Source organism: Sturnira hondurensis, unplaced genomic scaffold (assembly GCF_014824575.4).
Source record: "Sturnira hondurensis isolate 20B ecotype Veracruz unplaced genomic scaffold, ASM1482457v3 Scaffold0006437, whole genome shotgun sequence".
Classification (NCBI taxonomy): Eukaryota; Metazoa; Chordata; class Mammalia; order Chiroptera; family Phyllostomidae; genus Sturnira; species Sturnira hondurensis.
Genome location: NW_028079068.1, coordinates 1,160,465 through 1,297,740, shown reverse-complemented (window position 1 = coordinate 1,297,740; position 137,276 = coordinate 1,160,465). Strand labels below are relative to the sequence as shown.

Sequence of the window (137,276 nt, the reverse complement as noted above, 5' to 3'; positions counted from 1 at the left end):
GTTACAAAAGGGACTTGATGGAAGAATAAAAAGATTGTCCATGTCTTCCATATTTGGTTTGCCTGCGTCAAGTACATTTTCATGTGTGCGAAAATCGGTTAATACTCCATTGCTCATAGACAGTTTCTGAATCTCTCCCTGACCCTGTTACTGGAAAGGTCCATTTACTAGCAACAGAACCATTACTTTGAGAGGACTGCTAACAACAAACTCATGTAGCAGTTACTACACACTCCGCGCGGGACCCAACGCTTTCCACCAACCCTGAGAACCCTGCTGATGGTCTCCGGTGTAGGCACCATTCACAGTTCCCACTTTGAAAATGAGGACCAGACGCAGAGATTAAGATCAGTCACCCAGCTAGTTCGTGGCGGAGCCAAACCCCAACGGCCTGGTTCCTGGTTCCAGAGCCCACTCTTTTAATAATTACGCTACACTCCCTTCTCCGGTTAGATGAGGGCCTTCACATCAACCCCTCCTGTGTCCAGTGTCAACCCAATGAATTCAACTAAAAAATAAAAAATACCCCCCACATAATACATCCATCATTCTCCACACACGCAAAAAAGGGAAATAACACCCATTCCAAGGAATGCTCTCCTTCATCCGTTTCCATGTCATAAGAGCAGCGGAAGTGGGAAGACCCGAGTCCTATCTCCCCGCAGGGGGACATGGAGGGGCTGGGCTGGACATGTGGCAGGCCCAGCCCAAGTTCACTTCCCTAGGAACAGTGACTATGTGGAAACTACACTTCACTCATGCGCAGTTATATGGGTGACCAAGGCACGCCTGGCTGAGCCCTATCAGCCATCCCAGGCCCTGGGGGGAGGGTGGGGTGGGGTGGAGAGAGGCCTCTAGGTGACAGGGAAGTGTCTGAGGCTTCATGTCATCCGTACGTGCTCAAGGGTCTGTGATAAATTACGGAGCGACCACGCAGATGCTCACAGCTTCTCTGGCTGGTTTACCATTCAGAATATTGTCAGCTGCTCAGGGACTTTTGACCCATTTTTTTTTGTTTATTCTTAACATGTTAATTTATACCCAAACGTAATTGCTAAGGGCAGAAGCACCAAGAATGTTGAAGTGAAAGGTTCAAGTTCATAAGGAGCACTGAATAGGCGATAATTCTGCAAAATCATCCCGAGAGCCCTCCTCACCTGATGTAAGTTGCATTATCATTAAGGACATGAACTGCTGTGCCACTATCAAAAAACTGCATTTCCTTACCTTCAGATGTACTGAATTTCCTACTTAAAAGGCCCACTGTTTATTTTTGTTAGAGCATTGCTGAACTTTTTTTGTATTTTAAATGTTACTTTTATTCTATTAGAGTTGTCCCAATTTTTGCCCCTTGCATTGCTGAATTTTAAAATAACCCATATTTGGATTTGGAAATAGACAATAAAACTGGTTTAATGGTTTTACAAAATCATAAATTTTATTTTTGTAATTAGAATTTTGTTTCTAAATTAGATGAGGCTTCAGGCTGCTATTTGCAAGCCACCGTCTAAAAATGAACACATTATTGACTCGAGGTGGTGAACACACAGTGTGCAGATAAAATAGTGTAGAACTGTACACCTAAAACCCTGCAATTTTAGTAACCAGTGTCATCCCAGTAAGTTCGATAAAAAAATAACATTTAACACATTATGAGTAGATAATTTTTACTTCCAGTAAGTGAAAATTACATCACTCTGGTCTCCCTTAAACCATTGGTCGTTCAAGTTCTCAAATCATCTTGATACACTACACAAGGGTAAGTACATGTAGCCGTGGCTGGTGTAGCTCAATGAATTGAGTGTGGGCCTGCAAACCAAAGGGTTACCAGCTCGACTCCCAGTCAGGGCACATGCCTGAGCTAGGTCCCCAGTAGAGGGTGGATGAGAAACAACCATACATAGATGTTTCTCTCCCTCTCTTCCCCTTAAAGTTTATTTTTTTAAAAAAGAGTAAGTAAATGAAAGTAATAATGGGCTCTAAGGAATTTCATAATATAAGGGAGAAGAGCCACAACTACTGAGGAAATAATGAGGGCGGTGTCCACCTCCATCACTGGAGGCATGGCCTGCACGCTGTTCCTGGCCCGTGGCTAAGGAAGCACAGGAACCGAGAGCACTTAGAAACTTCCATGTCAACTTGGCATTGGCACATGCAACCTTATGTTGCTCAAATCCTGGAATCAACTTTGGGATTGTACTAAGAAGGCTGTTGCTCATTTTGTGTTTCTAACAATTCCATTTTATTGTCTTTTGCAAAACTACTGGCCCATAATGGATTGGAAATAAAAGACCTCCATCGTGAAGTTTGAGAAACATTGGTGTAAAATTAACATTCAAGACTGGGGAATATAGCGATTAATTCTGCCAGCTGCTGTGAGAAGCCAAGGCAATGGAGTTTCTTGCAATTCCTGAACTTGGCAGGAACGACATGGTTGACCTCTGAACATGCACTTGTGACAGCACGCGCAGGAAGCCCAGTGTGCCAGGCGGCGGCCCCGAGTACAGAATGTTGGAGGGCCTGGGTCTGAAGCCTGCGCCACAGATGACCGGGAAACCACAGGCAAATAAATGCTTCAGGTTTGGGTTTCCTCCCTCGTAACTCAGATACTACTTACCTCAACTGCTCTAAGGATGAGATGAGGACTACATGAAGTGCCAAGTACAGTATTTTGAAATCTTCAAGTCCCTACCTTGTAACTGCTGATTCAGCTTGTGGCTCCCAAGACCTCTCGGGCAGGAGAGACAAGGGTCTGAACTCTGGGACGCAGAGGGGACCAGACCATCTATCTACCTGTGCTGCTTTGACAATCAGTTTCTACTGCATCGGTGCACCCTGCGTCTCCAGTCCTGGCAGAGTGCCCAGCAGGCACTCAAGTACTTGTCAAAGGGCTACCTTCATCTCCCTGAACATGCTACCTGTTGACAGCAGAAAGGCAAGGCCAGGGGAAAGAAGTGAGTTGGTGTACCTGCATCTACATAAAAACAAAATAAAACCTTTTAAGAGGGTAAATTTATCATCAGAAACGAGCCTCCCCTTAAACAATTCTTTCTTGCTAATTCATAGTTCTGTTTTAGAGTATGTGCATTGTTAACAAAGACTAAGGAGTAGGTATAGCCTTGTGGAAATCAATTTTTTAAGTATTTATTAAGGGGAGTAAGTTCTGATGAAAAGAAAACTAAGCCCATCAGCTGAATGTAAAAATACTCTTATTTGGCCCTGGCTGGTGTAGCTCAGTGGATTGAGCGCGGGCCTGTGAACCACACGATTGTGGTTTGTTTCCCAGTCAGGGCACATGCCTGGGTTGCAGGCCAGTTCCCAGCAGGGGATTCATGAGAGGCAACCAGACATTGATATTTCTCTCCCTCTCTCCTTCCCTTCCTCTCTAAAGATAAAGAAATTAAATTTAAAAAAAAAGATGCTGGAGAAGTCTGCGGCACCATTTAAAAAAAATACTCTTATTTGCTGGGTACCGTGTGGTACCAGTCTCTTCTGCGCACTGAGACCAGCAGTAGAGGACGTGTTGGTTTGGGGAGTGAAACCTTGGGTCTCTTTTCTAATATCTGTAATCCAATACAAAGAAATAAGCACCTTGCTAAAATAACTTACTACAGAGCACGTCTTTTATCGAAAACCTAAGGCTGCTTATGGACACTTGCCACGGAAAAGGGGAGAGCAAGGTAAAGTCATGGACCGGCTCTTAAAACTTTCACCAGGAAATACCAGTCCTGCTTCCATTTCATTGGCCTTAAGAAAGTTCGATGGGCTTTGCAATGGCCTTCTGTGTAGCCAGAGAGCAGACTCAGAAACCCCGTGCTCAGCACTATTAAGGATGACTACAGACTTCCCACATCATTCCTCCTCCCTCCTCCCAGATCTTCGGCAGTACTTGCTTCACCTCCCCCCGCCCCACCCCCCCGACTCCGCCAACCCTTTAAGAACAAGAATCTGCATGTCCACAGGAGTTGGCCAGGAAATGTTACTTATTGTGCAGTGGTAGCAGGAAGGGGGCAGCGATGGTAGTTTTGAGCCATGAAAAGGCTGGAATGTCCCCCGTCACTGCTGATGCCCTGACCCCTTCTTCAACTGGCAGCCACACTGAAGAGCCGACTGTCGCTGCCTAAGAGTAACAGGGTGTTGTTTTGTTGTTTAGGATTAGCTAAATCCTGCATCTCCACTGCCTTTTCTGCGACGCAAAGGAAGCTTCCCCAAACACAAACCTCCCCCCGTCACGCCTAGTCCAGTCTCCCCACCAGCAACTGAGATGCCCCCAGGGCAGCTCCTGATTGATGGGTCCCCTGCTCCTTTCTGGACACCAAGGAAAAAGGGAAGTCTCTCTCCCCCACTCAGGTCCTCAACATTCCTACCGCGCCTCTGAGGCTCTCTGGCATCACTGGGGGCACACGTGGTCCCCAGTTATGACCCATCGATAGCCGCTGAAGGCAGACGACATTTCCGGAAGAGAGCAGCTGGTGCGTGCGCCCGCAGAAAGCCTACTCGGGATCTGCAGCAAGTCGCCATGACTACAAGCCATAATGCAGAAACGTTCTCAACAGCATGTTCTTTAAATACTTGTTCAAGTTAACAAGCAGTATTTCAATAAAAAGTACTACAGAAAGGTCACTGAGGGCCTTCCATGGAAGTGCAAAAAGCGTTTTATTTTATGCATAAACACTTCTTCTAACAATTGGGAAGAGAAATACCCTTTCGACACAGCACGGGACCTACCTGTTCCTGGCAGGTAGGAAGCAGCTGCCGGTACAAGCGTGCGCAGCGCCTGTGGTGGCCTGAGTCCTGCACACTCGGAAACCCAGAACAGCCTGCCCATCCCAGCTGGTAAGGCTTCCTCTTCTTTCTCCCGCACCCTTCTTTCTCAGCAGCCTAGATGCCCTGAGGGAAGGTGTCACTTTTCTCACTGAAACTATATGCACAGCAATTTGACTCACTGATGAACTGACCAAAGAGTCATTGAGAAAAAGACACAGTAGGCACATTTCAAAGAGCTCATTACGTTAGACAGAAAGACGACGTATGGGTTTTTAAAATGGTTTTATTTGGGAAAAGTGCTTCTTACAAAAGGGCAGCTGTAAAATTCAGAGACAACTGTTAACAACGACTTGTTTTCTCTTAGAGTAGAAGACCAGGTGGGACCCAAGAAATCAGGGCAGGAGCTGGGACAACTCAGGAGCACCTCCGCGTGATTTTCGGGCAAGAGAGCAACCTGAGAATTGAAATTTTCCAATCAGGGAATTTCAACAATGTAGCTTGTCTCGTGGGTTCCACCTCCCACTTTCAGTGGAAAAGCATGACTTATTACTGCAAACCAATGACTCCACTACATGAAACACCTTAAAACATAGTTTGGAATCTCATCTGTCTGCCTGCCAAACACAAGGATGGAATGAGGCCAATACCCACAAAAAAAACCCCACAAAAACCCACCACAAAACTCCTCAAACGAGGACTAAAGTTTGTCAGAAAGCGCCTGAACCGGAAAGGCGTTAAGCATTAAACACGACTGTGTATCCCAGACCCAGTTTGTGTTAATAGGTGGGATAACCAGGCAGTTGTAACCTGTGGCTGAGCCTACTTATTTATACCAAGCCAGCAGGGCTCTCCTGACAGCCACTGACACACTGCCACGTGCTGCTGCGCCACACTGGGCTGGAACCGCTAAGAGCAAGGCTTTGCAGAGGACCACAAACACACTCGCTCTCACACGTGCTGGGTCACCCTGGCTCTTGGGAGTCAACTTCCAACTCTGCGTTTCTTTTGTGTGTCCTGACCGATTTTCCTAGCATACTACAAACACAGTAAAGAAAAAAATCTCAGAACACATTCACACCTGGTTATGGTTACCCAGTAGTTTATTACTTGTGTGCAATTAAACCAGAGACCCAAACCACAGAACAAGTGCACGGGGCGTGCGGGGTGGGGACCGCAGGGAAGGGAGCAGACATAAAAACACAGGTGGGAGATTTCCCCAGAAACCTCAAGTACCCGCCTTCTCAGCCTGTAGCGAAGGCCGCTCGCCACAGTCCAGATCCTTCACCGGTCACCCCTATTCTCGGACACCAGAGCAGGGCCAGTGGTGAGGCTTCGGAACCCGGGGTCCTCAGAGTGAGTGTGGGCAGGCCCCCGACAGCACCTCCAGCTGTGTGAATCTGGCCGAAAACAGATGCGACACACCTACGCTGTCTGACAGTTAAATCTGTGTTACGGAAAAAACTAACTTTAAGGTTTATTTTTGTAACTTTTTTAACCAGAGAAAACAACATACTCCGTGGGGAAAGGTGAGGGGCTGAGAAGACAGGCCCTGGGTGGAAGCTATTCCGACAGCACCTGGAGTGGCTAGGCCCGCCCGGGAGAGAGCCGTGGGCCCGCCCCGCGGCCTGGGGACAGCCCGCCCGGGGCTCGGCAGGCCCCTCCGCACGCCGAGTGCAGCTGCTATAGGTCCGAGTCATAAAAGTCTTCCAGCTCGTCCTGAAACAAGTCCCACTCGTCTTCAGAGTCTGTCAGGTCGTCGTCCCCACCTGCAGCCAAAAGCATAAGCAACATCTCGCCCAGCTCAAAGGTGACAACCTCTTCTTCATCGTGGTCAAAGGGGTTGCTGTTCTCTCTTTCCTCAATGAGCTCCCAGAAGTGGTTCCTTCGTTGGGCCTGTAAGAAACAAGGCCGTGATAGGGAGGGCACTGTCGAGCGGTATCTTCTAGTCTCTTGTTTCTAGGGCAACACGGCCAGCGCACCAGAGGGCGGACGAACCGGACTTCTCATTTAGGGTGTCCACTTTACCAACTCCTCCCCTTGGGTTACTTGAGGCAAAAAGGTTTAGGCTAGAGCTTTAAGCATTCTAGTTTCTCCTGTCACACCCCTCCCGGTTCTGAGGGTGGTTTCCTACTTCAACACCCTAGTCTCACTCCCAGACCTGAGCGTTGTTAATCTTCTCCTTCCCCTACACCCCAGTCTGTGCGGGACTCAACGGACAGCGTGGTATTTCCCCTTCGTTAAAGAAACAGTGAGAGTTACCCGGTATCTGCTTGATGTTCCCACTTTCTGTCTCTGTGGCTCCTCTCTACGGCCATCAGGGTACGCATGCTTGTAAAAACAGTTCCCTCCAAATGGGCAGCTCCCACGTCCTTCATCAAAATACCTGCACGCCTTGTTGCTGGAAAGGAAAATACCGCAACCCTTATTCACAGTGGATTTCAGGTGTGTGTGCGCCTATCATCCAGGGTTTCCCTAAACAGGGAGGGACAGTATCAGGATGGCGGTTTCCAGCCCTCCCCAGTGTGTTCTTAAAGGTCCGTGTGCTACGGCGTGAAACGCCAACTAGAATCCGATACTCTGACCGAGGCCAGGCTGCTTGGCAGCTCTACCACCGCAGATCCAGCAGAGAGGAAACCTTCTAGAAAGCCCCCAGGCACGGGGCGGCGGCCACCAGCAGTGTATGCAGGCTTCATTATAACGCAGTGCCTCAGGAGGAACCCCAGGGACTGTGTTATAGCGAGACACCCAATGGTGCGACTGAGGGCAACAATACACTGTACTGGGAAGTCAAAGAAAGGGTAGGAAGGAGGTAGGAGTGTACAGCGCAGCACTGTTCTTTTCAAAGTGAACCCAAGCTCCGCTGGGATCAGAGCCTAAGAAAAGGCTGCAGTGCTCATACCTCATTGCCTCCTTGTATTTCTGAATGAGTTTCTGCTTCTCTTCTTTCTCCTCCACCCAGTACTCACTTGGAATGACAAAGTTAGATGTGATCCGGCATTCGGGGCAGGACCTGGGAAACAATGAACAGGCTGCAATGCAAATTCCCCTTCACAGGCCCACTGTTCAAGGACACACCCTGGTGTGTCCCCTCCAGACTTAAAGGCTTACTGAAAGGCAAGTGGGCATCTCCTGAAAGGGCTCCAAACCCTGCCACACAACTGGCCACTCTTTCAAGGCAAGACAAACTCCTTTATATACATATATACATTTACATACATATATATATTCAATTCAATGGCTAGCCAGTTCATTAAAAATAGGACTTAAAAAAAAAAGAACAAAAGAAGACATTTCACACAGACTCCTTTTTCTTTCGTTGAAATAAATTTATTTCTTGTAACTTCGCTCTGTTTCGGTCATGTCGTTTCCGTTCAGTTATGAGAACAATCTGTAAAGGATGGCGGGCCGCTGGCTAGCTTAATGGATGGAATAGGAAAGTTGGAAGATGCAAAACGCCAGGGAACATACATTCAGAGCCAGGTAAGTTTGTGCACCGAGAGCCTAAACAGGCTAATCCGTTCAACACAATCTCCTCGGAAAAAGCACGAAGATCCTACTGACTGATACATAGGGTTTCCTCATCCAAATAAAAGTAGAGATAAACCAACTAACCTAGAAGCTAGCTGAAATACAAAGAAGAAATCCCAATTAGAAGAATGCCCCAGTTTCAAGGTAAAATGCATGCATTTAAATGCGGTCCATCTGGTTGAAAGTTGGCACAAGATACTACATTCTTCCCCAAATAGAAAGCACAAACGAAGACTGGGAGGAGTCTCACTTTATGATCTTGCTCTCAAACTGCTTAGCGCTCCTCCACTTGCGGATGCACTTGAGGCAGTAGGTGTGGCTGCAGTTGGAGAGGACCCCGAAGCGGCGCTCGCTGGGGCTGGCTTTCTCGTAGACCACCTCCATGCAGATGCCGCACACCTTGTCCTTGCTGCGCTGCACGGCGAACGAGAGCTCCATGTCCTTCTCGTGGGCCTCGATGCAAGACTGACAGAAGTGGAAAGGTAAGAAGCGTGACCAAGTCGCTGAGAGACACAGGACTTCACCTCAACAGTTAATGATTCATGCCTAGAGAACCACACAGTCAACTGAAAAGAGGATGTTCCCGATTCGACATTAAGAACAACTTTTGGCCCAGGCTGGTGTAGCTAACGGACTGAGTGCCGACCTGCGAACCGCAGGGTTGCCAGTTCAATTCCCACTCAAGACACATGCCAATGGGTTGTGGGCCCCGTCCCCAACTGGGAGTATGCGAGAGGCAATCAATTGATGTATCTCTCTGGCACACTGATGTCTCCCTCCCTCCCTCTAAAAAAAATCACCGAACTTTGTCTATACTGTAGCTCAACCCCTGCTGAAATCCTGAAATCCTCATTAAAACAAGTTGCTCCTGCTCTGGCCGATGTAGCTCAGTGGATTAAGCAAGGGTCTGTGAAGCAAAGGATCACTGGTTCGATTCCCAGTCAAGGCACATACCCAGCTTTCGGGCCAGGTCCCCAGTGGGGGCCATGTGAGAGGCAACCACACATTGATGTTTCTCTTTCTCCTTCCCTTCCCTTCCCTTCTCCAAAAATTAAAATAAATAATAAAAAAATTAAAAAACCCAAAACAGTTGTTCATGCCAAGTTTGATTTTCCTGGTTTCTAGATAGAAAATGCAATTAGGATTAAGGCTGTAATTTATAGCCTGGCAGTGAATAATTTATTAGGTGACAGTTACGTGCCAGGCATATTACTGTCAATTACATTATTGAGATGTAATTCACATAATTCGTTCATTGAAAGTGACAGTGACCTGGCTGGTGTAGCTCAGTGGGTTGAGCGCGGGCCTGCAAACCATCACGGTTCCATTCCCAGTCAGGGCACATGCCTGGGTTGCAGGCCAGTTCCCAGCAGGGGACTCACGACAGGCGACCATACATTGATACTTCTCTCTTTCTCTCCTTCCCTTCCTCTCTAAAGATAAATAAAATCTTAAAAAAAATTTTTTTTAAAAAGAAAGTGACAGTGAAATGGCCTTTGGGACATGCAGGATTGCACATCGCCATCATCAGCACTAAAAACACGTTTACGGTGTTGAGATGTCAGGGGGGAGGGGAGTACAAGGGGACTAAATGGTACTGGGGAAAAATACAGTAACAATTAAATTTAACAACAAACAAACCATTTTTATTACCCCAAAGAGAGACCACATACCCATGGTAGTCACTCATTCCCCCAGAACCTCTTAGTCCCAGGCAACTACCCATCTGGGAGTTGGCTTACTCAAACGATTCATATGAATGCATAACCCTTGGTGACTGGCTTTGCTCACTCTGCACATACTCAATGTTACTTGTGCAGTGGAACGTATCAGTATTCACTTCTCATTATTGCTATGGACCACAATCTAGTCATCCATTCATCAGATGGCCATTTCAGTCAATCCCACCTTGGGGCTATTGTGAGTAATGCTTCTATGAACATTCATGTTCAAGTTTTTGTGCGGACATTGCACAGATTTTATTTTAACTGAGGTATAGCTGACATAACATTGTATCACAAACTTTACCTGCAAGAAATATGCTAACTGTAGGAAATGCAAAAAAGCAATAGAAAACTCACCCACAATCCCACCTAACTACATTTTAGTGTATTTTACCTTTTCCTAAACTTTTAAAAAACAATCCTAAGTAGGCATCACCAACCCCAATATATAGAGAAAAGACTTAAAGGAATTTAGCCTGCCTATAAATCCACACAGCTAACATTCCATGAAGGTAGGATTCCAACCACGCCAGTCTCAAACCATGCTTCACTCCCCAACAACCCAATGAATTTTAATTTAATAGAAATGATAATAATAACCAGCAACTCGCTTTATCTAGTAAGTAAAATATAGGGCTTGTAAATACAATGTCTTCCCAATAACAACAGTAACAACTTCACACTGCAAATGGGGTTTAAAGGCAAAGCCTGAAACCCTCGCCCACTGCGTTTGGCAACCTAAGATAGGATGGTCACTATGGGAAAAATCTGACCAGTGCTCGAAATGTGACCCACTGCCACCTGCCATGACCCAGCAAGTCTACTTCAGGACACAGCAAAACACATGTACACAAAAACTTAGCAATATGAACATCCATGGCATTAATAAATAGCCAAAATGTGTAACAATCCAAGGTCCATCAGCCAACGATGGCAAAACAGATTGAGGTCTACCCATCCGGTGGGTTATTCTTCAGCCATGAAAAAAGAGATGGACTCTACGACATGAATGGACCTTCACTTTTTACAACGTTTAAGCCAGGCAGGAAAGGCCACACCTGATTCCACCGACGTGAAATGTCCAGACGAGGCAAATCCTCACCGACAGGAGATTGATTTTACCTGTTGCCAGGGGCCAGAGAGGGGTAGAGAGGGTACAAGGGAGAGTAATGGAACCAACACGTATGAGGTTTCCTTTTTCCCCATCATCTCCACTTTCTCTCTTTCAATATTTATTTACTATTTTATAGAGAAAGGAAAGGAAAACATCAATTTCTTATCTCACTTACTGATGCATCCACTGGTTGACTCTTATATATGCCTATGTGCCCTGACCGAGGATCAAACCTACAACCTTGGCGTAGGGGCAATGTTCTAACCAACTGAGCCACCGCCTGACCAGGGCTGGGTATGAGGTTTCTTTTGGGGATGATGAAAATGTCCTAAATTTGGATAGAATGGTGATAGTGGTCACACAACTCTATAATATAAGAAACTGAAACCATGCATCTTAGAAAAGCTGTTATTTTAAAGGAAGGAGGAACAAAGCTGCTGGGGTGAGGGCCTCGATTTCCTGATAAAGCACAGAAGCCCAGGACAGAAAACGTCCCTCCTCACTGGTTAGCGACCACGCCATTCGCCAAATGAAAACACAGTCCTCACCCTATCAACATAGCATTGCCCTGAGGACTCACTTTTATGTGCTGTGACCTCTGGGCCGCGTCCACGGGGTGGAGGGCCTGCAGCCCACACAGGTCACAGGGGTCTCCGTGGAGATACACACAGTTCTCGCCGTAGCGGCACTCTCCGACTGCCGCGTAGGGGCACAGCTGCGACTCCGGGTGCCCGGCCGGCGGCTCCTTCTGCTTCTCCGAGTCCTCCTTGGTCACTGAGCCCTGCGGGGGCGCTTCAGTGCAAGAGGGGGCAGCTGAAACGTTTGAGAGGGTGGTAAAAGTCCAACACGGGTAAGGCAGAGAACCTATCAGGTAACTGAGAACCTAACCGAGAAGAATGTCAACCATCTCCAGACCCTGTATTCATCCCCTTACTCCTGGAAGAAGTGAGCTTTGCCTAAGGCTGACATTTCCAAGATTAGGCTTGTAAAAAGGGAAGGGGGGCATACACGTAGCTCTTGTACAACTGTACGGATCAAAGGAGAGGCTTCAGTTTTCAACACTCTTAATTCAACACTATTGGGGTTTTAGAATTCTCCTTCCCTTCACATGTAAGCCTCAGGTAATCCAAGGAAGATCAGGCTACATGTGAACACTGAGCTAACTGGCGGACTGCTGTCTACTTCTTACTTTCGTCTTCTCCCAAATACTCACTACGGCCACAGTAGGGCTGCCCGGGAACGAACTCGATGGCGTTCACCCAGTCTTCTGAGCCTGCTCCTACAGCCGCAAAGTTTGAACTTCTTGACTCAGCCTCGCCCGTGTTCATTTCAATGGTCGGTCCCACTACTGATGAGAGACTGGAGGAAGCAGCACGGGGTGGTTTTGCAGTTAAGTCTGTAGTGGTCGCTTCTTCCTGTTTCAATGGTTTGCTGTGTTCATACCTAAAAAGAGAATTTTACGAGTCAGTGGTCACCATCTAACCCTCTAGGGGGGGCTCCATATTCCCTGCTCCTGTCCTCGGGCTCTGTTCAAACTGCCGGGCATACGAACCACCCAGAAACTGCTCAAAGGCAGGCACCTAACCTCGAGTCTGGAGTGGAGCCCGTGACTCTGACATCTGACGAACCCCCGCGTGATGCGCATGCGGGGACCTCATCTGAGCAGCAAAGTCAGAGACCGGGGCACACGATGCTTGGGACTGTGCGCCAAAACTGGCTGATGAATTAAAAGCAATGCTGGCACTCAAACTCAGGTAGAACTGTGGGACCCCTTGACCAACATATGAAGTAAAATAGGGAATATTTACAAAAGACAATATGCATTTTCTTTTCCTAATCCATTCATTGACCTAAGGCAGCGACTTTCAACCTTTTTCCACCTCGTGGTACACGAACGAATTACTAAAATTCTGTAGCATGCCAAAATAGATGTTGCCAATCTGACAAAGAAAAGAGGTATGTTTTCTATCCATTTACACTGGATGTCGACTGTTTCGCTGGCTGCTGCTGTTGTTTGCCCATCTAAGGGAAAAGAGGTCAGTGCTCTTGACTAACCCAGTCAGGTGTTACATGTTTTAAAAATCGCTGACCTAACAGTTTCCTTTTCCAAATTCTTGTGTCTCTTTCATCTGTAAAGTATCTACGTGTAATGGAAAAGTATTTCTTTCAAGCCACTTTCTGCCTGAGAAGAGCCCCAGAACCCTTGGAGCATGTGAGGCTGAGCGACCCAGACACAGATGAATGGAATGAGGGCTGTTCCGACGCTGTCTACGTCTAAGAAGTGGCCGAACCTAACACCGCCGAGCTGGCGTTCATCACTGCATCGCCTCAGATCTCCACACACCTACCCAGCAGTCAGTGACCTACTCTGCTTTGTGGGACAAGTAGTGTGAGCACGCCGCCACCAGCTGCAGAGGCTGGCAGCATGTTAGCCCACGGCATGAGTCGCGCAGACTGAGGGGCGGGGGAAGAGCGACCGGGACATGCTTCCACTTTTACCACCGCCTTTCATCCAAGAGCTGAGGGGAGCCTGCTCTGACCACGTTAGGGGGCCACGGAAGGGGTAACTGCCGGACAAGCGGTACCCTAGGTCAAGTGTGAACCCTACGCTGCCTTTTACAATATGGCAGCCACGGGCCCTCGCACCAGCCCCTCTCTCCAGTGTTCGAGAGCTACACGCAGCCACAGTCACCACACTGGGCAGCAGAACAGAGCACATTTCCACAGTCACACACTTCCGCCTCACTTTTCAAAACAATTCTCGGATTTGAAAGGGGATTCCAGAAAAACATTTTAATTTCCACAACCTTGTTAGAAGAGACCTGGCCTTTGGAAAGACAGGCGAGTTTTGAAAGCACCGAGTATCAGTCGGCTAGAAAGTCCACCCTGTAAATAAACTCTTAATTTCGAGCCTTCCGGTTTTCCGTGTACAGAGGAGAATCTGCTGAAGAACTGTACCATTCCCCACACAACTGAGGGGTCAAACGTGAAGAAGGTCCCTGGCTATCAAATACAAATCTATCTTAAACATTAACTTTTTACATTAAGAGGTCCCCACCCTGGCTGGGAAGCTCAGAGTGTTGTCCCCACAGCAAGGTTGTGGGTTTCATTCCCCGTGGGACACGTACAAGAAGCCACCAGTAAACGCATGAGTAAGTGGAATACATGAATGTCTCTCTCAAATCAATGTTTAAAAATACTTCCTCTGAAAACGGATGTGTATTAAATAAAAGCAACTTTATTCTAAAAAATTATATTGAAGAAAAAAAAAAGTATTAAAATTTAAGTTATGGGTTGAAGAAATTAAAGAACCTATGTTCTCAAGTCTGCCTACCTAGGCAAAGCTCCCATATTTTCTGGATTATAAGATGCACCCCCCAAATTTGGGGGAAAGGGGTACATATTATTTGGGGGGGCATCTTATAGTCCGAATGTAGCTTGCCTGGCTCGCTGTGGGAGTGGGGTGAGGGTGGAGCAGGGTCCCAGGTTATTAACTATTTTACCACATTTTTTGCTTCAAAACTTTCTCCCCTATTTTCCTCCTTTATAAAACCTAGGTGTGTCTTATAGTCCTAAAAATATGGTATTCCCTTAGCGCAGTGTAGAGATACATAAAAAACATGTTTCTGAAGTGAAGATTTGTACACACTACTAAAAGTACAAATAAGACAAAGCAAGCAAGACTTCCAGTCAAGATGGCAGCACAGGCAGACACAGCTCGGCTCTCTGCACAACCACATTCAAATGACAACTAAAATATAGAACCACCATCACTCAGAGCTGCCAGAAATCGAGATAAATGGAAGTCTGACAACTACGGAATTAAAGAAACCATATACATTCAGACTGGTAGGAGGGGTGCAAATACAGAATTAGCTGGTCTCTCACCCATGTGTGGGGGATAAAAATTCAGAAGGGGTATTTTTGGGAGCCAGGAGTCCCAGCCCCATGCAAGGCACCCCAGCCCGGGGTTCTAGTGCCAGGAACCCCGGGCTGGGTACAGGTGCCCAGGGAGCATCTCAAGTGTCTGGAGTCTGGTGAGCAGAGGCCATTGTCCCTTTGCTACTAAACCTTCCCCACGCAGAGCTGGCAAGCTGGTGCCACATCCGAGACTCCATCAACCAAGCTATTTAATGCCCTTGGAGATCCCCAGAGGCTCTGCCTCACCCAACTTATGGGCCCACTCAAGTGGCTTTTCCAGAACAATGACTGGTCTTTGCCCGTAAGTCCTCTCAAGGAAGCAACAGCTGGCCCCAGGCCCCAGCACTAGCAGCAACCAGTCTAGATTCACAGTTTGGCTTCGCCTGGGAGTCTCCAAGCCTAGCACAACTAGCAGCCACCTCAGATTGCTTTACAGCTCAGGCAGGGTGGCCCTGGGGAAAACACAGGTGGAGGCTGACCTTGGCCTGTCCCACCCAGGAAACCCCAGGCCCAATGCACCCAGTGGACAGCTACAGAATATGTGGGAGCAACACCACCCTGCCCCTGCACAGCTGATCGTCCGTAGAGAACAGAGGTTGGTGGTCAGTGGTCACAGCCAGTTCTTGCAGCTGAATGGCCTGGGTAAATCCCTCCCATTGACCTGCCAACAGCAACCAAGGCTCAACCACAGGAGGAGGGTGCACTCAGCCCACAGAAAGGGCACACCATGAGCACACAGCTTTGGTGATAGTGGAGACTGTGCCACTGGACCCTACAGGACACCTACTACATTAGACCATACTACCAAGACACGGAGTCAAAGCAGCTCTATGTAATACATAGAAACAAACACAGGGAGGCTGCCAAAATGAGGAGACAAAAGAACGTGGCCCAAATGAAACAACACATCCAAACTCCAGAAAAAGAGCTGAAGGGAATGGAGCTAAGCAATCTATGAGATGCAGATTTCAAAACACTGTTTATAGGTATGCTCAAGGAACTTAGTGAGGACCTCAGCAGCATAAAGACCCAGGAAGAAACAAAGGATACACTAATTGAAATAAAGAACAACTTACAGTGAAACCACAGTAGAATGGATGAAACTGAGAACCAATCAATAATTTGGAACCTAAGAAAGCAAAAAACAATCATGCAGAACAAGAAGAAAAAAGGATCCCCCCCCAAAAATGAGGAGAGTATAAACAGCCTCTGGGACAACTTTAAGAGGCCCAATCTTCCCCTCATAAGGGTGCCAGAAGAAGAGAAAGAGCAAGAAATTGGAAATCTGAAAACACAGTGAAAGAAAACTTCCTAATTTGGTGAAGGAAGCAGGCATCAAGTCCAGGAAGCACAGAGTCCCAATATGATAGATGCAAAGAGGCAAGACACATCACTATTAAAAGGCCAAAGGTTGAAGATAAAAAGACTCTTTATGAACAATGGAGTGGGGGTTGTCCGAGGGAGTCGGGGTTGTTGGGTCAAGGGGGCAAAGGCAGAAAAAGAGGACAACTGTACTAGCATCAGCAATAAAATTAAAAAATTTTTAAAGGCAAGCAAGAAAGCAGGACTCCAATTCTGAAAGGTGTTGACTAAAAACAGGTGTCAAGAGTCAAGTGCACGGTGATGGGGAGGACCACACTGGGTGGTAGACACACGGTGCCCTGTACAGGTGATGAATTATAACCCTGCACACTAGAAACTTGTGTGATGAACCAATGGTGCTCCGACACATTTGACTTAAACTTGGTCCTGTAAAGCAGGGACTCCTCAAAGAGCTGGGGTCGCCAAGGCCCTCAGGCCAAACCCCAACTCCAGCTAGAAGTGGATTTGACACTTGAATTTTTCAAATAGTTTTCTTTACTGATATTGTTGACAATGTCACAAATGTCTCCATTTCCCCCTCCCCCTGGTTTTGACATTTTGAATGGTTGGGGGGTAAGATCATTTGATGACACATAAAAATTATATGAAATTAAAATTTTAGTACCCCAAAATAGTTTTGTTCTGGTCCTAGCTAATGTATCAGCTTATATGCCTTATCTATGGCTCCTCCTGTGCTAGGAGAGACCCTGGGGCTGCAGACGAATTCTTTCTTTTCTGGTCCTGCAGACGAAGTCTGCCCATCACGCTGAAGAGGACTCTCACATCTCTGGGATCCATCGTCCAGGACAACGGCTTTGTTCCAGTTATTATTTTAATGGATTATCACAGAATCACTCACCCTTTTAGTCAGTGTTAAGTGATGAATTAATGCTGAGGAAACAAATATTAAGGTTTTATTTCAGAGGTCTTGCAAAGAAAACCTTGCTATATATAGTATCAATTTCTATCTAAGGATGTTTAATCAATGTTTCTTCTACATCTAAGCAAGACACTTTTTCTCTCTGGTTGGCTTGCAATTCCCCCTGCCCCAATCACTCAAAGATCTGTCTGTATAAGGTTTTTAAAAAGATTTTATTTACTTATTTTTGAGACAGGGAAAGGGAGGGAGAATGAGATGGAGGGAACCATCAATGTACGAGAAAGACAGCAATCCGTTGCCTGTTGCACACCCCCCACCGGGGACCTGGCCCATTATCCAGGCATGTGCCTTGACTGGGAATTGAACTGGCGAACTTTCAGTCCCCAGGCCGGCACTCAATCCACTGAGCCACACCAGCCAGGGTGGCCTGTATAGGCTTTAATTTATATGACAGTAGTGGGTGCAGGTAAACCCCTCCACAACAATCAACAACCAAGGCCATACAGCCCCTCCCTCCAAGGGGAATGTCCAGGAACAAAGTCTGAGAGTCCTAAGGGCATTTAGTGCGTGGGGACAAAGGATGGCAGAGGTCCCACAAGGCACACAACAGCCCAAAGCTATGATACCTGGCTCCTTAGGTGGCACCACCATCATGAAATACCGGGTGGTACCACTTCTGAACTGTTGGAAGTAGGATGCAATCTTTCATTTTAAACTACTGCTGTGCACTGGCCACAGTTGTATAAAAAGATCCCTACAGATAAGAATGAAAAGCAGGTTAAGTCCCCAGGCATTAATTTTAATACACACGCGCACGCGCGCGCGTGCGTGCGCACACACACACACACACGCAGTCATGTGGTGCCAGACCAGGACCCGAGATCCCTTCCTCACCAAGTCTATAATGAAACTCGTATGACCGCCGCATCAGCCCGTCACCACGCTTCCCTCTCAGGAGGGGCACCAGCACTTGGGGCCTCCCTAGCTTCTTCCCTTCACCCTAAGATCAGATCAGAGTCATCCCCGAAGAGGGGCCGTATCCTCACTATGAAGAGAAAAAAAAAAAGCAGTTCCTTAGGTTGCCTACATCTGCCTAAACGCTAGAGTGACCCCCAAACAGAGCACCCACCATTTGTTCACCCACCACAGAAGGCCACTGAACAGAGCCAGGCTTAAGACAGATTCTGCACCCACTCCCACGGAACGCCCTTCGGGGCTGGCAAGGGCTGTCCGAAACACAAGCTGATAACAGAGCCTAGGCCTTAGGCTCAAATTTCTCCAATTTTACCTTTTTAAATAAAAGGGTTTATTTATTTATTCTTAGACATAGGAGAGGGGAAGGGATGGAGAAAGAGGATGAGAAACTATCAACGTGTGGTTGCCTCTCTCGCACCCCCCTACTGGCTTGTTGTGTCCTGACTGGGAACCAAACTGGCAACCCTTTGGTTCTCAGGCCAGCACTCAATCCACTGAGCCACACCACCCAGGGCCAGCTTAACTATATTTCTCACCCATTCCACCTATACGGTCCAATCAGGTGAGCAGCACTTCGGAAAGAGGCTGGTCTGTAGCCAGCCAGACTGCTCGTTTTGGTGGTCTTTTCTCTGGCCCCTCTGCGGGCACCTCCCAGTCTCACCTCCACTCCCGGAGACATTCAGCTCCTCTCTCCCCAGATGCAGTTCACAAAGACTCTTGACCATCTGAGAAGTCGAGAAGCACCGCTCCCCAAAGTTAAGCTGACCCAGGAAAACCCGCAGAGACCGGCCCATTACGACAAACTGCCCGTTCACAGTAGAATGGAGTTCCACCTTCAATACTGGGACTCCAAAAAGGCAGATCGGGATTTTTTTGAGTGTCCTTTTTTCCCTTTCCAGCAATGTATCAGTGAGAGCCAATTACTATTAAACTCAGAGATCAGAAGTCCCATTTCTAAGCTCCTACAGACACATGAAAAGAACCTTCTTTTTTTCTCTATTCTTACCCGATTTCCTGGGGAAAGTGATGTGGGTGACCTCACACTAACACCCCACTCATCAACCATTTCTGGCCTTGTAAGCACTTGAACCCGACACAACCTTTCCCCCGATAACAGACACTGAAATAGCCATGACACTTCCAGAAGGCCTTGCCCAGTGTGCAGGTTTAAAAGGGCCACGCTTCTTCGACACCCCTCCCCCCTTCAGAGGGCGGAGGCCAGTGGGCTGTCCCTCTGGAGCACGCCCACGACCGTCTTCCCTCTCCACGACCGACCGTCTTCCCTCTCCACGACCGACCGTCTTCCCTCTCCACGACCGACCGTCTTCCCTCTCCAGTGTGCATCTGGTCCCGGGCTCACCCCTGAATCTGTCTCCAAAGCCCTCTTTTCTGACTTTCCTGTGAGGTGACGGCAGCAGCCCCACCTCGGCTCCCCTTTGTCACGGTGCCTTGGACTCCCTCAGTAAGCCCGCACCTGCTCCCAGAGCGGAGCCCCGCCTAGGCAGTGTTCTTCTACCCTAAGCCCTTCCCCTTTGATTTCACCATGCCTCTCCCCCCAAAAAGAGGAGGCCCAATCCCACCCCTCTTGCCGGATTTAGTGACTTGCTTGTAATTCAACAATATAGCGGAACTAACAGCGTGATTTCTGAGACTGCGCATCTAAGCCACGGTGGCTCTGTCCTGGCCAGCTCCCTCACGTCACTTGCTCTGGGGAAAGCTGCCTGTCAGCGTGAGGCCACTATAGTAGCCATGGGGAAAGGTCCGCAAAAATGAAGGACTAAACTCTCCTGCTGCTGGTCACTTGGAAAGCGCTGCTCCCGCTCCGATCAAGACTGCAGGTGACTGCAGCCAAAATCTTGACCGCAAATCTCCTGCGAGTCTGACCCAGAACCACCCAGTGAGGCCACCCCCACATTCCAGGCCCCCGGAAACCAGTATCACCATATTGTTTTTAATCTGCCAAATTCTGGGATCATTTGTAACATCAATAAATGACTAGTAACACCTAGATATTTTCTGAACTGGGAATATAAAGAAAACTCTACCCAATTCTGAAGCAAGTTACCAAGGATCTTGGAACCAACTCAATGAATAATAATAATAATAATAATAATAATAATAATAATTCTTGGTTCTCTAACATTCTTGATACTAGAGACATTCTTGGGGCATTTTCTCTGAATCTTAGCTTATAATTAGTTTTGAGAGCTTGGGGAGTGTGGTGGTAGGGGACGTTTAGTTGGAATGACAAGCCCTAATACACCATCTAACGCCTGGGACCCACTTTCTCTCCACCACATTCGAACAGACGACAACTGAAAAGTCCTGTTTGGTCCACTAGGTGCCTCACTCTCGGTTTAAAAAGGAAAGGCCATGGACAAACACACTCACCGTGCCTCTCACTAGGTTTGTAGAACTTGCTCCCCGCCGGCATTAACTGAACTTAGGACTGTATCATACATTCCTGTTGCAAAATGCAAAAATATATTCCCTCCAAGTGAGAGATATGTCTGCACTAACATTCCTAACGAAGTCCTTTTCAAACCCTGAAACTCTGTAAAACTACTGGGATTGTGTATCCTCCCCCACCATACAATACTGCCCCGCGCACACCCCTCACCTGCAGCGGTCTCCGTAAATGCAGCACCCTCGCTGGAAATACTTGCACACCGCCCCGTACGGGCTGTCAGCGAGGTCGTGCGAGTAGCGGCAGTTACCTCCTTCCTTGCACAGCCCGTGCATGAAATACCTGCAAGACAAAGCGCCACAAGGTGGGATAAGAACAGAGGAAAGGCAACACTCGCCAGATTCATGAGCAAAACACACCCCCCCCACCAGTAATATACCAGCACAAACGAACACAAAAAAAAGCAGAATGAGACTATGACCCAGCCACTCAGTACGGGAAACCAGGAAGGCTGCTGCAGACTCGCGTACCCATCTAGACTTAAACCGTGAGGCTGTCATTAACCTGGCCTCTCGAGGCTAAGTCTGCCCACTGTCCTCACGTTACAGTCCTAGTAGGGCACCTTCTTACTTTTCACCAACTTCAGCCATAACGGCAGCTCTGGCCGTGTAAAAAAAAAAAAAAAGAAGAAGAAAAAGAAAAACAACAGAAACTGACAAGGTCAAGACTATACTGTGTGTTTCACCTTAGGAAACCATTTTGATTTTTTCAAAACTACACGTGGCCCTGGCTGCTGTGGCTCAGTGGACTGAGTGCTGGCCTGTGAAACCAAGGGGTTGCCGGTTCGATTCCCAGTCAGGGCACCTGTCTGGGTTGCAGGTCAGGTCCCCAATGTGGGGCATGTGAGAGGCAACCCCACACTAATTTTTCTCTCTCCCTCTCTTAAAAAAAAAAAAAGCCACATGTGAAAACACAAGAGAACTTTGCTGCTAAAGTAGACAAAGGGATATCATTTTATGTTGTCTACTCAGCAGACCATTGTTCCCTTGCCTTAAAGGAGCACACGTGTACTAACTAGAAGTTTCCATAATCCAAGTACCGGAGCATGACTCAGTAGTTCCTGGGTGGGCCAGGACCAGCAGCATCAGCAGCACCCTGGGACAGGGGTCGGGGTGTTAAGGCAAGCAGCAGCCTTCCTATTTCTGCAAGTCACTCTGCAGATTAGGGAAGCAACAAGGGCTTTTCAGTCTCTCTTTAGCAGGGTTCTAAAGATTTAATTTTGGTAGGCAACACCTACCCAATATGCACCTCCATTCAGCTGGTGTAGATAGAATATCAGTAAGCACATTCCACTTGCCCAATGATTGGAATGATGCATAGAAAATAGATTCAGTTACCACCGCAGCCTTAAAAAAGGCTGCCCCCAATTAAGATGCAGACGGTCCTCTTCAGAGATTTCCTGAAAGTGATCATTTTACTTACATGGATATTCACAGTAGTTACGTGGAAATAAAGACCAACATTCTGGTGTAAAGTTATTTTCAAGACCCTAAAATGCCCTAAGACTGCAGTCTATAACAAAATTAAAGGACATGTAGGAATTCAAACTATAATTCTAACCTCAATTGTTACTAGGTTTACCTTAATGGAATTTGGGTTGCAACTTCTCAACTACGGGCTCCATTCTGCAAGCCTTGCAGCTGATCGGGAGCTGTACCGCCCCCCATTCCAGCTACAGCCCTGAACCAACAGATAAGTTACCGGACTGCCTCCCCGGAGAGATTAACACTTAACAAAACAAGTCGGTGATAATTACATTGTAACCACTACCACGCAATCATGCTTCTAAGTATTTACAAAAGTATCGGCAGTTGAAAACAGGGCATTCATTTAAAATTGTGTCAGTTTAAACAGTTGCTTTCTGCTGCCCCCACTCACACGGGGAGGGGGGGTGGTGTGCGGCAGCACGAGGCAGACACTTCCATTCTCACATTCTATCTACACAAGTGTCTGTAACTTCACTGCTTCTTTGGGGTCATTTTCAAGCTAGCATGCATGTGTTTTTAAAGCTAGATAAAATATCTACCCAGCGCCCTGGCCAGGTTGGCTCAGATGGTTGGTTGGGCGCCATCCTGCAAACTGAAAGGTCCAGTTTGTTCCAGGGCACATGCCTGGGTTGTGGGTTTGATCCCTGGTCGTGAGGCATGCAAGAGGCAACCCACCAGTGTTTCTCTCCCCCCCCCTTGAATAATGAAAGAAAAATCTTTTTAATATATATATCAAAAAACAACAACGTGTGTGTGTGTGTGTGTGTGTGTGTGTGTGTGTGTATCTACTGGGGGAGGGGAATATAAGGGGACTAAATGGTAAAAAAAAATACAATAAAGATTAAACACACCCACACACACCCTCCTGTAGAGATTGATCTCAGGCACAATACCTGGAATTTTAGGTTTGTTTTTGAGTCCGACTCTACCACGGCCTTGTTCATTCCACTACAGCACTCGGGCTTATGATGCTCTTCATGTCAAACCACATCCTCCAGGAATCACTGCTGACAGCTGCTGACCTTAACCTTGTTGCTTCAGTCAGTTGCTTCAAGGACCTCAACTCCCTAATACTCATTCTCCCTTCCTGCTTTTTGCAACACCTGCCCCAGCACTACTTTTGGACGTCCACGATGGGCGTAAACTTCTCTAGCACCCAAAAGGAAAGAGTGAAATAGATTGGCTGGCCTGGGACAGTGTCGCTCGGCCTTGACCTTTGGCCAAGAGCATAATACAGCACGAGACAGGGGCGTAGAGAGAGCAGGGGCAAACTCGGGGAGAAACGGGGCTAGATGCTGAGGAAAAGATTCTGCGGGGCGCTGTAAGCCAAGTTATCTTAGAGCAGTAAGAAACCACTGCTCTTAAGAATATTTCACCAGAAGTGCCAGAAATGAAATTTAGACTTTAAAACATTACATTAAAGAGACCTACACATCATGCCACACAAGATTTTAAGTGACTGGAGTTTAGCCAAGAGAAGACAAAGGAATGACCTTTTCCAGCACATTCCTGACAAAATGAATACATGCACTACTCTCTGTCACGAATCTGGCTCAACGTGAGCACTGCGACCAGAACCACCCAGCGATGACTAAGGTCCTGAGGTCCACAGGAGCATGGCTGAAGGAGTTCCAGCAGGCACAAAGTCACCTGACCCTGCAGAACCAACAGAAACACTGGAACACAGGCCCTAATTAGTCACTGCCAAAAGCCAACAGCTAGCCAACAGCTAGCCAACAGCTATTTCATGGGGCTCTTTGGTCCGCACGGTCTGGGTTTTAGGTTCTTGCCTTTTGTCTCACAGGGACACTGACGACGCTGGTACACACCCACAGTGGCAGACACCCTCATCACTGTCAAACCCCTTCTTGCCAACCCATCTCTGTGTAAGTCCGCAAGAGACTGATAAGATCAACAAATTAGTGCAAGTTAGAACAGTAAAAGAAAAAGGCAACCCCATTCAAAAATTTCTCCCCAAAATGAAAACAATCAAAATAAGTGCTTTTGTTTTGTTTTCAAATGCCACCACCAAAAAGCCACTGTTCAAATTCTCCTAATGCCACTACCCAGACTGAGCCATTGGTTTCTGAAGTTCCTTCCACCTTGCCCTGACCTGTGTGGCTCGGCTGGCTGGGCAGCGTCCCACAAAGTGAAAGGTCACAGGTTGATTCCTGGCTGGATTCCCGGCCGGGGCACATGCCTAGGTTGTGGGTTAGGTCCCTGGGCAGGGCGAGTACAAGAGACAACCACCTGATATTTCTCTTCCTCTCTAAAAAATAAATAATAAATACACAGTTCTTTCCACCTTTGCGATTCTATGACTTCAAAAGCAGACACTGTCCAGTAATAAAGACCAATGCAACGGACTAGAATGCCCTTACTGCTGAACCTCCTGGAAACCTGGGCACGGCCCCCAGGACACAATACAAGAAACCCCAAGGGCGCACGGGAGGGCACAGCGGAACCAAGCTCCCTCACAGCGCCTCTAGGTGTCAGAATCTCTTTGGAAATTTATAGAAACTACAGAATATTAACTAACTTGGCTTTTAATCACTTCATCTGCTATTACATTTCTTACTGTTATTTAACTTTTTTCCTATGTATCCTGTTTCTCAAAGTAGTTTGTAAATTCCTGTTGGTTAAGAACCATGCTTTACTCTGCTTTCATCTGCAGTACCTATATACATTTGTGTAAAACAACAACAACTGTACGAGACAGCTAGGCATCTCAGCAAATCACTTACTGACAGCAGCACAGTGACGCTCCCTGGGCTGGATAACTTTTTCAATGCCATCCCTTCAAAAAACCCTATGGAATCGCAAGTAATGAATTTCAACTACAGATTGTCACAGAGCTTGGATAAAGACCTTCTGAAGAAGTTCCTTCATTTTTAAGCTATATTAACTACACCTAAAATTACAATTTGCAAGTTGCACCTCTAAGTCGTAATGTCTGAACCCCCACCACACACTCAAGGAAGCGACAAGCGACAGCATTTCCCAGGACTCTTCTAATAAAGCGTCTGGAAAATGACCTGGTGGGGGCAGCACAATACAGTTCCTGGGGAAAGGTTTCAGGTTTTTCTTAAGCTGCAGAAGTAAAACACAATAAAATACATTTTTGAGAGGACGATGAAAAAAGTAGGACCCCACAAACAGATGGATCCTGAGCAATTAAAAACAAACAGCCGTCATCCAAACAACTTCTCACTTCTAAGAAGATTAAACTCCAGGCGGAGAAAAGAGCCTTAGTCAAAAGGCTTCCAGGGGAGAAACGGACGCAAACTCTTAGAACACATCGGTTAGCTTGAATTTGCTTCACAGGAGGTTTAGCTCTCAAACTGGCCGACAGCATTCCTAATGCAAGGCACTTCTGCATTCCCTTTGACACCTGGCCCCCTCTTGTCTTTGGGGAGTTGTGCTTTTTTACCGAGTTAACTGAATGAGGGGTCCCAGTGAGTCCTTTGTCTCTGCTAGTTGACCGGTGTTCTTTCAGTAAACAAAAGCAGATGACTCATCAGGTATGGGTTTATCAACATGGATTCATTCTCCTGAGTCTACCAGGTACTGAGGAAGCCCTGCAGACAGGATGGTAAAACCAAGTCCTGCTTTTAGAGAGCTCTAGTCTAGAATAAGTCAAGATACCGTATGTGGAACTCCTCTGTTCAGTAAAATTTTTAAAAATCATGGTCCCTAGAATAACTGAAAACAAAGTCAAGCGTTAAAACCGGACATATCAACTTGCATATTTAAAATATCAACAACAATCCAAAACAAAACCCTACACATGTAAGCCTATAAAGTATTTTCCCCCTCAAATATCAGATTCCTCAGCTATGTAAACTTAAATACATAAATCAGTTGGTTCACAGGCAAAGAATTCCCACTGGTCTAGGAACAATCTAGAATATTTCATTAACTCAAAGAGCCTAAAGACAGGCAAAGAGCAATGACTAGTCTGGTTAGCTCTGTCCTGAGTTCTGATGTTACTGGTGAGGAACCAGGAAAGGGGAAACACAACCGGGAAAAGTACCCGACAGCTGAGAAAGTGTAGGAAATGACAATGAATTCTGTGCAGCCAGGTACAGTTGGGCTCAAGTTACAGAGGACAATAAGGATGTCAGGTTGGCGAGGGGCTTCCTAGACTGTATTTAAACTGGAGAAAGGAAGGAAAGAGGCACCCCATGGGGTCCTTAGAGAGGCCGCCCATTGAAGGGAGATCACTTTCAGTGCAGGGACGTAGCCCGGGCCTGCAGGGTGAACGTCTGTCAAGTGGTTACACTAGCTTTTGTATTTTTAAAACTGGAACATATAAACAACCGCAACATTGTAAAGAGAAATAAACAGATTCAAATAACTAGTTACACGCATGGGAATTTTTAAATTCTCATTTGGGGGACACGGTATTTGGGCACTTGATTTCATTCTTAGGATCTACCTAAAACAAACGTTTGCCTTCTCCATCCCATTACTGAAAATAAACGAAATTAAGCTTATCATTCATGCATTAACTGAGCCACGTTAAAGACAGGGAAGGCTTCAGTATCTTTACGTATTTGCGTATAAATTACCCCACGTACGTAAATACCAGAATTTCACTTGGATTTTTTTTGCCAACGAAAGCTTCTACTTCTACTGATCACATTTTAAAAATCCAAGTATAATACTCAGTTAAACGCCCTAACCTTATATGTACAACTTGATCATTTTTAACACTGGGCACACACGTTCATGTAATTGCCATCCACCGATCACTTATTCTTAAAAAACATTTTTCATCTGACAACGAAACCAAAACAAAACCTCTCCTCTCCCTCTGACTCCCTTCAGAAGGAAGAGGCGTGGATTTCAAAAGACAAACATTTCGCCCGGCGAAGGGAAAATTTAAGGCGAAGGGTACGACCCCGGCCCGGCACTCCGTTCTAAGACAAAGCTCAGAACCGCCAACCTCGTTAAACATACAAAGAAGAAATAACAAAAGCTACTTCTGGAGGCGGGGGTGGGGGGCGGGGGGCGGAGACGCGAGCAGACGTTACAAACGGATGACACCACTGCGGGGCTCCGCAGCAAGGCCACCTCGCCGGGACCCGCAGCGGCGCTCCCCGCCCGGCAGGCTCGCGGGGAGGCCAGCTCCCAGCGACACCAGCCACCCAGTCTCGAGCCTGCAGAGCCGGAGGCAGGGGGCGAGGGATCGGTGACAATGAAAGGAGGGAGGAGCCCCCCTACCTCTCCCTCCGCGAGCCGAGCCGCACCGCCGGGAGCGGGGAGGGCGGCTTCGCACCGGGGTCGCGCGCGTCGGGCCTCGGCGGGCGGCGGGGGTTGACGCAGCGCGGGCGGCGAGGCCTCGGCGGCGAAACGCCGGGTACCCGCTTCCTCCGCCCTCCCCTTCCTCCGCGGCACCTGCCCCCCCCTCCCCGCGCCGGTGCCGGTACGGGGCCCCAGGACGTCTCACCTGCAGGTGACCTGTTTAGTCCAGCCGCCGCCTCCCCCGCCCCCCGCCCCCGCGGACGGGGAGGTGACTGTGGGGACAGGGATGGGGGAGCCCGCTGCCACCGCCGCCGCTCCTGCTCCTGATGGTTTGGCTGTTGTTCCGGGAGCTGCAGCCTCCGCCATTACTGTTTATCCCACACAGCAATGGCACCGGAACTTCCGGATCACATAGTTCCGGTCCGGCTGCGGGCAGGACAGGGCGGCGAGAGGAGGGGAAGGGAGAGGAGGGAGACTGAAGGGCCGGCTCGCTCCCCTCGGCACCGCGTCGCGTCTGCGGGCGCTCTCGCCGCTGGAACTGCGGGCCCGAGCCCGAGCGCCCGCGGCCCGCCTCCAGCGCGCTGTGATTGGTGGACGCGGCCGCCGCCCGAGAGGGGCGGGGCGGAGCCGGAGCGCCGCCAGGTGGGCCCCACCCTCTGCTGGCCCCGCCCCACTCCAGAGAACTGAAGATCTAATTCCCAGAACGCTGACCCTGGCCGGTGCTTCCCAGCCCAGGCTAGAACAGTGAAGTGGCTGGGGACGAGCGGGGGACTTGGGATCTGGCCTTGAATTCAAACTCTCCCACGGACTAGCTCTGCCAGTTTACTAGCAGTTCTGAACTTGCGCTAGATACCCATGGTCTCTGAGCCTCAGTTTCCCCATCTCTCAAACGGGGTTATAGTAGGCTCTATCTCATAGGGTTACTGTGAGGACTTTTAAGACTAGCGTGGCAGTCACTGAGCTTAGTGCCCGGAGCCCAGTGAACCGTAAATGTCCCCTCTTACTCCCCCAATCGAAAGTGTGGTCTTGAAGCCGGACAGACTAGCCTGGTGGCTTAGCAAAAGCTCTGGAATCCCATCTCTGATAGCCCAGCCTTTCCCGTTCCTACCTAGTTGTCGTTGAGCAAGTTAACTTACCTCCTTTCTCTCTAAAAGTAAGTTTAAAAAAATAAATCTGCAATAACTAACCCAGATGGCTGAGAAGGTTCAATGAGTCCGTGTAAAACCCTGATCCCTGTGCTTCGCACCGCAGTTAATACTCGACAGCAACAAAAGGTGTCCGAGAGACCCCAGGTTTTAAGAGGATGCTTAGAAGGATGAAAATTAAAATGTTCCCAATCCTGTTTCACCAAGAATGCCCACTCAGATGCTGCGTACTAAATCCTGAGGTTCCATAAGCAGTTTTTCACAAACCCGAAAATCTGCTCCTCTGATAGATAATCAGACCCCACTGTGGTCCTAAGAGCCACAAACCAAGAAGGTGACAAACTCGGCAGGAAACAACGTTTCTCCCAAGGCCACACACCAAGGCTGCAGAATGACTAACAATGCTTTCTCTTGAGCAATTAAAGCTTTTTTCCCTTCGTCTCTCCCTCCTACCTCCGCAAGACTGCCGAGACTCCCAGTTCCTACACTGCGCCCCCACTTCCTGACAACCTACCCCAGAGCTGGCCTTCTCTTCCCCCAGAACCACCCAGCCCGAGCTTCAACCCCCCCCCCAAAGAAGGACCCCCTTTCCAAGACACCTCCCAATCCTCTCCAAGGTTTCCCCTGCTTCCGCCAGTTAATTTTAACTTTTTTGGAGGTGTCTTTCTGGTAGCCTGCTAGGTATTATACCAGTCAAGTAATACTTTTTTTAATGGGGAGAGAAGCAAGCACTTTAAACGTTCATGTTAAGAAAAGGGGTCACTTAAAACCGGAAACAATTCTATTAGGAAACTCTTCCCGTAGGTTATGGCTTCTTTTTGTCTCTTTGCTGTTGGCCTCAGCAGAAACAGCAGTCCCCCTCGGCACTGTTCTAAAAGACCCGGCCCGCCTGGGCCCGAAGTCCGGAAATAATCCAGACCTGGTCCTGAAATGGAGGGAAGGAGGAAACCCAAAGCTGTCCCTAAACTCTTTTCAGTAAATCCCAGGGCAGAGAGACCCAAGAGTCTGACAACTCCGGGATTATCAGTTTGTTAAGGGAATTTACATACCAAGCTGGTTTTGGAAGGAGGCAAAGACGCCCGAGGTATCCTCCTTGCCACCAGGAAGGCCGCCGGAGAGGTGTGGGAAGGGAAGGATGGCTAGGAGATCTGGGTTGTGACCTGCCCCATATAAGGGGACAAAGCCTAACCTGCTCGCCTGGGGCAGGGCAGTGGGCCGTTCCAGGAACCAGCACGCCTGGGGGCAGGGGAGGGTGGGGCACAATCTGTTCTGGCGAGGATGTAGCTTGAGGGCCCAGCAGCTATCAGGCCACTGAACACAGGGCCCACACGGGCCCAACCAAGCTGAGTTCAGAATTCTTAGATCTTTTGTCCTTCAAGAGCACAGGACGGCCTGTCACCCCTCTACTCAGAGGCCTGCGAGGAGGGGTAGGGATGTTTGCCTGTTTTGTTCAGGCCGTGGACTAAACCGGGAGTGGTGTGGAAAGTCACTTCACAAGGGAGACCTAACTGGGCAGGTCCTAGCGGGTAGTCACATCCAGGCCCAAAACTACGTTCGTGAAAGATTTCTACGCCAGCTCTACCCATTGTTCTTGTGCATCTAAATGAACACATCTTTGAATTACTGGAAGTAATACCCCTTAAGGTGTAACCACCCTCAGGAGACCACATAATCTTGTGAACTCCTGTAATCCAATCCCACCTTGCGGCCCCCCACCTTCCTTTTGTTCCCTCCTTAATTTGAAGTGCATAAACTCTCATTCTCCAGAGCATCTGAGGTTTCGGTTCCTGGCAACAGTTGTCAAGTTGCCTCAAATAAATCCTTACAACATCCTGTACACATTTGAACGTTCTATGTTGACATGATGTATCCCAAACCCCCAGAAGAGTGTCTGGTGCCCAGTATAGGCCTGGTAATATTTGGGCAATGAAGGACACGAATTATCTGATGCTGAGAAATTGACTATGCCGTGCGTGGCTCCCCACCCATACCCGTAGGAATAATGGGGTTTTGTATGGGAGTGAAACAAACCAAAGAATCATCTCTGTTTTAGATGACAGAAGTTCAACACGAGGGCAGTCCACGCATTTCTTCATTCAACAAACATGCGTGGACAAAAGGGGGCCACGTGTGAAACCCTACAGGCTCTGGGGAGGCCTGCGTGGGGGCCTTACAAACTCAGAGACCACTGGTAACCACAAAGGATGGTCCGAAATGAAAACGTTCTAACTAAAAGCAGTTCCGGGATTTTTCCCTAACAAAAGGCCATCTTTCCCTTAATTCAACCTGTCTATTGTCTTTTCTCCCGTCTAAGAAAACAAGCCTTTGGAAAGTCAAGGTCACCTCCCTCTTTCCAGACCTTTCCGGGCACAACAAGGACCCCTGAGGGAGACCACAAATCCTCTCGTTGTTATGTTAATTGTCAATTGTAACGACTCTTCACCCACCTGTGCAGCAGAAGTTTGGGTCCATCATTTTACCTTTTATCCAATTCCAGATGTTCCCCGTTCCCTCTGCTTACTCCCACCCCCCTAATCCACGACCCGGGGAATTCAGGTAACCCTCTCCCCCTTCTCAGAGTGTAACGTCTGAGAGAAGGCGCAGAACCGCCATTTCCCAGAGCATTTCCTCCCTCCACGGAGGTTTCGCTCCCCAGCAGCTGTCGTCAGTTTGGTTCAAACAAACTCACATTCTCTTTGAAGGATTCTTCCCTTGGCGCTATGAAGACCTCCCACTTTGTACAACTTGCCTGTCCTAATTGCTAAGTGGGATGCTGCCCCGTTCCTGCATCGGCTTGAAGCCAATTGCATCATCAAATGGACTGGTTTTTTAACAGAGGTGATGGGCCTGATCTCCTCAGGTGGTACCCAGTTGTCCCACACCATTTATTGAACAGCTCACCCCCCTCTCTGGTGTGAGAGGCCCCAGCCTCAGGGCACATTACAGTCTTACACTTGGGTCTGTTTGGGAGCATCCTGTTTTGTTCTCTTCACAAAATCCTAGTAACTGCACTGTTATTGAAGGTGTATCATACATTAGGACTACGTTACTTTTCTTTTTCAGGATTGGGCTCATTTATTTACTTCTGTGTGTGAACTTGAGAATGTGATTCTCTAACTTTTGAAACCCCGTTACTTCTATTTTTATCGTGAAACATTTTTGGAAGGAACCATGCCCTTCAGCCCACCCCAGTCTACAGGCAAAGCTGGGAGCCCCTTCTCAGCATTGAGAGCAGCACCAGACTCAGAGAAAAGAGTGAAAATAATTCATCAAAGCAGATGAATGACCAGATAAACCAATGGGCAGATGCAGGAGTGATAAACAAATGAACAGGGCCTTATCCCAGCTCCCCACCCATTCAAAAGGAGAGGAACTAAGGTTTTAGGAAAAGCATTACAAAAATTCGCAGCCCACCCTGGCTGGTGTAGCTCAGTGGATTGAGCATGGGCCTGGGAACCAAAGGGTCGCTGGTTCGATCCCCAGTCAGGGCACATGCCTGGGTTGCAGGCCAGGTCCCCAGTAGGGGGTGTGCAAGAGGCAACCACACATTGATGTTTCTCTCCCACTCTTTCTCCTTCCCTTCCCCTCTCTCTAAAAATAAACAAATAAAATATATTTTTTAAAAATTCGTAGCCCGCTCACTGCCTCAGCCTTTCCCCCCTATGACTTTGTACTGACCCGGCAGGTTTGCTGCTTCAGGGCCTTCTCCGAGGGAGGGGCAAAAAGGACAATGACTCTCCAACTTCCGTTCCCTTCCTGCACCCGCCAGCCCAAACCTTCGGGGCTGAAATCAACAGGCAGTCTTCAAAAGTACAGAAAGGGCCTCGGGCCAGCTGTGCTTAGGAAAAAGATAAACCAGATGCTTCTCGAAGAACTCACAGTAATCATTTACAGTACCGAGAAGTCCTAGAAAATTTTTCTCTGTTTTAGCTTTTTCTTGGTTAATGGTTTTTTTTTTCGGTTTTATTTATTCATCTTTAAGAGGGCAAGGGAAGGAGAGAAGGAGAGAAGTATCAATGTATGGTTGCCTCTTGTGAGTCCCCTGCTGGGAACTGGCCTGCAACCCAGGCATGTGCCCTGACTGGGAATCGAACCCCGATCATGTGGTTTGCAGGCCTGCGCTCAATCCACTGAGCTACACCAGCCAGGGCTGGTTGATGTTGTTTTTGTGGCTTAGAAGTTGGAAATGAAACTACCCATGTTTACACCCTGGTGTGTCTGCCCAGCTATTTGATAGAAAGCTTGACGGCACTGGCACCGTGAGGTGGGGTGTGCGTGCATGCATGTGCACGTGTATGTGTGTGTACATGTTCGTGTCGGTCACTGGAGCAAAAGCTACTCCAACTCTTCTGCTGTCCAGGCCAGGGAGCCTGGAGAGGGCAGCCGGATACCCACAGCAACCACCCATTTCAATAGAGTTCTCGGGCCCTGACTGAGAAGTGGACGCCGAGAACAGATTTAAGAATCACCCAGCCTTGACCCGGTTAAAATACAGGTTTTGCCGCTGTTTGTCTTTCTCAGAAAAAGCCTCCTCCAGGTATGGTCTTACCAGGCTGCAGTCTTAGGGGACGATGGCATCAGCGAATACATTCGTGTGTCCATTTAGATACGGTCGTCAGGGCAGGCCTTTCTAAGGTTGTGACCAGAAAAGACACAGGAGTTTGGGCTGCCTGTCACTACCAAGCCCAATAAGCAGAGACAGGGATTGAATCTTTAAGGGCGCTTTATTCAGATGGCCGGCGATCTGAGAAGATCGCAGGTTCATACCCTGACAGACCGTATTGTCTTTTCTTTCCAGGCCAAGGTTTTCATAGCAGGGAATAAACAAGGTGTGGTGAGAGGTTCTGAAATTCAGGGATGAGTTAATTGGATTAAAAAACTCCAGCATACTCCCCCTGGGCGGTGGTCATCTCACCCTGGAGTACAATGGCTCAGATATCATCTTGAGTTGCTTGCAGTCCTGAGGAATGAAGGTGGAACTGCCTACAGTCTCCAGGAGTCAGGGTGGTCATACCTTCAGTTCCTGGAACAAAAGCTTTTGCATATATTGATTACTAAGCTTATTAGCTATCACTTAAACTAAAATTTTCCAACTCTTAAGTTCCCTATCAAGGTGACTTTTGAGCAGAGACCTAAAGGAGTCAAAAGAATTCGCCATGTGAAAACCCAAGGGAGCTCTGGCCTGACTGGGTGGCTGAGCTGCTTGGAGCATCATCTTCGATGCCCAGTCAGGGCGCACACCTAGGTTGCAGGTTCAATCCATGGTCCAGGGGAGTATGGAAGGCAACTGATTAATGTTTCTTTCCCACACTGATGCCTCTCTCTCTCTCTCTCAAATCAATGGAGGATTAAAAACACACACACACACACACATATCTAAGGAACTAGTGTACAGGACGCAGGGAACAGCAAGTGAAGAGGCCCTGAGATGGGGCCCTGCGCTGGGCCACCCAGGACCCTCTGATCCCAGCGTGGCTGCAGCCAGGTGAGCCAGCCTGAGGTGGTCAGACACAGGGCAGGCTGCCCGCAGGGCCTTGGGGAGACACACACCACCGCCGTTCCCAGCACGCTTTGGGGATTTATTGGGTCTGACTGTACCAGCCGGGCAGAAGTGACCAAGCCCAGTGTGACCCAGCGAGCACCCCCGGGCGGCTGCTGGAAGGGAAGAAGCAAGGGTGTCATGAGTGAGGGGGAGGGGCAGCATTCGACCCCTTCACTGTTGGACAGTCACAGGTGCAGACGGTCGAACTCTCCAGCTGCGTCTGCTCCTGGCTTCACACTCCTTGGGGGACTTGAATCCCAAGGACGGCAGCAGTACATTCTAGATGTGATCTTTTTCAGAGGGAAGAAAAAAAAAAGACTTTTCTACTGGCTTGGGTTGAGTAACCAGGGCCTGCAAATTAAATGACAAAAGACAGATTAACAAAAGAAAGAGGGTTACTTCCTGTGTGGTAAGAGGGGTCAGCGGGAGAAGTAGCTGGCCCTCAAGTGGGTAACGTTAAAGGCTCATCCTCCCATCTCCGCAGGAGAAAGGGAGGGGGCAGAAAGGGCTTCTCTGGGGGGAAAAATGGGTTTCTCTAGGAAAAAACAGATGGGTTTTCAGGAGGACAGATGGCAGAGGAGAAAGTTGGTGATAGTGTTTGTCTGTGTAGGTGAAGGGGCCTGTCCCGAGGGCGAACGGGATTCGCAGTGACCTTCACTTTGCTGTTGTTGCCTTTAGTCTCATAAGGGAAGCTCTGAAAGGCTTTTTTCTGCATTGGTGGAATCTCAAAAGTTTTGAATTTAGAAGAATCTTCTGCCCTGGCTGGTGTAGCTCAGTGGATTGAGCTCGGGCCTGTGAACCACACGATCACGGTTTGATTCCCAGTCAGGGCACATGCCTGGGTTGCAGGCCAGTTCCCAGCAGGGGACTCACGAGAGGCAACCATACATTAGTACATTGATATGTCTCTCCTTCTCTCCTTCCCTTCCCCTCTAAAGATAAATAAATAAAAAATCTAACAAAAACAAAAAAAAAGAATCTTCTTGTCGGTTCTGGGGTTCCAAGGGAGTCCCCACATTATCTAACCTGTATCTCACTTCTAGTGCTTACGTCCTAAAAAATAAAACTGCATGTGTACCGTATTTTGCCATGTATAATGCGCACCCACCTTTTTGGCCCAAACTTAAAGGAAATAAATCTTTCATTTTAATTTTTAATTAATTAATTAATTAATTAATTAATGTTTAGAAACAAAACTCATTACTCATTCCAAAATGTTTAATGAATTTACTCATTAAAACAATACTCATTCCAGGGTATTCTGCATATAGATTTTGTTATTTTCTAGAGTTACATTTTTAATGCATAAGCATAAATGAAAAAATTAAAAACATTTATGCAGATATGGAATTAGTACTATCCACGTATAATGCACATTCTCATTTTTTAAAAGATTTTATTTATTTCAGAGAGAGGAGAAGGGAAGGAGAAAGAGACGAACAGGAACATCAATGTGTGGTTGTTTCTCAATGTGCCCCCACACTGGGGACCTGGCCCACAACCCGGCCGTGTGCCCTGACTGGGAATCCAGCCAGTGACCCTCTGATTCGCAGGCCCATACTCAATCCACTGAGCTACAGCAGCCAGGAGACACATCCTTATTTTTCCCTACAGAATTTGGGGGGTGGGTGTGCGCTGATACACGGCAAAATACAGAAATTGAGGAGGAAGCCAATGCTTCTGGGTCGGGGTGGGGTGGGGGAAGGGGGAAACAACTGCATTTATGTGTCCTAATAAGGCGGGGGTCTGAGCTCCCAGAACTCCCCCCGAGGAGCACTGCCAGAAGCTCTGCCCCTCCCCCGCAACTCCCATTGGCTCTCACAGCACAAGCGCAGCTCCCCGATCACTACTGCCCCCTACAGGAGCCACCAGCAAGGCCAGGAGCTTACCAGTGGCTCCCCCTCCCGCTCTCCCCACAGCCCACCTGTGTCCGTCCAAGTGCCAGCCTCTTTGGTTCTGAAACCTATCCCACAGCTGCCTGCCCCTCCTCTCCTCTCATTCACCGTAATACTCCAAGCCAAGACACTGTCATCTCTAGCAGGACTATTGCAGGGGCCTCGTGGTCGGCCCCGGGGTCATGCACTCTGGCCCCTTCCTTTCTGTTCTTTGCATTATGGCCAGCGATATGAATCTGCTTCTCTCTTTCTCTTGCTTAAGACTTTTTCATAATCTCTGCTTACTTACAAAATAGACAGATAAATCCTTCATGTGTTCTACAGAGCCTTGTGAAAGTCCGCCCTGTTGTGAACTGCATTGTTCCCCCTCCTCAGTTCCCAATTCATATGTTAAAACCCTCACATCAGGATCTCAGAATGTGGCCGAGTTTGGAGACTGAGCCTTGAAAGAGGTAATTCAGGTTAAAAGCAGCATTGGAGGCGGCCCCTAATCCCATGTGACTGGCATCCTTATAGGAGAAGGTTGGGAGATTGGGCCAGGCCAGGTGGCTCAGTTGGTTGGAACGTCGTCATCCCTACACCAAAAGGTTGTGGGTTTGACTCAGGGTCAGAGCACAGACCTTGACTGTAGCTTCAATTCCCTGTTGGGGCTGGTACCAGAGGCAACCAATCACTGTTTTTAACATTGCTGTTTCTCTCTTTCTCTCTCTGTCTCTCACTCCCACCCCACCCCCTTCCTCTCCCTCTAAAAGCAATAAATAAATGTTCTCAGGTGCGGATTTTTTTTTAATATTGTATTTATTTATCTTTAGAGGGGAAGGGAAGGAGAGAGGAAGAGAAACATCAATGTATGGTTGCTTCTCCTGCATCCCCTGCTGGGAACTGGCCCCTGCAGGGAACTGGCCTGCAACCCAGGAATGTGCCCTGACTGGGAATCAAACCGTGATTGTCTGGTTCACAGGCCCGTGCTCAATCCACTGAGCTACGCCAGCCAGGGCTGGATTTTTTTAAAAAAAGAAGCAGCAGCCCTGGCTGGTGTGGCTCAGTGGATTGAGCGCTGGCCTGTAAACCAAAGGGTCACCTGTTTGATTCCCAGTCAGGGCACATGTCTGGGTTGGGGGGCCAGGTCCCCATTAAGGGGTGCACCACACATTGATGTTGCCCTCTCTCTTTCTCCCTCCCTTGGCCTCTGTCTAAAATCTTGAAAAAGAAGAAGAGAAGGAGATTAGGAAAGAGACAGCAGAGGGGAGACCTGAGGACACAGGGAGAACACATCCGTCTATAATCCAAGAAGAGTCCTCTGAAGCAATTCACGTCTGTGGTTTCAGTTACCTAGTCTGTGGCACATTGTTATTATGGCAGCCAGCTCAGACTAATACTGGCCCCTGCGCATTCCTCCAGTTCTAGGTCTTGACAAAGTCCCCTTTTCTCAGTTTCTAGAATTTGTGGTGCTCCCTCTCAGCATGTGGCTACCTTCCAACCTTCTCTCCCTTGCCCATTCCCATGCAGAAGCCAAGCACAGCTGGCTTTCCCAGCATCCCTTGCAGCAAAATGTGGCCACTTAATCAGCTCTGGCCAGTGAGCTGTGAGGGGAAGGCCCTCAGGGAGACTTCCGGGAGAGGTAGCCTGGATTTCCTGGGTAAGAGGCAGGCTTCTGCTTGGTCCTTCCTGCTTCTTGCCTCTGAACACTGTCCTGGCTGTCTGGAGCTGCTCGGGTAAGAGTTCAAGCCTGAGAACAAGAAGAAAGGCCCAGAAGAGGGAGGTACAGAGAGAGCGGAAGGAGCCTGGCTTCCTCACGGCAGCAGGGAGCAGTCTGACCGGCAGCCACCACCTGCATCCTTCTTGTTGTGTGAAAAAAATAAACCCAATTGGTTTAAGCCGCAGTCAGTCAGATTGGCTGTTTCTTGGAGCCAAAAGCGTTGTGGCTAAAATATGACTCAAGGCTTTGCACATGCTGTTCCCTCTTTCTGAAATGCTCTTCCCCCTCCCCAATCTTCAGATCTCAGCTTCTAAGTGCCACTTTCTTGGGCAAGCCTTCTCTAGGCTCCTGGCCAAGTCCGACCCCTTCCGATCCACTTTCTCACTTCAATTCCCCATCCTTCGTAACACCTGTCATGCAGCGGTAACATTGTATTTCTGTGTGATTCTGTGACTGTCTTTTCCCCTCCCCATAAGCTCTTGAGAGCAGGGACCGTGTTTGTATTTGTTCACTGTCATACTATATATGTAGGATGAATGAATGAATGGATGGATGAATGAATGTCAAAAAGACCCAGTTCCCAGGTGTGCGTTCATTCAGATTAGAGTAGAATCATACCTGGTGCCTGGTACATCGCTGCGGATCAACAAACATAGGTCTAAGGAGTGGACAAATGGATGGGTGGGCAACAGGAGATGGAAGAAGGAGCAGAATCTGTGCTCCAGGCACTTAGGAACTAACCGAAGAAGCAGACCCAAAGCGGGGTGTGTCACTGGGAACGTGCTGTGGTCACGGCCTCTGCTAGGGGTGACGGGAGCTCAGAGAAGCTTAAAGGCTGGACTGACTGGGGGTGAAGGTAGCAAGGGAGGTGTAACAGGACCTGAGTTTTAAATGAGCTGAGCTAGCGCTGTGTCCTCGTCACAGACTGCAGAACACAGGCGTCGCCCTGAGGGCCGGGGTGATGTAGGAGGAGGCGAGGCGGTTGGAGCATGAAGTCCTGGGTAGGAAGGGACAGGGTGCAGCCAGCGGGGGAGCAGAGGGAAGGGACCGGGAGGGGTTCCACGGGTCCTGCAGGCCCCAGGGAGCCCCTGGAAGGTTTGGGGCTGCTAGAGGGCAGGCACAGTAGGTCACACCACATTGTAGCAGCGGAAGGAAGCTGGCACTGGACCCTGAGGCAGCCAGCTCTGACACTGTCACCTGCCCTTCTGACGGGGCTGCTTCCAAGTCCCGGGCTGTTCTGGAAAACAAATCAGCCTGATCAGCAGAGCCAGGGAAACAGGTCCTGACCCCTGACCAGGGGCTCTGGTGCCTTCCCTGCAGTTCCTCTGTCCCAAGCCAGCTCGTAATGCCAGGTACCTTTTATATACAAAGTAATGATGACAAAAATAACAAATAAAAAATAAACATGAGGACTCTCCTGTCCTCTGGTATTCCAAGCCCACACACCCTCAGGGCCTTTTCCTACGTTTCCCCCCCTCCCCAGATACCTTCCCCAGTGCCTACACCCAGGTCTTCTCAGACCCCGTAAGGGCTCTGCCTTCCTCCTGTGCTGTTGGGGCCCATCACCTGACCAAGACTTACATCTTTGCTTTGGAACTCTTAGGCTGATCAGGGTGTCAGGGACAACCATCTTTCGAGCCCAGGACTCCCCCAGAAAATGCCATTTGTCGCCAGATCCTGCCCCATGTGCAATGGATAAGACACACACAGTGGAGCGTGCCCGCAGGGAAGTCCTGGCCGGCAAGAGCCTTGCGGTGGGGTGAGGGGGGGCCTGGGGGGGCATCAGGAAGGCAGACCTCACCTCCGAGACAAGACCCAGCGCCAGGCAGGGCCTTCGGCTACCAAACAAGGAGGTGTATGAGCTATAAATAGCTGTTCAGACTAGCTGGGGCCTGCCCTGACCTCAGGAGCCACGAGGACAATTGCTCACTCTGTCCCCTCCCTCCTCCCCAGCCTCCCTGTCCAGCCCAGGCTCCAGCGGCTGCTCCCTCTGCATCTGCCCGGGTGCACCTGCCACTGAAGGCCCTGGGACTGGGCCCTGACCAGGCTTCTAGGCCGCACTTCCTGGGTCAGAAGAGACCCCCCCCCCCACCCTGTTCTACAGGCGGGTGATGGAGGGCTGGCAGTGAGGACACAAGCCCCAGGAATCCGGAGTGGTGATCTGGAGTGGTGACCGAAACAAGTCCCTCCCCCTGGGGCAGGCAGGACATCATCAACTTGCCAGTGAGATGCTGGGCTTGGCACGCAGCACACAGAGGGGACAACAGCTCTGTCTCTTCTTTCATTTTTAAAAAAGTATTTATTTGCTTTTAGAGAGAAGGGAGGATAGGGAGAGAAACTTCAGTGTGCCAGAGATTCACTGGCCACTTGTCACTCACTCACCCCCAACACCCCCCACTGGGGACCTGGCTGGCAACCCAGGCTTGTGCCCTGACTGAGAATCGAACCAGCGACCTCTTGGTTTGCAGGCAGGAGCTCGATCCACGGAGCTACACCAGCCAGGGCTCTTCTTTCCTTTCTTGGTGTGTGCATATAAACAGAAAAACAGAAGAGCTCACAAAGCCAATGTGCACAGTCAGATCGAAGGGGACTGGGGTATGCCACCCCAACATATGCCAGTGAGGCATAGAGGTTATTCGGAGTGGAAGGCAACTGAGAATCAGCAGGGGCAGCGAGGAATCTCTGGCCCCGCCCTGACCCCTGCTAGAAGCAGGGCCCCGGCTCCCTGGTGAAGGTGGGAGGAGGAGAGTGACTCCGCCCTTGGAGATGGAGAGCCAGCATCCCGGAGGAGGCGTCTGCGCGGCCCCACCGCAACCCGCACCGCACTATCTCTCAGTGCACCCTCTCTCACGCTTCCTGCTCACTTCCCCACCACACTATCGGTCCTTGATGCCCAAATCCCCTTTCCTTTGTTCAAATCACATGTGGGCCCTTGTCTCTTAATCACATTTTAAAACTTGAGGAGCTACTGTTTACATACAAGGATATGCACAGCGCTTAGGCGGTGCTCAGTGAATTTTGACAACCGCACACACGCATGTGATCACCGTGCAAATCAGGACCCGGAAGAGTCCCCTCAACCCCAGCGTGTCCCTTCATTGAGCTCTCCCAGTTACTCTCTCATTCCAACGCCACAGCCACTCTGTGAAGTGTGTTACTGTGCATTAGTTTTGTCTGTTTGGGGGGGGGGAGGATTTTTCCGTAAAAGGAATTGTGCAGTACGTGTTGTTGTGTGTCTGGCTTCTTTCACTCAATAGTGAGGTTCTTATTTATGTGGGAGGTGGTAGTCCATTGTGTGAATACCCCACAATTGGCCTCTCCAGTCCTGTCCCCGGATGAAGTTCTTCTTTTCACTGGATTCAAATGTGTTGGTCTTTGGCTTTGTAGTTTGCCCTTGTTATTTGTTAAAGACTTGACTTAGTTGCTTTTAGAGAGAGGGGAAGAGAGGGAGAGAAGCATTCATGTGCAAGAGAAACACTGACTGGCTGCCTCTCGCATGCCCCCAGCTGGGGACCTGGCCCACAACCCAGGCATGTACTCTGACTGGGAATTGAACCAGAGACCTTTCAGTTCAGAGGCCAGCACTCAGCCAACCCTCTGAGCCACACCAGCAGGGCGATACATTGTTTTTCAATGCACGCTGATGTGACAGCTACCATCAATTAAAACTGTCTCGAATGGAGTCAGACGAGGAAGCACTGCTAACACCACTGAACGGAGAAAATGTGACTGACTTTTTGGCCAACCAATATTCCACACTTCTTCCTTTTCTATACAGGAAGTCCCACTTCCCAGGTGACAGTGTGATTCAGGGACACTCTGAAAGCAGCGTCAGAACAGATCACTGTTCTTTCAGCACTAAAAACAAAACCACACCCCCGGGGCCTCCCACCCCTTGGCCCTGCAGGTCTTCAAGGCCAGTGGGAGCCTCTCTCCCCGACATGCGCCCTGGTCTTCCCTTTCCAGCCGGGTGCAAAAGCACCCATGACGCCCTCTCCCAGCCACACAGCACATGGCCCTAAGCCTCCATCTGTCATTTCTAAACCTCGGAGGAAGGGCACTAAAGAATCTCTTCACCAGGCCCTGGCTGGTGTAGCTCAGTGGATTGAGTGCAGGCCTGCGAACCAAAGCATCACTGGTTTGATTCCCAGTCAGGGCACATGCCTGGGTTGCAGGCCATATCCCTCAATGTGGGTGTGCTAGAGGCAAGCACACATTGAATTTCACTCCCTCTTTCTCCCTCCCTTCCCCATCTCTCTAAAATAAATAAAATCTTTAAAAAAAAGTAATTCCTAAAAAAAAAAGGAATCCCTTCACCATTTTTCCAGACTAGTCCTGAAATGGTAAAAAAAAACAAAACAAAAAACCCACAGTTCAAGAGGAATGTATATAATTGTAGGGTTAGTAGGAAGTAGTTTAAGGATTGTACAGAGTGGAGGAAGTTGGCGTCTATCCTATAGAAACACATGTGCGAATCACTTCATAACTTATATAAGTGTCCAGCCCCTATGCTGCACACCTGAAACTAATATAAAGTAATACTGTAATTATAATACTGTAAAATAATACTGAAATATCAACTGTAATTGAGAACAAATCTCTATGAAAAGAGCTGTATTTCGACAGTATTTATAAGACCACTTTAGTTTTTAATACTTAATCTAAAGTCATGTTAAACTTAAAAAAAGAAAGAGCCCTGGCTGGTGTGGCTCAGTAGGTTGAGGGCTGGCCTGTGAACTGAAAGGTCGCCGGTTCCATTCCCAGTCAGGGCACATACCTGGGTTGCGGGCCAGGTCCCAGTGGTGGGTGAGAGGCAACTGATGGGTGTATCTCTCGTACATCAATGATTCTCTCCCTCATTCTTCCTTCCTTCCCTTCTCTCTAAAAGTACATAGATAAGATCTAAAAAAAAATACATATGTGAATGTCAAATGCCCAAAGTTAACATTACACTAGACTAGAAATGCATTGTGACACTATTGCTGCGGGGGGGGGTGGGGGTGGGACCAGATACACAACATATTTCATTTAAACCATTTGGAAGGATATGGGTTTAATGGCACTTAGTATTGAGAGGTTTTCTTAGGCTCCGCCAAGAAAGAAATGCCAATCAGCCATAAAGTAGGCAATAAAGAGCTTTATTGGGGTTTGCGTGCCCGGCGAGGTTCCCCCAGTCTGCAGAGTGAGGATGGGGGAAGTCGCACCCAAGCAGGGAATGTCGTGGGGTTTTCTTTTCGTTGGCTCCCCCTGGGAGCTGGGAAATGGTGCCCTTTGAACAAAGCAGCAGTACAGCATTGGTGGTCTCTTCCTGGGACTCAGGTTGCTGTGAGGATGTCCCTCTCGGCAAAGTCCAGCCCGAGCTTCCTCCTATCCCCGCCCACCCTAACACTAAATATATTCACACTGATGTGCAAAGAGCGTTTAATTTTGCTTTTCTTTTTTATTTCATCTTTTTCTTCTTCTTCTTTTTTGAGAGCAATATTCTGACATGGCTGAAAGTGCAGGATGGTGAAGGACCGGCTTGGTACAGCGTGGCCCTTACCCCACTTGCCCCTAGGGGGTGAATGTCCCATCTTGGGATAAGGGGCAGCCCTTGGCTTCACTCTGCTTCCTCAGCCCCCAGCCCCTCACGGAGCAGGGGCTCTGCTGGCCTCAGGGGGTCTCTGGTTGCCAGAACCAAGAGTGTGGGGCTGGCGGATGCCCTGCTGCTCGGAAGCACACTGACCCTCCGCACTATGAGCCGCCCGGGTGGCTGCCCTGGCTTGGGCACAGGGCAGCTTTGTCCTCTCTGTCCCTGGCCAGAACTTATCGGTACTTCCCTGAGACCACACAAACCAAGGCGGGGAGAGGAGAAAGCAGCTTCTGCCAGAGAGAGAGAACTGAGCTAAACTGCAGGTGCTGGGGCTCTGGGCTTGGACTGCTGGCCAGGCCCTGCCAGCTGGTCTGCTGGCCTCCTGCCTGGGGGCTTGTCCCATCCTGCTGCCACCCAGAATCCCGTTGGAAAAGCCCTGCCACACCCATCCAAGGGCCTGGTGAGACTCGGAAGGTTGGGTCTGCGTGAATCTCAAGTTCTCTGCCAGAAAAACAACTGGGTCCATGTTCCACCCAGGAGGGTAAGGCAATCGGTTTTGTAGGACAGCCTGTTTCGAGGCTTGGTGGCAGGGCAGGGTTTGACTGTGGGATCTCAGAATCAGGGCTGGGGTGGGGAGGGGTGGAGGCTGTCAGCAGAGGAGGCAAGAGGAGCAGGTAAGGAGCCCAGGGTTGATCAAGGTGAGCCTGTTTGCTCTCTGGCCTGGGGCAGGGGAAGCTGGCGCCAGGCGTCCGAGATTGCAGCCAGAAGGTTAGAAGTTGGCAGCCGAGCCCCACCCGAGGGCTGGGTGAGGACGAGGTGTGGTCTCTGGACACGCCAGGGGAGTGAACTTAACTGGCCTTGACAGGTGCCAGCAGTTAAATGGCTCATCTCACTGGCCTGATGCTTTTCTTACCAACCTTTGGTTAACCCCTCCCTGGCTTCCCGGAGCCCGCTCTGAACTTGACTCCCGTCAACTCCCGTGAACTCTGCGCTGAGCCCACCAGACTGCCCCTCAACTGTGCTTCACCCCTGGGGCAATCTCTTCTCAGGGCTTTTGGGGGCCTCACCTATACTGGCCTTGGGTTTGCTTTCAAAACACGCAAGGTTACTAAGGAAACCTTAAAAACAAACAAACAACTGAATTCACTAGGTTTGACCTGCTCAAATGACCGTGTCCTTTCTGTGGCCCCTTGCAAGCTGATACCCATTTCATTTACATTTTCACTCTTCAGCTCATTCTAGAAGCTCTTGGGTATTGCTGAACTCAGGACTTACGTACAAAAGTCTAATTATCTAAAGCGTGGCCCTAACATCCATCACTCCCTACCAATTCAAGTGAAGGGAGAATTCGCACGTCTGAGAGGAAGGAGGTCGGTCTCGGAGTCCTACCAACATTCCGAAACATTTAGGGAACCTCCCGCCAGTCGAGGGTTCTAGCACCAGATGGGTGGAGGCAGATCCTGGGAATGGAGTCTGCTTTTCAAAGGAGGGTCCCAGGCCAAGCCCATGGCCCCCTGGGGAGCACGGGGTTCTCTCCCAGAGGGGCGGCTGGAGGGCGACGGGGAGAGCTGAGAAAGCAGGCGGCTGTCCTTCCAATGCTGGGTGGGAACGTGAACTGGGGCAGCCCTTGGGGAAAAATGCAATGGCTCCTCAAAATTTTAAATGTGTAGAAATGATCACAGGACGTGGCAAGCTCTCTCTCAGGTATACAACCAAAGATGCTGAGAACAGGTAAATGAACAGGCACATCCGACAAGCCCCGTGCTTCCCCGTGAGCGGGAGCACAGCGACGCACGCTTCTGGGCGCACACCCGTCCTTCAGGGAAGACGTGTGTGTGTGGCTGGGGCTGGAGGTCCTGGGTCCTCCCTGGGCAGGCGGATGCCGCTGGGCCAGGCGCACGGTCTGCGCCACCACGTCCTGGTTCGCAGCCCAAACACAGGACAGCACGGGATCTGCCCTGACGGGGAGCAGACATCCATCACAGACACTTTTTCCTCTCGTCTCTCTGACCCTCCACAGCCCGCTCCACCACCTTGCAAGTTGTGGACAATTTGTTAGTTGACTTAAACACTCACAGAGTACATAGGAGGGACCTGGAAGGCGGTGGGCGGGGCCTCTAGGTCTCAGGATGCTCGGCTTCCTGACCTGGCCGCCGGTTGCATGGCCGTGGCCCCTTGTGTAAGCTTGTCAGCCTCTGGACTCATGACCTGAGCACTTTCTTTTCACTAATTTTTAAAAATAATTATTTATTTATCTTTAGAGGGGAAGGGAAGGAGAAAGGGAGAGAAATATCAATGTATGGTTGCCTCTTGTGCATTCCCTGCTGGGAACTGGCCTGTAAACCAGGCATGTGCCCTGACCGGGAATTGAACCTCGATCCTCTGGTTCGCAGGCCCACACTCAATCCACTGAGCTACTTCAGGGCCTGAGCACTTTCTGTATGTACGTTAAAGTGAATAATGTTGTAGTGAGGTGAAGTACGCTATAGTGTAATAAAGTGAAATACACTGTGCTTCACGTGAACGCTAAAGTGAAATGGAGCCCGAGAACCGAGGTACCTGTACACAGAAGCTTTCCCCAGTGTTCTTTTCTGTTTGTTTATTTTTAGACAGAGGGGAAGGGAGGGAGAAAGAGAAGAAGAGAAACATCAATGTGTGCTTGCCTGTCACACACACCCTACTAGGGGCCCTACCTGGCCCACAACCCAGGCATGTGCCCTGACTGGGAATCGGACCCACCACCCTTTGGTTTGTAGGCTGGCGCTCAATCCACTGAGCCACACCAGCCAGGGCTCAATGCTCTTTGTGAGGTTAAAAACTGGAAATACCCTGCATGCATAAGAGTAGAGGACTGGTAAAGTAACTTTTAGTGTCTCTATAAAATATACAACCATTAGAAATATAGATAAAATGTATATTTATTCACTTGGAGGTGTTAAGTAAACAATATAACATAAAATAAGTTAGAAAAGAAAGTATATTCCAAAATATTAAAAGTGACCATCTCTGGGCAGAATATCCATATTAATAAAATTAACTAATCTGAGGAGCTTGTTAGGTACAGATTTCTGAGCCCCCACACTCAGAGACCCCACCCTGTCTTCCCCCCAAACCCCTGACCACACACCCACCCAGGCTGTTCCGCAGAGCTTGGTCCCTACCAGCTGGGGGCCCTCGGGCTCCTTTGTGAAGCTGGCGTGAACAATGCACCCTTTCCCCTGACACCGAATCTGGGTATGGCTTGGAGAGAGAGGGTCCACAACCCCAGGTAAGAACCCCTGCTGTGGAACGAGAAGCCAACCTCATTTTTTCCTTGTTCATTTCTGTTCCTAGGAGACCCCCTTGCTCCCAGCTCCCTAAGGGCTGAGGACCTCTGCCCGGCAGCGGGGGCTGGGCCACTGCCAATCAGAGCACGTCCCTTTTTCGTAGTTGCTGGCGCCACGGAGGGGGCACGCAGCTGCGGGTGGGCTGAGGTGGCAGCCCTGAGGCCTGCGCCACCCACAGCCTCCTCCGGCCACCCTGTGGGGTCCCTGGCAGGAGGGCGAGCTGCCTGGGCGGCTGCACCAGTCTAGTGAAGCCGCCCCCAGATTCTGATGCTCTCTCCTTTACACTGATCACAAAAGCCCCTCCGTTATCCACATACCATTTCATTTCTGCTGATCGGGCCCCAAAACAAGATAGGCACATTTCACACAGGGTGGATGGGAACAGGGTCAGAGATGGCTCTATGATACTTTACGGTCATAAACTTTGGGACCCTAAGAACATTCTGTTAACAGGCCTTACGACTTCCTCTTTTTGCGTGTACCTCAAAAGTCATGGGTGGCTCCGGCAGTGCACGGGGTACAGCTTCTAAGGGAAAAGAAGCCGCTCAGAAGTCAGGTCCGCGGGGGGAGTTGGTGGCGCAACAATGGCCTCCGCCAGCAGGTGGCAGCACTGGCCACTGTGATAGCGCAGCTCGTCCTGGAGGCCAAATTTCTTGGAGCCCCATCTGACTCCTCCACGGAAGGGCCGTCCTTTCCCCACAGGGCTCTCTGCCCTGGGACCCGAGGGTCTAGGGTGTGTCAGGGTCCCCAGAGTCCTCGCCCTGACACCTCATCTGTCCCCAGTTTGGCCCAGAGGTAGGCTGCCAGGCAGGATGAGCCCGGGAAAGATCACATAGGGCAGGACAGTTTTCTTAGCTCTGGCATCCAAAAAAGCAAAACCAAAACAAAACAAAAACCCCAAAACATTTCTTTCATTTAATGTCTAATATTTAAAAAATAAAAATCCAAAACCCAACCACCAAAACAACGCGTCTGAATGTGGAGGCACGCCTGGTCTCAGCCCCCTTCCAGAGCCGTGCTGAAGGGGCCGCACAGCCTGGGCGCCTCGGGGCTGGGGGCCGGCCCACTCAGCAGCGGCCGGAATCCACCCTGGCCCTTACCCAGCACGCCTGGGACAACCAGGGACCCAAGGTGTCCGAAAGGCCACCAGGACTGTTTTTAAAACGTGTGGTTGCTCTCAGAGGAAGTTTTCCTTTGTGTCTGGGCTGAGGGTTATTTCTTGTGGAGAAACTTCATTTTATTGCCTAAAAAGAGAAAATGAGAACATTTCAGCAGGCAGATGAAGGAAGCTGAGGCATTAAAGCCTGCCCCTCTCACCCCCCATAGGTGTGGACTGTAGAGGCCTCCCACGCACCCTGGGCCCTGCCTGGCACTGCCCCCAAGGAAAAAAGCTCATCCTCAGATTTGGGGAGCTCTGAGAGGAAGGCCGTCAGGGCTGCAGACACTGCTTCTGAGATGGTGACACAGGCATCTCTAAACAGGACGTCTCCGAGGAGCCGAGTGAGGAGCGAGCTCCCGGAAGCCTGGTGGACAGGCGGCCCATCCTAGGCGGCCACCTGTGCATCCCGTGGAGGAACAGCAGGCCCTCACCGCCTCAGCCCTCCTCACTGGGCCTGCGCCCTTGGTCCACTTGTTTAATTTCTGCTTCTTCACCCTCCCTTTTCTAGCAAGGCCCTTGTTACCAATGAAACTGGGGTCCTTGTCTTTCTTACGTATCTGCTCTGCAGGGACACTGGGAGGCTGGGCCAGCTCTTTACTGCTAGACACCCCTGTCCATGTCCACTCCCCACGCTTCCTGAGCTTGGTGGCCCAGCAGTCTCGGGCGTGGGGGTGCTGGCAGAGAAAGAAGGTAGCCAGACAGCCTGTGGCCCGGGGCAGGTGGGAGGGGCCTCGGTTGCCTCTGCTGACACTGTGGGGTCAGGTTAGAACAGGAGGTTAAAACGCCGAGTTAGCCTGTGCGGCACAGGCCAGAGCGCTCTGCATGATTTAGGGTCTGGCTCCAGGGGAGGGGACTGGCCACGAGCCCATGGAGCGGAGCCCGGTCAGCAATGGGCACTGAGACCCACTGGCCTTACCTAGTCCCTTCAGGAACCTGTTGACACCACTGTGTTCTCCACTGGGGAGTGTTTCCAGGTACTCCTGGGCTCGGACCTCGAACAGACCTGCTGACAAGAGAGAGCCCAGCTGTTAGAGCTCCTTCGCTCGGCCCTTCTCAACACACGCTCTTGCTCTCTGCTCCGGGAAGGGGGCCCTGCTTCTGACATGGGCTGCTCTGTAAATGTGCTCTGAGCCATGAAGTTTGTAAGAGTTTTTATGACCCTTGTAATTGCCCAACTTTGTAGAATACACCGTCTTTGGAAAACTGTAAAGCCAGCTCCTCCACAAAATCCTATTTTTATTCAACAAACACCTCCCAAGTATCTGCAGTGTGCCAGGCACGTGGTTTCCAAGATGAATCGGACGGCCCGGGCTCTCGGGAACTCCCGGACTTTCCCTTTCCCTCGTGTTCTCCAGTGAGAGTGACCCCGGCCCCGTGGGGCAGCTCCTGGGCACACGTTTGCCATCGGCAGGCATCTGGGGGGTTGGGCGGCCACCTCTGTGGCACCTCTGCTCTCACCCCACGGTCTGCACCTTGGCACTCTGTCTTAATTTCTCTGTGTTCCTTGTGGACAGAGGCAGCCTCCCATGCTGTTTCTGAGCTTTTGCGCCTGGACCTCTCCATCAGTGATCTGTATGGAGATACGGACGTGTGCCCGTGTGCCCGTGTGCCCAGCAGGCCTTCTCTTAAAGGACCCTTCCATCGCATGTTGCGTGACTCGCATTCTCTGCTCAGTTTTCTCTTGTCTCTGCAGATGCCTCTCCTCAGAATGGCCTGAGGTGTGCCTGGCCCCTGTCTTACTTTGCAAAGGGCTCTGGGAATGGTCTGCTTCCTTTACTCGGTTCCCGCGATCCCAGCATCAGAGGACACTGAGGCGCGAGGCCCGCTCCTCCCTCAGACCCTCCCTGGTCGCCACGTGGCCTCTCCTCAGGGGTGAGCAGCCAGCCCCCGCGCCGGTCGGAGTCCCCTCTGGGACGGCCTTCACTGACATTTCTCGTTTTCAGATTCCCAAAAGGGCCTAAATAATGTAAGAAAGGGATGGCAATGATGCCGTTCTCCTTTCTCCCGCCTTCCCTGCCTCCATCCCCGGGAGTGTGAGGGAGCCCAGCCGACCGGGATGAGGGGCAGGTAGGGGAGAAAGGAACTCCAAGAAGAGAGAGAACGAGGAAGGGAGTGGAAGGCCCACAGCTCCCAGGCTGGGGGGTGGCCCCGGTCCTCTACCTCCACTGTGCCAGCTGGCTGGGCGTCAGCAGGCGCTACTGCAGAGCGCAGGGTGGGGGCCACCTCCAGCCTGCTCCAGGGTGGAGGGGGCAAGAAGGGAGGGCAGACGGGATGAGACGAGGCCTGAGGAAAGGGACGGAGGGACCACAGGGAGAGGCAGGGACTGGTGTCCACAACAGTCTCACTGAGTTGGAAAGGGTGGAAGGAGGGGAGCACTGGCCACCGGAACCTGGGAAGTGCTTCTGGGAGAGGCAGTGACAGGGAAGAGAAGGCCCCAGGAGACAGGTGTTAGGGCAGTTTTCAGCAGCTCAGAGGGGCAAAAGTGAACGTTCTCTGGAGGTGGCCTCAAAGCTGCTCTTGTCTGTCTGTGTCCGGGCCCTGGGGCCAGTCTCCTGGCCCATCAGCCACTGGGGGCTGGGCCCCCCGGCTGTCTCAGCCCCAGCAGGGAAGGCGCCCCTAACCTTTGGCGTCCTGCCGACGCAGCTCCCGCTCCTGGATGAAGCCCCGGAACATCTGGGTCTCCATGAAAACCTCCAGGAAGCGGCGGAGGCTCTTGGAGGACACGGCCTTGCGGAAGGCCTCTCGCTGCAGGGCCCGCTCCTCGCGCTCGCCCGCCGTCAGGAACAAGGAGTAATGGCCCACGATCTCCACGAAGAAGCGGACGAAGGCTTCAGACACCACCTCGTTCAAGGGGCTGGACTCAGGGCCTGAGCAAAGGGGGACGGGCCAGGGAGATAAGGCTTAGAGCGGATCAGTGATACCAGCACCTTCTGGCTCTGCTGATGGCAAACTGTAAGGCTCCATAAACAGGTTACCCAGAGTTACGGAGTCATTTCTTTCCCCCTTTGAACAGAGAGTTGGGGTCAAAACGGGGAAGGTGGGGGAACCTTCCCCACAGCACACTGCCACGAGACCCAGACGAATGGGTTGAGCGCCCAGTTTCTCTCCTTGCACGTACGTCTCTCCCACCCATTTCCCCATGTGACCCACTGCCCAGTGGGGCCATGGCCTTGTCCACCTGCTCCCTGACTGGCGATGGAAGGGGAGACATGGTCCAGGAGGTGGAGGAGCATTTACCACGCTTGCAATCGAGGGGCCCTTCATCCGGGTCACTGGCCAGCTCATTCCTCTGGTCCAGAACCTGTTCCAGGGCCACCTGGAGCTTCCGGGGCAGAATGGAATCCTCGTCATCCATCTGTGAAGCGGAGAAAACAGGGAGGCCATAGTCCCCGTGCTTCGGTGTCATGGAAGCAGCAGGACTTGGAGTCACAGGTCTGAGGTGTGAATCTCGATTCCACTTTTTGTAAACTGCCCGAGCCTCCTCTTTCCCTTGGTAAGACAAACTCCCAATCACTGTCTGCCTCACTGTGAGGACTGGGCATGACATGCAGGACCACAGAGACAAGAAGTGAGGACACCGATGAACAAAAAGCTGTGTCACGGGCGGGAAGAACCAATGTTGCTGAAATGTCCCGACCACCAAGTGAGGTAGGTGCAGTCCTGTCACACTTCCAGTGGCATTTGTCATGCAAATAGAAAAACAATCCTGAAACTCATGGAGAACTATGAGACCCAAAACAAACAAAGCATTTCTGAGAAAGAACAACAAAGCTGGAGGCACCACAATTCCTGATTTCCAACTCAATTACCAAAGAAAGGCATCAAAACAGCATGGTCCCGGCATAAAAACAGACACACAGACCAGTGAAACAGAATCAGTCAGTGGTCCAGAGATGGACCCACACACATCCGGCCAAGCAGCAGTCCACGAGGAAGCCGAGGTCCTGCAGGGCAAGATCGCCGTCTCCTCACACACAGCCCGGGGGACTGGGTGCTCCTTTACGTGTGCAAAGGAGTGATGCTGGCCCCCGCTCACAAAGACCAACCCCAAATGCACGAAGACTGGAAGGGAAGACCGGGAACTGTAAAACTGCTGCAGTAAAACATAGGGAGAAAGCTCCCGGACAACGGTCTTGGCTACAACTTAAAAACTGAGCAAAGGACAGGAATAGACGGTTTTCCAAAAACGACACCCAACACCTGCATGGCCGACAGGCAGGTGAAAAGGTGCTCAGCATCACTAACCACAGGGCGATGCTGATCAGCACCACATGACACCCCTTGACACCTGCCAGACGCCTGCCGTCAACGAGACGAGAGGTGACGGTGGGAACGGCAGGGCCCGCTGATGAAGCTGGTAAGGAACACAGCATGCCGGCGCCTCAAAGAGCTAAGAACAGAGCTACCGTCTGATGCGGCAGTCCCACTCTGGGCCCTGAAGCACAGGAAGTGGACCCACTGTCTCGCAGAGAGCTCTGCGCCCGCGTGCACTGACGCGCTGTCCGCAGTAGCCGAGACTCGGAGACAGCCTACGTGCCCATCCATGGGTGAGTGGGTGAGGCAGGGTCACACACACAGACAGACACACACAGGAATATTATTTAGCCATAAAAAAGAAAATCCTACCTTTTGCGACAACATGGGCGAAACTGGAGGGCATTATGCTAAGAGAAATAAATCAGATAGAGAAAGACAAACACGGCATGTTCTCACTTGCACTTGGAATCTAACGAAGCCAAACGCGTGAGGAACAGAAAGGAGTGGTGCTTGGCGGAGGCTGGGGCTGAGGGAGACGGGGCTGAAGCGCACACACGCCCAGCCCCTCGAGGACCACGTTCTGGGGACCCAACGCCCGGCACTGCCACTGCGGCGCCACATTGTCTACCTGAAGGTCACTGAGGGAGTGGCTCTATAGTGTCATCACTGCACACGTGAGAGTGGTGGCTGTGTGAAGCGATCGTGGCTGGCTAATAATTAAGCTTCCTGTGGTCATCACTGCACAACAGACACGCGCATCGAATCGTCAGGTTGGGCACTCTGAGCTGATGCATAAGTCAGTAACGTGTCCATCGAGCTGGGGAACAGTATCTAACGCCAGACAACCACCTTGTGAAAAGCACTGGGAACTTAGTGGCTACTCAAGAAATGCTTCCCACTGCCCCTACCCTGCAGAGTAGCACGTGCTGATCGGGGTCTCTGGCCCGTGGACCAAAGCGGGCTTTCTGATCTGGCCCCCGGGCAGGAGAGCCTCAGGGAAGGGCCTGCCTGGGGGGCCTGTGGGAAGGGAAAGTGAGTGGCACTAACGGCCAAAACCCGGCATTCACAGGACAGAACTTCCCAGCAGTGTGGCAACCCCGAGTGTAAAAGCCATCCAGGGGAATGCCCCTAAGCCTCTCTGCAATGCTTCTCTGCAGGACCTGACAGGAGTCAGACCTCGCTGGCCAGTGACAATGAGAAACTGTACGACTTTCCCTAATAATGAAAGCAGCTTATAATCATTACAGGGATGCCTCATAATCTGTCTCCCTTTCAGTCTCCCAGAACCAGCATTAATGTTCTGGTGAGTTTTGCTTTCCAACTTTTTTCAGAGGCGTGTATGTATATGTATGTATGTGTATATGTATATATATGTAAACATGTACATACATCCCTTTAGGTTTTATATGTAAAATCTCTCTTTCCTTTTTTGAAAAGTAAGGTCACCAAAGAATGCACCTAGTTTTGCATCCTGATTTTTCCCCAGTTAATACAGTATCATCAATGTTGTTCTCAAATGTTCTTTAAAAGCAAGCTGGAAAGGACAAGAGTGTCTAGTTAGAACCTGATGATTCCAGTGGTTAAAAAACCACTGGAGACAGAAGTGGGGACCGACCCTGTGCCAAACCGTCGTCTTGGGTCCCTGCCTTCCGCCCCACCCTTGGGCCAGCCCCGGCCGGGGGGTCGTCCAGCTGCACCAGCCTGTGGGCAACCCAGGCTCCCAAGAAGCCTTTCCAGAGCCGGGAGGCTGAGCCCCCAACACCAAAGCAGTGAACAGAGGGCGAAGGGGGCTGAAGCTGGCCTTCTCACTCACCTGTCTGAGGAACCGATTGTTGACGAGGTCGACCACAAGGACCTGCAAGACAAGGAAGGAACAGGGACTGTTACTGCCACCAGCCTCAGGGATGTGGCGATGGGCTCTTCGCCTTCTTGGCACCCAGAGAGGCAGCGGCGGGGGTGGGGGTGGAGTGGGCCATCTGTGGTTTCCTGATGTTGCCACCAGAGCCACAAATGATGAAGGGGGGAGGTGGGGGCAAGGGCTTTCCTGAGCCCCACGCTTTCAGCACTGAAACCGCAGGCTGGAACGTGTGCGCGCCACGGGCTGGTGCACTGCCCTGCCCTGCCCCCAACGGGCTAAGGCAGAGCCTCTCAGCCGGCTTTGCCAGTGCGGCTTTGCCAGTGCGCGGGTTCACCGGGGTGGGCGGGACAGGCCAGAGGCCCCCACTTGTTCCTCCTCCACTTGACTCTGCCTCTCTGCACCCAGGGGTTGGTTCTCTCTCTTTCCTCCCAGATACCCACTTGGCCTGGCCACTCCTCTTCATGCGAGAGGAGGGGAGAAGCCCCTCGAAGTGGATCCAACCGGAGAGTCAAGCAAGCTGCAGGTGCTGCGCTCTCCTCAGTCAGGGCTTTCGGACGCAGCCAGGAGCCAGGAGGCCCAGGGCTTTTGCCTGCAGTACTCCCAGAGGGGGACGCTCCTTCAGGCCCCAGCACAGGTCACTGGCTGCGAGGGCGGAGGAGCAGGGGGCATGGGTGGCAGCAGGTTTCCACAAACAGCTGGAACGTGGCTCTTACACATCCCGGGGCCCCTTTCTCCTTCCTTCTCAAACACCCTCTGGGACTGAACTGAGCCTCATCAGGGACCACAGGGTCTCCAAGCTTCTCACAGCTCACACACCCACGAAGATGGGAGCCCGCTGGTTAACATGAATGAGTTGTGAGGACAACCCAGGCCGTTAGAGGAGCCACATCCAGGGACCCAGGCTGAATTCCAGGGCCAGGTGCGCCCCCACCCAGGGGTGCAGGAGTGGGTGGCATTAGTCCCGGTGGCTTCCTCTCTGACTGTCAGAGGTTCTGGGCACCCGGGACAGAGGCCCCTTAGAGGAACGGGCTAAACAAGCACAGGACACCCAGCGGGACTTCCTGCACTTGCATGCAACCCTGAACACCCAGAACCTGGTCGTCAAACACGTTTTGGTGGCTGCCTTTTTACTGATACGAAAAAGGACCTAGCTGCAGACGGGGGGGTAGGGAGGGGCAGGGGAGGGGGTGGCTATCTCACAGACAAAGCTGTGGGGCCCCCTGCTCCCATCTGTTGCACAGCCTGAGCCAGGACCTCCCCTCTGCCCCCCACGAGAAGAAGACAGGGGCCTCCCGGGAGCTCACCTCTTCCAGGGGCAGCTCCCTGAGCAGCGGCAGCGAGCTGGTGAGCAGCCCGATGAGGAAGGGCGTTGGCGAGCACACGATGTCGACCATGGCGGGCGGAAGCACGGGGATGTAGGTGTGCTGCCAGGTGAAGGGGTAGGTGATGGCCACCATCGCGTGGCAGCACTTGGACAGCGTGCTGCAGTGGGAGAGGGGGGGGCGTGTCAGGGGGCGCCGGAGACAGACACTCGCCCCCCACCCCAAAGGCATGTTGGTGAGCAATCGCCTCATGCACAAATCGGGTGTGTCTTGTAACCGAGCCCTGACACAGGTTACTCCAGGCACACGCAGCCTCCGTGAGGCTTCGAGACGTGGCCAGGGCGCAAACTTAATGCCCGGCCCACTTTCCCCAGTGAGCCTGCATGCGTGCGAGTCCCATCCTCATACGGTGTGTATGAAATCATTCACTGCCACCCCTTTTCCCACCCCCCCTTCTAAACCACACCCAGAGAGACCAGGGCCTGTCTTCTCATGGATGCTCACTCTCCGACTGAAGATGAGCTATATATATTTTTATTTACCTTTAAAGAGAGAGAAAGGGAGGGAGACAAAGAAGGAGAGAAACATTGATCGACTGTCTCTCACACACCCCCAGCTAGGGATCTGGCCCAAACCCAGGCATGTGCCCTGACCAGGAATCGAACCAGGAATCGAACCAGCGACCTCCTGCTTCAGGGCCAAAGATGGGCTACACTCTAACACGAGCCTTCTCTTTGTTCTCATCCCCACACTCTCTCAGCCAAGCTGCCCACCTTGCTGCAGTCAGGGAAAACCAGGAATCCTGAGGTTTTCACGGGGCAGCATCAGAGGCCAACTCTGTTTTGTGAAAGTGAAACCCATGTCCCGTTACCCCTGGCCCAAAATTCAAAACTTAGAGAACTACCAACATAAAGGAAAGAATGGGAGCTTCTCTCTTTTTAAAATGTTTATGCTATATATATACTTTCTGAGAACTGTTTCTTTTTCTTTCTTCATTACAGGAGACCCCTTAAAGAATAATGACCGTATTACAGCGTGCTGGCAAGCTCGCGCCTTCCTAACCACTCCCCACACCTCCTCGAAAGGGCCTGGCCTGGGTTCCCGCTCTGTTTACTCAGTGAAAGGGGGATTATTCAGGGTTATGGCTTGTGGTGTCCATCACACTGCCCCCCTGCGACAGACAGTGAGGACTGGCTTCCTCACTTCCTCACAGCCAGGGAGCCTGCGTACCACGGCTCCTCCCTCCTCTCACTGATGCGCTGCTTCTAGAAGCCGGGAGGAGTGCGTGCAATGGAAGAACAAAGTTCAACTGCGGGTCCGGGGGTGTCTCCCGAGGGTGTGCTGTGTCCTGTACCCCTTGGCCAGCAGGGCACTTGCCTGGACATCTTCCAGCCCCGGCCCTGGCTCTCAGCCCGGCTAAGCTCAGGGAAAGCTGCGAGGAAGCTGGGCTGGGACACGCGCCTGCTCCTTTCCTGGGTCCCCGTGAGGTTGAGCGGCTGTGTTCACATTGTCATGAAACTTTCCGGAGCCCACTGACAAAGCCACGTAGTGCTGGCGTACCCCGGGGGAAAAGAGGTGATTACAGCACACTGGCTAGCAAGTGAAGCCAGCCAGCCGGTGAAAGACAAACGTGGTGTGACCCCACTTCCACAGAGGGACTTGGGCTGGAGGCGGGGAGTAGGGCGAGGTTGCCCGGGGCGGAGGGAGGCGGAAGGGGGTTCATAGGTCCAGAGTTTCAGTTTGAGAGGAAGAAAAGGCTCTAGAAGTGGACATTTGTGATGGCTGCAAACACTGTGAACATACTTAATGCCACTGAGTTGTATGCTTAAAAATGACCAATATGGTAAGTTTCCTGTCACGTACAAAAATGTTCACTGAGCTGCCGAGTGAGTTCCTCTGAGCCCAGCACCCCCTGAGACACCCTAAAACAGACATTAGTCTTCTGTGCCACCCCACCTATTTTGGGGGGCCCTGGACCTGAGAAGAGTAATGCAGAATCTGTTTATTTACCAGTGTGAGTCCCCTAACTTTCCAGTCCCCTCTCTTTGCAAATCCTTCTCACGGTGGAGTGAGAATCCACCTTCCTGGAGTCAGGAAACACTGCGTAGAAGCACAGCACCAGATACTTCAATGGTATTCAGTCCCTGTCTTTTCTTTCAAATGGTCACCCCCAAAATGAGAAGGATGCCACCCCAATATTTTGTTCTGATCCCCATAACACCTTCTCTATTAGCTGAGTAGAGAGTGAGACAGAGAAATTTAGTTAGGACCTACATCACAGTGAGCAGTAATGTGAATGACTCGGTCAGCAGTGTGGGGTGAAGTGACTTCCGTTTGTCAAAGATCTCTCAAAGCTGAAACATTTTCCCCCCGAAAGGCACCACTTTCTCCAAGATTATTCATACTTTCGGTGGACTGCTTGGCATTTGTGTTTAATTCCCTCGATCTACAGATAATGAGATGGATAGCATTTACTTTGCTTTCCGACTCCGGAACTAGTCTGTGCTCCCGTGTGGCTGGTGCACAAAGCTCGCGGGCGGGCCCCACCTTAGAGAGCGAGGAGGTTAGATTCAAAGGACGTTTGAATTCAAACGGGAGGGGCAGTGTCCCGACCAGCCTGTTTCTCACTGTCGTCTGCAGCCCACTTTAGAGAGCCCTGCAATCATTTTAGTGGGTGGCAGGAGCATTTAAACCGACAACAAAAGGAGGAGGACAGAAATAAGAGTCTCCTGCACTCTCAGTTGTACACGACACGGTGTGCACCTGCGTGCTGCACGTGCTGGGCCCGAGTGTGAGCAGGGCCTGTCGTTGGAGACGGCAGTGACGGGGTCTGAAGCCAGTGATGGGGAGCCTTCCAACGAAGGTTGCGGTGGAAGTTTGACATGTACATGTTTTATGGGGATGTTGGCTTTCATTCCCAAGGGACTAGAGGGAGTCCCTTAAAAGTCCTTGAGAAAGAATTCCCTGAGTGAAGAAATCTTTTATGTCAAACCACCTCATTTCATGGCACGTGTGTTACACGTTCTAAGTGTCACTGGGAGAAGGAAGTGGACCGTGCGACTCCGAGCAGACCTCACAAGTGGCCCACGCCACGCGTCCTTGAAACGCTCACCGGAATCGGTTGCTGAGAGAACAGAAGTGCAGCGGGCGAGGCTGAGAGTCCTCTTACATTTCGGACTTGTGGTCTCAGCCCTTTGGGTTCCAGGGAAGGTACGGAACCGCAGCATGTTTGGTCTGGGAGCAATCTTGGAGATGGAGCGCGTCTGAATTTCAAAGCTAAAGAACTGGAGGCTCGAACAGGGATGAGTCCCCTGTGAATTCTGCAGGGGCAGGGCAGGAACAGGCGAAAGATGCAGAGAGAAGAACGGAGCCAGAAGAGGCACAGCCAGAGCCTCTGCGTTTTTCTCAATCGCCGCAATAGAAAAATAAATCTAACTTTTTTTCCGACTCAAAGAAAAGGCCTCCTGCCCTTGCACTTCCTTGTGGCCTCATCCCTAGAAGGAGAAAGTGTGATCGGCTGCTCCCTTCTGTCTGCTGAGACAGCACAGCACTCGGTGTCTCCGGGTTGAAGCCCTCTGCCGCCCTGGTGTGCTGGGCGGGCCCCAGAGGGCAGCGGGGAGGCCCCAGGGGGAGGCAGGGAGGTCCCCAGAGGGTGGCTGGGAGGCCCTGGTTCAGCTGCAATGAGTAGGAACCCACTGAATGATGAAGGCAGTTGGAACCAGTTTTTTAAAAAAAATGGTAAGCAATGCCAGGGCCATAGGGTGGGTGAATACATGTCGCAGAAAGAAAAGATAAAATTCACTCGGGTAACTGGAACCCAGTGAGCTAAAGGACAACTATATTCAATTGTTATGAGGACAAAGAATGACAACTCAACTGGGTAACCTGCTGGCCAGGTAGGTTGGTGCTGCCACTGTTGTTGACTACTTGTCCTAACCAGTAGTTCTGGTCTGTTTTTTAGGTAGCCCAGCCCCGCTGGGGCCGGGTCTAAGTGTCTGCACACCGGGCTCTGGGGAGTGCCTCGTTGGCCAGTGCACACGGAGCCTGGCGCCAGGACCATGACCCATGGCAGCCCACGCCGAGGGGTGGCTCGTTTCTCTTGCTCTCCAGGCCCCATTACTATTCTGTGAAAAATGCCTCTTGAAACAGCAGAAGGTCAAATTCTGCAAATAATCAGCTAGAGGCACCCTTTTCCCTAAAATAAGTGGCAAAGGAGAAAAGAGGGACTATTTTAACTGTAGCTGAAGTGTTTTTCTCAGTCCCTGCTGCGAATGCTAACGAAAGGTTATTCCTCCCCTTGTGAGAGCGAGGAGCCTTGGGTGGGGGTGGAGGCCACCACTAGGACTGGTGGTCTCGGGGGGCTGTGCCAAGAACAGTCTTCCGTTCTGGGGGTGCTTGGGTGGCTCTCCAGGCACGCCTGCGACACAGCTGCACTGAGAATCCGCTGGTGGGAGGGGAGGCAGAGTTTCTGAGAGAAGGCCCAGGAGGGCGCCGGGCTGCTGGCTCCCATTATAGGGGGGGTGGAGGAAAGGGACACCAGAAGGGAGGCTGGGATCCATTTGTACAGAAGCGGGGGAGAGGGACAGTGGGAGTTTGGCTGGGACAGAGGGTTAAGCACAGTAGTGGTGCTTAGGGTGCTTAGTGGTGAAAGTAGGTGGTAACACTTAGTATGTAATCAGGCTGATGCTACTGTGTTATTAAAATTGCATTTTTTGGTAGGACTTGGCTGAATCGAGTGTGTGGGATTGATAAAAGTAGGTTGACAGTTACTCGTGTGGAGAAAAGCACGGAGGCTATTACGACAACAGCTTTGTCAGCTGTGTTTCAGTCTCACAGCTGTAAACCTACTTTTGCCCACCCCTGTACGTCACTCCGTCAGCCTCTGAGGACCTCCAAAGTAGTTTTCTGGACACCGGACCACCACAATGGCAGCGGCTCGGACTCTCAGGTTGGCCTTGGGCACTGTCACCGGCCTGGAGAGGGCGCGCTCGCCACCCCAGCCTTCTTCTGAGAGGGCGGACATGGCTGGGTGCTGCTGCCTCCGGACAGGCCACGGGACCCCACTGCAGCTTACAGAAACTGACTAGAATGGACCACAAGGACAAGGTGCCCAGCTACACACGCACTTATTTGTGCAGTCACCCACATGTTAAAGCCAAGGTTCAAACTCCAGCACTGGTCAAGATTTGACAATGATTCATCACTAGCTGGCAGTCTGTCCCCTCAGCGTCTAGTGTTAACTGTAAAAGACAAAAAGGAAGTTTCTTGAATACCAAAGACTTGGTCAGCCGTCTGTCTCTCTCTGAAGCAGGCCTTTCCCTCCTCCCCCGCTCCTCCCCCCAGGCTGTTCCCTTCACCCTCCAAGTCTCTCCTGAGCCCCCAGGGCCCTCCCTGGGCCTCTGGAACTTCTCTCCTGAGGCCACACAGCCTGGCCGGCTCACTCCTACTGCCTCTGTGAACTTCTAAATGAACTTTTGCTTGTTTTTTAAAAAAGCAAGCAACCAAAAACCTCTGTCCCACCTAAAACTTTTGCACAAATTTGTTAATGTGCAGTCATGACTTTATTATTCAGCCTTGTCTATAGACTTTACCAGAACTTTGGGAATGGAAATTAATTCACTAAAAAAAAAGTTTATCACCAGGGAAATGAAGAAAGGGGTACAGGGAAATGTTTATTTGGGTCATTATGACAACATGCTTTCTTTTCCCTCTGTCGGACTTCAGCTCGACAGAGCGTAAGAAACACTCAACGTCCACCCTACAAATGAAACGGAGCAAAAACGTCAGACTAAGTTTGACAGGTTCTTGGCTCCACGTACAACGCTTCTGTAACTCCTGCAGCACGTGCCGCACTCTCTGCTGCTTCCTCTCTCGGTGGGCAGACTCACCGACAGCGGGGAGCGAGTGAATTGCGTGGTGGGGAGGGTGCTGGCGGCAGTGACCGCAGGCCTGAAGCAGGCCGACGTCCACCCTGGGGTGTCACGGGGCCACTCCCTAAGTGCCTGGCGTGCCCTGTTCCCATGCATTCTGCTGTGGTATTGAAATTGGAAGAACGAGGCGCCTTGCTTCCATTGCTGGCTGCACAGGGCCAGAAGTCGGTGCACATGCCGTGGGGGCGGCTGCGCCAGGGCGACAGGGACAACAGCACCAGCTCCAACTCGGCGGGAGGCTTTCTTCGTAGATTTTTCCAGGCCAGGCAACTGGCAGCCAGCCACTGCCTCCCAAGCCATTCGTCACGGCCCGCCCAGAGGACCCTTGACTTCCAACAGCTGTTTTCCCATGAGCTGGACGCAGCCGGTATTGGCCGATGGCTCCGGGAGGAGCACCGTTAGGTGGAGCCGGCTGGTGGACAGAGGTGAGTTCCGGCTTCCCTGCTCTGGAACCTCAGATGCACGATGCTCTTTGGTGGACTCTCTTGCTCTGATCTTTAGCTAAGTCACTGTCTTACAGGTGAGCCAGACTTCCCTGAACCAGCCATGTGGCCTGTCAGGGGAGGGGGCACAAGTGAGGGTTGCAGAGACCCCTAAAGGAAGGCTAGCCTGGGCCCCTGGAAACATGCAGTTCGAGCTGCAAGAGGAGGTGGAGAACGCGCCCGACTCCTGAGCACAGTCCAGGGCGAGGCCCGGGGAGGCCACGTGTGCCTGAGAATCCCGGGAGAGAGGCCACGACAGATAGGTGAAGGAGGGTGCTGAGGGTGCACACTGAGTCCTCAGCATCCCCCAGCTCGGGAGTGCCCAAGACCAGATGCACCGCCTGGCAGGCAGCAGTGCGAGGACATGCTGTCCAGATGACTTTTTTTAAAATCCTCACTGGCGGACATGCCCCAACTGGGGGCCATGCCCCAACGGGGGGTCGAACCCGCAACACAGTTATGTGCCCTGACCAGGAATCGAACGCAAGACCCACTTACAGGACAATGCTCCCACCCACTGAGCCACTCCAGTCAGGTCCCAGACGGCACCTAACGCAGCCGATCAGCCGGGGAGGCGAGCATGGAGGGTCTTCTGTCTAATGCCCTTCCTGCTGCTCAGAGTCACCGAGCGTCTGTGCACAGCGGCCCCGCAAGAACTGTGTGGCCCACGATCCCCTTTCACAGCTGGGCTGATGAGATGGCTGTCCCTGGGACACCCTGGGAAGCACAGGAGTCTCAGGGGGGGAGGCCTGGGCCAGACAGCAGGGGCAGGGGCACTCAGCAGGCTCTGCGCGGGCTGTCTGGGAGGACAGGCACTAAGGAGCTTAGTCCTAGAAGGCCCAGAGCAAGGCCCACAGAGTCATCAGAGAATTTCAGAGCTGGGAGACACTTTGGGGGTCGCCAAGACCCACCTGTCTCACTGGGGCCCCAGCGGGAAGGCATAAGGGAGGGGCCCTGGGAAGAAAAGCGTGGTGTCTTGGCTTTTTCAGGATACAACTCTGGCCCGACTGCCGAGCACTAAGGAAATCCTCACAGTGCGTTTTTAGAAAGACTTTCTTCATGTGTGTATCTCTGCAGGCAGACAGCCCTCAACCCCACTGGGGCCCTTCTCTTCTCCACCCCAGCTCCCCCATTAACCGCTTGCTCCCGCAAAGCAACTCAACCTCTGGGCTTCTGAGCTTCCTACAGCAGAGCCTGTAGGCGGAGTCATGAGAGCTCAGAGGCCGCCTGCCTGCGGCCTCCGCGCCTGCGGCTGCGGGGGTGGCGGGTCCTGGTCCTGCCCACCAGGACCCACCTGCTGTGTTTTCTTCTCTGGGCTCAGGGCTCGGTGGGTCTTTGCTTGTTTATCTTTCTACCTCTTCGGGTCTGCTCAGAACTAGTGTTGGGTAGAAAGATAATTTATTGGGCAGGAGAGGGAACACTGAGCCATCTGTAACAGGACAAACACAGGCTGCCTTTGGGGACAATGAGACAGCGGGGCCCTAACCAGTCAGAGCTATGAGGGGCCTGGGAGCACACCAGCCTGTGTTTCAGAACTGAGGAGACCCAGGGCCAACAGCAGAGGGTGCTTGGGGTCCCTCCCTACTGTGGGAAGGTGGTCCCTCTGTGATGAGAGATGAGCATGCACGTCTGAAAGCGTAAAAAGGTCTAAAAATGTACCAAAGGTATCTTACCCACACGTGTGCACAGGCAATAAACACCACGCCGTGGCCCTGCTCTGGGCCCAGCCTAATCTGTGTTCCTGCTGCCTCCTCCTCCCCCACAAAAACCCTGGTGGCCCACATCTGGCAGCTGCCACAAAGGAGAACACCCAGGGGCCCTGCTGCCCAGCGCTCACCCTCGGCCAGAGCCAGAGCTGGCACTTCACCTCCTCGTGTTTGAAAAGGATAAATCTCTGAAGGGAGAATCCAGGCACCATGAAGACGGGTGAGGAGAGAAATTCCAAAGTCCCTCCAGTCAGAGTGCAGGGTGACTGCCTCCTCCACAGAGCTGCCCCAGAACCCGGGCAGGAGCCAGTCACAGCCACAGGGTCCCCCCACCTTCTGTTGTCTCTCATTACAGCAGCACTGGGGGCTGGGCTGCTCCAGGGTCCGCATGACAACCCAGGGGTCTGCCCAGGGACAGGGTAGAGGTGGCCAAGTCCCCTCCCACCCATCTTTGTCCTAAGCACTTCCAGGTGTTCTGGTGCCCCCTGACACCTCCCCTTTGCTGCCCACCAGGGATGCATTTGTCTCTGACTAGGCTCCCTCCCTTCCTGCTCTCCTCTCCAGAGGGCCTTGTGGCCCTAGACTGGACCATTTCTCTCCAGCCACGCTCTTCTCCTCAGACACTTTCTCAGGCCGACCCCTCCTGGAGCCTAACATGTTTAACCCAGTGGCAAGCTCCTTGGGGGACTGTCCGCCCCCATCTCAGCCCCTGGTGGCCAATGGGTTTACTCCCCAGGCCTTCCCTGCTTGCCTAGGCCTTGCTGAGATGGCCCCTTTCCCTCCCCCAAAGTCAAGCCTGAAGATGGGCTGCCAGAGAACACAGACAGGACTGGGCGCTGATGAAATCCGATCCCAGGCACTGAAGGGTTACTGCTCATCCTTGGCTTCCAGGCCCCCACCTTGAGAACTCTGGTCTGAACTCCCCAGAGCCCCGGGCCTGGAGAGCTGCCCAGTGCCCAGCACAAGCTGTAGGCTCCACGACAGGGCTGTCCCCCCGGGGTGACTAACAAGACTACCAGGGAGCACAGCAACCGTGACACTGAAAGTGAAGAGCGAGCGGGACTACGTGGTGGGAGAGCGCTGGGAAGACCCAAGAGGCTGCTGTCCAAGGGAGCATCGGTGAGGTGACCAGATGGCTGGGGGGCGGGGGCTGGATTCCATCTCCCACCACGCCCTCTGATGAGCTCCACATTCCCTCACTTTGTCCTTCCCATTCCTTCCCTCTTCTTCTTCTTCCTCCCTTTTGTTTTCCAGAGTTGAGAGGCGTATTTCCTCTCCAAACCACAGTTCTTCGATTTTTGTGTTTCTGGCAGCTGAATGAACTGCTCTCCAGATGGACTTCTCAGCAGGCCCCGCCCACTTTTGGTCGGCTGGTCCTTCTGCAGCAGCAGCTGCCACTCACGCTTCTGTGCCCTCCGTTCCGAGGCACAGAGGCTCCAATTCAGGATGATGAACGTGCCAGGCATTCAGTCTTTTCAGAAGCTCAGACCTAGCCCAGATCCCCATCTGCATCTCCTCTGGACTTCCCCTGTTTCGGGACACGGCCTGGGTAATCCCTGCGTGTGCCGTTAGAGCGTGGTGGTGGGAGGGTCCACTGGGCAGTGAGTTTGTGAGGTTCCGTGACTGATTTCAGCACGGACGGCGGGGATGCTTCAGGATGCGCCTGCGCTCTTCAGCGCGGCCCCACAGCCCTGCCATGGACCTGGCTGCCATCTCTGCCGGCTCCTCACTTCCCACTCCACTTTCCTTTCTGCTCCGCCTCCGGCATCCTCGCATCCTCACCCTCGAGGGGACTGCTCCTTCAGCCTGGACTGTCTCAGACTCAGGAGGAAGGCGCCTGCTCTGGGAGGGAGTGCCCTCCTTGGTCCCCTGCACGCACCGCCTCTCGAGAGCCTCACTGCACAGCACCGGTGTCTGCTCACTTCCCTGTCCCTACAATGTACCAAGAGCTCCCTGACGGCCTGCCTTTCCCCCCTGTTCCCAGAACACGGCGGGTGCCCAACACAGAGCAGAAGGAATGAAAATACCACGCACCGAATACCAGATCAGACCACACACCAGGAAAGTATGGCACAGCAGTGCAGGCCTGCTTCGGCTCACGGCACTCGTGTGCTTCCGAACCTGCGGTCTCTGCTGCCCAGTGACTCCCCGTCGCCCTGGAGGAGCTCCCTCTGCAACCCCAAGCCATCACCTGCCTCCCGACCTCAGCCAACCTCAGACAGCCTAACACTGCCTGTCAGCCCCACCCCCACCCACAGCAGCAGTCGCCAGGGTAGGTACCTGAGCTTGTCGGCGATGAAGATAACCCTCCTTTCCAGAAGCAGGGAGGCAAAAACACAGAGCAGGTGGCGGACGCTGAGAGAAGAGAAGAGACACTCAAAGTCCACGTGTTCGAGCCGGGAGTCCAGCGGGCGGCACAGCTCAATCACCTGCCGGGAAAAGGAGCTGCCGTGAGGGCGTGGCCTACTTGGCCAGGCCTCTCACGCATCCAGTCGTCCTCAGCAGGGGTGGCCCACTGGCAGGGGCAAAGGGAAAGGGAAAAGGCAAAGGGACCGGGGAAAGGAAGAACCAAGGAGATGGGGGAGACCATCTGGAAGGGAAGCACGTGCCCCATACCCAGCAATGAGACTGAGGACAGCGTGGATGGAGGTGGGAGATGGATGTCCTTAAAATGGCATTCATGGGGGGTCAGAGGGCAGCGTGGATGGCAGCAGCAGTGGCCCCTGGCCCCAAACGGTCAGAGGCTCTCCTGGCAATGACATATCTGCACTACCCAGAGTTCTATGACTGGTGACGAGATGCTATCCCTTAGCACCCCACAGCCAGTGTCTGTCCCAGAGGGAATGTCCCCTGCCAGAGTGGATCCCAGGCTCATGCAGAGAACTGGCAGATTGAAGCAGCACTCCCCAGACTCCCCTCCTCTAGAAGGCGTTTCTGAACAGACTGCCCACCCCAAGCCCTCCCCAGGTGGTGCCTTCCCACCTAGACGCTGAGAGTGTGTGTCTTCTCATTCTGCACTTGCTGTGACGGCCCTGAGCTCGCCTCTGGTCAGTCCTCACGTACACGGCTTTCTGCTGTGAGCGGCTGCCCCTCTCACTCTCAGCACAGGGGCTGCGGCATGGCGGGCTCGCTGGTGCTAAGGCCCTGGTGGCCAAGCTGCCTCTGCAGGCGTGGCTCTCCAGCCTCAGGGAGATGGCTCCTCTCTGTGCTGGGAACTTGGGTTGTTCCAGAATGCCCCAGACCTATCCTCATCCCTCCCTGTCTCCACAGGTAACCTGCTTTTCCAGGGCCTTTGGAGCCAGAGCCCCAGGTCTGCATGGGATGGGCCTTCTGAGGTCCACAGAGCCACAAACACCGAACGGGAAGAATGCAAACAAGCTCCAGCATCAAGCATCAGCCCAGCCAAGGACAAGGACACGCTTCCAAGCCCAGGGTGAATAAAAAGTGCCTGAGCTTGCTTCCCCGGAAAATAATCTGTTTCATGTGATACAGTGACAGAGGTGACGCAGACCAAAACCGTAAGTAGGTTTGTGTGTAATACGTGAATGCAGTGGGCTGCCACGAGAAGCCAAAGATGCTCAGTGCAGGTCCCTGACCTGCGAGGCCACCGTCATGCAAAGAACCACACGTGTGGCCGAGGTGGAGTTCTGGGGGCTGGAGAGACTAGGCTTCGGATGGGCTTCACTGGAGGTGACCGTCCACCAGAAGCCAGCCCCTCAGACCGCTGGGCCTTGTCTGTCTGGGCCACACTCTGCCCCCCACCCCGCCCCACGCTCCGCCCCAGGACAGGAAAGTAACCTGACTGCTCACCTCTGTTCCCGTTCCTGGCAGGAAGTTCTTGACAATGATCGTTTTGCCCAAGGCTGGGAAAGGGGCTTCCATGACGCTCCTCATGAGGGGCTGCACCAGCGCAGGAGAGACGCGTCGGCGTTTCTCCACCTCATCCAGGATCTGCAAGGTCGGAAGAGCAGCTCAGCTCCCCTGAAGTCAGGGCGCCTCAGGGCGCCGGCTGTGGCTCTGCTCCTGGTGCCTCCCAGTAAGGGGTGAGGTGTAGCTCCTTGCCTCCCTCGACTCTGGGTTTGGCCATGTGAGTTACTGGGCGTTCTCAGTGGGAGTAACATACAGATATGCTAAAAGCCACTGCACTATATGTTTTTCGAAACACAAAGTTAAGAATGTAAAATGTCAATGACTTTTCATATTGATTACATGATAAAATGATGCTATTTTGGAAATGCTGGGTTAAATAAAATTTATTATTAAACTTGAAACATGGTATGGCAGTCCTTACAAAATTAAATAGAACTATCGCACGATGCAGCGATTCCACCTCTGGGCATAAACCCCAAGCATCGGAAGTGGAGACCCAGGCGCAGCTGCGCAGTCTGGAGCAGCTGAAGGGTGGAAACAACCCAGTGTCCGTCAGCTGATGAATGCGTGAACAGAACGTGGTGTGCACGTATTATGGGATATCATTCAGACTTGAAAAGTTAAGAAATTTGCCCCGGCTGGTGTGGCTCAGTGGGTTGAGAGCTAGCCTGCAAATCAGAGTCGATGGTTTGATTCCCAGTCAGGGCACCTGCTGGGTTGCGGGCCAGGTCCCCAGTGGATGTTTCTCTCCCTCTCTTTCTCCTTCCCTTCCCCTCTCTCTAAAAATAAACAAATAAAATCTTAAAAAATGTTAAGAAATTTCCACTCACATTCTAACATGGAGGAAGCTGAGGACACGTGCTAGGTGAAATAAGCCAGTCATGAAAGGATCGACACTGTACAATCCCACTGACGTGAGATGCTGGAGTAGTCAGACTGACGGGGACAGAAAGCAGAGTGGTGGCTGCCCGGGGCTGTGGGTTTCAGTCTGGGAAGTGAAGTTCTGGGGGCGGGTGCTGGTGATGACTGCAGAACAGCGTGAACAAACCTAATGTCCATCAACTGTGCACTCCAGAATGGTCAGGGTGTAAGTTTTATGTTACATATACCTTAGCACAATAGAAAGGAAATAATATGACAAAAAATTTAAAATAATTTTATAGGGAGGGGAGGCAATTCAGGGAAAAATATCTAAATAAAGGATGCGTGAGGAAACAATCATGAAAAGATGTCAAGGAGCAAGGGGCTGGTGGGATGGGGGGCCAGTGCCAAGCCCAGGAGTTGGAGGCCGGCGTCTGTGTTTCTGCGTGCTCTCTTGTGCCTCTGCACAGCCGGGAGAAGGGCACAGCGGGCCAGCCCGCTGTCTGAGCAGGATGACAGGTGTGCAGCCCAGACCCAGACGTGGACGTGCAGCCCTACACAGAGATCAGCCAGCCCAGATCACAGCCCCCAGCTACTCATCGCTCACGAGTGAGCCCAGCAAGGTCAGTGGAGCCAAATGCCAGCTGACCTGCACGTCTGGAGAATGAACGGCTCTTGCTACACGGCATCACTGTGGCAATATTTAATGGAACACCTTCTTCAGAGACTCTGAGAGCGGGTCTTCCTATGGGCGAGTCCCTTCTGCACTAAAGGACTGTCTGCCCTTTTGGTCATCCTTGCCTCTCACCTGAAAACAGCTTGAGTTCTAGGAATCAGTTGGCCAAAGCCCTGTTTCTGGTCCTCTCCCGAGTGTTCGCTGTGTGGCCTTCGGCAAGTCACGGCAGTACACTCTTACAATACCCCTGGCCACAAAGCTGAGAGAAACCCCAGGCCCGAGCACCACACCAGCAGGCTGGCACGTTTACCCGCTCCGCGTGCCCTGCACAGGACACGGCACAGGGGCTCCTGCGAATTCCAAGGCTGCCCCTGGAAGGCGAGCTCACTCACACGAGCTGGTTTACTTCCAGCCTCCTGAGCATTCTCACGACAACAAAGGCTGTGACCTACAGCCTTATCGCCACCCCAGAACCAGCCCATGTGAGAACCCGCACGAGCAGCAACGCACACCGGTGCTGGCACCTGTAAGGGGCCGGCCTCAAAGTAGAATGATGGCCACCAGAAGAGTGGAGGCGGGGCCATGCCTCGGGTCGCACTGATACCACTAATTATTAGAAACAGGCTGTCACAGAAGTACAAGTCCTAGCACGGCACGAGGTCTCACGCTATCAGCCTGGCTCAGACTTCCTCTGAATGCCGGCGCAGGGCGGGCAGGGGTGGACTGCGGTTTCGGGATGCTTTTAGGGACTGCTGCCTCACATCTGGGGACAGCAGATGGAAGACTTCAACCCTCTGCAGGGAAGCTGACTGAAATAGATGCTCCGGAAGGGCTTTAGATAAGTTCCTGCTTTAGATATTCACGTCTGGCTCGTATAGGAAACAAATGTTGGATTTGATCTCATTCTTGAGATCAGCATCATAGAGCGTAATAATCATCTCCTACACAACCCAAAATACGGGGTGCATGGGCCAACTCAATACGGCAGTTCCTGCATCTTGCTATACTGGTTTGTTTTCCCACAAAGGACCAAATTATATGGAGATTTCAACAGTCATAGAGCACTATTATGGTAATAAAGCTCACACACGTGCAACACAGATACATACAACACGCATATACAGATACATATCCATCCACTCCCCACCCATCCCTTCATCTTAGTGGTTTTTTGTCCAGCAAAAGCTAATATGACAAAAGACTTTCTTCTTCTGAGAAGAAATGTAAAACTTCTGGGATATCCTGGGAAGTCCCCTGACTCCCAACCTCAGCTACAGTTACTCCGACCCCCCCTTCCCCAGTTTCCTTCATCTGTTATTTCCTGTCCCCATGCTGAGAGGATAGAGGCGGCCATGAGGGGAGGAGGGGGAGGTGGGAAGGCAGGCGGGGCAGAACCAGATGACAGAAAGCTCCCAGGAAGCTGGGGAGTTTCCTGGGCCCTGCCCCCTCCCTCAGAGACCCAAACCCTCACCTTTGAAAAGAGGCTGAAGCATCCCAGGCGGCTCACGATGCAGTAAACTTCGGGGAGACGCTTCCCTTTGCCTCCAGGCTTTTTTGGGGAGAAACACAGGAAATCCTGAGTGCTACCGCTCCCAGGGAAAGAGCCCAAGAGTTTTTGAAAGCCTACAGTGCGTCAGATGTTCTCCTGAACCACACAGTGAGACACCCTGGTGAGGTAAGGAGTTATCAATACCCTAATTAATTCCACAGGTGGGAAGCACTTCTGGTCACACAGTAGGAATCTTTTCACCTTGCGGAAGGAGTCAAATCAAGGGTGTTGTACACACAGTGAGTGCTCAGTATGACCCAGGGAACCATAAGTAAAAGGCACGATGTGCTCACCCAGGTCACCGTAGCTCCTTTTAAGGAGTTGACTCAGCATTGTATACTCATCGTAACGATAATTCCAGAGGACAGACATTTCTGGAAGTCCTTTCTGGAAACTGACTTATAAGCCAATTTTCAAACCAAAAAGAAAATCAATTTCAATGCTTCAAATTAATTTTATCAACAGAAATTATGATCCCACTTAACTTTCTCAAGTATTGTCCACATTTTTATTCGCTAACTAATCCAATAGTTATTGAACTACTATGTGCCATACATTATTCTTAACTCTAACTTATATTAGCCTACTTCTAAGACTAAAATCATACTTAGTAGAGACTTATTTGTCATTACTGAAGATTTTTAAAAGGACAGGCCTCAGAAGACATGGCCTCAGGTGTTCTAGTGTGGTCAGTCCTGGGACCAGCTTCTGACCTTTAAAGGTGACTGTTCGGAAGGAGACACGCCACCGAATTATTTGAGTCATGAGCAACAAACCCTGTCTTCCCCTGCCCTCAGCCACCACCATGGACGTTCTCTCCAGGGCCTGCTCAGTGCGTGCGATTAGGCAGGACATGTGGTTTAAGAGAAAAGTCTATGGTGGGAAACACGAGAAAGCATTTTCTTTCCCAAGGACACAGACACTGCTCCTGCCTGTCAGTGCGATCCAGGTGAACCCCCAACCTCACTGCGTGGTCTCAACCACCCCGGTTAACCTGCCACACCGGTCCTGTCTCCTGTGGCACACGGCGAAACCCTGGGAAGCCAGTGCTGGCCCTGCTCGCTGGCTGAGAGGCAAAGGTACTCACCAGCAGTCTTCGGCAGTAACCAAACCGTCTGGCCCCGTCTTCTCCCGTTAGGACAAATGAGAACGTCTCACTGTGATGGGGAAAACGAAAGGGTATTACAAAGCAAAGCAAAACAAAGGCACACCATGGTGAGCAACTAGAACATTCCGAAGGAGGCTGGCTGCCCCCAAAGCGCTGCTCCCTGTCCTGCCTGCCCATTTCTGGGCTGGGACTCTGGTTCCCTCTGGCTTCGGAGTCTGCCGGGGCAGAGAGATCTAAAGTGGTCCTGTGTCCTGAGAGGGAACAAGGAGATCTTTTTTTCACACTGAGCTCTCGTACAATTCTTTCACCCGAGTCTTCCCAGGACAAAACACAGTCATTTACTGACACCGATTGTGGCTACTGCCTCCAGTGAGCTTGAGGGTGGGGTCGCATCCACTGACCGAGGGGTGCCACCCAGTGAGGGAGAGGTGGATGAGTGGGACGGTTCAGTGCCCCTCCCAGAACTGTGCCTGGGTGCGGTGTCCCTGGGGGTTGTCTGTCCAGAGCCACCCCAAGGCCTGGGCTGCCTGCAGAGACTGCTGGGCCAACTTTGAGGAACACAGCACCCCTCACATGTTTAGGATGTGCAGCCTACTGATGTGGTCAGTTGCTGAGCATCTGATGATAACAATCCCATATCTACCTGCGTGGACTAAAGCAGAAATGTGAACTTAGCGCAGGCCAAGTTACAGCTGCACGGGCTACTGAAGAGATGTTTCTGCAGATCTGGATAGGAATGGGTATCGGGCAACGTTTCCCTAACTTCTCCTAGACTAGAATTAGCTTACTGCCCTTCGCAAGGTTTATGAAGTGAACAAAGGCCCAGGCTGAGCGGTAGGCCCAGGAATCTCCATACTTAGCAAGGTGACTCTTATCTTCGAGACTTTTGAAAACACCGGTGAGAGAAACCTCCAGGCCCAGGCCCATCGGGATCCTGTGGTGGAGGGCCTGACTTATGGGGTCTGCCATTTATGACCCCATCTCTAGTCCTGGCCCTAGTCTATGTGGGCGGGGAGGGGAGAGGCTGGCACGTACCTGGTAAACTGCTCAACAGGAGTCCAATCCTTGGCATCGGGGAAACAAAACTGGGGGATAGCCTTCAGCTGGTCCTCAGCCTCTCTCACGAACTTGAAAGACCTTTCCAACTGCCGGGAGAAGGGCAGGGCGAGAAGGTAGGAGAATAAACCCCAGCATGGGAGAGCGAGGCAGAGGTGGGGCGAGACCACATCTCCCACCTCCCACCCACCCCCGTCGAGACCACCACCTGGACCCCCTCCTGGCTCAGTCTGCTGAGGCTTTCCCCGCCCAGGGCAGTTCTAATTACAGTCTTATGGGGGAAGTTGGAAGAAAAAAGGTGTGCTTCAGAGAAATGTTTTTCACGCCTGGCATTCTGGAATCTAACTGTTTCAACCACTAAGGAAAGATGGTCATAGCAATGCTCTTCGAACAGGAGGCTCGTGACTCTGCAAGGCCGATACCGTCTCCAAAGCCCGGGGCCCAGGCAAAGCTGCCCTCCTGCAAAGCGGCGGCGCACTTCTTAGTGACCACAACCAGCTACACTGTATCGTGCAGTGAAATTCATCTCACTTCAGAGAGTCCCAGCGTGTCAGAACCAGCAGGGAACTAGACATCCTTCAGCCTGACGTCCTTCTGTCGGAGACACGGGGTTAGGCAGCCCTGAGATATTACCCATTCACGATCACGCAACTAGTATGGAATGGGGCAAGGAGTAAAATTGATCTTAGTCTCTAATCTGTCTTTCTCTGATTTATCTGACAGCAAATATGGGGTATCATCTCATCTAAAAACATAACTAATAAAGTCTGACCGAGGAGATTCCACTCAAAGCCACGTTTGCTTACATCGTGTACGAACAGGAACCTGTGCTCCCACAGAGCAGCACCGGTCCGTCCGTCCGTCCATCCGTCCGGGGGTGGGGGAGCCTGTGGCACAGCCCAGTGCTCGGGGCTGACACCTTGGGACCGACACCTCGGGACCGCACGCTTGGAAATGCTGAAAGGGTGGATTCTATGTTATGTGTTCTATTGCTATGGTTTTGAAAAGCTATTCTGGGAATAATTTTTAGAAACAAATAAGAATGCCTTAAAATTAGTACAGTTTGCTTGTAAACTGGTACACTTACTCATTTTTAACCTCATCTGAGGATATATATTTTTTTCATTGTTTTGGGAGAGAGAGGAAGGGAGAAGAGAGATACATCGATGGCAGAGAGAAGCACTGACTGGACGCCTCCCGTTGCGCCCAGACCAGGGATCTGACCCCAACCTTCCGGTTACAGAAGGACGATGCTCCACCCAGCTGAGCCGCACTGGCCAGGGCTGAACTGGTGCTTTTAAAATGCTGGGAAGAGTGGTTGGCTTTTGTGATTTCACCGTCGTTGATAGGTTTCTCCATATTAAATTTCCTTTGTAAACAGTTAAAAAATAAATTATGCTAAAGTTACCTTCAGTAATTTGAAATACCTGGTATTTGAAATGAGTGGAGTCTGAATTTCTGAAGTGAGGAAATTGTAATGTATAATCTAAATTCTGTCTATAGTATTTCCATCGATTTCTTACTTGGTTTCTCAAAGCTTCCCACTGACTTCCACTTTAAACCAGCCTTGCAGACATTTCTGAGGCCTGCAGGCCAGCGGTCCTTCTGCCTGCTTCACAGAGGCCGCCGAAGGTCAGAGAGGAGGTCGCTGAAGCCAGCCTCCAAAGAGACGGAGTTCGGGGCGGGCGGTTTGCAGCTTCAGACCCGGCTCTAGCATGACTCCCTCTAGGCTAGATCAGGTGTGACTGCAGCTGCCGCTGCTATTAACGGTTGAGGCAACTAGCAATGAACGAAACGCAGTGTCTACACCACAGATTTAAAGCTGGTCATTAACTGTCCTTTAGTTTTGCATTTTCAGAACAAACAGTCAGTGTTTCTTCTCTGCATAATCGTTCTCTCTTCCATCCAGGACCCAGAAGATCCCATCTGGTTCTGGAACAGTCTTTAAGTTGATAATTCACTAGCTCAGACTGCTGCCACAGCAGTGACATTTGACTGCAGTTGGGCGATGTTGCAGAGAAGCAAAAATGGTATTTGTTGGCAGAGAGAGGGCAATTAATCGCCACAGAGTCGAAGACCCCAAACTACAGAGAAGGGAAAAAGAGGGAACAGTGGCATTTCCCCACAGTGGGGACGACACCAGAGAACTGGAGAGCAGGCCTCCGAGGGAAGGGGTTCCTGCCCTTCCCAGCCCGGCCAGTTACCATTCGGAGCAGCCACCCCCAGATAACACACACGTGCTGCCTACACGTGCTGTCACTGATGTATGAGCTACCAAGCCACATGTGCACACACGTGTTCTTATACACACAGGAGCACACACAGGGAGCAGCACGTGCAGACCCCCCTCATGAACACGGCCAATGCCCCAGAGAGCTGGAGAAGCCCAGTCCCCATGGACTGCCACAGAGAGAACTGCGTGACATCAGGCATTTATGGAACATGACAGTGACTCCTAGCATGCAAATATGAAGGATCCACCTTGATTACGGTATCTATGGGGTGGGGCATAAAACTCATGAGAAAGAGTTAGAAACCAGCCCTGGCTGGTGTAGCTCAGTGGATTGAGCACAGGCCTGCGAACCAGGCGATCGCGGTTCAATTCCCAGTCAGGGCACATGCCTGGGTTGCAGGCCGGTCCCCGGCAGGGGACTCACGAGAGGCAACCATACATTGATATTTCTCTCCTTCCCTTCCCCTCTAAAGATAGATAAATAAAGTCTTTTTAAAAAAAGAGTTAGAAGCGAGAAGCAGAACAAAAGAGGAAAAGGTCCTTCTGATGGAGCGGGTGGGCAAAAGCAGAAGGTATGAAAGAGCCTGGCAGGCAAAGGGCAGGTGTGGAATGACCGCTGCCACATCAAAGACACAGCTAAGGACACCTGGCAGCCAGCTGCGTCCCCAGCAGAGGGGGGGGTAACTTGGTTAGGGCACACCTGCATAATGGAGCATTATATCATCCACAAGTGATGATTCAGGATTTGAATTAAGCAGGTTTATAAATAACGAGAGGTTTATAAAACAGCACACAAAATATGGTAAGAAAATGATACAATGTACAGGGCGGGGCAAAGTAGGTTTACAGCTGTGAATACGTAAAACACAGAGTTTATTCTTGTACTATTATTTATTAATTACGGTGTTATTTTACACATAAAAACTGTAAACCCGCTCTTGCCCCACACTGTATCATCGCAGTTTTGCAAGGAAATCAGAGGATGCGAAAAGACTGGAAGAAAGCACAACAAAGTGCTGAGTGCCGATCTCGGTGGAATGGGACTGCAGGTGACTTTTCCTCATGTGTTTGCTGGTTAGTCCCCTTTTCAACAGTGACGTGCAACTTTCCACCCAAACTAAGTTCTAGTGGGGATGTCTGGGAGTCTGAAGATCCCGGGTTGGAAGCCAGCATTCAGTGGCTACGACGATCAGTGCCTTCACTCCTGGAACACTGACCCAGCGCTGCTGTGCAGGCGACACTGAGCTCGGCCTGGGGAGGGGTCAGTAAACAGGATGACAGAACGGCCCTTCCGGCCTGGTTCTCAATTGTCCTGTGAGTCAGTGTGAGCCTGAGCAGCAGTCTCGCTCACCAGGGGCAGCCCCCGCCCCGAATCTAGGCACATCCACAGCATGGGGTTGGGGGCGTTCCCCGGACTGTCCCCAGAGGCAAGGTGGATGAAGGCGACCACGTGCCAGTTTGGAAGGCTGGTGCCTCTGGTGCCTTCACTTCTGCGCAGTTTCTACCCTAAGCTCCGAGGAAGGGACTTTACTGCTGTGTGGAGCCACTCTGGGCAGGACAGAAGGCAGGCCGGCCCAGGAGAGGAGGGGAGGGACAGCTGGACCTGGGCCTCAGGAGACACGGATGGGGATGGCAAATGGAGGCCCTGGGGGGCCCGGACGTGAGCTCCCCACCCCAGGTGCTCTCTGAACCCCTCAGCCCTGGGCCTGTCACACGCTGCCTGTGAAGTCTCTGTGTGCTTACTTTGTGCCCTCCGGCCAGAGTGTGGATTCCTCCAAGACAGAAATCACACTCTGCTCATCTCTGAAGCCCCTGGGGCCAAGTGGAGAATAGGCTGAATGTAACAGGCCTCAGCCAATTCTGGTTGAATGGAATCAGAATGTGGTGGAGACCCTTCCATCCTGTTGTCCAGGCCTAAGAGTAAGTTACAGATTGCAGGCCACGCCATCTGAGGCTTTCTCCAGTGTCGCTTAGCTGAAGGAGCCCCAATTTGATGCATGGTGGAGCCCCACCCACACAGTCAGAGCCCTGCAGCAGAGAATGGGGCTCCCGCGCGTGCGCACACAGAGGTCCTCAGGGAGAGCTGTGTGCTGGACGGGGAGAGCCCCCAGAGTAGGATGGGACGTGTGGTTGACACGGGGGGGGGGGGAACCAGGGGGATGGTATGGTGAGCACAGGAGTCCAGTACGTATTTTTGACCAGGCTCTGCGTCCTCGAACCTCAACTCCTAGGACCTTCCAAATTCTCCAGCAGGAGTTTCTTCATTTGACATAGTTTAATTGGGACCTGACTTTGACATTCTACATACCACGTGATCCTTAGACTCCCACACCTCCCCGAATCCATGAGTCCCTGCACCATGTTGGCAAGAATGCTGCAGGTGGGCCAGTAGGCGAGGACAAGTGGACTAGGGAAATGGAGACAGAGAGCTCAACACACTGGCCGAGCAATGTACAGTGAGGTACAGAAGGTCACCTCCCTGGAGATAACATCTAGGCCTCAGCTGAATTTCAGCTCCAGGACCAGAAAAGCAGAAAAACCAGGTGGTGAGGATGCCAAGACCAGCCGTAAGGACTAATGACCCCCTGTCCAGACCCTGAAAGAGGGAACACCTGGAGAACTGATGAACATCCTGCTGAAACCCTCCCTGAGACCTCCCTCAGGGTTCCCACCAGCAAGAGAGAGAGACACACAAACTCAAGACAAAGGAACCAGAATGTGCACGCTCTCCCTGCAGGGAGCAGCCCTGCCACTCCCTTCCCCCACTTCTTCCCCCACAGGCACACATCTCCTAAACTCTAAGGGTCCCCTGAGACTTGCAGCCAGGGGAGCAGTGGGCAGCGCAGCCCGTCCCAGGCTGACCCCCTGAAGCTGCCCCCAAGGCCCCCTCTTCTCTGACTTCCCAGGGAGCTGAGGCAGCCCCGCCGGGGCTCTCCTGTTGCTTCTCCTATACTCAGACTTTCCTTGTTTCACTGTCCCCAGCTCTAGTAAACATACCCTCATGGTCACCTGCACTGGTGTTGTGACATCTCTCCCGCACAAAGTCGAGAACCCACGCACTGCCGCTGCCCCAGGCAGACCCGCCCAGCGCCAGGTCCCTGTCCCGTAACACACTGGCAGGCCCTGCTGTACCTTCAGAGGGAACTGCTGGGTGACCTCCGGCACGTAGGCGGCCCCGGCCTGCTTCTTGTGCAGTGACACCACCACAAAGTACTCGAAGAGCTGCCTCTCCTGGTATGCGACAAGCTCCCGGTCGAGCGGTGGGTATCTCGGAGCCTGCTTCAGGCGGGACTTCACATTGACCAGGCGCTGGCTGTGAGCTGGGAAGCCAGAGAGGAGACAGAAAGAGGGGTGGGAGGGGGCCTGAAAACGACCCACTCTCTGACGTGCACAGGGCTGCAACAGGTGGTGCAGCTTCCAGCTCAAAGTGCTTTTTCCAACCCTAAAGAAGTGTCTCCACATTTAACAAATTAGTATGAACTCTTTCTTGGGGATCCTTGCCAAAATTCTGGGAGGAGCCACATTTGCCAGGTGGCCAGGCTAAGAGGATGCAGCCGCATGGAACTGGAGGCCTCGGCTCTGCCCCAGATTTGCTGTCTGGGCTTGGTGTCCGCCCCGGATTTGCTGTCCACCCCGGATTTGCTCTCAGGGCCTGGACTGTCACCTGTGTCCCTCTGTCAGGCAAGGTGGGGACGCTGACTCCCCTCCTCACTCCTTTTCCTCGTTCTTCACATCGTGGGATGTGACTAAACCCCAACGCTAGAGCTTCTGGAGCCTTTGTAAACATCCTGTGTGACTCAGCCAGCAGAGACCGAACTCACTTGAGGGCCCCCACCTGCTTTCTCTCCGGCCACCACTCTGAGCAATGGGATCGAGCCGCGGCATTCCAGGGGCAGGGCCGCCGGGTGGACGGGCCTCATCGCCCTGCCAGGCAGGCCTGGCCTACAGCTTTCTTTAGCTTCCACCTGGGGTCTGAGAAATTGCAGAGAACCCACTGAACCTGACCTAAATCACCACACTGCGATCCACAGGGGGCAATCATGTCACTGACGTCACACGACAGAAGAGGAACTAGGGGCCCTGAGATCTTCAGTGAGTTTCTCCAGGGCACACGGCCATTTTCGCAGAAGCGGGGCCAAAGCCCCAGGTGTCTGGAGTCGCAGGCTGGCAGTGTCGCACATCATGCAGGTGTGAACCACGCCTGACGTGACGGAGATACTGGGAAGGAGCGGGTCCCCGCAGGTGCAGTCACCAGATCTCCGGCGTGGATCAGGCCCATTCTGGTGCCGAGGACTGATCTGCCTCTGGGCATCCCGTGGGCTCCCCGTCCCTTGAGACGTTCACATTCACGCCTCGAAGACAAGCTTGTGCAGCGCTGCGCCGTCCCGTCTCTCCCGTGAAGGGGTCAGGGCCATGCCTGCAGCTCCCCCCGTCACCTGCACGCGCCCTGCACGGCAACTGGTCCTACCTTTCAGCTTCTCCTCCGTGTCACTGTCAGACTCACTGTTCTCATCTGTCACTAGATGATGAAGGGAGGGGGGAAGGGGAGGAAAGGGAAGGAAAGAAAAGAATGTGAGTTTTTCTGAGGCAGGAACTTTTTATATGACATAGCACAAAACCAAGATTTCTAGTTCAGAAGGGCTATTTAAATGACCCTTTTGGTCTATTTAAATGGAATAGACAAGCCATGTCTAACTAAATCTATTTCCAAATTCATTTGGCCCTAGATAGATAGCACCTACATCAAATTATAGCAGCAGATACTGGCCCCTCGTACGCATGCTGAGCAAAGCAGGGTGCTCCCATGTTAGGTCAGAGCTTGCTGCCCTGGGCTCACTGGATGGAGGGTCAGGGAGAGAGGAGCCGAGGACATGCCACCAAGCTGCGCCCCTGCCTGTTGGACTGTCCTGGGGACACTGGAGACACTGACAAAGCGCCAGCTTGTTCTCCTGGGTGAGCCGACCCGAGGCAACAGCTATCTGCTCCCAGGAAGAACCTGTGTTCAGACGCCGGGGCGGGGAGGGACCGTGCGGGGTGCTCCCACCTTTTCCCGAGTTGCTCTCCATGGACTGGGACAGCCTCTTCACCCGCTTCTTCCCCCTCCGAGCCTCGTAGATGGCATTGATTCGCACTACCAGCTGCCAGACACCGAGAGGAAAACACCAGTGTTAGCGGCCACCTCCCCATGCGCAGTGGGGGTCCTTCACCCCCTGTGCTCTTCCAGGATGAGGGAGGGCCTTCAAAGAGGGCGGGGAGGAGACTGTTCCCCGAGCACTGATGGAAGCATGGACGGACACACTGTGGTACGCACACACAAGGGAATATTATTCAGCCCAGAAAGGAGGAAAACTCTGACTTACTGTCTAACATGAATAAACGTTGAGGACACTGCGCTAAATGAAAGAAGCCAATCACAAAAGAACAAATATTGCATGACTCCACTTATATGAAGTACGAGCACAGGCAAGTTCGCAGCGACAGGAAGGAGAATGGTGGCTGCTGGAGATGGGAGATGGGGAGTTAGTGAGTCAGTGTTGGCGGACTCCCAGTTCCAGTCTGGGGAGACGAGACGTTCTGGGGGGGATGGGGGATGCTGGTGAGCGCTGCAGAGCAGTGCATGTAACGCCACCAAACCACACACTTAAAAACGGTTCCAATGACAAGTTTGATGTTATGCATATTTTACCACAGTTTTGAAACTATGAGTATGGTAAGTAAACAAATGGGTTGCTAGGTTAAATTGTCTTTTGGAGAGGAGGGAAATTTTAAACCCATTCAAAATCTACCCCCTAAACATCCAAAAATAACTAGAAAGCAGACAGTTATGGGGTAGTTAACACCCTTCCACTTACTCAAACACAATGAACACAGAAGGTAAGCTCCACGTGGGCGGGGACTTTTGTCTGTGCTGTAACAGCCCCTGCGTGGGAAGGAACAGCGCCTGGCACACAGTAGGGACTCGGTAAATATTTGTGAATTTCTTGATTGAATACAAAGCACCTATGCTGTGCACGAGATTCTGCCAGGAGCTGTGAGGGAGAAACAGCTGTAGGGGAAGGCGCCTGCTCTCCAAGAGTTCACGAGCTCTCAGGGAGGACCGAGGTGCATCCGTAACAACCACATGAGCCGGTGCAGGGGTGTTGATGCAGGGGTGCTCCGTGAGCAGAGTGGCCACGTGCCAGAGGAGGCTCTCACTCTATCTCAGGTCAGGAACAAGGGGGAGCCGCATACACACCAGTCAATAAATCTTTGTCCCTTTTCATTTAAAAAAACACCGACTGGCATGGCTTAGTGGGTTGGGCATCGTCCCGCAAAGCAGAAGGTCGCCTGTTTGATTCCCAGTCAGGGCACGTGCCTGGGTTACAGCTTTAGTGCCCAGTAAGGGTGTTTACAATTGGCAACCAGTTGACACTTCTCTCTCACATTGATGTTTCTCTCCCTCTTTTTCTCCCTTCCTTCCCCTCCCTCTAAAAATAAATAAAATCTTAAGGGGAAAAAAAGAGCCAGGAAAGGTGTATTTGGATAACTCCTGCCTCAGAGCCCAGGCTCTGCGCAGAGCTGCCCCTGCAGCAGATGCATGGTCTGATCCAGAGCAGGCAGACGGAGCTACTGCTTGAGGCCGTGCAGGGGGACCACGTGGCCTTCGGAGGCTGGGTGCTGCAAACACTGCCTGGGATCAGGGGAGTCGCTGAGGCTGGGAGAAGGGTGGTGAGGTGGGAGGCTTTGGGGCCACAAGACATCCCACCCTGCTGGCTTCCCCGGCCCCCCAGGCCTGTGAGGAAGCAGGCTGCAGTGGGCGCAGTGGCGGTCTCTGCCCAGGCACCTCTGCAGCCTTCCTCGGTGGGGGTGGGGGCACAGCTGACATTGAAGTTTGTCACAGGCCTTACCTTGGGTATCTTTCTCTTCTTCCTGCCATTCGGTGGGTCTCCAAGATTAAAGAAAGTGTCATCGGGGCTGCTGGGGGTCGAGGGGGGGCTGAGTTTGGAAGGGGACCCCATTCCATCCCGATTCAGCTTCCTAGTGTCCAGCAGCTTGAAGTTCCTCCTCTCTGAATTTTGCCGGAAAAAAGCAGGTTTGGACAATAACTGCTGTGAGGGGGAAAGAATAAAGAAGGTGTGTGAATACACAGGGGACTGACCGGGAGTCAATGGTGGTGCTGGTGACGGAGACCATGAGCTGGAGAAGGGGAGCTGGGCTGGGATGGGGATGTGGATTTGTGCAAACAGGTGCACATTAACACTTACCATCCAATTATGGGAAGTTAGCCTGACAAAGGACGCAATCTGCACTCCCTCTTCTAGACAAGTGGGAACTCACCTGGCTCAACCACCTTACAGAGAAGGCTTTCTGACAATCCAAGCCACTCTGCGTACAAGCCAGTACATGCCCTAGGCCTACCTTTGACCTTGCCCCTGGCAAGCTAAATGACTCCTATACAAGGAATTTCATGTCTCTGGGCCTCAGTTGCTTTAAGGTCAAAAGGCAAACAAAACAATGGGTAAAACACCCTGACCCGTGTAGCTCAGGGGGCGGGCGTCATCTTGCAGACCAGTTTGATTCCTGGTCAGGGCACACACCTGGGTTGCGGGCCAGGCTCCCACATGGGGACATGCAAAGAAGCAACTGATATGATGGTTCTCTCCCTCTCTTTCTCCCTTCCTCCCCCTCTCTCTAAAAAATAAATTTAAAAGATCTTAAAAAAAAAACCCTGATAAAACATTTCGTGTAATTCACAGAGCTCATTTTTTTAATGCATACTACAAACAAATGAGAGGATAACAAGTCAAAAGAAAGGCAAAAGAATGAAAAATATGTAGAAAAATACAATGATTCGTAAGAAATATAAAGGTTTCACTTATAAAAGAAAATTAAAACGCCATTGAAGAAACATTTTTCACTCAAAGAGAGCAGCAAAGACAAAACGATGTAATTCGCTGAGCTGGTGCCAGCGAGGGAAACTGGTTATGCTCACACTTCCACGCACTGTTAGGGGGACTGCAAATTGGCACAACCCCATGAAGGACACTCTGGCAGTGTCGGCACAAACGCTGGCAAATGTCCCTTCCCCCAGGAATCCACCCCCAGGGATCTGCGGTACTGATGAGCTCCTGCGGGCGCAGCTACATTGTACCGGGAAAGCTGCACTGTGCGAAGTACGCTGTGTGCTGCGCCACGATCCTGAGTAAACACACAAGAATGGCAACGACCTCAGTGTCTGTCAGCAGAGGCCGGTCAAATAAATCACAGCACATCCACACGGTGGGATACAATTGAGGTGTAACAAACCCTAGTGTTCGGATGTGGAAGGCTCCCTCTGCTATGTACTGTGAAGCATGAAAAGCAAAGTGTATGGTGTGCTGATATCCGTGTGTGTGCGTGTGTGTTTGAAGGAGCTATCCCACTGGTGCATGTGTAGTTCTGGAAGGACGCACAAGAACCTAACAGTGGTTGCTCCAGGGCAGAGAAACAGAGGATCTGGGTGAGAGGAAGACTGTTCACTGTTCATCTTTTATACTCCTTAAATTTTGAACCACATGAATGTACTAACTATTCAATAAAATAACAAATATTAGCCCTGGCTGGTGTGGCTCAGTGGACCGAGTGCTGGCCTGAGAACTGAAAGATCGCCAGTTCCACTCCCAGTCGGGGCACATGCCTGGGTTGTGGGCCAGGTCCCCAGGAGCGGGTGTGCGAGAGGCAACTGATGGATGTCTCTCTCCCTGTCCTACTCCCTCCCTTCCTCTCTCTAAAAGTAAATAAATACATACAATCAAAACACACACACACACACACACACGAAGGAAAATATGTAAAACATAAAAAATATTAATTACTTTGACTATATGTTTTCTAAAGGTACTTCCAAGACTCATATTTTATACTGTAAATGTAGCTGCAAAGTTTCTTTTTAAAATTAATGGATTAGATGAGGCACCTAGCAGAGGACCTAATACACGATAGGCATTCAATATAAGTTGTTTCTCTTTCTTCCTCTTATGACACTGACTTATTTCATACTTTAGTGTGTAAACTGCATTTTCTTTAGTATACTATTTATCTTTTGGGATCCCAGTGTTTCTCTTATTAATTTGGATGAGCTTCCTGTATAGATCAGATATTAAATATTTGTCAGTTTTGCTGCAAGTGTGTTTTTCCCGTGTGGCTCATTTATATTTTTATTTTGGTTATTTGGTATTTTTCACATAACACTTTTATATCTGCAAATCTGTTCATCTTTTCCTTTGTGAGGTATTTAACCTTTGCCTAGGAAATCTACACCTTTTTAGAGGTTTAATAAATACTTAATTCCATTTTTTCTGGATTTTCCTCAGTTTATTTTGAACACAATGTGTTCATTAATCCGTCCATAATTTATTTTATTGTATATTAGTGTAGGTTGATTTTTCCCCAGGCTAACTTATCCCTGTTTCATTAAATAAATGAGCCTTTCTTTTTCTATCACTTTCTAAGCCCACACTCATCACATCTTAAAACTCTCACAGAACAGGCGTAGTTTGTTCCACTGATTTCTCTACTCCTGTTTAGCTCCCAGGAGTGTGTGACGGTAACTCCAGGCCCTCTTCTCCTTACAGCCTGCAGGAGTGAAGGCCCCTGGCCTCCTCACCTGGCCTGCTGCCGTGGTTTGCTGTGTTCTACAGGGAGCAACCAATGGCTTGGCACTGCCGGTTCTGAGCCGACCAAGAGGCTGCCTGGTTTGCTCACTATGGGTATCATAATGATTAAGCCAACAAAAGAGCAGGAAATAATAACGACCCTTCTTAGAGACCAAATTCCATCTGCAATGGAATCCAAAGAAACGGCCCCAATTCTTTCACTGCACTGGAATCTCCTATCAAATTGTTGGCAAAAAGCAGATTATCTATTTTCATTAGATAGATTGTGTAGAGTCTGTTCAGAGAACCTCTGACGTGTGGACAGGTCTGACAAGAGAGAAAGCGGAAAGGAATGAAACACGGCACTGGGTTTTCTAAAGAGTGTGAGATGGGAGGTGGTGTGTGGGCTGCACCTCCCAGTGGCCACACTGCTGGAGGAAGGGGCCCGGGGCGCGCCAGGGCACCCAAAACAGTGCACGTGTCCAGGGGGCTTCCAGGAAGGGGCGGAATTTCAGTGGCGGCTGAGCCAGTGACAAGAGGACTCGGTGGGCGGTGGGGAGAGCATTACCGAGTCTGCAGCACAGCCAGAGAACCGGCATGGAGTGAGGAGGAGCAGACAGACCAAGGGGAGCCTTCGAGGGGACAATGCACCGGTGAAGACACCCAGTTGCCCGTGGGAGCCATGGAAAGTGAGGGTATAAATCTTGGACTTGGCAGGGGTCAGCCAGCTTTTTCTTGAAGGCCAGCAAGTAAATATTTTAGGCTTTGTGGGCCATCCTGTCTGTTACAACTACTCAACTCTGCCATTTTAGTGCAAGAGCAGCCACAGACAAGGCGTGAGAAAACCAGTGTGGACGTGTTTCAGTGAAACTTTACTTACAAAACCAGGGGACCAGAAGCAGTTTGCTCCGTGTGAACTACGGACAAAAGGGGGCTGGCTCACTATAGGACCTGGGGATGACTGTGGTCCACGGAGGGCTCCAGGTTTTGATCAGAGCAGCACGCCCTGCAAACGATGTGCCCGGGGCCACTGTCTCTACGGAGTGGCCTCTGTGGAGGGACTAGCCCGGTGGCAGAGCCCATAGGCTCCCTAACCTTACAGACTTTGGATTCGCAGTGGTCCTACAAAAAGATCTGTGGTCCAAAACGGTAGGGCAGACAAGGACCCCCTTTTGAAACCTCCTGGGTTATTTCTAGAGACCAGCTGTGATGAACCCTGGCCCGGGCACCTGGGCCGAGGGGGCTGGGCTGCAAGGAAGCTGTCTGCCTCCCCGAGGGAGATCACGTGACACTGAAATGAGGGACTATCCCTCAGGAAATACAAATTGTTTTTTAAAAGAAATTAATGGCATGGAGAAATAGTCACGGTCATTGCGTATGAAAGAGCAGCAAACTATTTATGCAATATAATCCCAAAGCTTTTTTTTAACGTACACACACTCACACACATACAGCGTGAGATAGCCTAAGAGGAAATGAACCAGCGTGTTTGGGTATGGGATTGCATGCAATTTTTAAAAAGACCTATAAAAACACGCAAACATACACACGCACAGATAATAACAATCTATTACAGGAAAAAGAAAATACGTGAGAATAAAGAAAAAACAAAAGTCTACTGTAAATGAGTTTTGTTTTCTTAATTACACTTTTCAGTATTTAAAAACTTCTTATGAGAACGTATTTCTACTTTCTAAGAATAAGGTTATCTTTAAAAAAACATACACTGAAAAGTGTTTCTCCATGCATTTAGCAAACATAGTGTTTGTCTTGCAGACAGTAATCTAAGCGGTTTACAAGTATTAATTTGATGAACTTTCACAGACCCCGAAGAGGAGTGTACTATCATTACCAGCCCTATTTTACCAATGAAAAAAGAAACACACTGCAATGAGACCCTTCCGCTCAAGTCCCCCAGCTAACACGAGGCCAACGTGGATTCTGGACGGAGGCGGTCAGGCTCTCGAACCTGCACCCCCGCAGGGTGCTGCCTCTCCGTAACCACGGCCAAGCGATGTACGATCTGTCGGTGGGGGGTGGTGTGGGGGGCTATCCAGGCAACCAAGAATGCTGGTTAGTGATACACTTCTCCTGTTGGGGTCATTACATAAAGAAGAAGATCTCACATTAGCCTTCGAGATCGCCCTTCTTGTAAACATCAGCTCCCACCACGTTCGCTGTGTGTTGGAGGTGTGGGGTGGTAGGTCACCCGGAGCAGGAAAAGAACAAGTCCCTGCTCAGGACTTTGCACTGTACTAGCATCTGCCCTCAGCTGGGCGTCTGCTCCTTTCTAGGGCAAGTCTGCACAGAGGACCCTTCCCTTTCTGCTGGGACCAACTAATAAGGTGAAAATCCCAATGTAATGTGATGCACTGACATTTCAATAAAATGATGAATTATCACTCAGGATCTTTCTCTGGCTGGTGGGGGGGCGCACAGAGGGACCGCTTCAGCGAGTTCTGAGGTCCCAGATGCAGCCCAGATGTGGCATGAATATTCAAGGAGCTCCACAGAGGAAGTGGAGGAGTCTGCAGCTGCCCAGAATGGGGGCACAAACCAGACTCCCAGATGTGGGAGAGGAGAGGAAGGCGCATGGACACAGAGCCCATGGCAGTCTGCTGACAGGGGTGTCCAACCTGTGTCCTGCGGGCCACATGCCACCCAGGATGGCTGTGAATGCGGCCCAACATAAAATCGTAAATTTACTTAAAACATTATGAGATTTTTTTTGTGATTATGTGTCACAGTGTAGTTGCTGTGTGGCCCAAGACAACTCTTCTTCTTCCATTGTGGCCCAGAGGTGCCAAAAGGTTGGATGCCCCTGAGCCCGAGAGGCTCAGTGGCAGTCGGACATGCGCACCGGGCAACTGGTCACCCTCCAGCAGGGGAGCTGCCTCTCAGCCTCCGAGTTCTCACTCACTCGGCTGCCTACTTGTTTCGCGAATCTGGGGACAGAGGACCTGCACTGTCCTAGTCTGGCAGGAAGGGGACGGGAAGAGCTAAGCCTTTCTTTTCTGGCCTCAGGGAGCGGCGCCCGTTCTGCACGCAGAGCTGCTCTGCACAGGCAGTTTACTCGCCCCCAAGAGGCCGCGTGGCTCACTCTCCACACGGAGTGGAAGGTGGGCCGTGCTGAGTGAGATGTGAAGGGGCAGGCTTGGGCGGCAGCCTTCCCTGAGGGTTCCCAAGTGTGGACGACGTCCATACTCCAACGAAAACAAAGCGCATTCCATGGCGGTCTCTGATCATTCAGACCACACTCCCTTCCACGGGAGGAGAAAACAGGAGTCAACTCGTCCCCACAAGCGCTGTGCCACTTGCTTTGGGTCTGTACGGTCCACCATGTGTGCCAGGTTCCACCTTCAACTCTCTTCAGGGAGAATGGTGCCCCCCCCGAAGATCCCCTTTGTGACTGTCAAGCACAAAAGGTGCACCTCGTGTGCTGACCCCACATGCCCACCTGATGGCAGAGGCTGCCCTCGCCTGGGGGCCCGGGAGAGGGGCGAGGCTGCTTCACTTCGGCTGGAAACACACCCTTGAGGCGGGGTCACACCAACACTTGCAGCCAGAGTGCGGCTCCCTTTACAATTTTGTCAACACCTAAATGCTATGTAACTGTGTAACTGCTACTTACGGGAGACACAAAGAAACAGTGTACTCACTGACCTTGAGGAATTTACAATGCAGTTGGGATGACGTTTTTAAGCTACAGCACAGGACTGAAATGAGACTTCAAATCGCCACAGTAAGCGATACCATCAAGCAGTATCCACAGTCTGGTGCAAGATGAAGGCTTGTCCCCACCGAATGCTGCAGGCAAGCAGCATGGAAGGGCCCCCAGGGTCTGGGATAGCCTGGAAGCTTCCTGAGGGAGGTACGACTAAGCAACCTTAAAGGGTGGGGGAGAGGTTCAGGTAAGAGCCAAGGGCACAGGGAGGGATGGCCTAGTGCAGTGGCGAGCAAATTTCCATCTATCTATGGGCCATATTTGGCCAGGAGCTAAGAACGGTTTTGACATTTTTTTTTTTAGAGAAAGCGGAAGGGAGGGAGAAACAGAGGGAGAGAAACATCAGTGTGTGGTTGCCTCTCATGTGGCCCCCACTGGGGACCTGGCCTGCAACCCAGGCATGTGCCCAGACTGGGATTCAAACTGGCAACCCTTTGGTTCATATCCCATGCTCAATCCACTGAGCCACACCAGCCAGGGTGGTTTTGACATTTTTAAAAGGCTTAAATATATTTGTATATAAAGTGTATGTATAATGTGTGTGGGTATATATATGAAGTGTGTATATATATATATATATATATATAATTTCACAGCACACGAAAGCTATACAAAATTCAATTTCAGTGATCCATAAAGCGCTGCTGAAACACAGCTGCGCTCTCTGGCACAGTGTCTGTGGCTGTGTCCTGTTCCAATGGCCGTGCCGAGCAGTCACAGCAGAGACTGTGTATTTACCCTGTGGCCCGAGAGAGAAAAAGTCTGCCCATCCCGGACCTGCCCCATCAGATGGGCAATCAGCAGGCTCCCGTCGGAGGGAGCTCTTACACACGCGCAAGAGCTGTGTGAAATGAGGTAGCAGCGGGTGCCCAGGCATCAGTTACGCAGGAAATCCTTGCTCTGGTAAAGAATGTGAATTCAGTCCTATGGGCGATGGGCTGCAACGATCACGTCTGTTAAGATGGTTACATTATCTACGTGTACGTACTTGCAAGGTTTGAGAGGATATTCTGTAAGGAATGTCGGGCTTCTACCCTGACCTCCAGGTGCTCACTCAGACAGCAGCGCAGGGTGCCCCGTACTCAGTCTTAGGCACCCTTACAGAGGTCTTCCTTCACAGGCACAAACATACCAGAGTACATATATGCATATTCTTCCATTAAAAATCCCACAGATGGTGGCATGCAACAAAAAGACTGTTGCTGAACCATGCCTTTCAGTTCTGTAACTATGACATTATTCTTAATGGTTCTGCACTTATACACCATCTCATTTACAGGTGGGGGAGGTTTCTGACGCCGCAGCGGCTGAAATGGCCCTTCAGGAAGCTCTGCCGAGCAGAGGGCTCCAGGAGAACTGGAGGCAGGAGGGCAGGCAGCTCGGTACACGTCGGGGAGCCTGGGGGCGAGGGTGCTCTGGGGGCAAAGGTGCTCCGGCATTCCAGGGTAACCGAGAGCTCCAGGCTGCTCAAGGCCGTGGGGCTGGGACCCTTTGTTCCCCGACACTCTCTTAGGGGCTCATACCTTAGTGGATGTGTCAGGGATGGAAGAGGTGGGAGAACCAGGAAAATTCAGGACACACTTCTTTCCCAGGCAGCGACCATGCAATTCAACATCCTCATAAGGATTTTCCTTCATCGGTGGATCTGTGGTCAAAGGCAGCGGGTCAGGAGGTGGGAACACTGAGGAAGCTTCCGTCCCTGGAACTACCCAACATTCCAGCCTCTCCTCGTGGGGCTTTCTGAAGTCTTGCTAGCTGTCCATCTTTCCCCTTGGTAACAGACCCTGAATGTCACCCTGTCTCCTGTTCTTAGACGTTTGAGATTAATTCCACTCCGCTTGCAAGACTTTAGCCAATCAGGGCTTCCCGAGTCCCTGCCTCAGGGACCAGGGCCAGGAAGGGCTCACACCCCAAGTCTGAGCCAATCACCGCAAGGCACTCCCGGGCTCTGCAGGTGAATGAGGGACCTAAACTGACCCAGTTGGAGTGAGCCTCAGGATCTTTGCTGGGACTTGCAGGGGACAGACTCTCCCTCCAGGGAGTTAATCACGGGAAACCTGACGAGAACAGAGCTAACCTGAGAGATAAGAAACAAGGAAGAAAAAGCAATTCTGGTCACATAAAGTAGCAAACTCTGTTGTTTCATCTGGGCCTCCTGCTCCGTCTAAGAGAGAGCTTCTCTGTCAGGTACACACACTGCTGAGGGGTCCACACCTCGCGCTGGCTCTGGGTTTGGGAAGCCTGCAGCGCTGGCAGGAAGCCCCTCCACAGCCAGGGCACAGCCACTCACACAGTCTCTGCTGCAATGCAAGGGGCTCAGCTGAGTACATGCCCTTCCTCCAGGCTCGAGTCTCTGCCGACTGTGTTCATCCTGGGACTGACTGCGTGCGTGTACGTGTGCATGTGTGCCCTACCTGCCCCTTCCACGTGGACACATGTGGGTTTCCTCCCCGACCCCCAGCCCTACCCACAACACGGAGATGCTGCTGAGCTGACACCCCACTGAAACTGGGGCCTTCCCTGCAGATACCTTAACTCACCAAATTTACTTTTTAAAATTTTTATTAAATGTATTGGCGTGACGTTGGTTAAAAAGATTATGCAGGGTTCAAGAGCACAATTCCGTAATACATCAGCCTTATATTGTATTGTGTGTCCTCCGACCACAGTCCCATCATCTTCTCTCACCACGTTCATGAGTGTATTTGACCCCCTTCATCTTTACAACTTTCCCACCCCCCCCTCTTCCCCCTGGTAACCCCATACTGTTCTCCGTGTCAATGAGTTTTTTGTTTTCTTTGTCCATTTGTTGCTTTCAGGTTTTTTTGCCCACATATGAGCAAAACCATATGACTCTTCCCTTTTTTGATCTGACTTATGTCGCCTAGCGCAACAGTCTTAAGATCCATCCATATCGTTGCAAACGGCAGTACAGTTTCATCTCTTCTCAGGACTGAGCTGACTCACTGCATTTAAATACACACAGACTCTGTGAATCTGAACCCGACCCTGGAATCTGAGAGAATTCCTCAGAGCTGGGCTGCAGTTTCTTGTTCAACAGCAGACATTCCATGTGGCTGAATGTGGACGGCCTGTTAGCGCCCCACTCCTCCGGTTGCAGAAGGAGTATGGTGTCCTTCAGGTTTCTTTCATTCAGGGACCCCTACGATTTACTGAGCACCTGCTCTAAGTCAGGGATTTTATGTGCCATTTCCCCCGGTCCTCAAACAACCCCGTAAGGTAGCTATCAGCATCCTCGGTATACAGAGGAGAGAACTGAAGTTCAGACATGTTAAGTCACCAGTTCATTCTTCTACAGCTAATCAGTAGCGGAGCCGAGATTCTATCACAGGTCTCGAGGCTCCAGCTCTCCAGAGCAAGCCACGCTGCCTCCTGGCTGCCGACCTCACAGCCCCTCTCTCCCCGGCCCCGTGTTCTCTCACCTATTCCACTGGGGGTCGCTCTTCCACTCACCTACCTGCTCTGTCATTCACTGGAGCACAGGGATGTCTTTGAGTTGAGAGTGCGTGTGTGTGTGTGTGTGTGTGTGCGTGTTCCATGTCCCAGCCCCATTTCTTTTCTCCCTTTGCGCAGAGACGAACTCACTCCCACACACAGACCATCTGGCCCCTTACCTAGAATGTCTTCGTAGACATTCTCCTCTGACAAAGTGCGCGTGAGCCCCAGCTTCGTCTGTGCGTACCAGTCGACCCTGATGCTCTCCAGGGGAGACTGTGGTAGGTCTTCAAACTCATAGGACTTCCTGGGTTGTGTCAAGCGGGAGGGGAAAAAAAAAAGAATCTAGTCAAACTGGGCTGGTTCAGAGAATATGCCCCGAAAAAATTTGTTTTTTTCTTGCAAAAGTTCCTATTATTGAAATCAACTCTGGTTTTTGTAAAAAAGGTATAAAAATCCTCAAATATGAGATGTGGCTTTGACTTGAAAGAATGTTTATGCTATTCTGCCAAATAAGATAGCAAACTATATATATATATATACACACACACACACAAGTATATACACACACACGTATATATGTATACACGTGTATGTGTATATATATATATAGTTTGCTATCTATATATAGCAAACTATATATATATTATATATTATATACGTGTATATATACGTATATAATATATACGTATCTCTCCCTGGCCCCCGGGGAGGGTGCCCCACTGGATATAGAACTGGGGTCCTTCATTCACAAGCATATATATATATATACACACGTATATATACGTGTGTATATATATACATGTGTGTACATATATATAAAATGCAGTCCCAACTTTTAGAAAAGATTTTATTTATTTACTTTTTTACAGAGAAAGGGAGGGAGGGAGAAAAATAGGGAGAGAAACATCAGTGTGCGAGAGATGCACGGTTGCCTCTCAAGCACCCCCAACAGGGGACCTGGCCTGCAGCCCAGGCATGTGCCCTGCCCTGGAATTGAACCAGAGACCCTTCAGTTCACAGGCTGGCCCTTGATCCACTGAGCCACACTGGCCGGGGCCGGTCCCAACTCTGTAAGCAAACGTATAGACAGAAAAGAAAAAGAAGAAAGTAAAACACACTAGCTGCTGTCAGGTTCCTTCAGGACTGAGGGATGGGTCCTGGCTTCTCTTCACTTTTTCTTCCCTGGACTTTTCAAATGTCCTGCAATGTTTAGAGAGCACACACACTAATAATGAGAGAAGGGCAGTGGTGGTCAGTGCAGAGCGGACCAGAGGCCTGGGCCCCTCCCTGCTCGCACCCATGTGCACGGTTATCACCCGAATGAAACCCAGAGGCCATGAGATGCCCCACCTTGCCCCTCAGACATCTGTGCAAACCTGGCGGGGTCTCTGTCTGCCGCCTTACTCACTCCATGGCTTTCGACCACCCCACCCCACCCTATATCCACACGTGTGGTCCCTGTTCTGATGGTGTGGATCAGAATCACTCTTGAGTTTCTACAGTTTTTGTGACTTCACCGAACATGTGGGGGGTCACGAGGTGCATCCTACTGTGCAACACACGAAATGGCAGCCACCTCACGGGTCCACTCTACCTCCCACACTGTTTTCTCTCCCTCCTTCCTTCTTCTCCCAAGCAACCCAGAACTTTCCCTCCAGGTGGAACAGAACAGCCCTGCCCACTCGGGGGATTTGCCTCGGCAGACCTGTCAGGAATTTCTACTGAATACACGTGGGCCTTCCTCCAATGGGACTCAGGGGGACAGGCGATCCCTCCACACTGAACAGGACACCCCCCCAGCTGACCTTGGACCTGGCCCTTCACTCCTCCTCAGATAGGGCCCAGGGGGTACAACCCGGCTACGGCTCAGGAAGCACGGCTCTCCTCTCTTGTTCGCGTGGCTAGCACAGTCTTCTAAACACGCCAGATGCTAAACTGTAGAGTGCTGGGAAATGTGAGGTGTCTCTGCCTCTTCACCCACACTTCCCATCTCTCCCTGGCCCCCGGGGAGGGTGCCCCACTGGATACAGAGCTGGGGCCCTTCATTCACAAGCCTTTTAACCTTGGCTGAACCGCTCACCTAGGCTGAAACTCAGTGTCCTCGTTTGTAAAATAGTATCTCATAGGACTGTCCAAAGCACAGAAAGGAGAATGTTGGCGAAGTCCTCAGCACCCAGCAAGCACTCAACAAGTAGCAGCCCATACAGTTTACGCAGCAAACATTTTATGTAGAGCGCTTACTGTGTGGGAGGCCCTGCACGCAGAGTTTGATAAATAAGGACTGAGCATGTCCCTGCCTCCGGAGCTTACGTGCCAGAAAGGAAGACAGCCTTCCCGCCAGCTCAGGTGCAGAATTACGAATGTGTACGTTCAATGACGGGAAAGGACAGGCTGCTACGAATGAGACCATCAAGGAGGCCTGGGTTCTGGTTGGTGACGCACCAGGGAAGGCCTCGGTGGGAAAGTCCCTCATCCAGGCCGAGACCTGACGGATAAGAAAGGCTTTCCAAGAAGAGGGAAAGGCACGTGCGAAGGTCGTGTGGCTCCAGAGCGCGTGGTGTGTTGGTGGAAAGGACAGCGGTTCGGCCTGCGGGCCTGCGGGGAACTTGGGCGGAGAGTGCCGGGCGATGAGATGGCAGAGCCTGGCTGCAGCCTGCTTCCCAAACTTTGAGGATTTCTTGCATTTTAAAGCGTTGCCTCTTCATTAGTTTCTTCCTCCCTTCTTTAAACATGCTCAGGTTTCCTCTATTTAAAAACTTTCATTTGAAGCAATGACCCTGGTAGTTCTGCTATTTCTCACCTTCCCTGCCAACCTTTCCGAAGTGGGGCAGGGGGTGGAAACTTTTCTGACAGTGTAAGTACTAGTTCACCACAGCGCACGGGTTTTTCTCTCCCTTACCGCCTCAGCCTGGCATCTCTAGGCATCCCTTTTCTAAAACTGTCTCCAAACCGTCACTACTGAGTTTCTGGTGAAATGTAGCCACTTTCTTGTGCCTTTTCTTACATGACACCACTTTTCTTTACACACGTGCCCAGGCTGGCACTAGCCAGGTGTCTGACTGGAGAGCAGAGTGAGGTGGCCTGGAGGGGGCCATGACTCCTGGGCGAGTCCATCGGACTCTGTCAACCGGGGCACTCCACGTGCCCACCACCTCGATTTGCCAGAAAAGAGGCAGACCGCTCTAGGAGACCACAGACTCACCCACTCAACGACACTGAGTACCAACTAGGGGCTTTACCGGGGTTAGCACATTTGGGCTCCGCAACAACCTTGTGCAGAATGAGTAAACAGACTCAGAGAGAGGCTGGATGAACTGCTCCAGCCACGCTGGGAGAAAGTGGTGGACCGGAAGTCTGGCTGCAGACGGGGCTCTGAACAACACGGGCACTGAGCAGAGCGTGCAGTACGAGGCAACGCATGAGAAAGGCTGCAGCCACAGTCCGCAGGTTCGAACGAGCCCAGTTTCCAGAGTCTGAAGTTATGAACCTGAACTAATGTTCCGCACAAATCACATTTCACGTTGCTGTCAATCAGCCAGCAGGCCCTCTTGTTCCCTCATCATGGAACTAAATTATGTGATGAAGAGAAACTATGAACCCTCACAGAAAAAGGAGGGGGCCAGCGGGGTCCCGCCCCTGGGGGCTGAGCCAGTTCTGCCACAATGCCAGGAAGCCCCACTCCCGACAGCACAGGGACACGGAGGTGGCCGCCACCAACAGGGAAAGCCCTGAGGGTGCGGAGTTCGAGCATGACCCTGGCTGGCTTGGCCTTTTTTTTTTTTATTTCAGAGAGGGGCTGCAGTTATGCCTGGCTCTGCCATGGCAAAAACTCTATAATTGTTCTTATTTTTTAAAAATCTCACTTGAGGCACCTATGAAGCAATACTTGAATAGGTCGAATTTTAAAATGAAAAATTTTTATGAAGTACCTATGAAATAACATCTGATAATCCAAATGTTTTAATAATGAATGCTGTGACAAAACAGATGTTTGCACGCTCCCGACTCGCCAAGTCCCAGCGGGCGGCTCACTTACTTAGGACGCGTGTAACCCAACCTGGACTCTCTGTTAGGGTTTGCTGGGATGGGTTAGCCTGCATCCAAGCTGCCGCTGTCAGACATCCAGGGGTCTCAAGCCAGGATCTGAACGTTTTTATGATGCTTCCATAGTTCCCGGAACAAGATGCTAATGTAAGAGTTTAGCTGTACTTGGCCTCTAATTCCCAACACACAGAAGGTGCCTACTACCAGTCTAAATAGCACTAGAAAAATAAAATTTTTAAAAACTAGAAACTTCCTAAAAAAAAAAAGAATTAGAAGATAGTTATTGACATTGCAAAAATCTTTATTTAATTTGCAAGGGAATTTGTCACAAGATTTCTCCATGTCTGTATTTAAATGTTGGTTTTCAGGTGACTAATTCCTATGCAGGAAGCATGAAAGACAGAGAAAAAATTTTTGTAAAGATTTTATTTATTTATTTTTAGAGAAAGGGGAAGGGAGGGAGAAAGAGAGGGACAGAGACATCAATGTGTGGCTGCCTCTTGCACACCCACTACTGGGGACCTGGCCCGCAACCCAGGCATGAGCCCTGACCTAGAATCGAATTGGCAACCTGTTGGTTTACAAGCCAGCACTCAATCCACTGAGCCACACCAGCCAGGGCCACAGGACATACAAAATACAAAAGGAAACCAGAAATCTTTACCCAGTTTCCTGAGTCACTGGGAGAGAGTTCCAGTTACAAAGTTTGATTTATCACTGTTGGGTGCTGGTATTTGCAAGCGATGACTTCACACAGTTCTTCCTAAGCACTATTTCTATAACCTGCATACACGCCTCCAAGGACAGGTGGTGGTGGGTGGCTCCGGGAGGTGATGAAGTTCCCCAGAGAAGAAAAATGTGATTAAATGAATCATCTAACCACTCAGCTAAGTCCTTTCTATAAAAATATTTCTGCCCTGGCTGGTGTAGTTCAGTGGATTGAGCACAGGCCTGTGAACCAGGGGATCACGGTTCAATTCCCAGTCAGGGTACATGCCTGGGTTGCAGGCTGGTTCCCTGAAGGCAAGCCTCCAGCAGGGGACGCGTGAAAGGCAACCATACATTGATGTTTCTCTCCCTCTCTCCTTACCCTCTAAAGATAAATAAATAAAATATTTAAAAAATATTTCTAACCTAAGGTTTAATGCCTTTATTTACAAATTAACTTTGAGAGAAAGGAAGCTTCGAAAGGCTAGTATAACCACATCTAAATTGGCTTCACTCTTGTTTAAATATTTCCACATTCGTCCCACAACCAGCCCACACGGTTAATAAACACCTTCTGAGGGTGGCGAAGAGCACATAGCTGGGGATGCAAAGGTGTCCTGCCTTTAAGGAGCCCTCAGCCTGGTGAAGGGGTGTAACCCCCTCCCAGCCCGAGTTTGCTTCCTGGGCCCTCCAATCACACCTCCAATTATGGTGTGATTTGGGTGCTTCTTAGTTGTGGAAATGCTGGAGTAACCTGATTGCTCCACTGTAAGTCTGCTGAAGTGGGTTATATATAATTCATGTAATAACCAAATTTCAACAACCAATGCCAAATACTGTGACTTCAAGCAGTGTTTTGCATGTTATTTGTGACTTTCCCATCTTTTGTAAATGAAATACTAACGTAAGAGCTCCTCCCACATCTTTACTTGCATGACGCACGGGGACCTCAAAATTAGCACATCCAGAATGGAACTCAGACTCCTACCCCCTCTCCACATGAGGTCCAAAGCCTCCTCCAGCAAAGCCGCTTCAGCGAAGGCCATCCCATCCACCCAAATGTTTGTGCCTCAAACGGGGAAGTCCTGTCCATGTCTCCCTCTCTTTTCCTGCCCACTTCTAACCAGTTCACAGGAGCGCTACCTGGAGGCCACTCACTTCTCTCAGTGACTGCCCACTGCAGTCACACCACAGGGCAGCCCCAGCTGAGGGGGCAGTAACCTCACTCTTCCTCCCCCCACCTCAACTGCCCCTGTCGCTGGCCTTTCCAGACCCCACGCTGCTGTGGAGGTCCTCAGCAGGCGGAATGAAGTCTTGCCTGCCCCACGACCTTTGCTCGCTTGGTCACTCAGACGGACGCCTGTCTCCCACTGTCCCCCTTCCCTGGGAACCTCAGGCCTCAGTCTGAGTGTCACTTCCCCTCCGAGCTGGCCCTGTTTCCGTGACAGGCCACATGACCCTCCGGAACACTCCCACAGCACCGTGGTCATGTAACCAGTCGCACACTCTGTCACTAGGCTGCAAGCGTCATGAGGGCAGAGTCCCGGTCTATCTCGTTAATCGCCGTATTCCCGTGTCTAACACTACACTGGTTCACCTTAAATGTCTGTTGGTTGAATAAGTGAATGAGTATTTTAAAAGCTGGTTTTAACAGCCACATTTACTGCTTTTAATGTATACTTATTTTGGCGTAAACAAATAAAGCAACTGTATTCTTAGAGTTAATTTTTAGTCAATTGTGAACACATTTCCTCCAGAATTATGTTCAGGTATGGGTTAAACAAGCTTAGAGAGCCTGGGGATTAATCACCCTTAAAACACCACAGTACACTCAGCTGGAAAGCAGGGATGCCTCGTTCTGAGTCCCTCATCCACCTCTAGCTGCCAGAGTCTCTTCTCACGGCCCAGGCGTCTCTCTCCAGAGCCCCCAGCACCCAGGTGAAGGGCGTGCACGTGACCAGCTGTTCAGAGGAGGAGCTAAGCAGGAGACTGCTAACGTCAGCTCTTGGCTTGCTCTGCTATTGGGTATTCCCTTCATCAAGGATTGTGACTACGCACACTTGCTTTCTGCTTTTCTCTGAATCCGAAATTGCTGTCTGAATCCAGAACAGGAGGGTCCGAAGAACAACTGCACCCATCACCGCGTGTGAAACCCAGCCATCTCTGCCTCCCAGCGAGAATCAGGACATGGCGGCTGCTCTTCCAGTGCAGAATATGCATCCACCCCATTTCCTCTCGCCAGTTTTCCTGTGCAACTACTACTGCAACACACGCACGTGTAAAACCAGGCTTCGAGTGCACATTCAAAGTATTCCTTGCTCTCAATCAATTTGCCCCTTTGAAGCTTTTAAACATTCCATTTCTGGACACAGTAGTTAGGGCTACCTCATGGATGTAACGTGGACTAAGACGGACCCCAAAGGACAGGGACAGAGAGGGCTAGGGTTCGGGTTAGGGGGCCTGGTGAGTGAACTTCAACCATTAAACTGATGATGGCTGAGGGGTGCTGCCCTGCCAGAGAGCCACGGCGATCCCTATGGGTCCTGGAGAAGATGAAAATGAAGGACTCAGTCACAGCACAGTTTGATTTGGTGGCCATAAAATGACTGAGGTGTCATGGGCTCAGAAAGTTCTGGAAGTCTTATGCTATAAGCCCTAAGGAAAGGCTGAAGCTATATAATGCTAAAACAATCCCTCAAAATTTGGGTTAATGTAGGTATTTGGTTGCATAATGATCTAAAAACTCTGTCATATGATCAAGTGAAACTAAAAAACTCTGAAGTCGAGTTAAAACCTTTGGGGTATATAGATATTTGTGAATTCAGAATGCTCCTTATACTTAAAAAATAATAACGTTTCTTGTCCAATGTCAGCCTTGAGGCATTCCTGCCAACATTATGAAATGTACGCCATAAAACATACATAACCGAGCTGATGCTGCTGCAGGAAGCTTATCTTTGGAATTTCCTGACGTGAGGATTTCTCATTTCCATTTTAGGATTGAAGTCATCAGCCCATGCATTCAATTTCCTGGGGCTTTAGAGAAATGAGGAAAAAAGAGAGAAGAAAAAGAAGGAAGAAGGGAAGGAGAAGGGGAAGAAGGGGAAAGAGAAGAGGAAAAAGACAAGGCAAAAATAAGAAGAAAGAAAGAAAGAAAGAAAAAACACGCTTTCTCAAACTGAGTATCTGAATGCACTGGTCTGGCTCCTGCTGAGGCTGACTAATTGGCCTATGAAAATGAGCTGAATGCATTCTCTTAGTGCACACAGCCTGGCCGCGTAATTCTAAACCTTCCTAACCTCCAAGTCCTTAATCACTTTTCTCCAACCCTGGCTCGGCTTTCTTGCCCCGGAGAAGGCAGTGAGCCTGCCAAATTCAGACTTGAGCCTTTTCTTTGCTCTTTCTCCTTCCTCTTTTTTTTGTTTTGTTTTAGAGATGGGAGCACAATAAAGAGCACACTCTATTTTTTAAGAGCAGAAAGTGAACATCTTGCCCTAATCACCCTCATTGTACTATTCTAAACAAAATGAAAAATCCAAAGCCAAAATTCTTAAAACACAGCTGACGCAACCATATTCAAACTGGCCAAGAAAAATTTCATCTTTGGACTGAAACTAAGTAACTTTAGTGGGTTTTAAAGAAAACGCTGGAAGACCAAAAAGAGCAGATGGTGGCTAAGAGAGAAGAGATCATGGGAATGACTGTCTGCCAGGTCGACCTGTATTCCCGATGGTGACCCAGGTGACAGGCTGCAGACCCCCAGAAACAGCCCACTCTGGGACAGTGGGCCTCTTGGGAGGACCAGCGGAGAGGGGGTGGCAGAGCTGCCGTTAGGAAGCACTGGGACCGGAGCAGAACGTCACCAGCGCACTGGGGCCTGGGCCCCGCACTTGTCGGGGAAGGACGTAGGGTTGGAGACGCACCGAAGCTTTCTCAGAACATAAAGAAGGAATTCTCCACATTCTTCTACAGACCTCACTGATACCAGAGCCTGATACAGAGAGTAAAATAAATACCAAGTCCAGGCCAGTCCCATTTATGGAATAGTGAGACACAAGTCTTAAACTATTAGCAAAGAGAATTTAGCAGTAACTAAAAAAATAATAAATTAAGACCAAATGGGAGTTCATCCCCAAAATCTGGGGGTGGATTAATATCAAGATATAAATCCATTATTAATAGGTCAAAGGAGAACCGTCTGACTGTATAAGGTTGCTGAAAAGTAATCTGACAAAATCTACTATTCGACCCTAATTATTAAAACTCTTAGTTAAAAAATGACCAGTGTGGCTCAGCCGATTGGGCTGGCCCCGGTTGGGGCGCGTACAAGAGTCGACTGATCAATGTGTCTCTTACACATTAATGTGCTTCTCCCTTCCTTCCCCTCTCTCTAAAAAAAAATAAGTAAAATCTAAAGTTTTTAGTAAAAAGAGACATATAAATGAATGCTACCTGGATAACATAAAAACACACCTTGAACAAGCGTGCCTGAGAGAGGAACGCTAGAATGTCAGCATTAGTGCTGGGGGTGCGGGGACCCGCCCGCTGCTGGCAGCACTGCTGTTTGATACTGCTCTGAAGGGTCAGCCCGGGCAATTCGGTGAGAGGAAGGATTTGGAGGCATAAATTAAAAAGAAAGAGGTGAGGCCCTGGCTGGTGGTGTGGCTCAGTGGATTGAGCACAGGCCTGAGAACCAAAAGGTCACTGGTTCAATTCCCAGTCAGGGCACATGTCTGTCTCTCTTTCTCCTTTCCTTCTCCTGTGCCTAAAAATAAATAAATAAATACAACCTTAAAAAGAAAGAAGTGATAATTCTTTGCAGTCGATATGATTATACACATATAAAATCCAAGGGAATCAACTGAAAAACTATTAGGAACAATAAGAAATTTCTCTAAGGTGTCTTTTAAAGATAAATTACTTAGGAATAAATTCAGCAAATACAAGAATCCCAATTACAACTAACACACAGACCTGGCTGGTATGGCTCAGTGGATTGAGCACCAGCCTGTGAATGGAAAGGTCACCAGTTTGATTCCCAGTCAGGGCACATGCCTGGCTTGTGGGCAAGGTGCCCAGTTGAGGACATGCAAGAGGCAACCAACTGATGTTTCTCCCACGCATTGGTGTTTCTCTCCCTCTCTTCCTCCCTTCCTCCCTCCCTTCCCCTCTCTCAAAAATAAATAAAAAAAATTAAAAAAAGAAACTAACATATAATTGTCAGATGGGTACTCAACTTATTGGGATGATCGCTTCACTGGGTATATAATTGTCTAATCACTATGTTGTATACCTGAAACTAATACGATACTGTATATTAACTATAATGGAATTTTTCGATACTGTATATTAACTATAATGGAATTTTTAATAAAAAATAACATTTTGTGTGAGTGAAATTTGATAGTGACATTTAAAAAAAATACATGAAAGAAGAGTGAAGACACTTTTGAAAAAGGAGAATAATAAAATAAATAAGAGGTTTATAATCATTAAAAAGGAGACCAAGGGATCATTTCCTCACGATACGACAGTACAGGCAGACGTACAGGAGAACCAACAGACTGATTACTGGCAACAAGAAGTTCCTATAAACTGCACTACATAGTAAAATATATTATGAGATTAAAATAACTGGTATTGGAAAAGAAATTGACATCCTGATTAATTAAGCAAAAGACAGCCAGAAAAAATAGCTAACACATACTGTCCACTTATTATATCCTGGGCTTTGTTGTATGGTTTACTTATCTTCTTCACAACTTACGAAGCTGTTGTTATGAGTATCACCATTTTTAAAGGTAAGTATGATGAGGCCAAGACAGATTTTACGGCTTGTCCAATGTCACCCAGCCAGCAAGTAGCAGAGCCAGAAGCGCCCTGGCTTTAGTCTTCTCTGATGCTGTAGTGGCATCATCATTTGTAAACCGGGAACAACCCAGGTGTCCATCAGTAGGGGAACAGCTGCGTAAAATAAGGTTCAACCAGGTGATGCAAAGAATGTGGCGGAAAGGTGGAGGAAAACAAAGGAAGGTGGTAACATTGAAGGATCTCAATGATATCCTAAGTAAAAAAAGAATATATATTGCATGCTTTCACTTTTAAAACATAATTTTTAGCCTGGCTGGTGTGGCTCAGTGTATTCGGTGCCAGCCTGCAAAATGAAAGGTCACCAGTCCGATTTCCAGGCAGGGCACAGGCCTGAGTTTTGAGACAGGTCCCCAGTTGGGGGTGTGCAAGAGGCAACCAATCAAAAAATGTATCCCTCGCACATCAGTGTTTCTCTCTCTCTTTCTCCCTTCCTTCCCCTCTCTCTAAAAATAAATAAATCAAAATAAATAGCCCTGGCTGGTGTGGCTCAGTGGACTGAGTGCTGGCCTGCGAACCAAAGGGTCGCCGGTTTGATTCCCAGCCTAGGGCACATGCCTGGGTTGCAGGCCAGGTCCCCAGTAGGGGGCCCATGAGAGGCAAACACACATTGATGTTTCTCTCTTTCTCCCTCCTTTACCCTCTCTAAAAATAAATAAAATCTTTTTAAAAATGTACAAAAAGTCAACAATTTAAAAATAAATAAAATCTTCAAAAAAGTAAAAGATAGTCCTAGAATATACAAACTTCTTTCCTTAGAAGAGAACATGAGAAATTATGGGGGTTTTTAGGAAGTAAAAAGGAAATTTGTTACTGAAGCCGAGAGGATGCAAGCAATATAAAAATCGAAAGCTCATCTGGCTTTAAGCGGCTTTTCTTTCCTGTGTCCATGGGGTGGGATTTCATCTGCACATTTTCTAAGGACCCCAGTCTGCTCCTGAGATCCCCACACGGGGAAGCTGTGAGGCGGAGGTTCCTCCAGCGAGCGCTCTGCCAGGAGAACTCCTTATCGGCGGAAGCAGCTGCCCCGGGTTTCCCTTCTGCTCCTCGGGTACTAAAAATAGCCACTGCACGTGAGGGTGAGCCCAGCAACCCGTGGAAAGAGGCTCTGGAAGCCCACTCTGCCGTCTCGGCACCGGTCCAGGTCCTTCATTATCTCGTTCAGGGCCACAGGGTCTTTATGATCTTCCGAGACTCCAGGAAGCTCCTTTTCCATGAGCCCTCTTGGGCCCTCCTTCGTTAGGCAGCCTTTATCCCCAACGACTCCGCGAAATGGGAACCTCAGGGTTTCCACGTCATGTTCCATTTGAGAAGGCATTTTGGTGAGGCCTTGGCTGGAGGCATGGCAGGATCGCCCCAAGAAATTATGTTTTTCTGCAACCAAACGAATACTACCCAATAGACCATGTTGCGTGGGTAAGTGCCATGGTCTAACCTCTATTTCTAGACAACTTCACCTGGCTGCTGAGACAGGCATACACTGAGGGAGGCTCCAAGATGACGAAGCTGGTGGCAGTGAAGGAGATGTAGTCAGATTCAAGCTAAAGTTTCAAACTGGAACCAAAGGGCCTGCTGATGAGTTAGACGGGGCACGTGAGAAAGAGAGGACTCAGAGTTGGCCTCTAGGTTTTTAGCCTAAGCAAAAAGAAGGGCAATGCCATCTAATAACACGGGAATCACTTTGAGAAAAAATGGCTGGTGCTGGCCTGGATTGAGAATTTAGTTTTGGACATGGTTAAGTCCTGGCCAGGTATAGCGTCATCCTGATAGACCAAGGTTGCAGGTCTGATCCCCAGTCAGGGCACATACAAGAATCAACCCACGATGCATAAATAAGTGGAACGACAAACCACTGTTTCTTCCCCTCTTGAAAATCAACAAATGAAAAAAAAAAGTCCAACTGTTAGCTAACAAATGGAGACCCGAGCAGGGGATGACTGTACAAACCTGACTCCGGGGGAGGGAGCTGGGGCTGGAGGTAGAGCTGGGGGCCATAAGCATGCGACTGGCATGTAGAGCCACGGGACTAGATGAGGTCATCGGGGGAGTGAGCCCAGATGGAGAGAAGTTCCTGCTCTGATCCCAGGGTGAGGTACAGACGGGGGGCGGGGGGGGTTGCATTCTGACACACAGAGGGAGCAGCCAGTGAAACAGGACTACCAGGGAAGGGATGACCTAGAAGTCAAGCTGACAGTGTTTCAAGACGGAATGCCTCAGTGTCCCTCAAATGCCCAGAGGTCAATCAAGAAAAGAACAGAGAACTGGCAATGGATGTAGCAAGACAGATGCTGCTGGTGGCCTTGGTCAAGAGCAGTGTCGGGATAAGAGGCAAAAGCCCAAATGCAGCGGGTCGAGGAGGGAAACAGGAGGTGAGGAAGTGATGATGGGCCCTGGCTGGTGCGGCTCAGTGGGCTGAGTGCCTGTGAGAACCAAAGGGTCGCCAGTTTGATTCCAAGTCAGGGCACTTGCCTGAGTTGTGGGCCAGGTCCCCAATAGGGGGGCACTTGAGAAGCAACTACACATTGATGTTTCTCTCCCTCTCTTTCTCCCTTCCTTCCCCTCTCTAAAATGAATAAATAAAATCTTTTAAAAAAGAAGTGATGACGGTAAATATAGACACCTGTTTTGCATTTTGTTCTAAAGCTGGTTTCCACATTAGTGGGTAGCAGCCAATGAGCACATCACAGGAACGGACTAGAAATTAGGTTTCAAAGCAGAAAAGAAACTTTCCAAAGCACAGATTTCATTTTTCAAGCATGTACATGCTTTATCATCTAATGTGTTGTTTGAATATCGTGAAATAGTCACAGTGTGTGTATCTATGTATAAAGGGGGGAACTGAGGCTTCGAGAGGTCGAGTCACGCGTTCGAAGTCACACAGAGAGACTGTGATTGGGCCAGGGCAGACTCAGGCAGTGTGTGTCTGGAGCCCCTCCCACGGAAGAACGTGGAAGGAAGAGCCAGGAGAGACTGAAAGCCGGGAGCACTCACTAGCAGGGGCAGCCCTGGCAGAATGGCGGCAGGGAGCAGTCGTCACCGGCACTGCTGCCCGTGTGGACCAAGTGCCTGGCGACTGTCCCAGTTCCATGGACTTGCCACTCCCGAGGGTACCACTCCCGAGGGTACCACCCCCCACTCCCGAGGGTACCTTTTCAAAGCAGATCCTCTTTTTTGAGAACAGAGAACAGACACAAAACACACACACATCAGTTACCACGTGTCCTGGTTTAGTCAATCAACTACCTTAAGCTATAGAGTCTCAACTACCACGAGATCCATCAGTTTACCAAAAACAATGAGACCAAACAGACAGCGGAGACGCGGCACAGACCGCCAAAGTGCACAGTCGCCAACACCTACCTGTGGTCGGCACTGGGCTTCGGTCTCCCATTCCACAGTCTTCGGTTCACGGAGGGAGGCGGTGGGGAGGAGGGCGGAGGCGGTGGGGAGGAGGGCAGAGGCGGGGGAGGGAGAGTCGGCAGAGGAGGCAAGTTCCTTCCATCTTTCCTGAAGCTGGTGCCTGGGTTCCCTTCCTTGTCCCCTTCTCCATCATGTTTGAACGTTCTCCGGGGTTTGGGCAGGGGGTTGATGAAGGGTTTTTGAGGGAAGCCCTTGTACACACTCTCCACGCTCTGGTCCCAGGGCTTTCTGCATGAGCTTCTCCTTTCCTCCACAGTCTCGGGGGCAGGCTGCCTGGCTTCCAGGTCCAAGTGGTGGGACTTGAATTCTGAGCCGCTCCCACACCCATGGCTCCTGGTTACGGTGGGCCCCTCCATGGTCTTGTCAGGCAGGCAGTGTGGGGAATAACAAGTCCCTGGTAACTGGGGATCCAACCCTGCCAACCCATCCTTCAGAGCCTGCTCGAGTTTCTTGACCTGCTTCAGCACAGAGAGGCTGGCATTCTGAAAGCGCTGTTTGCCCAGCCTCAGCTCTCGGCCTCTGCCCGAGCTCGGAGCCGGTTCCCTGGCTGGCTGGCTTCGGTCTGGCCTCTGCCCTGCGTCTTGTCCCCTGACTTCCCCTGCCCCTTCATTCCTCCCAATCTCTTTGCTCTCTCCTTCCAGCCTTGTTCCATTCTGAGCCACTGTGACCCGAGTCCCCACACCTTCACCACGTCTCTTCTCCATCACGCAGGATGCCCGGTAATCCTCTTGCCCATCTGCTTTCCTGCCAGGTGCAGGGGCGGGCAACTCCTTTTTCCCTTCCCATTCCGATATCTTGTCCTTTATGCTGAGGGACTTGTGCCCGGCCCCACCTTGGGCAGGAGGGCAGGGGTCCTGAGCACCGCCGAGCTGCCTCCTGCCAGCCCTGCTGGCTTCTTTAGCACCGAGACCTGAAGCTGGGTCGCTGATGATCATATTTGAGTTGAACATGTTCTGCTGAAAACCGTCGACTCTGGACTTCAGCATCAGGTTGCTGAGGCTCTCCAGAGGGCTTCGTCGGAGGCGTGAGTCCCGATGGGTCTCTAGGAAAGGAATGGAGGACCTAAAGGGCTGCCTTCGACGGTCTTCCCCAGCCTCTGGGCCCTCCACCTTGACCCTGAACAAGACAAATAAACACTGGGTGAGGGACTTATCTACTGTTCTCAGCTGGTCACAGAGATTTCCCAGAACTTAGATATAAATGTTCTGAGCTAGTTGCACATTGCAGACATTGAGACCACCATTAAAAACCACATATTTTTCTTGGGGAGACATCAAGGAGCTATTGGGTTTTGGAGTGCAGTAGACCCGGGTTTAAATCCTAATCCAACCACTGGCCAGCTCTGTGACCTCGGACAAACTGCTTAACTTCTCTAAACCCTCATCTGTGAAAGAGGAATAATAGTAACACACCCAGCAGGGTGACTGTAAACATGGAATGAGCTAGCCTGCATGCATAAAGCATACAGCATGCCGTAAATGAGCGAGAAGTGGTGGTCACTATTATCATTTTTATCCCCTGATAAAAGTAGGAGAAAGGTCATGAGCTCAAAGAGTACACAGTCTAAGTTTCCTCTGCTTGTTTAGTCAATGGATAAACCTTTGTAATGGCTACTTAAAAATTAAAACAATGCCATGAGGTATAAAGTGGTGCTAATTCTGGGCTTAATAAGTTGTCCTGATTTGACTCAGCAGAGACACATGATTGGCTGCACTGGAAGTAAACCTCCTTTAGAATGTGGAGAGTGGCCTCTCTGGGAAGACAGGGTTGTTTTGTTTTGATTTTAGCCTGTTTTGGCTACTGCTGTATCTGTGGCACCTAGAACACCTGGCGGATCAGGCGGCCAATAAATCTTTGTCGTGTGAATGAACGAGTGAATCAGCAGGTGGATCCAGGTTCCACGGGTGGCCTTGAACTGCACTAATAGAGTGGCCACTAGCCACATGTGACTACTGCAACTGAAATCAAATTAAGTCAAAGCTTCAGGTCATCGGTACTGTCCACGTGCCGAGCACTCAGCAGCCACAGGCAGCTAACAGTTACTGTACCGAATGGTGCAGAACCTTTCCACCACTCCAGAAAGTTCTGGCCTAGAATGTACACGTGGGAATGCATGTCTCCAAATGTGCTCTTAGGAGACTAGTGTCACGAAGATGTTGAGAATTATTGTGAAAGAAAGACAGAAAAACGTTTTTAAGCTAGTCCAATGAGGACGGGACTATCTGTGTCTGAAATGTGAAACTGTCCTCCACCAACACAGGCCATGACCGAACGCAGTGACCTGGGACGTGTCAAGATGAGCAAACACGCACGGGCCGGCTTCACGGTGCACGCTCTCTGCATGGGTGCATCAGGCTGCAGAGGGGTCCTGAAACCCCAGTAAGGTCCACATGAGGGACAATAGTCAGCGGTTTCATGCACACTGTGACTGTTTAGCTTTCTAGTCCAAAGACAACAGTTGTTTATGTGAAGACTTCTCCCCACAGGGACATAACACATGAGTTGTGCTGCTATTCTTGGTTGTTCAACATAAATTAAAAACTTGTGAAACTGCAAACACATTTTCATATGTTAAATATGGCTACCAAAGCCAAATTCCTTATTTCAATAAACAATTAGCACCCATAACAGAATGCTTACAGAAAAGAAACACATTTTTCAACTGTCCTGTCACCACTGAGGACATTGGCATGAGTTCAGATTTAGTCAGAATCAGAGTCACTTTGTTGATATTTTACTGAGACTTCAAAAGGCGGCCGTTGAAGTCCTTGCTCTCATGTGCTAGAAGTGAAGTGAAGAGATAGGACAGATGCAAAGACACAGTTCAGGCCCCAGCCGGTGTGGCTCAGTGGGGTAGGTACCGTCTCACAAACTTAAAAGTCGCTGGTTCGATTCCCAGTCAGGGCACATGCCTGGGTTGTGGTACAGTCCCCAGCTGGGGTGCATGGGAGAGGCAACTGATCCAAGTTCTCTCTCACATGGATGTTTCTCTCCCTCTTTGTCCCTCCCTTTTCCTCTGGGAGGAAGGGAGGGAGGGAGGAAGAGAACCCCCCGGTTCAGGTTAGCGCATGCTTGGTGACAAGTGATGATATCATATACAATTAGTATTGTATGTACTGTAGACAGCAGATAAATACATGGTTTTAGAGTCAGAAAGACCTGGGTTTGAATCTTGACTCCTTTTTTTTTGTTGTTATCTTCATGTAAACACACTATTTCCTTTGTCTAGGCTGGAAGTTTAGGAGTACAGAGGCCTAATTTATCTTGTTTGCTGTGCCCAGTACATAACAGGCAGTCAGGAAATATTTATTATATAAATAAATGAATGAGTTAATACAATGTAGTATGCCCAGAGTACATACATTATGAAGCTGGATATTAGTAAATGGCAACTAGTGTCAGTTAATGATGACAGTTATTGTCCAGGGTCCCAAACATCTGGCAGGACCTCACAGCCGCAGAGGCCCCATCTGCAGACTGAAGAGCACAGACGCCTCACTGGAAGGCCACGCTGGTCTAACAGAGCTCACGCCACAGAAGCCAGGATGATGAAACCGAGGGCAGAGAGCCTTCTTCCTGTAGTGGCTGTCCCCAAGAACTTTTCGAGAGCCTGTTTCCAGGACTCTATGGCCCCAGGAGGGGCTCTATAGCTGCGAACAGCTCCGTGACGGCCTGAGAGGAAGTTCCAGAGAAACATCTGGGGAGAAAATGATCCTGCTAATACAAGACAGGTAGAGGAGGCTATGTGGACAGATGCAGCTGCAAAGATTCTGGGATCACTGGTAACTATGATCCCTGTGCATTCTAGGAGTTAGGAAAATAAAGCCTGGACTGGGACGTATGAATGGGGACATTGCCTGAGGTGGCCCTGGGATCATCCCCTCAGTGCACTGGGTGCTGGTCAGACCTCCCCTTGACCATTTTGGTCTCAGGTTGTCAGCTGAGTGCCGCAGGCTCAGCCCAGTGCTGCGGGGAAGAGCACCTCCTTAGCGCAAGCAAGTGGGGTTAGTGAGCAGGGAAGGGCAGCGGAGAAAGGAGGGGACTGAGAATCCGGGCCGGGCTCTTCACTCTCGGGGAAGGAGGCGCTTACTTGTCAGCCAGTCTGTAGCTCAGGTTCTCAGTCTGGCTGTGGCTTCCCTTGGCCGGCCCACACATGGTCATCGTGTCAGCATGAAGAGGAGGTCCAAGTCGCCTGGGGGAACAGGGATCACACTTGGTGAGCCACACCCCACACTAGTTACCCCAGATGGATTCTACCCAGGAATGCGGGGGGACAGGAATGCACCGTGCAGAACCCCTGACCCAGGAGGGGGGACAAGGACACAGAATCCTGAGGTCCACCCAGATTCACAGCCCACGCCAAACCTCTCCTCACACATGCGTGCACGTGTACGCACAAATACAAGAAAACACATAGCCTCAGAAAGCAAAACAAACACCAGTACGAACTGATACTTCTTCAGTCTCTGTAAGAACCTGTGATGAACTGAGAGCCCTCAAAGAAGGGGAGAGTTGCTGCCACTTTATTTGAAACAAGAAATAAACTGTTCACCAAAGTGTGAATATCCTCACATAGGTCACCTTCTCTCCTGCTGGCCCCGAGGGCAGGCAGGTAGACGCCCACACTGCCCTTGGCTTGGGCGTCCTGCACAGAGAGCCTCTCCCAGCGGCTCCGAACCCAAGACAAGGGACCGACTAGTCGCTAGTTCATCTGTCAGGACTAACGAAAACTAGGAGATGGTGCTGGCTAGCCCAGGAGTCGCGCTGGGCATCTCACAGCTGACAGATGACTGGGAGGGTACCAAAGCAGCAACTTCAGCTCAGCAGTACAGTTTTATTAGGCACCCTTGGGCGCCTGACATCTAAATGGACTGAGGCAGCTGATTAAGAAGTATTCTTTCAGCCCGACCAGTGTGGCTCAGTTGGCTGGGCATCATGCAGCAAAGAGAAAAGTTGCCGGTTTGATTCCTGGTCAGGGTGGGATACGGAAGGCTGCCTAACTGATGTTTCTCTATCACACAGATGTTTCACTTCCCCTCCCTTCTCCTCTCTGTAAAAATAAATAAGGCCTTATATAAAAGAGTTATTCTTTCAATAGCAAGTCCCTACAGCAATCCCTGTCTCTGGACAGGAGGACCAACGGACACTGCACAGGTGGGCGTGGCTAGGGAGATGAGACCGGCGGAGAATGCGAAGCATGTGAAGCACGAACGCCACAGGGCCGGTCCCTCCTCAGGGAGAGGATGCAGCTGCTTGAGTAGAAGTTCGAGGAATACTGAGATACCAGAGATTCACGTTCCTTTTCCACTGAACCTCCAGGGAATCCCTCTCTCACGGCTGCCTCACGTTTCCAAGACCCCCACCCCCACTGCCAAGATGGCTCAGCTGCCGGGTGGCAGGGTGGCTGTCCAAGGTCCTGGCCTGGGCATTTCCCCCCCCCTCCCCCCCCCTCCCGGGAAAACTCAAGGCACTGGGCTTCAACACATGCACATAACTCTCCGGAACAAAGAGAGGAAGGTCCGAAGGAGAAAAAGAAAAAGAGAATGAACATGGGCAACAACTTAAGAAGAGGGACGTTTGCCTGCTTGGGCAGCACATATACTAAAGAGAGGGATGTTAGGGACCAGTGAGCTAAAAAAAAAAAAAAAGAGAGAGAGAACAAATAGGTCCCAGAAACTTCGTGTGTGGAAGGGGGCGGAGCTCAGGCCTGCCTGTGGGCCCAGCTGTCCCCTGGCCCAGTGGGGCAGCGCCCTGCATTTGGGGCAGGTCAATGCTGAGAGCAAGCCTAGTTCTTTCAAGAAGCCAGGCCCCAGGGCTCTCCCGTCCCCTAATGGAGGGGAGCCCTGAAAGGCCTTTCAGGGACAGGAAGGAACTCACCGCCCCCCTCACAATGCCCCACAAAGCTTCGGGGGCCTCTCCATCTGGCCAGGCTGGTGGACACTGCTCTTCTGTCCTACATCTGGCAGAGGGCCCACCAGAGGTCAAGGATAGTGGCCACTCCCTGCCGCCCGCCTGCCTTGTGTCGGCACCGTCTCCACGCAGACCAAACCCACGGTGACGCAGCCCTGTCCCATGTGCATACCACTCTCCCCACCCACGCCCTTCTTCTGAGCTGGCGTCCTCTCTCACCAGCTCTGTGAATAGGTGCCAGGCCCTGCGCAGGATGTTCTGGGGAGGCAAGATGAGGAAGACATGGTCTCTGCCCTCAGGGACAGCACTCAGGTCACGGTCAGTCTTGCCATCCAGCTCTCTCCCCAAGGGAACAGTTGCACTGTAATTCCCAGGAAGTCAGGACTTTTCCAAAAGGGACAAAGCCCACTGTCTCCAATGCACAGAGAACCTCATACGCACTTTGAGGTTAAAAATCAAGAAACACTTAAAGGAGTACTATGTCTGTCTGTCTGCTGTGTTGTGCACCTGAAACTAACATACAGTGTTGAGGGTAAATTGTAATAAAAAAAATAAATAATAGCCTTGGCTGATGTAGCTCAGTAGATTGAGCATGGGTTGCAATCCAAAGGGTCCCTGGTTCGATTCCCTGTCAGGGCATATGCCTGGGTTGCAGGCCAAGTCTCCAGGAGGGGACATGCAAGAGGCAACCACACACTGATGTTTCTCTCCCTCTTTTTCTCCTCCCCTTCCCCTCTCCCTAAAAATAAATAAATAAAATCTTTTTTTAAAAGAAAACAACAACACAAAGAAAACAATGAAACGTGGCACTTAAGTAAACTTGCTTTCCACGGGGCAGTAGCACTTCCGGGTACAAAAAGCACAGTCTCCAGAGAAAGAGCTGATACCACATTCCGAGGAGCAGGTTCAGCGGGACTCAGGAGCTGAGGGAGCGCAGAAGCCCCCAAATCAGCCCCCCAGCTGTTGTGAATTCACAGAGGGGTGGAGAATGCTTCTCCCACAAAGTTTTTGCCCCCCCTTTTGTCTCTGATGTTACAAGTCACTAACTAGGTGGCAAGCCTAGCTTAACCTGCTGGTTAGGAGCACTCTGTGCCTCCAACTACCACGATAAACTTCGATGTCACTTCACAGGTCTCGGGTTGCGGGGCAGAACTCTTTTCTGACAGTGATGACCTCCTTCCTGTTACCTCCGGTGAGGTCAGTGTAGTGGCAACAGGGGAGGTGATGTGAGGTGCACACAAATGCAGCCATCAAAGTCACCTACGAAAAGCAGCTCAGACGCTACTGCTGTAGAGACTGCTAAACCCCGTCTGAAACGTTTCAGCCTTGGGTGAGGGGCCTGACTTCCCCCAAATCTTTAAGCAAAGACAGTGATCTAAATAAAGAGTGAAACCTGGAAATGTTGATATTTAAAATGTGGATTTTTCCCTGGCTGGTGTAGCTCAGTGGATTGAGTGTGGGCCTGCGAACCACACGTTCACAGTTCGATTCCCAGTCAGGGCACGTGCCTGGGTTGCAGGCCACTTCCCAGCAGGGGACACACCAGAGGCAACCATACATTGATGTTTCTCTCCGTCTCTCCTTCCCTTCCCCTCTGAGATAAATAAATAAAATCTTTTAAAAAAAGTTGAAAATGTTTAAAAATATATATAAATAAATAAAATGTGGATTTTTAAAATGTGGTATGCCCACATAATGGAATATTATTCAGCCATAAAAAGGAATGAACACTACTTCATGCTACAACATGGATGACCTTGAAAATATAGTGAGTGAAAAAGCCAGACACAAAAGGCCATATATCATGTGATTCCATTTATCTGAAACATCCAGAACAGACAAACTCACAGAAGGAGGGGGACTCGGGACTCACTACTAAGAGGTAGGGTTTCTTTGGGGGATGACAGAGATGTCCTGGAATTAAGATTCTGCTGAGAGCTGTACAACACAGTGAACTCACTACAAGTCACCAAATAGCCCATTCCCACATGCTGAATTTTATGTCAATTAAATCTCAATTAAAAATACATTACAGCCCTAGCCCTGGCTGGTGTAGCTCAGTGGATTGAGCGCGGGCCTGCGAACCAGACGATCGAGGTTCGATTCCCAGTCAGGGCACATGCCTGGGTTGCAAACCGGTTCCTTGCAGGCTAACTACCAGCAGGGGATGCATAAAAGGCAACCATACATTGATGTTTCTCTCCCTCCCTCCTTCCCCTCTAAAAATAAATAAATAAATAAATAAAATAAAAATACATTACAGCCCTGACTGGTGTAGCTCAGAGGATTGAGCACAGGCCTGTGAAGCAAAGTGTCACTGGTTCAATTCCCAGTCAGGGCACGTGCCTGGGTTGCAGGCCAGGTCCCCAGTACCCCACAAGAGAGGCAACCATACATTGATGTTTCTCTCCCACTCTTTCTCCTTCCCTTCCCCTCTCTCTAAAAATAAATAAACAAAATATTTTAAAAAATACATTACAAACATATTCAATAAAAGATAAGTTTAAGTGGGGGAGAAGATGGAGTAAGAAATAAAACATATACAATTATTATAATTTTCCACTACCCTTCACTACTCTAAGGTTAGTATGTTATACATTATGTATACATCTGAAATACATTATGTATATGCATATAATTTGATTCATAAAATGGTCATACTTGAAATACTGAATGAAAAATAAAATGTGGATCATGATTACACACTAATAACATTAAATTTTAAGTGGTTTGTATTTGTTTGGCAAACAAAGCTACAAACCATTCATTTAATAATTCTAATAACTCTTAGCTTATCAGCTTTTAAAGAGCAGGCAACAAAGCTGAGAAGAAACCATAACAATTACAGTAGAACAAAAATAATGATTCTCTCAACCGAGCATTCTCATCAGCAAGCATATCTAGGTGTTCGTTTTCAGAAAATGCACCGAGAGGGGATAAAGCACGCAGTCATGTATGCAACACAGCTTTTGCCGTGTCTGACTGCTCCTTCGGCGAGGCCCACTGCCGAGCCTTTCGATGCCTCACCTTTATCACTTTCTCCACATAAGAGAGCTTCTCACAAAATTTTTTTAAAGGATTTTTTTTTTTACTTAATAGCTTCATTTTTTAATTTTGCAGTGTTTTCAGTAACCACCTAACCTTTTCACACATGGAAGATAGAGGAGTCAAAGCAGATGAGGAACCAGAGAAGCCACAGCTCACGTGCTGCTTCAGAACCGCACCCAGGGACCACGTGTGGCGAGATCAAAGCCACACTCTGGAACCGAATCCTTAAGCCATGTCTGCAGGAAAAGGCCGAACACCACGACTGGGTACCAGCTCCTCCTCGGGGCACCACGCCGGGTAGACAGCGGCAGAGCCAAGGGTACGACTTTCCTGCTGACCGCCACCCCCAGAGTCTTCTTACTTCTAGTTCCCCCAACAAATGAGTGCTCAGAAGCGTCTGCTGACTGAATGGACGCATGCTGTTTTCCTATACACCTCATGTCCACCAACAGATGAATGAATAAACAAGCTGGTCAAGCCACACAATGGAATGTCTCTCGGCTATAAAAAGGAGTGAAGGCGGACACACACTGCGACATGGAAGAAGCTTGAAAACATCACACTAAGTGAAAGAAACCAGTGGAAAAAAGGGATTGTAACACATTGTAATCCATTTACGTAATGTGTCCAGAATGGGCAAATCCGGAAAGCAGATCTGTGGTTGTCAGGGGCTTGGGCAGTGGGAACAAGCAGTGACCAACAGTATGTATGGGTTTTCGGGGGAAGGGAGGAGAGTGATGAAAATGTTTCAAAATTAGAAAATGGTGATGGTTGCACAAAACCGTGAATACGCTAGAAAATAAACAAACACAACACTTAACTGTATACTTTAAAAGGGTGAATGTTACGGTATGTGAATTATATCTCAATAAATATATCTCAATATATATCTCAATATCTCATTGTCTGTTATTTAAAAAGACAATGAGGGAGGGACCACCGCTAAAAGCGAGGGGTCCTGGCCCCACTGCAGACATTCATTTTCCTGCCCCCCCCCATACCATTAGTCAGCCACAGGGACACCCTCCTTCGACAGGCAGTCTTTCGCGCCTCACTGCGGAGGGTCTGTTTGCCCCATTCCAGAGCATCCCTGTAATCTGATGGCGGGGGTTGGGGGGTTCCCAGCACACAGTGAGTTGCTCCTGCCCCTGGAACTCGGGTGTGAATGCCCACGATGCGGTCTCACGGCGCTGTTCCTGCACGGGCTGCAGGGTCAACGCTCCTTCCCTGGGAGAGGCCTCGAGACCCAAGACTTTCTGTCAGTATGAACACCCAGTTTCTGGCAATATTTCCTTTTAACAACTTGATCGGTATTTTCCTGACTTACACCTGTCAGTTTGTCTGGCAAAGGAAACCCCTGGGAACGTGTGGCCTGAGCACCTTGAGAAGACTGGACCTCCTGAGGCCAGAAGAAGCTAAAGATTTTTTTAAAGACTTTATTTATTTTTTAAAGAGAGGAGAAAGGAAGGAGAAAGAGAGAGAGAGAGAAACATCAATGTGTGGTTGCCCCTTGTGCGCCCCCAACTGGGGACCTGGCCTGCAACCCAGGCATGTGCCCTGACTGGGAATCGAACTGGCAACCCTTTGTTTGGCAGGCCCACACTCAGTCCACTGACCTACACCAGCCAGGGTTGAAGATTTTTTTTATTGTTCTCACTATTTCCCTAAACCCAGGAAGGACTTGTTTTCACCTCTCCAGAATGTTCTTACATATGGAGATGTATTTATTCAGTCACCTGAGTAGGATGGAAACACATTTTTGGCTTGACAATTTTTGCAAATCATGCTCTTTGCCTCACTCACTCGCAATGTGGAAATACTTCCACATGCGGCCTTTGGGGCCACCACTGTGTGGAGGGCGAAGAAGAAAGTACGAGTTGGTGGCGATCTTGCACACGAACACCAAACCACAGTGTGTACCAACAGGGTCGCCTCTCAGGTAAAAGTTAGTGTGAGTTTGCCATAAGTCATAAAAATATGAAATCACCAAAGTCTTGAATATGCCAATACTGCCAAAAGATGGCTTAGAAATCTGAATTCAGGTAAATTTATTTTCTTTTATATTAAAAAAAGTATACTTTCTCTTGTTTCTTTTGGGTCACCAAACTATGAAGTCAGGCTCTACGTTCTTTGCACTCCCAATTTTTTTTTTAATTCTCACCTGAGGACATTTGTTCATTGCTTTCAGAGAGAGAGGGAGAGAGAAATATCAATGTGAAACAGAAACATCGACTGGTTGCCTCCCGTATGCACCCTGACCAGGGACTGAACTTGCAGCCTGGCTATCTGCCCTGACTGGGAACTGAACCTGTGACCTTTTGGTTTATGGCACAACGCTGCAACCAAATGAGCCACATGGGCCAGGGCTCCACTCCCTAATATTTTAACTTGCTTTTCCTTCTCTCTGTTCTTGGCTAGGCCAGAAAACACTTCTTGTTTCTAATCACTACGAAAGTCAATGTCACTGCTCCCACCATTGTTCTACAACTCACGAGTGAGAGCCAGGAATGAGTCTATGCTTTGAATTCAATTCTGGTCCTTATCCACCATCACAGTAGCCTCACATTACATGATCTAAACTAGACTAGAACTTTAGCTCTTTATTTTGAGTGTCCCTCTTGTTCAGCTCTTCAAGGTTAGCAATTGTTTTATTCTTTTTCTACACCATGCTGAGTTTCATGAACATTTGCTAATTGAGTGAGCCAAGAGAAAGAGTACAGGTTTTTGTGGGTCTCTCTTCTTATGGTTCTGTGATTATACATTTCTATACTTTGGGCATCTAATCTAAAAAATAATCCTAAATATGGAAAAATGTATACGTCAAATGTTTATAGTTATACTGTTTATAATATTGAAAAATTAAAAATAACTAAAACTGTCAAGCAATATAATGGTAAACTATAATATAGCTATTTGATGGCATATTATACTACAAATTAAATTATGTTTAAGAAGACTATGATTCTAGCCCGGAATGGTGTGGCTCAGTTGATTAGGCATTGTCCCGCAAAGTGAGAGGTCACTGGTTCGACTCCCAGTCAGGGTACGTGCCTGGGATGTGGGTTTGATCCCTGGTAGGGTTGTGTATGAGAGGTAATGTCTCTCTCTCAGATCAGTGTTTCTCTCCCCCTCTTTCTCCCTCTCTTCCCTTCTCTCTAAAAATAAGTAAATAAAAAATTTAAAAAATAACAACAAAAAAGACGACTACAGATCTGCAGTGACAGGAAGTAGATTAGCAGTGGCGGGGGTTGGGAGTGGGTGGGCAGGAGGAAGAGGAATGCCCGCCAACGGGTCTGGGCTGCCTTCTGGGGGGATGAAAACGTTCTAATGCCGAGGGTGCCGCACAACTCTGTGACTGTGCTATGAAGCATTAAACTGTGCACTTAGAGTGAGTGAATTGTACTGAGTATGAATATATCTTAGTAAGGCCGTTATTTTTAAATATAAAAGTCAATGAAACCCCCCAACTATTATTAAGTGGAAAAAATGCTCATGTTGTAATGTGGAAAAAACAGATGGAAAAAACAGGATCCAAAAGTTACATCCAATGGGGGGGAATAACATGGTTTTTAAGAAGGGAGTGAGGAAGCCATTCTTATTCAAAATGTCTTACACATAAGAAAATGCCTGCTGGGACAAGTATGAAAGACACACGGACAAAAACTAGGGGGGGTGGAAATGGGAGGGAGCAGGGGAGGGCTGGGTGGGTGGTCTGGGATGGGAGTAAAAGACAGAAAACTGTACTTGAACAACAATTAAAATATAAAAATAAAAATAAAAATAAAATGACTGTAAGGAAATGTAACGAAGGAAGAACAGTAGTCACTGGGTAAGAAACTTGGAAAGATTTTTTTTTTTCTGTTCTCTCCAATTATCTACATTTTCTTCTAAATCTTTTGTTTTTAAAGAATTCATTTATTTAATTTTAGAGAGAGGAGAAGGGAGGGAGAAAGGGAGAGAAACATCAATCAGTTGCCTTTTTCGTGCCCCCTACTGGGGACCTGGCCAGTGACTCAGGCACGTGCCCTGACTGGGGTGTGAGCGAATAAGCGAGCTGTTTGCAGGCCAGCACTCAGTCCACTGAGCCACACCAGCCAGGGCTCTACTTATCTATATTTTCTACAACCAAAAACCTGACTTCCAATTTTCTACAATGAGTGCACATTATTATTGCTACCACACATAGGGGAAAATGGGAACCCTGGTGTTGTCTCCAGTGTCTAGCTCTGCCCTGCGGCGCCCCCAGTAGGCCCCAAGGTTGTCTCTAGTCACAAGGCAGCCTCAGGGCTTCGGGCTCAGCAGAGCCCATCACCCCACAATTTGTTTTGCTTTGACACAGTCTCTCCTGAAAGGAGGCGTAAGTGACGCTTTGTTCTCATCACCTCCTTTCCCTTAGTAACCGCCAAGACTTGGTCTGGGGTAGCCACTTCCCAGCAGAGACATTTCGATGGGTCCAAAGAGAGACCATATTGAGACCCATGGCTAAACTGACATGTACATTCTTCCAACTAATAGCTGGGTCTACTTCACACTGAGAACTGAGTGAATCATGGGAAAAAACATAAAATAAATAGATTCATTTACCCTCTGAGAGTTTCATTTTTATATAGGAAATAAGATGCATATGACAATATCATATTATAGACTTGAAAGTTGCTTAGAGAGATCTTAAATGTTCTCATCACAAACAGTTAACTGTGAAGCAATGGATATGTTAACTAATCTTACCATGGTATCATTCTGCAGTATATATGTATATCGTATCACACTATATACCTTACACTTACACAACATCACATATTAATTAGATCTCAATAAAGCTGAGGAAATAAGATGCACACAAATGTCTTCAATACAAAACACAATATGATGAACCAAACGGGGGCAAGGCACGGGCCTTCTGTGGATCTGGGCTTGAAGGAGGGACCAAATTTCCTTTGGGGTAGACGGGTGAAAGGTGGGGATGCCTGCACATCCTCCAGATGACTAAACGCTTAAGGAAGCTGCGCAGACGTGAACACAACCGACTCCATCTCTGGGTCCTGGATTTCGTTTCATTTTTACCTTTCATGCTGCGACCTCTGACCAACCTCACTGTTCTTAGCAGGCATATCAAAGCCTGACGATTGACGGTTATCTGTGCTCCATAAAATGTAACCACAAATACGTTTGTTAGTCACTGCGGAATGGCATAACAACTTATATAAATACCAAACTGGAGATAGCATCAACGATAAACAATCATCCATCATAAGGCCACCTACAGGTACGTCCCCAGGCGCTACTGCATTCTTTGTCCCTTTGTCTTGTCAATCATTAGTACCCAACTTACGCAACTGAGAGACTACTGAGACAGGAGTCTGCTAGCAGAAAATTCTCTGTGCAGACTGTCCCCCCTGACCCTATGTGCCTGGACGTACACTACCCTGTGACAGACTCGGCTGTGTTCCACGGAGCGGCTTGCATCGTCTCTCAGCCTGAAGACACCGTCTCTCCAGCGCAGCCATCACGCCTCTGCCCCACTGTCAGACAGTGAGGCACCAACCACCAAGTGGAAAGCAGCACCGATTCTGCACGATCAGCCTAAGCGATCTGCTGGATTTCCTCGGAGTCGATCAACATGCGAACCACGGCAGAATCTACGAACAGGACATGGCTTGACTTCATGAAAACTTTTACCAAGATGCTACCAGAAGCATAATGACCTGGAATACACTTTATTTTGAAATAATTACAAGTCCGCAGAACAAGTGAAAGAAAAGTACGGAACACCCTTATCTATCTTTTATCTGAATTTACCAATTTTAACACGTTTAAAAAAGTTCTTTTGGTGATTCGGGGAAAATGAGTGCTATCCTGCCACTAGAAGACATCAGTGCTCATGAGTCTAAAAGAAAACAGAATCTTACACAGTTTACTAAAATAGGTGCGCACACCCAGGTCTAAAGGATGACTCAACCCTAACTCCAATCCCGTCCCTGACCCACCCCAGGACCTCCCAGGAGGTCAATGAACACCTTAAAACCAGACTGCCAAACATGTGAGAATACCCAGGAAAACAATGAAAAATTTAAAAATGGGGGAGAAGGGTGTGGGAGCAACTAGCCTTACCAGATATGAAAAGACACTATAAAGCCTCTATAATTAAAACTGCCAGGATAAATAGACCAGTGGAACAGAATAGAAAGTCTAGATATAGAGTCAAATATACACAGAACTTTATATATGATAAAAGTGACTTCTTTTTTTTAAGACTTTATTTATTTTTAGAGAGAGGGGAAGGGAAGGAGAAAGAGAGGGAGAGAAACATCAATGTGTGGTTGCCTCTTGCATGCTACCTCCTGGGGACCAGGCCCACAACCCAGGCATGTGCCCTGACTGGGAATTGAACCAGCAACCCTTTGGTTCGCAGGCCCATGCTCAATACACTGAGCTACACCAACCAGGGCTGAAAAAAGTGACTTCTTAAATCACTAGGGCAAAGGTGGACTTCGTAATAAACGTTGCAGGGATAACTGAATAGCCCAAAGGTGTTCAAGCAAGATCACACTGAAAACCTGACGTGCCCACAGTCCTGGTGAACTGAGGAAGACCTGGGTCTTTCTGAGCCAGGAAACCAGCTGCAGGCAAGAATTCCTTTCGCTGACAACTAGTTCACAAAGACTCGATAGCCCTGGGGGGCTAACAGCAGCCCCTGAAGATTCTGACCAGTGCTCCTAAAGGGCTCCAACCGCAGCCTGAACCTCCTATGACTTGAACAGAGTTTCAAAGCCAGATTCTTCTATGGCAGCCCTAACGCTTGGCATACACTTGTAAGGCCCCGATTTCCATATTATATACACGTTACAACAACATAAGCCCCTCCCCACGCACCAATTTCTAGATGTGATTATTGGTATCTTCATTTGGAAGGGGAGAAAATCAAGATTCAGAGGCCTGCCCAGACCCAACTCTTATCTTTCTACTCCAAATTTTATATTTTGACCCTCAGACTTTGTGTTCTGTTCTCTCAGTACCTTTAGCCAGAACCACCCTGGATGGACCCCCGTTCACAGGCCTGAAGCAAGAATCTGCTACTCAGTGATGCCAGGACCCCAGGGGCAGTGACCTCAGAGTCTAACCCCCAGGGGTCAGGCTCTTTGGAAGAGCCTGACTTTCTTCTAAGGGCAGCAAGCAGGAAATAGCTCTCGTTCATAACCCCTGGGAAGGTCAGAGTAAAGAAATTAGCACTGTTGTGTTCTATGATCTATCAGGCACTGCATAAAGCACTTTACAAACCTAATTACAGAAATAATGTGTCTCCCAAGAGGAATGAAAATATATGTCCAGCTGGGTATAAGGGAACTAACTAAATGGTAATGGAAAGAAAAAGATTATATAAATAAACATGTCATTAAAAAAGGAAAATATATGTTCATATATGTTTTTACACTAACACTCCATTCGCATTATTCAAAATGGCCATTACGAAGAAGCAATCCCAATGCCATCAATGGACAGATAAACAAAATGTGATATATCCATATAACAGAGTAACAGCCATAAAAAGAATGAAGAATGGATATATGCTACAACGTGGATAAACCATGAAAACACTATGCTAAGTGAATAGAAAAGCCAGTTCAAAAGTCCACATATTATAGGAATCCATTTCTATCACAGGTGGCGAACACAAGGCCCTGGGGCTGAATCTAGCCCTCCACCTTGTTTCCACCAGGTGGCAGCCCTGAGCTCCTTGCCCCTAATTAAGGAGTAGTTACACCTATACAGCCCTAAAATTACATTCAGCCTTTTGAAGGCTACCATGGGGCTGATGGGGCTCCGGGGGAAAATGAGTCTGACACCCTGATTTATATAAACTGTGTAGGGTAGGGAACTCTATAGGGACAGAAAGCAGATCAGGGGCTGCTCAGGACTTCAGGGCAGGGGGGTGCTTCTGAGTAAGAAGTGCCAGTTTCTTCTTTGGTGTGATGAAAATGGTTTCCAATGGACTGCAGGGAAGGTGGCAGAGCTTTGTGAGTATACTAAAACCCGTTAAACTATACACTTTAAATGAATGAATTTTTAGCCCTGGCTGGTGTAGCTCAGTGGATTGAGTGCAGGCCTGCAAACCACAGGATCGCGGTTCCATTCCCAGTCAGGGCACATGCCTGGGTTGCAGGCCAGTCCCCAGCAGGGGACGCACGAGAGGCAACCATACACTGGTATTTCTCTCCTTCCCTTCCCCTCTAAAAATAAATAAATAAAGTCTTTAAAAAATAAATAAATGGATGAATTTTTATGGTATGTGAGTAAATTAAAGCTGAGAAGGGGAGGGGAAAAAAAAGGAGGGAGGAATGAGGGTCCATCAAAGCACCCAGCGCCATATACTGGATACATGACAGGAAGTCAACTTCATTTTACCGTTGAGGAAACTGAGGCACATACCTGATAACAGTAGCACCGACATTTCAAAAGTGATGTGTCCAGCCCCAAAGCCCTTGCTTTAGTATTCCACTTCATCACAAGCAACGTCTTTGCGAAAGTATCCGAGGCGGCAGGGGTCTTGTGAACAGAGTGGCTGGGACACATGGGCACAAAACGGCTAAAGGAACATAACACACGCAGTACATACTGCAAGGACTAGCAGAGCTTGCCTACCTTGCAAGCTGGACCCTTTCCTTTTCTGTAAACTGCGCCTTCTCTCACTCACGGGGTCCCTGGAGCCTAAACGGCCATGTTTGAACTATGATCCCGCCCCCAGCTGCAGCTGATTGGCTCTGGAGGAGGCCTTACTCAAGTCGGGCCAATCAGGTCCCGCCCTAGGGAGTTGCTAAGCCGTGTGGCCGGAACTCGGAAACAGCGCTGGGAGGCAGCCATTTTCCACCCCGTGCACCGCGAAGAGAGTCTAGGCTGGGGGGAAGAATGATGCCAGTGGAAGGGTGGCTTTACACTCCCTGGTTCCATTCCATTCTAGAGGCCTGGCTGCATCTCTGCCCACGGTTCCACAAGATAACGTAGTAACCTCGTTTGCTTAAGGAAGCGGAAGCATCCCCACCAGCAGACAGTCACGTTCAATTTGTGTCTAATTACTTTCCCGGAGCGGAAAAGGAAAGCTGTGGGGTGTGTGAGTTGTAAACATGAGTCTGCATTCACGTGGCTGAAGCTGAGCAAACCTCGACTACTAAGGGAACTGACGCCGGCATTAGGTTTGCCTCCGGCCTGGCAGAGGCGGTTGGGTGTGATCCGATCGTTTCCGTTACTTTATTCAGGGTCAGAAGGGCTGCGGCCACCAAGTCCCTTTCCCTTCCCATGGAGGCGCTTCGTGGCACTGGGCTGTTGGGAGCATCTGAAGTCTCAGTAAGGCCAATGCCATGAGACCTAACCGTTCAGGGTTATGACCCGAACGGAGGATTATAAGCATCACTGGAGCAAGCTCTGCTGAACCCTTGGGTGCGTTACATAGCACATGGTACGGAAGGTATGTGCGTCCTCCTTCCGTCCTTCCTTCCCAATAAAACCCCCCTAAACAACAGTGGCATTATTTATTTTTCTTTAGAAGGGGAAGGGAAGGAGAGAGGGAGAGATATACCAATGTATGGTTGCCTCTGGTGTGTCCCGTCAGGAACTGGCCTGCAACCTAGGCATGTGCCCTGACTGGGAATCGAACCGCAATCTTCTGGTTCGCAGGCCCGCACTCAATCCACTGAGCTACACCAGCCAGGGCTTCAGTTCTTATTTTGAACCTACAATAGACAAGAAGGCAGAGCTCACGTCTCTCCCACATGCACACACTGACACATGTGAATGAAAAGCATTTTTATGTGCTTCATGAAAAGCATTTTCAGGGCATAAGAACATGTGAAGGCTAGTGTGGCTCAGTGAACCTGTGAACCAAAGGGTCCTGATTCAATCCCCAGTCAGGGCACAATGCCCGGTCAGGTCCCCAGTTCAGGAGTGTGTGAGAAGCAACAGGATCAATGTATCTCTTACGTATCCATGTTTCTCTCCCTTCCCCTCTCTAAAAATAAGTAAATTTTTTTTAAAAAGAAAAGCATTTATAAGAGGCTGCAGGGTCTGGACACCAGAAGGAAGAGCTGAGTTGACAGGATGAAAGGGAGAGAGGAATCCTTTTTCCCATCCCTTCATCTGTTTATGGAAGTCATTTCCCTTCAGGAAATGCTGAGCCCCTTCTCCCAGGACCCTGTTGGCAATGGCGCCTGCGCCGGCTGACCCAGCCTTCCACATCTTCCCCCTGGCCTCCGCACTTGCCCCTCGTGACCCAGTCGGTCACTGGGAACCCAGCCTGTAAGTGACAGTGCTTCTTAGAGGCCCCTGTCTAATGAGGAAATTCAGAGAGGGGGAAAGAGGGATATGCAATAAAGCTAGAAAAGCCCCTGGCACAGAGCAGCTGTAAGACATGAACAGAGGACAGTGACCCGGAAGCAGTTGGGGCTCAAAATGACCAGCCACAGTGTGGCCCAGGAGTTTTGTGGCTGACCCAGCCTCAGTCACCTGGCTAAATGGTGGCAAAGCCAGCAGCAGGACCCAAGGTTCTTGTCACCCCACTTAGAACTCATTCATCTCCTCCACACTCACATCTGGAGGTGACTCATGTTTCTGTGGAGAACCTGGGCCTACTAGTTTCTACTCCGGATGAAGGTGGTTCTTTTCTTTGTGGTCAGCTGAGGAGCCCACGTCTTCAGAAACCAGAGAGACTTCTGGGGTTAGCATTCTTTTTATTGCTGTTGTTTCTTTCTTTCTTAAGAGAAATATTCTTTGCTATTAGGATGTGGAGAGGTTTTTTTTTTTAAAGATTTTATTTATTTATTTTTAGAGAGAAGGGGAGGGAAGAGAAATATCTACCTGTGAGAGATTCATTGATCGGTCGTCTCCTGCATGCCCCCAACTGGGGGCCTGGCCCACAGCCCAGGCATGTGCCCTGACCAAGAATTGAACCAGTGACCTTTCGGTTTGCAGGCCTGCACTCAATCCACTGAGCCACACCAGCCAGGGCAGGATGTGGAGAGATTCTTATAAAACAAGAAAAAACAAAACAAAACATTTGCCCCGCCTTGACTAGTGTGGCTCAGTGGATTGAGTACCAGCCTGCGAACCAAAGGGTCACTGGTTCCATTCCCAGTCATGCCTGGGTTGTAGGCCGGGTCCCCAGTAGGGGGCCCACAAGAGGCAACCACACATTGGTATTTCTCTTCCTCTACACATTAATGTTTCTCTCCTCTTTCTTCTTCCCTTCCCCTCTCAAAAAAGTAAATAGATAAAACCTTAAAAACAAACAAACAAACAAACAAACAAACATTTTCCCCAAAGCTTCCATGCAGTATTAGGCACTGGCTCGAACTGAATGGTTTTTCTTCTTTCTTTTTAATGAAAACACAAATACAGTGTTCAGAGCTTCTCTGCCCTATATCGGCAAGGAGAACAGGCTCAGTGGTAGCAGGTTAAAGAAAACAAACTGCAGATTGAGGGGAAGAGAGACAATTTTTTAAAAACCACACAGATGAAAAATAAAAGGAACAGGAAGACAATGGTACTTCCACAGCCAGAGCCACAAAGAAGGCAAAATCCACCAGAAAGCTAAGACAGACTGAGCAGGGGGCTACGCTAGGTCACAGCCAGATGCCTCTCCCAGCATCCTGATGATCCACTTTTTTGCAGCTGGAATGTATATAGTAAGTAGAATACCAAGTCCAAGTGCATACTGTGGGCACGCGAATGGCTAGAGTGTCCTAACACCCTTGGGCTTCTGTGGATTAGAACTTCCCCGACCCCACCTTCGGTTTGTGCTCTTCCCCTCAGTTGTCATCCTACCCATGCCTGTTATTATCTTCCCACCTCAGAATCTGGCTTCACACCCAACTTTTCCGTAACACCCACCCTCATCACCCCAAACGGAAGTTCTTCCCCCTCCTCTGAATTTCTATAGCAGAGTTATTCATTTATCTACACTTCATTATCTTAACGTGCATGACCTTGTATTACCTCTTCTGTGTTTAGCTTTGTGACATATATATATATACATATATACACTTTTAAATATTTTATTTATTTTATTTTTAAGCAGGAAGGAAAAGAGGGAGAAAGAGAGGGAGAGAAACACCAGTGTGTGGTTGCCTCTTTTGAGCCCCTTTCTGGGGACCTGGCCCACACCCCAGGCATGTGCCCTGACTGGGAATCGAACCGGTGACCCTATGGTTCGAAGGCTGGCGCTCAGTCCACTGAGCCACGCCAGCCAGGGCTGTTATTTATATATATGTTATTCAAGGTTTCACATATTTATGTTTGGCACCTCAAGTTAAACCGCAGTGATGAATGAATGGCTGCCATTCACTGAGCGCTTATTCTTCCTTAAGGAGGATTCTGCCGATTGTTCCACTGAACTCTCACACCTCCGCTTTCTGGATGTGGAAGCCCAAGCTGCAGGGACTCATTTTCCCAAGGCCGCATGGATGCTGAATGAATCCAGGTAGTCACACTTAAGAGTCCAGTGTCTGATGCCCAAACCAGTGCCTTGGGGCCAGGGGACAGGCCTTCCCTCCTGGCTACAGAGTAGCCACTCAGTAAATCGTTCGGATTGAATTTCATTCAAAGTACCGGCCCCTATCACTCCCCCCCCCCCCACCATCCGCTCCCTGCCCACCATGCACACCCCGCAACCAAGGCACCTCCGGGCCAAACCCTCAACTTCCTCACTTCCCCACCTCTTCTCTCCCTCTCTCCTTCCTGCTCTCCTCTTCCTTCCTTCCCCCGCAGCTCCTTTCCCACCCTCTTTCGCTGGCTTCTGTTCTTTTTCTTTCCATGAGCAGAGAGTTTCCAGCCTGGCTCCTGGCCAGCACATTTGGACAAAAGGCAGCAATCTTAGAGTGAGACGTCATCTCCCATCCCCTTTCCTGGCCGGCATCATGGCTCCCTGAGCCCAGAGAGACAGAAGGGGGCTGAGACTGCTCAGCCCTGATCCCAGCTCTGGGAATCGGCTTAGGAGATGGCATATCAAGGGGGTTAACAGCAGAGGGATCGGAAGCAGACAGACCCGGGTTCCAATGCCGGGTCTGCCACTTGAGAGCTGAGGAACTGGGGCCAGTTACTCTCTAAGCCTTAGCTCTCTCCTCTGCAAAACAGTGGTAACAGTGGCACCGCGTCTGTGAAAGCCAGCGGGGGGATTAAATGAGACTGCACCTGTAAAGCTCTCAGCCCTGCACCTGTCTCGTGAAAAGCACTCAATACACGTCCTCTGTCCTTGCAAAGTGAACTTAACTCGAATGACACGGGGTTGAGCAGTGACGCAGGACCCTACTTTACAGTAAGGACACCACCACCTCCTCAGCTCATCTGCAGGGCTGCTCACCCAGCCCGAGTGGTTTGCAACTGTAACTGTAACGAGGCTGTAAAACCCTTTCTTTCGGACATGTCACGGTGCTGGCTGTGAAAGTTGATGTTGAAATCGGAGGGGGAGCGGGACCCCCTTCCGTTTCCGTAGAAGCCAGGGGGGTACGAGTGCTTAGTTTCAAAGTGAGGAAGAGCCCGCCCTACCAGCACAGCCTGCAGCGTCCTGACCTCCCGCACCCCCCCACCCCCCACCCCCGGCTTCCAGGCTCCTCACAGGCCGAGGCCCCCCACTGCTGTTTGTTTACTATACTGCCTGGGGTTTCATCCTCCGGAGTTGCGCAATGCCTGGGAATGTGTTCTTTTCATTTAGCGAAATCCTGAGATACGGGAAATGGCCTTTCCCCTGAGATTTTAGTGAGCCAATCAGAGCCAGTGTGGATGGATTTTAAATTAATCGATACTGTCACCAATGAGCTGAATGCAGTACTCCACGTGAGGTACTGCTGGGAAATATTTGGTCCCTGCCCTAGAGCTAGGGATGTGAACTGTGGAGGAAAAGGGGATTCTAGGGAAGTAACAGCACAGGGCAATCCGATCACAAATCCCTATCTGGGCGGGTACGGTGGGTAGTCACGCCCCAGGCGTGTAATTTATTTAGTGAAAGGTTTACTTTGCCTCAAGCAAACCCTGTCCATTGTTTCTGTGCCATTAGTCAACCCACCTCTGAAATAAACACCCTCCAGAGAGCCCAAAATCTTGTTAACTTTCCTGTAATTCAGTCCCCGCCTGGCTTTCTCCCACCTCTTGTAATCTCCCTCCTAATTTTCATCAAAGAAGCCACAAAACCGTCATTTTGCTTTTGGGATTTTGCTTCCTAGCAATTGTTGTCAATTTTGGCTCAAATAAACTCATGAAAATTCTCTGCAGGTTGGATGGTCCTTAAGTCAATAAAACCCAAACAACCGAATAAGAGACTGCAACTTTTCAAGACAAACAACACAAGCTCAGCCCAGGGAATGCCTGACACCTGTTTACCAAAAGTCACAGTGTGAGACTGGTTTAAGGCGCAAACCAAACTCCGGTCGGTGGTAAGTGCTGTGAAAGCAACTGGAGGAATTTAGAGGTGGACAATGGCAGCGGTCACCGATGCCTTCCAAGGAGTACGGGTGCCCTTGAAGGCTAGACTGGGTTTCAACAGCTGGGGAAAGAGAACAAGTTCAAGGTGAGGCAAGAGCTTGAAGGAAATCAGGGGTGCTCTTGCCCAGGATGAAGACTGACCAACGAGACAGGAGTGATGAGATATGTGATGGGAGTGGGGGGTGAAACATGTAGAATAAAACCTTCCCCCCAAATTACTCCCAGTCAAGCCCTACCAGAACTAACTGCTCTACTGAATTAAGCGAGTTAAGCCCTATAGTTAGAAAGCACGGTTTCGGATCTAAAGACAAGCCACCCACCCCAGAGACCAGCTCAACACCTGCTTGGGAGACTCCCTTCCTGCATCCCATAATAAGTCCAGCACAATCCCAGAATGCTTTGCATGGCTGACATCCGTGTTCCAGAAAAGGAAAAAGCCTGCTAACCTACACCCTGACTGGTTGACCCTGGCAACTTCCATATTCCCGTGCAATAGCAAACCGCTAAGCCCCACATTTAGGGGACAGGACTGGAGGCCCTATCTCTGCAGAGCCTGAATGAATCGCCCTTGGCCTTCATCAGTGTTCCGAGTCTCCGAGTCTTTTATATCAGATGACAAGAACCCCAATTCACAGTAATGGGGGGACCATGGTGAAGAAGATGGCAAGGGCTGGAGAATATTCTGAAAGTGAGGAAGAGGAGTTGAGGTTTGCTACCCTTGGAAAATAAAGATACATGACGAAGATGTGCTGCGATCTTAGACCTTTCGGACTTAAGGCTCAGGTGGCACATTCGAGAGGACACACGTGGAGCAGACGATCGCAGTAAAGACCTAAGGGTCTGGGGAAGGAATGACCCCGGGGATGGGAGGCTGGGAGGGAGCTAGAGAACCTGAGACCATGGATGAGCCCTCTGAGAGGGGTGACCGAAAGCAGAGCGAAGAACTCAGCGAGCCATGGGGTTGGTGCTGTAGATACCTTGCCCTTGGTACTCAGCCTTGGACTCGGTTTCTTTATCTGGGCCCTCCAAGCAGACGGTGAGGTCTGGTGGCTGAATTAGGCTCCTTTTCATTCCATTAGTGTCTAGCCCTGATCTTGGTCTGCTGCGGTGTGGCATGAATACATGGTTAAGTGAGAAGAAAAAGAATTAGTGAAGAGCTCGTTTTTTTTTTTTTTTTTTGAAAACAGTTAAGACCACCAAAACAGCATGGTGTCTCAGATGAGGAAGCCACGCTCAAAATACTTAACAAAGGTGTGGGGGGGACACCTGCCATTCAGAATGGCCTGTTTATCCTTTAATGGCAGAAGCCGGGTGGCGGGTCTAGGGGGTCCCAGGAATGTGGGACAGCCAGGGGTTCGGGAAGCATTTCAGCTTTGGGGGGGAGGGGCCGAGACAAGTCCCTGCACACCAGTTTTCCACCACCTTTGATCTGTTTCCTCGGGGGGAGCTCACGTACAACGAGAACAGCGAACCAGCCTTCGGATGCAGCAGCAGTGACCTAGAATAAGGTCTCAGCAGATGGTTAGGGATGCAAGCCAGACTTCAGGGGTGTGGGAGCAGCCTGCAGCCCTGCCTGCTACAGGGGGCTGGCTGGCTCTTCTAGTTTCTCGGTCTCTCCACCCTGAACGCAGCAGCCCCTCTGACCCTTTCCCCAGTCTCTCTCCTCTCTGCCCCAGGCTCTTGGCCAGCCGGGTGAAAGGAGAGCCTGGAGCAAAAGCTCTCTGGGCCCTGTCCCTACTACGTGCTGGGCTCTCCGAGTCTCCAACAGTTTCCCACCGTGTCACATGCACCAGTGCAGCTGCAGAATAAACAGACCGCACTGGTCCCTTTTTGATGTCCTGGGAGCTTGCGTATGTCTGTTGATTGTCACAAACAGGCGGTGAAATGGACCAGATGTAAAGGATGACAGTTGCCACAAGATGCCAGGGAGTCTGGCATCTCTCGAGGTCCGATGGCCACATACCTCATTCCAAATCTGAACCAATCTCATGGCCCAGAACAGTAAGTGCAGCCCCAGAGCTGGAGACGCTGCCTGGCAGCAGCCTGAGCACCGGCCAGCTGCTGTGGGAAGGTCGTGCACCTTCCCCGCTGCCGCCCTGACCAAGTCCGGGGCTGAGGAACTGGTCCTGCTCCAACAGCAGGGGACGCAAGGTCTGTGTCTCAGGCTGCCTGTGGCTCCTGCCCAGTGACCAAATCAGAGCCCTATGGCTTCCCCACAAGCTCAATGCTCCCTGGACCACGTGAGGTCCACGTGAATCTGAATTTGCTACACAATCCCGTACAAATGCCTCTGCTCGGTCATCGGAAGAGGCTGAGCCTGTACTTCCCAGGGACGTGAGAAACGCAAATAAAATTATAGATGCGTCCTGTCTGAATGGTTTCAATTTGCTGGAAAAAGGCAGTCAGTTGTTAGTTTTTCCATGGTAAGCTGCAATCGCAGGGACAGTGGTACCAGGCCCCTCTGACTCACTCGGTGCGGATGAAACGTTCACATGCAGACAGCCCTGGGTGGCCAGTCGACCCACTTTCTAACCTGGGGCCAGGCCTCTACTCTGGGGTACGGGGGGGGGGAGCAAATAAAGCTGGGGAGAGGGACAGAGGGATGGTACAGAATCACACCTGCCTATGCCAGTGCACGTGGACCCCTCATTGTGGAGTGTCCCAGTAGGTATACACGGCTGCCCTTGCTACAGCCGCAGTGGGTAGACAGAGAACTGAGCACTAAATCACATTCAACTCTTGCTACGCTTTCCCTTCTGAGAAGCGAGGAAGTATGAGGGAGACAGAGGGAGGCGCTCTGGGTCACTCCACGGGGCTGGCTTCGGTGGCCGGTCACCGACCCACCCCAGGTTTCCGCCTACGCCACCGTGTGCGGAAGGAATCCTGGTGATGTGGGATCAAGGTTAGGGGAACGCAAAACCAACAGCAGGAGACATAGTTGGGCAGCTTATTGGGCTCAGCGCTCATGAAAGGTTCCAGGCACACGAGGAAGGAGGTATGTGTGGCGTGGCACTGCCTACAGACGCAGTAGGCCAGGCAGTTGCACCTGCGGTAGCCTCGTCATTACGCTCAGAGTTTCTGCTCAAAACCTGTTTCACGCCCAGAAAGTGCCACATACGTGTGTCTAGAACCGGTCTCCTCGTCTGCACCTGTTCAGAGGGCTTTAGGTCTTGATGTTGAGAGCTGATTAGGCAGTTGGCTTCACTAGGAGCATTAGGCTTCCTCACTGTAAATTCTACTGGATCCTTGCTTTTTTTAAATAAAGATTTTATTTATTCATCTTTAGAGGGGAAGGGAAGGAGAGAGGGAGAGAAATATCATTGTATGGTTGCCTCTTGTGCTTCCCCTGCTGGGAACTGGCCTGCAACCCAGGCATGTGCCCTGACTGGGAATCGAACCGCGATCCTCTGGTTCGCAGGCCCGTGCTCAATCCACTGAGCTACACCAGCCAGGGTTATTGGATCCTTGCTTTTGGAATCTGAGTTTTTTTGTCCCCTGCTCTAATGAACCCTGTAGGTGGCTGTCAAAGCAGCCACTCTCAGGCTTGGCTGTACCGTAAAATCACCTGGAACCTTTAAAAAACCCTGCTGTACCTACTGGGCTCATTCGTGGAGATTTTGATTTAACTGGTTTAGGGTGGAGCCCAGGCGTGGTTGTTTCAAGACACTGAAATGTCTTGTATCTTCTGATGTGCACCCCAAATTCAAAACGTTAAGCAATGTGCCCTGGCCAGTGTGAATGTCAGTTAGGCATCGTCCCACAAAACGAAAGGTCGTGAGTTCGAGTCCAGGTCAGGGCACAGGCCTGGGTTGCAGGTCTGGTCCCCAGTGGGACACGTGGAGGAGGAAACTGATCTGTGTGTCTCTCGTTCTTTCTCCCTCCCTTCCCCCCTCTCTAAAAAAATAAATAGGTGAAATCTTTTTCTAAAAAGGTACGAAACCCAAGACTATACTGTCAGGGATCATTTCTATAGTTAAAAAAAGCTAAGAAACGCAAGGGGAGGGCAACAGTAGAATCTCACATCTAATCGATGTCAAGACGTTTATCGTTGGCAAGAAATGGCTGAAACTTTAGAAGGCACATTAGGAGCGCACTGACGTAGACCCTGCGGGTCTGTCCCTTCTGCAGAAACCACGGGGAAGGGCCTGGCCGGGAGATCTGCGGCCGAGTCTGCAGAACCTGTCAGCCCTCAGCTGGAATTCCTCGTCCTTCTGCAACATTCTGGGTGGTGCAGCAAACGAGACCCCACCCTCCCTGGCCTTCCTCGGAGTGGATGGATATCTCTGGTCTCCTGAATCCCACCCTTCCCCCCACCCCAAGCAGGCTCCACGTGAGGTCTGAGGGCAGGAAGATCCGGACCACTCGGGGAAGTGGACTGGCCCCTCTGAACGGAATCCTCAAATGCTGTTTCCGATCTCCCCATCTCCCCGTTTCCCTTTGGTCAGCATTTCTGGACATCGACCTTCACAGCACACTCTGCCCTGTGTGGCCCCTTTTCCAGACCAGAGTCTCGGGCCACCCACCTCTGCGCCATACAATGATGTGCCTGCTTTGCCCTGCATGGCTGGGAACCTTGGGTACTTTACCCTGACATTCCTCAAAGTAGGTGTCACCCCTTCCTACAGTTAAGGGACCATGGCTCCTCCGTGTCAGAGTCTAGCTGCCCGACACATCCCTGGTTGAGTTCAATTACAGGAAAAGATTTGTTCTGAAAATTAACTTGTATGCTTTCTGTTGTCCCAAATCCAAAGCTATGCAATCCAGTGTATTTTTGTTTGTCTCTAAGCTGCCAGAAAATTGAGAGCCAAATTCACTGTCCAAGTGACTGTGGTCTGATCATGCAGGCCATTCAAAACACCCATTTCTTTTGCTTTGCTTTGTTTTCCCCTGAGCTTTCCCCCTCCGAGCTAGTCGAAGCCATCTCATCCTGTGCCCAAAGCCCGGTCTCCAGATTTGACCTCTCTATCTCTTGGATAGGTCCATCCCGCCTCACCACTGCCGCAGGGGGCCCTGCCGGCAGGACCTGTGGCTTCATCCTGCACCATATGTGGGCTTTCTAAGATGCCAACTGGTGCCTCCTCTCCTGTTTCAGTGAGATCCTGCTCACCTCCAGGAGCACACTTCCACCAAGAGCTCTTCCCACACTTGCCTGTCCCCCTCCCTCCCTCTCAGTGACTTTGCACATGCTGTTCCCTCAGCCAGAAACAACCTTCCCTGCTTTGTTTTCTTTGGTGAAGAGCTTTTCAGGACTCGGCCCCAGCAGCACGCACTCTGTGCGCCTCCCAGCTCGGAGCTGCCCTGGCACGCAGTGCTCATGGCCAGGCCAGGCCAGGACCGGTTTTAATGCTTTGTTTCACTGTCCAACTTGGATGGTGAGTTCCTGGAAAGAAGGGTGGTATTTATCACTGTGTCCTGAATGCCTAGCACAGAGAAATGTAAAGTCAGTGAAGACATGCCGCGGGCAGGGTTCAAATCTCCGAACAAAGGGATTGGAGGTCAGTCCCTCCGCCAGCCTCTTCACTACCCCTCCTCAAAAACAGGCACCGTTTGCCCTTGACTTCTGCCAGAATTCCGCTCCATCCTAAGCAGGCCCCTAAAGACTTTCTTCACCACTCCTTTGGTGTGTTTGATGTCTGACAGTGCAAGCAGGAAGGATTTCGTTCTTTCCCTTTATGTAGTAACCGCCGAGGGTGGAAGAGTCCCGTAACAAATATCCTGGAGACTGACCGATATGACCCTGCTATACCTCCAAAGCACATCTCAACACCAGCTAGAGTTTGCCTGTTACTTCCCCAGCAAGCGCAAGTCACGGCAGCCCCCCACCCGGCCCCAATCTGCGCCCCCGGAGGGTACCGCCCAGCTCCCCCCGCCCCCGCCCCTCAAAGACAAGGTTCCCCCCCCACCCCGTGGCCTGGCTGTTCTCAGTGGTCTGAATCAAGAGCTCCCAAATATAATTATGTCCTTTGTTAAGACTCTTGCTGGGCTCTGAGAGCTCCCAACTCCATCTTTAGGGGGAAAGTGGGAGAGAGAAGATGACTCCATCGTCTTCACCTTCCTGCTTTCCCTAGACTGCATATTTTGACCACAGTGAGGGAGGGTTGGCTGCTGAGCGATTCTCGATTCCTTCTTTGCTCTCCCCCCTCCCCCCTCCCCTCGCGCCCCGGGACCCAGCACCTCGCAGGGAGGGGGCTCTGCCCAGTTTGTGCAGATCCCCGAGGCGCGCGGGCGACGGCTTCCCGGCTCGGCCTAGGAAGTCATCGCGAACCCCGTCAGGGCGTCGGGACCGCACTTCTGCTCAAGTCCTGCAGGTCGGACTGAAGCGCCTCGGTCCCCACGTCCGCACACGGGACACCCAGTCCGTGGTCTGCAAACAGCCACTTCCCCGCTCCGGGTTGGGGCAGCTCCAGCCGTCTCCTCCCTTCCCCCCGGCGCGCCCCTCCACCGTCCTCCGGCCCGGTCCTACCTCCAGGCGGGCTGCGGCTCCGCGGGCTCCGAGGCGCAGCTCGGGGGCGCCCGGGCGGGCGGGGGCTGCAGGCGGCGGGGGCCGGGGGAGCCATGGCCCGCAGCCCTCCGCGCTGGCGTCGGCCGGGCCTCTCCGAGAGAGCCGCGCTCCCTGCGCTCGCGTCCCCACCGCCCCGCCGCGGCCGTGGGCGAGCGGAAGGCGGGCTCGGCCCGCAGCCTCGTCCTCTCCCCGCTGGCGCGGCGGCTCTGCGCGGGCCGCGCGCCCGCCGTCCCCCGCCCGTCGCCCCCCGGCCGCCGCTCCAATGAGCTCATCCGCAGCTGGCGGGCGCCGGGCCGGTCGCCACGGCAACGCCTCTCCGAGGGCCGCGCGGACTCGAGCAGCTCCCGTAAACAGGACCTTCTGCCGGACTCTTCCCTGCTCCTTTTTGGGGGGTGGGGAGTGGGCGGATTAACCCTTTCTTTGCTGGAGACCACCGAGCGGCATTCTTCGTCTCCCCCAGCCCGGGGCTGAGACCTTGAGGTAGACGCGCCGAGGTGGCGGCTTCGCTCACCCCAGCGGTTTAACGCGTTGATGGAGGTGGTGACACCCTAGGGAGCGTGTCCCCTGCAACGGACAGTCCGGCTGAGGCACGGAAAACCGTAACACAGGCAAGGAGAGCCCAGGGCCCCTGAGCGCCGGGAACAAGGGCTCTCGAACCCGGCGAGGAGGGAAGTCAGGCAGAGCTTCCCAGACACAGGACTTTATAGCGCCCACTGCGCCTCTGACGTGGGACAGTGCAGGGACACAGATCGCATGATGTGGGACTGCCAAGGAAGAAGCGCACGTGAACGTGCTGCGGGCAGTTCGTGCTGCGGCCGACGGGGGCGGGGGCCGGGGCCCCGGGCAGTTTCTGAGCGGAGGAGATCGGGCTGCTGCCGAGGGGGGCGCGGACCTCGCGGTGGTGATTTATGGGTGCGGAGGGAAGGCTCCAGGCCTCTCTTTCTACCAGGAGGAAAGTCATTCTTGTCTTTAGCTGCGGGAGGGGGGGGGGGCGCTACAAGGAGGGACCTAAATAAAGCCTAGCAGAAGGGGAAAAAGGGAGAAAGAGGTTTAGCTTACTAATCCAAAAAGCAGTGTGTAGGGGTGAGGGCGGGGTCGCGGGAGGGGGGGACGGGACAGGATTGTGACACGTGGGGAAACTTAGATGCTGCCTAGGCAGTTCCAGTTTGTAGACCGGACCTGACATTTAAGGGAGTATTCAGGTATCCAAGTCACAGGAAAAAAGCTTCAGCTCCTTAGTGAAGGGTTTTGCTCCTTGTATGACATCTTCGAAGCTTTTCTAGGGCTCGCTAGAGCTCCCTAAACTCCTTCCTGCCACACCCGTTCAACTAAGCACTGTAAATTTTGGAATACCAATGTGCAAAAGTTCAAGCATTTTTTTTTAAAGTGTGAGCATTTAAATAATTGTTTTGTTTGCTGAGGTATCATTCAATACGTTTTCACTTTCTTTTTTAAAAAAAGACCAGAGACTTGGCTTCTTGAGGGTTAATTACTCCCAGGGTCCTGGGGTGTCTGGAGGCAAAGTGGAGAAAATGGCAGATGGTGAACCACTGAGCTCAGAGCCCAGAGCCCAGATGGCTGCCTCCTCCCCTCCCCCCGCCCCCCAATGTACAAAACAGGCTGATCGCCTTCGATTTTGTGGCTTGCAAATTGCCAGACACATCTCAGGTGGGCCAGCCAGAGAGAAGGCTAAGGAGGCCCTTAGGAGTGGCAAGTCCTAAGTGGCAGGTGGCTGCTCCTTCATCTTTTGAGTTCTGGATACTGGCTTATTTTGGAAAAACAGCCCTGGCTGGTGTGG

At 50.5% G+C, this 137,276-nt stretch overlaps 2 protein-coding genes across 5 annotated transcripts; both read right to left on the bottom strand.

Annotated features, from left to right (window-relative positions):
• Positions 1-5,034: 5,034 nt before the first annotated feature.
• MKRN1 (makorin ring finger protein 1) lies at positions 5,035-28,024 on the bottom strand. Its single transcript, XM_037049069.1, has 8 exons — positions 27,678-28,024; positions 20,892-21,020; positions 12,347-12,576; positions 11,714-11,946; positions 8,546-8,760; positions 7,667-7,777; positions 7,027-7,165; positions 5,035-6,660 (listed from the first exon to the last, which is right to left on the bottom strand). Exons 1-8 carry the CDS (start codon positions 27,836-27,838, stop codon positions 6,448-6,450), a joined length of 1,431 nt encoding a protein of 476 aa, XP_036904964.1. The 5' UTR covers positions 27,839-28,024; the 3' UTR covers positions 5,035-6,447.
• An 18,714-nt stretch (positions 28,025-46,738) lies between these two features.
• On the bottom strand, positions 46,739-136,398 carry DENND2A (DENN domain containing 2A). Of its 4 annotated transcripts, none has more exons than XM_037049064.1 (20): positions 135,440-136,398; positions 109,646-109,747; positions 105,496-106,671; positions 91,692-91,819; positions 89,580-89,701; positions 81,606-81,806; positions 79,763-79,856; positions 79,187-79,237; positions 77,851-78,038; positions 72,465-72,574; positions 71,409-71,478; positions 70,244-70,321; positions 67,176-67,316; positions 65,646-65,794; positions 55,230-55,407; positions 53,881-53,922; positions 51,048-51,165; positions 50,432-50,677; positions 48,727-48,816; positions 46,739-47,895 (listed from the first exon to the last, which is right to left on the bottom strand). In XM_037049064.1, the coding sequence occupies exons 1-20, from the start codon at positions 135,748-135,750 to the stop codon at positions 47,864-47,866; spliced, it is 3,627 nt and encodes a 1,208-aa protein (XP_036904959.1). In that variant the 5' UTR covers positions 135,751-136,398; the 3' UTR covers positions 46,739-47,863. The 4 variants fall into 4 exon arrangements, with proteins under 4 accessions (XP_036904959.1, XP_036904961.1, XP_036904960.1 ...); XM_037049066.1 differs by having other exon boundaries at positions 81,606-81,803; XM_037049065.1 differs by having other exon boundaries at positions 48,727-48,813; positions 135,440-136,397.
• Positions 136,399-137,276: the final 878 nt, after the last annotated feature.

Bases quoted from the DNA above. Each gene is read 5' to 3' on its own strand.
- DENND2A (XM_037049064.1), bottom strand. From the start codon at position 135,750: ATGAGCTCATTGGAGCGGCGGCCGGGGGGCGACGGGCGGGGGACGGCG. The intron at 72,575-77,850 runs GTACAGCAGGGC...TTCTCCCGGCAG, and splicing joins CCCAGCAGTTCCCTCTGAAG to TTGGAAAGGTCTTTCAAGTT. The intron at 67,317-70,243 runs GTGAGGGTTTGG...CCGACCTTGCAG, and splicing joins GCTTCAGCCTCTTTTCAAAG to ATCCTGGATGAGGTGGAGAA.
- MKRN1 (XM_037049069.1), bottom strand. From the start codon at position 27,838: ATGGCGGAGGCTGCAGCTCCCGGAACAACAGCCAAACCATCAGGAGCA. The intron at 12,577-20,891 runs GTGAGGGGTGTG...TTCTCTTTTTAG, and splicing joins ATTTACGGAGACCGCTGCAG to GTATGAACACAGCAAACCAT. The intron at 6,661-7,026 runs GTAACTCTCACT...TGTTTCTTACAG, and splicing joins GAACATCAAGCAGATACCGG to GCCCAACGAAGGAACCACTT.